We start from the raw sequence: 144,179 nt of genomic DNA on the forward strand, positions 1-144,179 counted from the left end.
ATCAGCAACCATCACTCCTGTGTTCCAATGGCACGTTGTGTTAGCTAATCAAAATTTTACAATTTTAAAAGGCTAATTGATCATTAGGAAACACTTTTGCAATTACGTTAGCACAGCTGAAATCTGTTGTGCTGTTTTAAAGAAGCAATAAAACTGGTCTTTAGACTAGTTGAGTATCTGGAGCATTAGTGGGTTCGATTACAGGCTCAAAATGGCCAGAAACAAAGAACTTTCTTCTGAAACTTGTCAGTCTATTCTGATAAATGAAGGCTATTCCATGTAAGAAACTGAAGATCTGGTACAACGCTGTGTACTACTCCCTTCACAGAACAGCACAAACTGGCTCTAACAAGAATAGAAAGAGGAGTGGGAAGCCCCGGTGCACAACTGAGCAAGAGTACAAGTACATTAGTGTCTAGTTTAAGATACAGACACCTCACAAGTCCTCAACTGGCAGCGTCATTAAATAGTACCCGTAAAACACCAGTCTCAACGTCAACAGTGAAGAGGAGACTCCGGGAGCACATCCAATGCTAGCATCAGTAATTCTACATTTTGTTGTTAGCCCAGCTAGCATGGACACTGCCAGTTGTGAATCTGATGCAACCAAAGCGCTTCTGCCCCCTTACCCGGGAAAGCACCAAACCTGTTGAGACGGACCATTGCAGAGGCGCAAATATGATGAGAACTTAATTGATTTGGGGTTCACTTATATTGGGAGTAGTGCCTTTCCTCAGCCACAGTGTGTTAGTACTTTTGCTCATATCTCACAACTCGATGAAACCTTCACTCTTGCGCAGACATTTAGAAACAGAACATGCCAATTTTAAAAATAGGCCACGAGTTTGAGCTAGAATTAAGACTACTTTTGAGTAGGGAGATGTGTAGAAAAGCAACAGATACCATTAATAAGAAGGGGCTAGAAGCATCCTATATGGTGAACTACCAAGTGGCTTGGACAGGCAAGCCCCATACTATTGCGGAGGACTTAATTCTTCCTGCTGCCGTGGATATGGCTGGGGGAAAAAGCCAACAAAAACTATACAGACAATGCCTTCATCTAACAATGCTGTTTCATGACGCATCAGTGACCTGGCAAGAGATGTTTTGAAACAATTACTGCTTCGCATACAACCAGTGAATTCTATGCGTTACAGCTGGATGAGTCAACAGACGTGGCAAGCCTGGCACAGCTCCTGCTATATGTCTTTTATGTTTATGGGGGGTCAATTAAGGAAGACATCCTCCTCTGGATAACAGGAGAGGATATTTTGGAAGTACTGTACAGCTTTGTGACATCAAATGGACGCGTTGGTATCTGTACTGATGGCGCAAAAGCCATGACCGGGAGACATAGTGGAGTGGTAAAGTGCGTGCAAGCAGCTGCTCCCGACGCTACTTGAGTACACTGCAGCATCCACCTAGAGGCTCTTGCTGCCAAGGGAATGCCTGACAGCTTGAAATATGTTTTGGACACTACAGTGAAAATGGTTAACTTTGTTACTTTGTTAAAGCAAGGCCCCTGAACTCTCGTGTAATTTCTGCACTATGCAATGATATGGGCAGCGGCCATGTAACGCTTTTACAACATACAGAAGGGCGCTGGTTATCAAGGGGCAAAGTATTGACACGTTTTTTGTGTGACAAACTCACACTCATTCTCACACTCATTCTTATGTTTAATAAATGTATTGTGTGTGTGTGTTTGTGTGTGGCAGGCTAACAATGATGGCAAAACAACATTTGAGAGTGTGCTGACCCTGGTGCTAGAGGGGGTACGCAGCTGGAGGTTGAATGTTTGAAGGGGTATGGGACTAGAGACCGTTTGGGAACCACTGTGCTAGAGTAAACATACTATGTACTTTAATCTAATTTAATGTGAACAGTGTTGTTGTGGGGGAGGGCTGCAGCTATATCATGCCTCAATTAAGGGAATCCTTTCAAAGGGTTATGTTGCGCTTAGTCATTAATGATCCCTATGTGTGTGTGTGGTAGTTCTGTTTGTTCAGATCTCCTCTGTCGTCTGGTTACAGCACAAACACACATCCATAGAGGTCTTATGAGGAATCATAGTAGGCCCTCCATGGTGACTGGTGCTCACGTCAGACCTTGCCTAATCCTCCTGATAATGACGTTGGCAGCCACCATGTTTACCGTCACCAAAGGGCTAGTTCATGTGGGCCTTGCCAAGCACTTGCTACTCAGGCCTGGGCAACTCCAGTCCTCGGGGCTTGATTTGGTGTCACACTTTTGACCCAGCTCCAGGTAACACCTGACTCTAATAATCAACTAGTCATGATTTTTAGTTAAAAATGCAATTAGTTTAAATCAGTTGTGTTTGCTAGTAGGGCTGGGCGATATGGCCAAAATCTCATATCCCGATTTATAGGTAATTTCATATCCCGATAACGATACATATCACGATATAGCACATTTTCTGTAAATTCAATGAATAAATAGTTTATATAAAATGACCACATGTAAAGGCCTATTTATTATTACATTTTGAATTATACTCAACAAATAAAAATGTACTTACTCATATTTGATTATTTGATTTAGAACCTGTGCAAATGTTCAATTAAGCATGTAACAAAATATAAAATATGAATGTATCAAATCTAAAAAGGTAAATAGGAAACACTTCAACTATAGTTGCAAACAAAATAAATATAGGCCTAAAATAATATATATAATATACAGTTGAAGTCGGAAGTTTACATACACTTAGGTTGGAGTTATTAAAGCTCGTTTTTCAACCACTCAAAAATGTATTGTTAACAAACTATAGTTTTGGTAAGTCGGTTAGGACATCTACTTTGTGCATGACACAAGTAATTTTTCCAACAATTGTTTACAGACAGATTATTTCACTTATAGTTCAATGTATCACTATTCCAGTGGGTCAGAAGTTTACATACACTAAGTTGACTGTGCCTTTAAACAGCTTGGAAAGTTCCAGAAAATTATGTCATGGCTTTAGAAGCTTCTGATAGGCTAATTGACGTCATAGAACATTTGTGGGCAGAACTGAAAAAGCGTGTGCGTGTGTAACGGATGTGAAATGGCTAGCTAGTTAGCGGGTACGCGCTAGTAGCATTTCAATCAGTTACGTCACTTGCTCTGAGACTTAAGTAGTGTTGCCCCTTGCTTTGCAAGGGCCGTGGCTTTTGTGGAGCGATGGGTAACGCTGCTTCGTGGGTGACTGTTGTCGATGTGTGCAGAGGGTCCCTGGTTCGCGCCCGTGTCGGGGCGAGGGGACGGTTTAAAGTTATACTGTTACACGTGCAAGGAGGCCTACAAACCTGACTCAGTTACACCAGCTCTGTGAGGAGGAATGGGCCAAAATTCACCCAAATTATTGTAAGAAGCTTGCGGAAGGCTACCCGAAACATTTGAACCAAGTTAAACAATTTTAAGGCTATGCTACCAAATACTAAACTGAGTTTAAATGTATTTGGCTAAGGTGTATGTAAACTACTGACTTCAACTGTATATAATACACACACACACACAAACACACACACACACACACACTAACGATCAAACGTTTTAGAACACCTACTCATTCAAGGGTTTTTCTTTATTTTTACTATTTTCTACATTGTAGAATAATTGTGAAGACATCAACTATGAAATAACACATATGGAATCATGTAGTAACCAAGTGTTAAATGTAGTAACCAAGTGTTAAGTGTTAAACAAATAAAAATATATTTGAGATTCTTCAAAGTAGCCACCCTTTTCCTTGATGACAGCTTTGCACACGCTTGGCATTCTATCAACCAGCTTCATAATGTAGTCACCTGGAATGCAGGTGTGCCGTCTTAAAAGTTAATTTGTGGAATTTCTTTCCTTCTTAATGCGTTTGAGCCAATCAGTTGTGTTGTGACAAGGAAGGGGGGTATACAGAAGATAGCCCTATTTGGTAAAAGACCAAGTCGATATTATGGCAAGAACAGCTCAAATATGCAAAGAGAAATGACAGTCCAGCATTACATTAAGACATGAAGGTCAGTTAATCTGGAGAATTTCAAGAACTTTGAACGTTTCTGCAAGTGCAGCCGCAAAAACCATCAAGCGCTATGATGAAACTGGCTCTCATGAGGACCGTCATAGGAATGGAAGGCCCAGAGTTAACTCTGCTGCAGAGGATAAGTTCAGTTGAGTAACCAGACTCAGAAATTGCAGCCCAGATAAATGCTTCACAGAGTTCAAGTAACAGACACATCTCGACATCAACTGTTCAGAGGAGACTGTGTGAATGAGGTCTTCGTGGTCGAATTACTGCAAAGAAACCACTACTAAAGGACAGCAATAAGAAGAAGAGACTTGCTTGGGCCAAGAAACACGAGCAATGGGCATTAGACCGGTGGAAAATTGTCCTTTGATCTGTCCACCGTCTTTGTGAGACGCGGTGTGGGTGAACAGATGGTCTCGGTATGTGTATTTACCACATAAAGCTTGGAGGAGGAGTTGTTATAGTGTGGGGGTGCTTTGCTGGTGACACTGTCTGTGATTAATTTAAAATTCAAGGCACACTTAACCAGCCTTCTGCAGCAATACACCATCCCATCTGGTTTGTGCTTAGTTCCACTGTCATTTGTTTTTCAGCAGGACAATGACCCAACACCTCCAGGCTGTGTAAGGGTTATTTTATCAAGAAAGAGAGTGATGGAGTGCTGCATCCGATGACCTGACCTTCACAATCCCCCGACCTCAACCAAATTGAGATGGTTTGGGATGAGTCGGACCGCAGAGTGAAGGAAAAGCAGCCAAGAAGTGCTCTGCATATGTGGGATCTCCTTCAAGACTGTTGGAAAAGCATTCCAGGTGAAGCTGGTTGAGATAATGCCAAGCGTGTGCAAAGCTGTAATCAAGGCAAAGGGTGGCTACTTTGAAGATGCTCAAATATATATATATATATATATATATATATATATATATATATATATATATATATATATATATATACACTGCTCAAAAAAATAAAGGGAACACTTAAACAACACAATGTAACTCCAAGTCAATCACACTTCTGTGAAATCAAACTGTCCACTTAGGAAGCAACACTGATTGACAATAAATTTCACATGCTGTTGTGCAAATGGAATAGACAAAAGGTGGAAATTATAGGCAATTAGCAAGACACCCCCAAAAAAGGAGTGATTCTGCAGGTGGTGACCACACACCACTTCTCAGTTCCTATGCTTCCTGGCTGATGTTTTGGTCACTTTTGAATGCTGGCGGTGCTCTCACTCTAGTGGTAGCATGAGACGGAGTCTACAACCCACACAAGTGGCTCAGGTAGTGCAGTTCATCCAGGATGGCACATCAATGCGAGCTGTGGCACTATTGTAAAGTGGCTGTTCCACTGGATGTCATAAGGTGAATGCACCAATTTGTAAGTCGCTCTGGATAAGAGCGTCTGCTAAATGACTTAAATGTAAATGTAAAAAGGTTGTGTCTGTCAACGTAGTGTCCAGAGCATGGAGGCGCTACCAGGAGACAGGCCAGTACATCAGGAGACGTGGAGGAGGCCGTAGGAGGGCAACAATCCAGCAGCAGGACCGCTACCTCCGCCTTTGTGCAAGGAGGTGCACTGCCAGCGCTCTGCAAAATGACCTCCAGCAGGCCACAAGAGAAGAGAGAGAAGCATTCTATAAATGTGCCTTTTGAGGGCATGTTTACCTACAGTATGCTAAAGCAGACTTTATGCCGGAGGAAAGAAAAATAGGTAGTGCACTAGATAAGGTGTCCCAGATTTTACCTTTGTTCTCTATCGCCATTTCCTGCCTGTGCATAAAGTCAACACTGCACAGCAGAGGTTTGTCACCTGTAAAGTTGTACAGGTTTAGAGCATGTTGTAAACAGGTTTATTTCTATGCCATCAACTACTTTGTATTTGTACATGTTTTAAAAAGTTTGTAGTCTTCTCTTTCTGGAATGTGGAAGTTTTACCCTCCCCATTCAGGCCTAGCTTCAACATCAAGGAATGTCTCAGACTATAACCACAACAGGCTTCTTTTTTTTCAAATCTTTAATTCACTAAAGCTTCTCTCACAAAAAAAGTTTTTTTTTTCTCAACAACAAGATTGGGATTTAGGCTATTTGCAAGTTTATGTAACTTCTACAAGTGGGCTGGCTTTAACTGCAGTTTTCAATAAAGCAAAGTTGGGGATTGGCTGAAAGTTTCTCCACTTCCCCTTAGCAACAGCCAACTGAGTCCTGCCCCTGAAACTTAAAAAGCAACAGTTTCCCAGAAGTCAGCTGACACAGAAGTTTATCTGTGAGAGCAGAGAGAATGGAGTCTAATCTTCTACGCAGTCCATTTTACTTCTGAATCAAATGGTTCACTGGTACTTTGGATTAATATGACATGAGATGTAGTGCAGGGCCAAAGTATAGCCTTGGGAATTCTAGAGTTTGCCCAGTTCCCGTAGTGCTGTAATACATGCCACCTCAGTGTGAACTCTGAACCCAATCCCACACACTCAGAGTTGCATGGCCATGGGGCTGAGCTCACATCTCATCCACTTGGTACACTGTGTCATGTCCTCAAATGTAAAGCACATTCATTGTCTGTGTCAGTTGAACTGTTAATCTTGCATTGGACTGTCTTGCCTTTGTAGGAATAATTTGCTGTTCCACTTTTGGACTACCTTGCCTTCAACTGAATAACTTGTTCCACATTTACCAACATTAAGGCCAAATTAATTTTATACTGAACAAAAATATAAATGCAACATGCAACAATTTCAAAGATTTTGCTGAGTTACAGTTCGTATAAGGAAATCAGGAAATTGAAATAAATGCATTAAGCACTAATCTTTGGATTTCACATGACTGAGAATACAGACATGTATCTGTTGGTCACAGATACCTTAAAAGAAAGGTAGGGGCGTGGATCAGAAAACCAGTCAGTATCTGGTGTGACCACCATTTTCCTCATGCAGCATGACACATCTCCTTCGCATAGAATTGATCAGGCTGTTGATTGTGGCCTGTGGAATGTTTATCCACTCCTCTTCAATGGCTGTGCGAAGTTTCTGGATATTGGTGGGAACTGGAACGCGCTATCGTACACGTCGATCCAGAGCATCATAAACATGCTCAATGGCTGACATGTCTGGTGAGTATGCAGGCCATGGGACATTTTCAGCTTCCAGGAATTGTGTACAGATCCTTGTGACATGGGGCCATGCATTATAATGCTGAAACATAAGGTGATGGCGGTGGATGAATGGCACGACAATGGGCCTCGGGATCTCGTCAAGTATCTCTGTGCATAAATTGCCATCGATAAATGCAACTGTGTTCGCTGTACGTAGCTTATGCCTGCCCAAACCATAACCCCACCACCACCATGGGGAACTCTGTTCACAACGTTGACATCAGCAAACCGCTTGCCCACACAATGACATACATGCTGTCTACAATCCGCTATTTAATGCTATTTAATCATCTTATATGCCACCCCTGTCAGGTGAATGTATTATCTTGGCAAAGGAGAAATGCTCACTAACAGGGATATAAACAAATTGTGCACAAAATTTGAGAGAAATAAGATTTTTGTGCGTATGGAACATTTCTGGGATCTTGTATTTCAGCTCATGAAACATGGGACCAACACTTTACATGTTGCGTTTATATTTTTGTTCAGTATAAGTTTACTTGTTAAAACTTATTGACACAAGAGATACATTTTAACTGTCCCTTTTCTCAGTACATTGTAGTCTCAGGGAGGGCAGTAACCTCAGATATGAGGGCATAGTGGGCCATTCCAGATAGGGCCTGTTTTCCCACCCTCTGTGAGAGGACAACAGTGCAGTCCAGAGACAAATATTCCCTACAGTAGGGGTGTAACATGTTCCCAAGAATTCCAACTCATAACATACCGGAAGGAAGCAGTGGGTGGTGCATGTTATGTTACTAAGAATACCAATCCAGCCAGAACACAGCGTTCTTTGTGGATTCTAACTTGGAGACCAGGCAACACCCATCTTTGAGGACAATTCCACCCCTTGCAGTGGTTATAGGCTACTCTAGTGTTTTGACACCCCCCATTGTGTTTAATGTCAATGGTTTACTTTTACCTTTAATAAATAGTTTCACGTTGCATGCATGCACAGGTGGTCATTCCATTTACTGTGTAACTATTTTGAGAGTCACAAATGCATTATTTCAACTGCCACAGTGTAATGTGTGTCTATACACAGTCAAATCAAACTTTATTTGCCACATGCACCAAATACAAGAAGTGTGGACTTTACCGTGAAATGTTACTAACAAGCCCTTAACCAACAGTGCAGTTCAAGAAGCAAATATTTACCAAGAATGCTAAAATAAAAAGTAATAATAAAAAGTAACACAATAAGAATAAGAATAATGAGGCTACATACAGGGGCACCGGTACCGAGTCCGTGTGCAGGGGTACAGGCTAGTTGAGGTAATTTGTACATGTAGGTGGGGGCGAAGTGACTGTACATAGGTAACAAACAAACGGCGAGTAGCAGCAGTGTACAAGGGAGGGTCAATGTAAATTGTCCGGTGGTGATTTTTATGTATTGTTCAGCAGTCTAATGGCTTGGGGCTAGAAGCTGTTGAGGAGCCTTTTGGTCCTAGACTTGGCGCTCCGGTACCGCTTGCTGTGCAGTAGCAGAGAAAACAGTCTAAAACTTGAGTGACTGGAGTCTCTGACAATTTCCCGGGCTTTCCTTTGACACCGCCTATTATATACGTCCTGGATGGCAGGAAGCTTGGCCCCAGTGATGTACCGGGCCGTTCACACTACCCTCTGTAGTGCCTTACGGTCAGATGCTGAGCAGTTGCCATACCAGACGGTGATGCAACCGGTCAAGATGCTCTCGATGGTGCAGCTGTAGAACCTTTTGAGGATCTGGGGACCCATCCCAAGTCTTTTCAGTCTCCTGAGGAGGAAAAGGTTTTGTCGCGCCCTCTTCACGACTGTCTTGGTATGTTTGGACCATGATAGTTCGTTGGTGATGTGGACACCAAGGAACTTGAAACTCTCAACCCGCTCCACTACAGCCCCGTTGATGTTAATGGGGGCCTGTTCGGCCCACCTTTTCCTGTAGTTCACGATCAGCTCTTTTGTCTTGCTCACATAGAGGGAGAGGTTGTTGTCCTGGCACCACACTACCGTCTCATCGTTGTCGGTGATCAAGCCTACCACTGTTGTATCGTCAGCAAACTTAATGAACCACGCAGTCGTGTGTGAACAGGGAATACAGGAGGGGACTAAGTACACACCCCTGAGGGGCCCCAGTGTTAAGGATCAGCGTGGCAGATGTGTTGTTGCCTACTCTTACCACCTGGGGGCGGCCCGTCAGGAAGTCCAGGATCCACTTGCAGAGGGAGGTGTTTAGTCCCAGAGTCCTTTGCTTAGTAATGAGCTTTGTGGGCATTATGGTGTTGAACGCTGAGCTGTAGTCAATGAACAGCATTCTCACATAGGTGTTCCTTTTGTCCAGGTGAGAAAGGGCAGTGTGGAGTGCAATTGAGATTGCGTCATCTGTGGATCTGTTGAGGCGGAATGCGAATTGGAGTGGGTCTAGGGTGTCCGGGAGGATGCTGTTGATGCTGTTGACCTGCCTTTCAAAGCACTTCATGGCTACCGACGTGAGTGCCATGGGGCGGTAATCATTTAGGCAGGTTACCTTTGCTTCCTTGGGCACAGGGACTATGGTGTTCTGCTTGAAACATGTAGGTATTACAGACTTTTCAACCTCAGGGAAGACATTAGACAGTTGGTCCGCGAATGCTTTGAGTACACGTCCTGGTAATCCGTCTGGCCCCGCGGGGTGAATGTTGACCTGTTTAAAGGTTTTGTTCACAACGGATACCGAGAGCGGTATCACACAGTCATCCAGAACAGCTGGTGCTCTCATGCATGCTTCACTGTTGCTTGCCTCGAAGCGTTCATAAAAGGCCTTTCGCTCGTCTGGTAGGCTCGCGGCACTGGGCAGCTCGCCTCTGTTTTTCCCTTTGTAGTCCGTAATAGTTTTCAAGCCCTGCCACGTCCGACGAGCATCAGAGCCAGTGTAGTAGGATTCAATCTTTATCCTGTAATGACGCTTTGCTATGTGTACTTGTTAAAGACCAGAGAATTACCATGAAACTAGGTGAAAATGCAGTTTTTAAACTAGACACCGTTTGACTTCACAGAAACTCATATGAACCCATTGCACTGTAACAGTTTGTGCCTTTGTAATGGTGTCTAGGTGTCATGTTTGCATAGAGTTTATATGGCAAACATTTAAATAGACTTGTAGACCCCTTCCATGGTTTTTAGCTTCTTGAGGTCAAGCTGCAACAGGCCAAGAGCTGTTTGCCCTTGACGCTCTCAGGTGTGATGTTGTTTATATGGTGAGTCCATTAAGTGGGTGGGGGTCAAAGGGTTTTGACCACCCTCCTCACCTGTGTTTCAAAACAGTGATAAAAACCACCCAAAGCATCACCAGGGATTGATTGGGATCAAATGGTCAGGTTTGATATTATTAGCCCCTAACTAACATTCCTAGCTTCATTCTATCTATGGAGCATGTATGACACCAACTCATCCAATTGAATAGGGCACATTGTGATAAATAATACAGACGGAATTGCCCACATGGTCAAGGGAAAAAAGTTGTGTGATGGTATAGAGTGGTGTAAAGTACTTAAGTAAAAAATACTTTAAATTACTACTTAATTAATTTTTTGGGGGTGTTATCTGTACTTTATTACTTGTATTTTGAACAAATTTTACTTTTACTTCACTACATTCCAAAAACAAATTCTGTACTTTTTACTCCATACATTTTCCCTGACACCCAAAAGTACTCGTTACATTTTGAATGCTTATCAGGAAAGAAAAATGGTCCAGTTCACACACTTATAGTTGAAGTCGGAAGTTTACATACACCTAGTTTGGAGTCATTAAAACTTGTTTTTCAACCACTCCACAAATTTCTTGTTAACAAACTATAGTTGTAGCAAGTCGGTTAGAACATCTACTTTGTGCATGACACAAAGCATTTCGCCAACAATTGTTTACAGACAGATTATATCACTAATAATTCACTGTATCACAATTCCAGTGGGTCAGAAGTTTACATACACTAAGTTGACTGTGCCTTTAAACAGCTTGGAAAATTTCAGAAAATGATGTCATGGCTTTAGAAGCTTCTGATAGGCTAATTGACATCATTTGAGTCAATTGGAGGTGTACCTGTGGATGTATTTCAGGGCCTACCTTCAAACTCAGTGCCTCTTTGCTTGACATCATGAGAAAATCAAGAGAAATCAGCCTAGACCTCAGAAAAAACTATTGTAGACCTCAAAAAGTTCTGGTTCAACCAGAATTCATCCAATTCTGGTTCATCCTTGGGAGCAATTTCCAAATGCCTGAAGGTACCACGTTCATCTGTACAAACAACAGTACGCAAGTATAAACACCATGGGACCACGCAGCAGTCATAATGCTCCGGAAGGAGACGCATTCTGTCTCCTAGAGACTAATGTACTTTGGTGCGAAAAGTGCAAATCAATCCCAGAATAACAGCAAAGGACCTTGTGAAGATGCTGGAGGAAACAGGTACAAAAGTATCTATATCCACAGTAAAACGAGTCCTATATTGACATAACCTGAAAGGCCACTCAGCAAGGAAGAAGCCACTGCTCTAAAACCGCCATAAAAAAGCCAGACTACAGCTTGCAACTGCACATGGGGACAAAGTTTGTACTTTTGGGAAAAATTTCCTCTGGTCTGATGAAACAAAAATATAACTGTTTGGCCATAATGACCATCGTTATGTCTGGAGGGAAATGGGGGAGGCTTGCAAGACGGAGAACACCATCCCAACTGTGAAGCACGGGGGTGGCAGCATCATGTTGTGGGGGTGCTTTGCTGCAGGAGGGAATGGTGCACTTCACAAAATAGATGGCATCATGAGAAGAAAAATTATGTGGATATATAGAAGCAACATCTCAAGACATCAGTCAGGAAGTTAAAGCTTGGTCGCAAATGGGTCTTCCAAATGGACAATGACCCCAAGCATACGTCCAAGTTGTGGCAAAATGGCTTAGGGACAACAAAGTTAAGGTATTGGAGTGGCCATCACAAAGCCCTGACCTCAATCCTATAGAACATTTGTGATCCGAACTGAAAAAGCGTGTGCGAGCAAGGAGGCCTACAAACCTGACTCAGTTACACCAGCTCTGTCAGGAGCAATGGGCCAATATTCACCCAACTTATTGTGGGAAGCTTGTGGAAGGCTATCCGAAACATTTGACCCGTTTAACAATTTAAAGGCAACGCTACCAAATACTAATTGAGTGTATGTAAACTTCTGACCCACTGGGAATGTGATGAAAGAAATGAAAGCTGAAATACATAATTCTTTCTACTATTATTCTGATATTTCACATTTAAAAAAAAAAAAGTGGTGATCGTAACTGACCTAAGACAGGGATTTTTTACAAGGATTAAATGTCAGGAATTGTGAAAAACTGAGTTTAAATGTATTTGGCTAAGGTTTATGTAAACTTGAACTGTATCAAGAGAACATCCCTGTTCAACTTACTGCCTCTGATCTGGCGGACTCACTAAACACAAATGCTTTGTTTGTAAATTATGGCTGAGTGTTGGAGTGTGCCCCTAGCTATCTGTAAATGTAAAAAAAAATACATAAGGAATTTATTTTTATTTGTAATACTTAAGTATTTTAGCAATTACATGTACTTTTGATACTTAAGTATATTTAAAACCAAATACTTTTAGGCTTTTACTCAAGTAATATTTTACTGGGTGACTTTTACTTTTACTTGATTCCTTTTATATTAAGGTATATTTTGCTTTTACTCAAATATGACAGTTTGGTACTTTTTCCACCATTACTCAAATATGACAATTTGGTAGTTTTTACACCATTAACGGTACATACCGCATGTTCCATTCAGCAGGAACAAGGTCATATGTCTTTATGTGTCACAGGATGTGACTCAGTCTGAATGACCAAGTGTTGGGACATATCTTCTTTAGCATAGGGATCAAGGATTATGATGAGCTATGGGCATGTCCCCCAAAAGTAGAAGTGGTTTCACAAGAACCAGTATAATTATTACTCTTTATTTGGAATCATTAGAGCTGCTGAGCATACACTATTATAGCGTGTTTTCAATGTGTAATATCGTGAGGTATTTATACAAGTGAAGACAGAAATGGCAATGGCCTTAATTGTGACTACAAATCAAACATCAATGGTCTTGGTTTAATCTCAAAACATCAAAACATGACTAACACATCTCTCAACATCTATGATCTATTGGGAATCCAAATGTCAGCCTTATTCGTGATATATTTCAGCACTGTAGTCTATATTCAGCAAGTTTAACATGCATTCAAATGTTATGGGGTTTATCAGTGTGTCCTCATAGGCCTTACCCTTATAAAGACAGTAATTAGAGGGTCCCTTTCTTATTGTTAGCTTGTGTTTTGCCTCTATAGGCCTACATATGAATTTGGGTCAACACTTAAGCCTTTTATCCTCCCCCTGTAAATGACTGGGGGATTACAACACAGTCAAAATAAGTGCTTTGCTGATAAGTGACAGAAAAAGCCAGACCAGCTCAAGCCTGTTTCCTTGACCGAGACAGTGATGTTGTCAACAGCTATTTCCAAGAGTGCTGTTTAACAAATGATCCCTATACTTTGGCCTGCTGCTTTTTATGTTGTTGTTCATCTTACATCAGCTACAGGTTTAAAACAGGACAGTTTTTTTTCACATGATGAAAAACATGAAAAATCATAATCTTCTAAAAGGCTAATACTGATGTTTGTTGGCTGAACAGTTTAACCATGAAACACTTCATAGTTTTGACATCATCATGTCACCATTAGGGCTGTGGTGATCAATACATTTTTGTCAGCTGGGGATTGTCAAGCAAATAACTGCCGGGCTCACGGTAATTAACCCTTAATTAACCTAAACACATTTAGCATCTCTTGGCTTCATCGCATAGCCTACAAGCCACCGATGCAGACCTTTTGGAACATCTGCATTTAAAAATTCTAATAAATACATGTAATATAGCCTACACGTCACAATAAGTCCATTATTTATTTTAGACGTGTCTAAAGAAACATGTTATGAAGAAAAATGTAGTCTATTTCAGAAGAACAGAATAGCGTACTCTGAGTTGTCCTTATGTTAGGCCCTGATATGGCTGTGGGCTATACTAGTTCATTTAGCAGGCAAGATTTGCTTAGAATTACATGGCATTCTTTTTTATTATTTTCTAGTATGAAGAATACAATTGAAGAGAGCTGAATAAAATTGAAAGCATTTTTCCCCCAAACGATTTCTAAGGAAGTGCACAGATGCGGCTATTCTGGGTTGAGCGGTTAACAAAGAAACAGGTCCTCCTATATGCTTTATTTCAAGTTATTTATACAACTTTAGTTGTGAAACAAACGTTGGGCTATATGTTTAGATTTGAATACAGTATAATAACGATGATATAATACATTCACCAATGCATTGGTTATTGTTCAAAGTCGAACCTCCACCGTGTATCTGTGTGCCATAGTACTAGTTGGTTATATATCGTGACAATGAGGTATGAATATTGATGAAAGGTTTTTCAGTTTGGCGCATAGGGCTACATGTTTTATGACCATGTTAACCTTTGATAGATCTTGTGTTTTTTTCAGCCAATGAGAATGTTGATTGTCGACTATAAACTACAGTCAAGGTTATACTCAAGGTTACTGGAGGACATTTTGATTAACTGAATGCTGGTGATTCACCACCACCAGTTATTTCTTTACCCTATAGCCTTATATTAACCATCTGTTGGTAGTTTTGGTCAATGGAAAGCAGTAGGCCTGTACTTGTCTCATGTGCTTTTTTTTAAATGTATTGCTTCCTCATTTAGTTTTTATCATAAGCTATGTTATAAACATCATAAATACGTGGTTGGAAGAATGTCATATAGACATCCAACCTCAACAGCACATTGTTGGTAACACTTTATTTGATCATAGTTTACGCTGGTATTTACCTGGTATTTACTAGGAAATGTGTCGCATCAACTGGTACTTGTAACAAAAGATTGAAACACTATTGGTTTTTAACTGCTACTAAATGGTGCCTATGATGTTTGTTTTAATGAATATCATATGAGGGGTTAATGGGTTATTATTGTTTACTTGCCATGTAATTCCTATACTGTAAATAGCTGTTCATTTTCATACCATTAAATAAAGTGGTAACCTTTCTTTTCTTACTAGATAGTGTAGGTGTTAGTGTAAATCTAAATGAATGCTCAAAAGTTAAATATTTGTCTGCAAGGATGTATATACATTACAGTCTTAAGAGGGATACTATCCCAGAAATAAATAACTGTAAATAAAATATATTGTTATGACATCATAAACCAAAAGTATTTGCATTGCATTCAACTTAAGAAATTAAATTGATTGGGAAATGACCATATGGGAACGCTGCCTGAACTATTTTATTTCACCTTTATTTAACCAGGTAGGCCAGTTGAGAACAAGTTCTCGTTTACAACTGCGACCTGGCCAAGATAAAGCAAAGCCGTTTGACACATACAACAACACATAGTTACACATAGAATAAACAAACATACAGTCAATAACACAAGAGAAAAAATAACAAAAAAAGTATATATACAGTGTGTGCAAATGAGGTAAGATAAGGGAGGTATGGCAATCAAATAGGCCATAGTGGCGAGGTAGTTACAATATAGCAATTAAACACTGGAGTGATAGATGTGCAGAAGATGAATGTGCAAGTAGAGATACTGGGGTGCAAAGGAACAAAATAAATAAATGCAGTATGGGGATGAGGTAGTTGGATGGGCTATTTACAGATGGGCTATGTACAGGTGCAATGATCTGTGAGCTGCTCTGACAGCTGGTGCTTGAAGTTAGTTAGGGAGATAAGAGATGAGAGGAATACTGCTGTTATCAGGATCATATTCCGTGGGAAATTACTGTGTAGGCAGGATTTGATCTATGTTAATTATGGTAACTGACTTTGTTGCTTTGGTGTTTGCTTGCTCACCTGAATTAACCTCTTACTTTTCACAGCTAAGTGTACTACTAAACATAAGATAACCTACATTGGTCGCCCTTTCTGTGGATTAAGGTAAATCCAATAGCAGCACAGAAACTTTGTGTTGAATACGTTTGACAAAAGCATGATAGCTTCACTTCTTCACTGATTTCAATATTGATTATAATGGATTCAGTTTGCAATGCAGATTGGTTTGTTTTGACCATCTAGAAGCTGAGGTGGTATCAGGTGAAGGTGACTGCAAAATAGGTAAATGTTGAGTACTGTCCCACCCTAATCCCAAAGGTGTGTGTGTTTAGTAGTTTGTTTATTTGTGGCTCTCCTAGTTTACATGGAGGTAGTTTTCCCATCAGTAACACTGAAAGCTTTGCTTCCTGGAGGGCTCCCTCCCATGGGAGTGGACATAGATTGGGGGAAAACAACAACGCCAAAGACCACACATGAAAGACAGTCAATAAAGAAACAGCAGTTTCATTGACCCCCACTTACCTCAGAACAGAGGAACTGAACACCACTGTCTACTGTTGTCATCCTGCTGCTCAACCCATCTATTTTAAAGATGTATTATTCATGTAAATAAGGTATCAAAACCCGGAAGTATTTCACAATTTAATGCCCATATACAGTACCCGTTTGATAGTTAAAGCTCTATTTATGACATGAGTGTGTGCCCATTCAAGCCAATACCACACCCGCTCACCTTTTCTGTGGGTAACTAATCCTATATGATTCCTGAATTGAGTTGAGTGTATCAAACAAACATCCTTGAGCAGAATCTGCATATTTTCTACCTTTGACTCATTGTTTTGAAGCAAATTTGTTTTGGTCTGAGCCATGCAAATGCATGCACACGTGCACATGTTATCAGCACACATTAATGGCATCAGTGTTTAAAGTTTAGCCTTCAGCACAATGGCTAATAGCTCACTCTTTTAACCAGGCACTACTAATAACAGCTAGGGGCTGCATCTGCAAAGGTGAGGTACGGATAAAGACAAACCATTACTCTTTGGCTTGCTTGGTACTGTGCTTGTTGTTGGTGCCATAGTGTGGAAAGCTACAAGCTACTCTTAAATATCAAATGTTGACAGCTTGGCTTGTCTTGGTCTTCTCTATCTCGAATGGATCCAAATCATATTGTTTAGTTGATGTTTACACTTTGGTGAAATTACATCATGTCAAAATACTCTACATGACCAAAAGTATGTGGACACCTGCTCATCGAACATCTCTTTCCAAAATCATGGGATTTAATATGGAGTTGGTCCCCCTTTGCTGCTATAAGAGCCTCCACTCTTCTGGGAAGGCTTTCCACTAGATTTTGGAACATTGCTGCAGGGACTTGCTTCCATTCAGCCAAAAGAGCACTAGTAAGGTCGTGCACTGAAGTTGGCCAATTAGGCCTGGCTCACAGTCAGCGTTTCAATGCATCCCAAAGGTGTTCGATGGGATTGAGGTCAGGGCTCTGCACAGACCAGTCAAGTTCTTCCACGCCGATCTCAACAAACCATTTCTGTATGGATCTGGATTTGTGCACAAGGGCATTTTCATACTGGAACAGGAAAGGGCTTTTCCTAAACTGTTTCCACAAAGTTGGAAGGCCAGAATCGTCTAGAATGTAATTACACGATGTAGCGTTAAGATTTCCCTTCACTGGAACTAAGGGGCCTAGCCAAACCATGAAAAACAGCCCCAGACCATTATTCCTCATCCACCAAACTTTACAGTTGGCACTATGAATTGTGTGGCCTACCACTTCGCAGCTGAGCCATTGCTGCTCCTATACGTTTCCTCTTCACAATAACAGCACTTACAGTTGACCAGGGCAGCTCTAGCAAGGGATAAATTTGACAAACTGACTGAATGGAAAGGTGGCATCCTATGATGGTGCCACGTTGAAAGTCACTGAGCTTTTCAGTAAGGCCTTCTACTGCAAATGTTTGTCTATGGAGATTGCATGGCTGCGTTCTTGGCTGAAATAGCCAAATCCACTAATTTGAAGAGGTGTCCACATACTTTTGTATATATAATGTATGATGAGAACGTGTCATCACTTGCTTGTAGATTTTTCAGAATGAAAATAATATGTTTTCCGCATGTTAACCTTAGGTTGTTTGACAGGGACGCTGTTTCACTCTGTTTCTCTCTCTCTTTTTTCAACACACGAATTCAGCAGATTAGCAGGTCCTTGAAAACGAAACCAAACAACCCAGGACAAGCAATTTACAACAATGTGGGAACAAAGTAAATACTTGAGGGGAAGAGAAACACATTACATTGCAGAGAGGATAGGCTGACAGATACAAGAAATACTCAATGCAAAACCACAATATAACAGTTCTAACATATAAAAGTCAACTAGGATGAAAGTTGTAGATAAGGGAACTGTTTTCTAGCCAATGATCGTTCAGCAACATACTATCCCTATATCCAATTTCCTTGACCTTGCCTCTAGATTTCAAGGAGTGGGAGGGGGTGTAGATAGCCCTTCTTGAATGAGCTGCCAGGAGAAAATGTCAAAGAATCCCATGAATGAGAACAGAACGGAGTGTTTTTTGCAGAATCCCAAAAGTACATAGTGAAATGGAGCAATTTCTTTTGGTATGTTTACAATTTGTTCAAGAAGGGGGATCTTTCCTCTGTTAATTGATTGAAGTTGTACTTTGCACCAGTATTTTCCCACTTTCATTTGATAGAGGAAAAACACCCTCCTTATGATCTGGACTGGTCTGGTATTTACCTCTGAACTGAAACCCGCCTTCAGGTGTTAACACACCTCCAGGGTTTTTGATCAACTTGTGGCTCTCCCACTCAGTGCTATCTTTATTAAAGGCCATTGTGTTGGAGTCTGTCGACTGAGAATTTACGTCTACGTTCACAGAAAATGACAGGTTGGCTCGGCTCACCGCATTCTTTCGCCTCCCACGCACATTCTCTTAAGGAAGCGGCTCTCAAGTTTCAAACACACTCAGGCTTATAGACACACTACGCTACACACACACACACTATTCAGTGTTTTACCTTACTGAGTCTCCGTGGCACTAAAGGCCAGTCTCTATGATTTCCCCCTGAACATTCCAGTGGGGTTATTATGGTTTGGATGAGTAAGCATAGCTATCTATAAAAAGGAAATGACCACACAACAGCACACCATAAAAGTTATATTGAAGTCTCATGAGCATCAGACTGCCACAGTGGCACTTCACTGAAACTAACATTCCTGAATCATCTACTGTGTTCCTGCTAAGGCTGGCCAACTCTTTGGATCTCTTTTTCTGTCACAGTAGCTATATAAAAATATATAATTTTAATTTGGTTATTCTAGCTAACATGCCTGCCTGGTAGTACTTTTAAACCTATTTCAGCTCACACCAACAAACTTCAACAAATTAACTTCCCATTGTGTGTTCCTGGATTCATATTTACTTCCTGATTTTTTTCACCTTTCCCCTCCATTGTCACAGTCACCTGTCTTGTCCTTGCCGTGACAAGCCAGTGACATTTGATACTGACAGTAAATATAATATTCTTTACAGAAATTGAAGTGTCAGTCAACATTCTCTCCTCTCCACAGCCTCCACTATTCTTCCCATAGGCTTTCTGTCCTTCTCCCCACTCCTTGCACATGATGTTTGCTTCCTCCTAAAGCAAATTTACCCTGGTTAGTTTACCAGCAGGCAGGCATACAAGAGCAGGCTTGTCTGTGGTGAAGCCATATACCAGGAAATGAGTTTTAGCGCACACAGCTCCTCTCTCATCTGATGTGTTGTTGTTTTCTGGTTATGGCTCTTGATAAACCATGTTCGATCACATAGTCTTCCCACTGAATAAGATGGACAGTAAGTGTAAGCAATAAGGCCAGAGGAGGTGTGGTATATGGCCAATATACGATGGCTAAGGGCTGATGCTTACGCACAACGCAACACGGAGTGCCTGGATACAGCCTTTAGCCGTGGTATATTGGCCAAATATCACAAACCCAGAGGTGCCTTATTACTATTATAAACTAGTTACCAGCATAATTAAAACAGTACAAATAAATGTTCTGTCATACCAGTGGAATACGGTCTGATATACCACAGCTTTCAGCCAATCAGCATTCAGGACTCGAACCATCCGGAATATAATAAAAAATAGTTTATTCTCTCTGACACACATAGAGATAGACACTGTTTTTGTGACTGTTTGTTTAGTGAGTAATACTTGGAATGGGAAGTATTTACTGTAACTGTGTGGTAATGAAGTATCTGCCAGCAAAAGCCAATGGAACAGTGTACTGGAGGAAAACAAGCTCTTTCTTTGTGTATTTGTTACAAAGTTTGGATTAGGGATTAGATTTGCAGGACAAATTCAATTAAAGTGGATGTTTGGAGGCTAATTCAGTTATGAATCCGAGTTGAGGTTAATTTCAGTTCCTTGGAGTTGTACGATGATCTACACTTGGGCTATGCTTACTACTTTGAATGTCTATATGTCACAGCCTTACATTTAAACATTAGTAATCAAACGAACAGCTGGCAATGCCGTTGCAATTAGCATCCTCTTTCAAGATCCAACATGCTCAATTCGTTGTTGTAATCCCCCATTCTGTTTTTCCAGTTGGTTCTGTTTTGGGTATGGGTGGCAGGTGGAGGAGGGTTATTCCTATTCCTAACCAGCAAGGTAGGCGGAGCAGGATTAGTGCAATGTGAGGTATAGTCCTGCCTGAGCTCATAGTTAGCTAACTACAACTGGTCCTAAAATACAGTGTTCCCACGCCTTTCTCAGATAATGTGCTGTTTTTGCTTTGTTGGCACCTTAGGGAAAAACACTGTCAGCTGACACTGAGAGAGAGTAGTCCTGAATCCTGTGAAGACCAGATTTGACTGGATTATGCAGGTCCTGGTAGCAACACCACACCATACTTACAAGGGTTTGTTTCAGGAAGTCAGTGCCATATATGGCCAGGAGGAAGTGACTCCATCCTAATCACTTCAAATCAAATTTTATTGGTCATACACATATTTAGCAGATGTTATTGCGGGTGTAGTGGAATGCTTGTGTTCCTTGCTCCAACAGTGCAGTTATATCTAACAATACACAACAATACACACTAATCTAAAAAGTAAAAGAATGGAATTAAGAAATATAGAAATATTAGGACGAGCAATGTCAGAGTCCAGAGTATAAATACAGTATATACAGTACCAGTCAAAAGTTTGGACACACCTACTCATTCAAGGGTTTTTCCTTATTTTTACTATTTTATACATTGTAAAATAATAGTGAAGATATCAAAACTATGAAATAACACATATGGAATCATGTAGTAACCAAAAAAGTGTTAAACAAATCAAAATAGATTTTATATTTTAGACTCTTCAAAGCCACCCTTTGCAGCTTTGCACGCTCTTGGCATTCTCTCAACCAGCTTCACCATTCTCTCAACCAGCTTTTCCAACAGTCTTGAAGGAGTTCCCACATATGCTGAGCATTTGCTGGCTGCTTTTCCTTCACTCTGCAGTCCGACTCATCCCAAACCATCTCAATTGGGTTGAGTTTGGGTGATTGTGGAGGACAGGTCATCTGATGCAGCACTCCATCACTTTCCTCCTTGGTCAAATAGCCCTTACACAGCCTGGATGTGTGTTGGGTCATTGTCCTGTTGAAAACAAATGATAGTCCCACAAAACACAAACCAGATGGGATGGCGTATCGCTGCAGAATGCTGTGGTAGCCATGCTGGTTAAGTGTGCCTTGAATTCTAAATAAATCACAGACAGTGTCACCAGCAAAGCACCCCCACACCATCACACCTCCTCCATGCTTCACGGTGGGAACCACACATGCGGAGATCATCCGTTCACCTATTCTGCATCTCACAAAGACACGGCGGTTGGAACCAAAAATGTGGACTCATCAGACCAAAGGACAGATTTCCACCGGTCTAATGTCCATTGCTTGTGTTTCTTGACCCAAGCAGTCTGTTCTTCTTATTTGTGTCCTTAAGTAGTGGTTTCTTTGCAGTAATTCGACCATGAAGTCCTGATTCACGCAGTCTCCTCTGATCAGTTGATGTTGAGATGTGTCTGTTACTTGACCTCTGTGAAGCATTTATTTGGGCCACAATTTCTGAGCCTGGTAACTCTAATAAACGTATCCTCTGCAGCAGACGTAACTCTGGGACTTCCATTCCTGTGGCGGTCCTCATGAGAGCCAGTTTCATCATAGCGCTTGATGGTTTTCTTGAAATGTTCATTATTGACTGACCTTCATGTCTATTTGAGCTGTTCTTGCCATAATATGGACTTGTTTTTTTACCAAATAGGGCTATCTTCTGTCTACCAACCCTATCATGTCACAACACAACTGATTGGCTCAAAAATTCCACAAATTAACATTTAACATGGCACACCTGTTAATGGAAATGCATTCCAGGTGACTATCTCATGAGGCTGGTTGAGAGAATGCCAAGAGTGTGCAAAGCTGTCATCAAGACAAATGGTGGCTTCTTTGAATAATCTATTTTGATTTGTTTAACACCTTTTTGGTTACTACAAGATTCCATATGTGTTATTTCATCGTTTTGATGTCTTCACTATTATTCTGCAATGTAGAAAATAGTAACACTAAAGAAAATCCCTGGAATGAGTAGGTTTGTCCAAACTTTTGACTGGTACTGTATATATGTGATGGGATGCATAGACGAGATAGACAGCCTATGGATAGAATGTAGTATATCTAAGAATAGTATATGTACAGCAATAGTTAAATAGGATAGGCCATGACTAGAATACAGTATATACATATCAAGTGGGTAAAACAGTATGTAAAGATTATTTAAAGTGACCGGTGTTCCATGACTATGTACATAGGGCCAGCAGCCTCTGGTGCATGGTAGAGTAGCCAGGTGGTAGCTGTCTAGTGACAGTGACTAAAGTTCAGGGCAGGGTCCTGGACGGGGGCCAGCTTGTTCTACCAGTTAAGACAGCTGGAAATCTGAAAAAAGTCCCTCAACGGAATTGAAAGAGACATTTCCGAAAGGGGTAGAATGCGGTAACGCAAACCGCTATTAGTGTATGAGAGTGTACAGTTAGTTAGCGAGAGGTTTCAGATCAACCATCATGTCACAGAAAGCTATGAGGTGGAGCAGGAAAAGTTAGTGACCCATATACCTATTTGGTAGTTGTGCTTTTACAAGAGGAAAGTACCCATGCGTGCCCAGAAAGTACCCATTTTGCCCAGTACCCAGAATATTTAAGAAATAAGGCCCGGGGGGGTGTGGAATATGGCCAATATACCACGGCTAAGGGCTGTTCATAGGCACAACGCAAAACGGAGTGCTAGGACACAGTATTACACGGCTACGGGCTGTGTCCTAGCACTCCGTATTGCGTTGTGCCTATGAACAGGCCTTAGCCATGGTATATTGGCCATATACCACACCCCATCTGGCCTTATTTCTTAAATATTCTCACAAATGTAGGTACATTTGCTTTCTTTTTTAAAGAAATTATAAAATAAATCCAATCATGGCATGGGGTTGTTCAATGACAAAAATCTATCACTTGAGCTGGACGGTGTTTCCTCTGACACATTGGTGCGGTTGGCTTCCTGGTTAAGCGAGCAGTGTGTCAAGAAGCAGTGTGGCTTGGCAGGGTCTTGTTTCGGAGGACGCATGGCTCTCAACTTTCGCCTCTCCTGAGTCTGTAGGGGAGTTGCAGCGATGGGACAAGACTGTAACTACCAAATGGATATCACGAGATTGGGGAGAAAAAGGGGTGAAAGTACAAAATATAAAAAATCACATGATAGTTTCATGTCAGAGAGACATGAACTGTTTTGCTAAATGCTATATATCCGCCTCACTATCAGAGAAATAAGTAGTACTGCTAGGTTTTACACGGTCAAATGTAACAAATAACTATGTTTTTAATAAAGACATTTACAAATGATACATTTGTGACAGCAACATCTATTTTTATACTTCAATACAGTAATATGATATCTGTATGTAAAACATTTACATTTGACATGTTAGTCATTTAGCAGATGCTCTTATCTTACAGTAGTTACAATAAGTGTGCATTCATCTTAAGATAGCTAGGTGAGACAACCACATATCACTCAAATATTGTCAAATATTGTCACGCCCTGACCTTAGAGATCCTTTTTATGTCTCCATTTTGGTTTGGTCAGGGCGTGAGTTGGGGTGGGCATTCTATGTCTGGTGTTCTATGTTTTCTTTTCTGTGTGTTTGGCAGGGTGTGGTTCTCAATCAGAGGCAGCTGTCTATCGTTGTCTCTGATTGAGAACTATACTTAGGTAGCCTTTTTCCACCTGTGTGTTGTGGGTAGTTGTTTTCTGTTTTGTGTCTGCACCAGACAGGACTGTTTCGTTTCGTTCACTCTCTTTGTTGTTTTTTGTTGTTTCAGTGTTCAGTTTATTTATTAAATTAAAATGAACACTTACCACGCTGCATTTTGGTCTTCTCCCTTAGACGATCGTGACAAATATACAGGATAAGAACATTCCATTTAAGCTAAACAATGGATATACATGTACAATGTATATATAAGGAAAAAAAGCATACACCTCTAAAATCTATGATTAAAAAATCTGAGAACAGCAATATTTTACAGACACATGAAGGTACCCAGAAGGAATCATTTCTGATGAAAAAACACAAATGTGAAAAATTTGTGGATTAAGTGTTTTGTAAATAAACTCTTCAAGTGCTTAAGTACATAAAATGGTATGAAAACAATTAAAATATTTAGAATAGAATATTAATACTTCACCACTACTGGAAATTGTGACCATATCATAAATACCAATTTGATCAGATAATAAACATTAGCATTTATTATTTTTTTTTTACCAGTAAGGAAGAAATATTTTATGGATTGTGAGGAGTTAGAGTGCGACTATATGAATATGCACCACCATTTTTTATACCACACTGCCGAATCCTCCATTTTCATTAACAAAACAAAAACAATAACAGCGGCGCTGGGGCGAGCAGTGGCACTGTTTCCCCTAATGCAAATTCAATCTTTAAATGACATGAAACTGTAGAAAAAATATTTCAAACATTAATACTTCACTACAGAAAATGATCACCATATTGTAGAGACCAATTTCATCAAATTATAAAACACATTACAAAACATAAACCAGTTAAGGGATATTCAAAGGTTTGTGAAGAGCTCTAAAGGACCATAATTGTGTATCTGTCTCCGGGTACAGCACTGCACCTTTAGCCCAGTGGTGCTGTCTGTTGTGTGAGTTACTCTGACACTCTGCCAGATCCCATGTTTACAACAGCTGGGAGAAGGATTAGAGCTGAAAAAAAGAAGAAGTTAAACCTGCGTGAGCCCCACAGTGACCAAATGTAAATGGACAGATGCACAGAAAGAGCGGATGAAGGCTCTGAAAAGTGGTTTGTAGAGTGCATCTATGTTCATATGGTCTCCAAGCCAAGGTGATGCGTGTAGACATTCAAACCCAAGATTTTGATATGGCCTCAATAATGTTAATGTGTGTTGTGTTCGGGTCGTCAATAAAGATATATGGGTTTATGTCTTATATGAAGGTATGGGTTTGTGTCTAAGGGTTACCCTCTTATCTCAAAGTTTTTAGTATCCAAGACCATACAGCACATGAACACACTTTATGGGCTATATATGTTATTCAGTAAATATAGCCAGACCTACAATGAGTGTACAAAACATTAAGGACACCTTCCTAATATTGAGTTTAAGGTTAGAATCTTACATAGCAACCGAGCTATTATGCCACACCGCACCCATTAAAACAAACTAAGGATTGGCTGTCCAGGAATGGTTGAAATGTTCTTAAGTGAAAGATTGAACAATGAATGGAGCACACACCTTCTTAGTCATGTGGCAGTCATGCAGCTCACAGTTCCTTCAAATCACCTGCAGAGGCATGATTTTTTGTTTTTAGATTGATGGACCAGGATGTTTTCCTGGTTTCTTAATTGCAATGAAATTGTTCATTTTAGTGCAGTGTTGAATATACTCATAATTTTTTTATGGCAATTTTTTTTGGACTAACGAGCTCTGCCTGAAATCCATCCAGCACTTCACTTGATTCATTGGTTTTATTAGTGATGCTTTTTCAATTGTGCCCAAGGCTGCAGCTGGGAGTTACATGGGATTTATCTGGTGCATCTGGTGGATTATGGGTAGATTTCTGTGGTATTTTGGCAAGGTTCCACAGATTGTGTTGCTTTGGAAGATCTACCTCCCTACATTCACAAGTCACACAGCCCTCAAACCAGACAAAAACCCATGGAATTATGTTTACCCAATTCTCCAGTATTAACCCTCTAAAAAGGAACACGACATGAGCCGAAAATGTCATTTCAGTGGTCAGGTCAGGGTCTAATATCTATGACCTACATAGACTATCAGATGTAGCTACAGTAAACATACAATGTTATTACACAACCCATCTTTCCTCCTAGTCTATGCCTGCACTGTCACTGTACCATATGTGCCCTTGAGCAAGGCTCTTAAACCCCCAACAACAACAGCTCCCTGGGCGCCCAGTGTGGCAGCCCTCCACACCTCTCCAAAACCTGTAATAATGGCTCCCTGGGCGCCCAGTGTGGCAGCCCTCAACACCTGTCCAAAACCTGTAATTTTGGCTCCCTGGGTGCCCAGTGTGGCAGCCCTCCACACCTCTCCAAAACCTGTAATTTCGGCTCCCTGGGCGCCCAGTGTGGCAGCCCTCCACACCTCTCCAAAACCTGTAATTTTGGCTCCCTGGGTGCCCAGTGTGGCAGCCCTCCACACCTCTCCAAAACCTGTAATTTTGGCTCCCTGGGTGCCCAGTGTGGCAGCCCTCCACACCTCTCCAAAACCTGTAATTTTGGCTCCCTGGGTGCCCAGTGTGGCAGCCCTCCACACCTCTCCAAAACCTGTAATTTTGGCTCCCTGGGTGCCCAGTGTGGCAGCCCTCCACACCTCTCCAAAACCTGTAATTTTGGCTCCCTGGGTGCCCACACCTCTGCAACCTCTGCAAAACAACCAAATTTTGGTTGGACCTTGTGTGCAATTGACAAATAAAGTAAATCTTAATATGACAGCACTGTTACTGTGCATTGTCCTGCACCAAGGAGTGACCACAAAACCAGCTGTGTGAGTGTGACAAAGACAAATATTATAGAAAAGGAACTGGTTTCAGCTTGTCTTAAGACTAATGGATGCCTAATGGAACGTTTGCATCACTGGCCAAGGGAGGAACACCATGTCGCAAACAGCAGTTAGGAATCCAACTTTAGGCTGTGCCTGCATGGGGAGCATGCCCCGGCTTGCAGGAGAAATCTTACATAACAGAGAGGCGTCGTCCCCTTTAACAGACATTACGCAATGCTGAAATGACATGGTCAGTTTATCCTCAGAACAACACAGAGAAGGGGTCAAACGTTGGCGTGACTCCAACGTTAGGCAGTGGTATGTCACCTATGATGGCATACCACTGAAGCAAAACAAACACGGCTATTATTAGAGCAAATCATTCTTTTGTAACCCATCAACTTGTTTAATGTACTTATTCAGACACTGTAATCCTACTTCATTCCATTTCAGGGGTCATATTTCATGCTGTTACAGAATGAGGACAGTATTATGGAACTAAATGTAAAGTGGTAAAGCGGACAGTTTGTTCCAGACAGAAGATGATGTGCGTTAGTTTCGCCGTAACAGCTCACCATGATGAGATAATTAGGTGACGGAATTTGAGGAGGATTGCACTCCATACCTTCATTAGCCAACTTTTGCATTTTCTGTTTTGTTTCGTTGTTGTTTTCTCAATCACGATGTCACCCTTTCACTTTCACTTTCTGTGTTTCATTCTTTAATCATATTCTGTATAGACTTGTCTCTTGTCTGTTTTGTTGCTTTTGTTGATTTATTTTTCATTTTATGATATCATCTGTTTTTGTGCATATAACCTACTGGTGCTTTGCGTCACCGTCCTTGATAACGCATCTGGTCTCCAACTGTATGACATCATGACTTCCATCTTCATATTTTCTTTGTCCTTTTTGCCTTTTATCTTTCTGCATGTCTATCGCGCTCCCTCTCACCTGTTGACTATTGTCCAAATACTATTGTCTTTTAATTAAAGTGCTTGAGAATGTGAGATTATTGATTTCAAAGTAAAGTGAACAAAATTGATGCCCATCCAACACATTTTTGATATTTTGCTTTCAGCTACTTTAGGCTCGTCTAGACTTTTAGGTTGTCACGACTTCTACCGAAGGTGGCTCCTCTTCCTGTTCGGGTGGCGCTCGGCGATCGTCGTCACCGGCCTACTAGCTGCCATCGATCCCTTTTCCCTTTTCTGTTGGTTTTGTCTGATTTGTTTCACCTGTTTCTTCTTTAGATTTTGAGTTGGGCTATTTAAGCCGGTAGGCCCGCCTGCTCTTGTGTGGGCTTGATTATTTTTCCCACTGTGTTGACGTGTGGTAGTGCGTGTTGTTTAGTTACCTGTTTTGGGCATTTGTTTGATTACGCCCAGTTTTGTGAAGAGTACTACTTTTCCCTGTGCGTAATAAAGCGTTATTCTGAACTTTCTGCCTCCTGCACCTGACTCCACAACCACTACGCCTAGTGTGTTACAGAAGCCTGCACCGTCTAATGGAGTCAGCAGGAGCAGCGGCCACCCCTCTTCCATCGATGGAGGAATGCGTTCTCCATCATACCACCATCCTCCATCGGATAGGGTCTGCGATGGACCAGATGATGGAGAGAATGGACCGATGGGAGAGGAGTGGTCTCCCCACTTCACCTCCGGCGCCTCCGACCAGTCCACCTACTCCACCTCCGGCGTCCGGCTCCAGCGCACTGCGTATTGCGCCTCCGAGGGAGTACGATGGAACGGCGGCTGGGTGCCAGGGGTTTCTCCTCCAGCTTGAGTTATACCTGGCTACAGTGAGGCCGACTCCCTTGGGGGAGGAGAGTGTGAGCGTCCTAGTCTCCTGCCTGACGGGCCGAGCTCTGGAGTGGGCCAACGCGGTCTGGAATGGCCCAGACTCGGCGAGGGATCACTATCAGGAGTTCACCCGCCGTTTCCGGGCTGTATTCGAACACCCTCCGGAGGGCCGAGAGGCGGGTGAGCGACTATTTCACCTTAGGCAGGAGACGAGGAGTGCGCAGGACTTCGCGTTGGAGTTCCGGACCTTGGCCGCTGGAGCCGGGTGGAACGACAGGGCCCTGATGGACCACTACCGGTGCAGCCTCCGGGAGGACGTCCGCAGGGAGCTAGCGTGTCGGAACACCACTCTCTCCCTAGACAAACTTATAGACATGTCTATCCGGCTGGACAATCTGCTAGCTGCCCGCAGGCGTTCAGAAAGGGTCCTGTCAGTTCCACCTCCTAGCCCTCCCGCTCCCATTCCTATAGAGTTAGGGGGGGGCTGCTTCAAGGGGTACCGGAGGAGGAGGTTCCTCCTGCACCAGCTGTGGTTGGAGAGGACACACGGCCGACCAGTGCTGGAGGAGTCCCTCTGGGAGTCGAGAGGGCAGGCAGAACACTTCTCGGTCACCCCAGGTGAGTCAGCATCAAACTCACCCAGAGCCCCCTGTTGGTCACATGTTTGTATTAATTTTTTTCCTTGATTTTTCACCCTCTTCCCAGCATAAGGCACTAGTCGATTCAGGTGCAGCTGGGAACTTTATGGATCGCGAACTCGCGCCAAAAGGTGGGAATTCCGCTGGTGCCGATAGATCCCCCCTTCCCCGTGCACTCCTTAGATAGTCGGCCATTAGGGTCAGGGCTGGTCAGGGAGGTCACGGTTCCACTGGACATGGTGACGCATGGGGATCATAGGGAGCGGATTCCTTATCGATTCACCTGCATTTCCAGTGGTGCTGGGGGTTCCCTGGCTAGCCAGTCACAATCCCAGGATTTCATGGAGACAGGGGGTTCTCCAGGGGTGGTCAGAGGAGTGTTCAGATAGGTGTTTGGGAGTTTCCATTGGTGCCACGTCGGTGGAGAGTCCAGACCAGGTTTCCACTGTGCGCATTCCCCCTGAGTATGCCGATTTGGCTATCGTCTTCTGTAAGAAGAAGGCGACTAAATTACCACCTCATCGACAGGGTGATTGTGCGATAAACCTCCAGGTTAACGCTGCGCTTACCAGGAGTCACGTGTACCCATTGTCACAGGAGGAGACGTTGGCTCTGGAGACATATGTCACGGAATCTCTGGGACAGGGGTACATTCGGGCCTCCATTTCACCCGTCTCCTCGAGTTTCTTTTTTGTGAAAAAAAAAGGATTGAGGTCTGAGTCCGTGCATTGATTATAGAGGTCTAAATTCCATCACGGTGGGGTTTAGTTACCCGCTACCTCTCATCGCTACGGCGGTGGAATCATTTCACGGAGCACGGTTTTTCACAAAACTGGACCTCAGGAGCGCGTATAATCTGGTGCGTATTCGGGAGGGAGACGAGTGGAAAACCGTGTTTAGTACCACATCGGGTCATTATGAGTACCTCGTCATGCCGTATGGGTTAAAGAATGCTCCAGCCGTCTTTCAATCCTTTGTAGGCGAGATTCTCAGGGACCTGCACGGGCAGGGCGTGGTTGTATATATCGATGATATCCTGATCTATTCCGCCACACGCGCCGCGCATGTGTCTCTGGTGCGCAAGGTGCTTGGGAGACTGCTGGAGCATGACCTATACGTCAAGGCTGAGAAGTGTGTGTTCTCCAAACGAGCCGTCTCCTTCCTGGGTTATCGCATTTCCACCTCTGGGGTGGTGATGGAGTGTGACCGCGTAAAGGCCGTGCGTAATTGGCCGACTCCAACCACGGTGAAGGAAGTGCAGCGGTTTTTAGGGTTTGCCAATTACTACCAGAGGTTTATCAGGGGTTTTGGTAAGGTAGCGGCCCCCATTATCTCACTGCTGAAGGGGGGGGCGGTGCGTTTGCGGTGGTTGGCAGAGGCTGACAGAGCCTTCAATCGTTTGAAGGCACTGTTCACAGATGCGCCCGTGTTGGCGCACCCGGACCCCTCTTTAGCGTTCATAGTGGAGGTGGACGCGTCCGAGGCTGGGGTGGGTGCCGTGCTATCACAGCGTTCGGGTACGCCACCGAAACTCCGCCCCTGCGCTTTCTTTTCGAAGAAGCTCGGTCCGGCGGAGCGTAACTATGATGTGGGGGACCGGGAGGTGTTGGCTGTGGTAAAGGCCCTGAAGGTGTGGAGACACTGGCTTGAGGGGGCTAAGCACCCTTTTCTCATCTGGACTGACAACCGGAATCTGGAGTATTAGGAGACTGAATCTGGAGTATTAAGCTAGGAGACGGAATCCGCGTCAGGCAAGGTGGGCCATGTTCTTCACCCGATTTAGGTTCACCATCTCGTGTAGACCAGGCTCCCTGAACTCTAAGGCTGACGCGCTGTCCCGTCTCTATGACACGGAGGATTGGCCTGTCGATCCTACTCCCATCCTCTAGGCTGGTGGCACCGGTGGTATGGGAGGTGGACATGGACATTGAGCGGGCGTTATGGGTGGAACCTGCACCTCCACAATGTCCTACTGGTTGTACATACGTGCCGCTTGGTGTTCGTGATCAATTGATTCAGTGTGCGCACACACTACCCTCTTCGGGTCATCCTGGTGTGGCGAGGACAGTGTGGGGTCTTAGGGGGAAGTACGGTTGGCCCACCTTGGCTAGGGACGTGAGGTTCTATGTCTCTTCCTGTTTGGTGTGCGCCCAGAGTAAGGCTCCTAGGCACCTTCCTAGAGGGAAGTTACAGCCCCTCACCGTTCCACAACGGCCGTGGTCTCACCTATCGGTGGACTTCCTTACCGATCTTCCTCCGTCTCAGGGGAACATCACGGTTCTGGTTGTTGTGGATCGGTTTTCTAAGTCCTGCCGTCTCCTCCCATTGCCCGGTCTTCCTACGGCCCTACAGACTGCGGAGGCTCTATTTACCCACGTCTTCCGGCACTACGGGGTGCCGGAGGACATCGTCTCTGATCGGGGTCCCCAATTCACATCCCGAGTGTGGAGGGCGTTTATGGAGCATCTGGGGGTCTCGGTCAGCTTGACCTCTGGTTATCACCCCGAGAGTAATGGGCAGGTGGAGAGAGTGAACCAGGCGGTGGGTAGGTTTCTGCGGTCGTATTGCCAGGACCGGCCAGGGGAGTGGTCAAGGTACATACCATGGGCGGAGTTGGCCCAGAACTCACTCCGCCACTCCTCCACAAACATGTCTCCATTTCAATGCGTGTTGGGCTACCAGCCGGTCCTGGCACCGTGGCATCAGAGTCAGCTCCTGCGGTGCTCCTGCGGTGAAGGAGTGGGTTACAGCGCTCCAAGGAGACCTGGAGGGCCGTCCAGGAATCCCTCAAGCAAGCAGGTGGACGGCAGAAGAGGAGCGCTGACAGCCACCGCAGTGCTCCAAGGAGGGCCGTCCAGGAATCCCTCAAGCAAGCAAGTGGACGACAGAAGAGGAGCCCACTACGCCTAGTGTGTTACATAGGTGTTTTTACTTTGCTCAACGTTTTCTTCTGTTATGTCTCTAGCTCTATTTCATTTTGGGTTTTTGGATTTCCCCTCTCCATTTTGATTGATATAGTGGTTCTTTTTTTCTCCCTCCACTCCTCATCCACATCCTTTCTACTGACAAACTACTTATTTCACTTTGTCCTCGCTCCTTCTATCTTTCTCTTTCTTTTAGTATACCAATTTATTCTCTCTTTCTCCCTTGATCACAATTTAGCTTTCTCTCGGACTACTTTCACACTGTGAGTTTCCAGTAAAGTGCTTTTTTCTCTGCCTTCTTGGCCTCTTTCCTATCCCCCTCCCCTTCTGTGTGGCATGTGGTCTGGATTCCTGCCCAAGGACTATTCAGTAGGGAAAACAAGGCCCCCGTACGATCTGTTTTCCACATTCCACAGCCCTGACATCAGTCTGGCTGGAGGAAGGACGCTGAGGGGGTTCTTGTTATGCCGCTCAATGACGCCTGTGTTACGGGAAGAGGCCCCTGACCCAGGCAAACCCTGTTAGTCTGCAGGAGCCTCTCAGGCAGCCCACCAGCCTGAAATAAGAGCCCACTCACAATACATTCAAAGGGATGCTTTACATACCACATGTTGTTTTCCAGTATAAATTGGGTGAGATCGTCTCGATCGTTAAGATGGATAATCCTATAGTCTGGGGTGGGTATAGAAATTCAGGTCATGTCTTTTTTTTATATAAACATGATACATACCAAACCCTGCTAGAAAAACTCTAGAAATAGCACGAATACTCAATAGCACAAATACTTGTGCCTAGACATTTTGTCCTAAAGAGGTTCTCTCTCTGTGTTTTGTGGTAAATTCAAACATACTGCTAATTCAGTAGCATTTAGAGCCATGGCAGATGCTGTTTTATATCAAGTTTCTCTGTATTTGTTGAACAGAGGGTGGAAGGAGGGGGGTAAGGGAAATAGGGGGAGCAGTGTGGGAGGAAGAGACATCAAACAAGAGGGGAAATCGGATCCCCTCTCACAGACAAAGCACCCTGTGAGGTTCAGGGACAAAGGATATACGATCAGCCATGTGACCATGAACGCTAACACTATGGCCTTACTCATAGATCACATACCCGTCTCCATTCAGCTTTTCCCCATTCACTTTTATTTATTTATACATGCATTTATTTATTTATGAACAAATTACATTTTATGAGCATTTCAGGATCCAATTTCCAAATGTCTTAATTCATGGAATGTACATTAATTTAGGAGGTCAATATTTGTATTCTATGCATAAATTAAACCCCATCTTGATGTTTAAGTCCCTCAGGTGCTCAGAAGAAGAGAAAGGTAGGTGACAGGGAGAGGTTTAAAATGAATTGGTTAATCTCAGTTCTAAAAGCTGACTCTTTACATGTTTCAAACATGCAACTCAAGGTGGGACCTTACTTCGTACTCATAACCATAACATGCAGTCTTTATCAATCCCAGATTACTTACCTCGCTATATGGCAGACACAAATGCAATAACCCCGCCCTATGGACAGGTGATATCTTATCATAATCATGCAGACAAGGACAGAAATTAAATCTTTCACTGAACTTAACTATTTCTTGAGCTATCAATAACCTTGTGAAGGTCATTTACACACGATCGTAGTCTCGGCTGGTATGCTGACTACTCAGACAACACAAATGCATTCCAGTAATGTAATGTGGCGCTGTGGTCTAAGGCACTGCATCTCAGTGCTAGAGGTGTCACTGCAAACACCCTGGTTCGATTCCAGGCTGTATCACAACCGGCCGTGACTGGGAGTCCCATAGTGCGGCGCACAATTCGTCCGGGTTTGACCGGTGTAGGCCATCATTGTAAATAACAATTAGTTCTTAACTGACTTGCCTAGTTAAATAAAGGTTCAATAAAAATATTTATGTATAATAATTCCACATTGAACACCACCCAGATCTACAATGTGATACTGTAGTTACAATGTACCTGATAGTCACTGGACTTTGTATAGGCATTTAGGTGAGTCAAAGGGAGCGGCCATTCAGAATCTACCTGTGATCCCTAGTCAATGATCTGGTACTTTAACTGAGTTACCACCATGAACTGACCTATCAAAAACGCTGCCTGCTCTATCACCAAGGATACAGCTTATACAGTACACACACATTGAATGTTGTGGTCACAATTCATTAGACAAACCACAGCCAACATTACATGAGACACACATTTTCCAATACCACAGAGCACATACTTTCAGGAGTCACACAGGCAGGTTTGAATTGACTTAGTAGGTCTAGCAGATGATCCATATTAAGGTGGTGTTGGAATGGTACAGTATGTGCTTGTGGTTTTATATCCCATGTAGCCTATGGGTGAAGGTGTTCTTCAACCATAACAAAGGCGGAGGAACATACAGTCAAATCCAAGAAGGACAGAGCTTGTTTACTGTAAACACAGCACCAACTACTCTGATCCTTCTATGTAGGCTGCTACACCAGCTCTGTGGGAACATCCCTTGGGACAAAGGTCTATTGTCAGTTATGGGCTCATCATGTTCCATCCTCATTCTGCAAGGCAGAGGCCGCTGTTGGCCACAAAGTGAATTACAGTTTGCTTTCAGCTCAGTCCTATTTCTGTGACATCGAAAAAGGTTTCTGCATTCAATTCACAGGCTTGAACGGGGAAGTGTGTACGTTCCTGTGTATGTGAGTTCTCTTTTCTAGTTAGCAGCCATTGGTTACTATAAAACAGGAGGGGTTTCTTCTGTAATATATATATATATATATATATATATATATATATATATATATATATATATAATAAAACAGATTTTCAGAAGCCACTTAATTTGCTTGTCCCTGGGGATCGGGTGCGGTGTGAGTGCTTGAACGTCAGGGGAGAGCCCCATTCTACCTACTCTAGTGTACTTTCCTGTTGACTGATAATACCCCAGGGGGTTGGGTGGGTGTCTCTCTCTGGTTGGGGTGGTTACACATATAGGAGACAAAAACAAAACACATCATGAGGTTTAGTTGAGTTTTACTTTGAATTATCAAAACAGTATGTGATAAAAAAAAAAGTCGAAATGAAACCAAAGAGGGACGAAAAACACAACCTTCAAGTCAAACAACATCAGACCAATACTGTGATGAGACACATATCTTGGTAGCAGGTTTCTTGATTAAACTGCTGTAAGTCAACAAAGAAAATGCTTGGGAAAACAACCTTGAAGACATGGCACCTCACCTTGGAGCAGGCTGTTTCCCTACATTTATGATCAATTTAATTCAACAGTAAACCAACCTTTTTCATACTGTATCTATTGTTCACTCAAAAAGGCAGAGAACTATGAGAACTAATCATAAGGAACAGAAGAATGCAGTCTGGTAACATTTTCCCTTTCATATGTGCGCTGTAGGATACACACGTACAATACAAATATGTCAAGCATGCCGTATATGTTGTTGTTTTCTTAACTGGGTTGGGATCCTAGCAACCCACTTCAACCCAAAAAAAACATCATACTGTCAGAAACAACCCGCAAATACCAGAAACTACCGGAAGCATCATATTAACTCTTATAACTCATGAATAATTAGGACACACTCAACTTTGAGTATGTGCTGCCACCATGTGGGCATTTGTTAGACTGCCCTTGCACCTGATATTAAACCTGCTGCAAAGGAGCGCCATGAATCTGGCAAGCAAGACTACAAAACCAACTGAATATAGCTTATAGAGGCGCAATTACATCTTACAGATAGGCCCAGTACAGTTCTTGGTGCTTAGCCCACAGTTCTTCACAGTGAAGAAAACATGCATCGACAAAGAGAAGGAATCAAAGAACTTGAAAGGATAGCAAGGAATATATCTGCATAAGGGAAGAGATAAAGACTGACAGTTATTAGAACCCAGGTCTAAAATCCTTATCCTGTCCCTTAATCTCTTCCTAAAAATATCAACTGACCATAACACTGACCCCTAGAGCTACTTTGTAAAGCTTGCATTAACCCAAACATGTAACCTGTTCACTAACGCTTAGGTAGCCAACCCCTTGGAACTCTCCTCCATGTCATGTTCTGTTTGTTTCAGGTCACTGGAAGTTCACAGTTTAGGCCACCCCAGTGTTGGTCAGTAACATGGATTAATCTGATGACCCTATTGGACAAGGATGCCCCTCTCATACTCAAATCACATGTTGTCTCTAAATGCGGTAGCCTAGCCTAGCCTAGCGGTATTATTAAAGTGGAGTCTGGGATGGAGATGTTGAGTAAACGTACGATAGGAATTATGAATACCACAGAGTACCACTGTATACTGTCTTAACTTGATAAGCTGTAGTTACAACTTTTGTCGGAGATTCAGAAAGCACCAGTAGATGTCCCTGTTACCTACTACACTACACACGCTCTCTATTAATTGAGGCACTGATTAGCACATTGGCATCGCTCAACTCCCTCCCTCCCTCTTCCTCTCCCTCTCCCTCTGCTCAGTGATTCACAGTCGCTCTTGCAAAGCCAGAATAATAAAATGCTGACCTCTCAAAGTGCTGCCAGTATCCCTGTCTCAGCATAGAAGGCTGTACAGCGAGAGAGGAGAGGGGAGGGGGAGATAGGAGAAGGGAGTGGAGGGGAGAGGAGGGGAGGGGGGTATAGAAAAAAGAAAACCGGTGGGAGGGGATAGAAAAAAGAGAAACGCCATTCTCGGGTTCCAACAGCAGGCTTTGCCTTGTAGAGGGCTCCAGCACTGCAACTCTGTGAAGGTAGGTGGGAGGCTGCTTCTCTCTCAACTGTGGGGATACCGTTGGCATGAGGGTGGCCCTTTCTTTAATCTCTCTCTCCCTCTCTTTCTCTCTCTCTGTGTCTGCTTGGGGCTAAGCTTAACCCAATGTGCATGTGTCTGTGTGTGAGAGACTGTGTCAGGGACAGAAAAGTTAGGGAGACGAGTATGTGAATATAGTTTGACAGAATTAGAATTGAACAACTTTATAGCAGGTTCGTTTCATCCAACATTGGGTTTATGTTGGTATTGCTTGAATACTTAACTTTGACTGTAGAAGTTGGTGTGTTGGTCTTCTAATTGCCTTGGATTATTTTGGCCACGACTTTGACAGTTGACAGTTGGGTATTTCCTATGGGAGTCCAGTGCCCTGATGAAGGTCGACTGACCGAAAGCTCAGCCACAATTAAATACATTTTCATCTGACTGGAAGTATGCAGAAACTATGGGAGTCCAGTGAAACCCTAAGCTAAAGCATTGTCACTCAATTGAAGATCTTTTGCTGTATGCTGTGGTTGTCATCTCATAGCTGTCTATCACTATACAGTTTTTTGGTGTTGTCTCAGGGTATGGTAGATTTAAAGGGGTGTCCCCCCCCCCCCCCCACTCCCAGCTAACTTCACTGCAACACATGGCGTTTGAATAGCTGTGTTGGCTGGATCAAGTCGTCTCTGGGGCCAGTTGTGGCTGATTTGTGCTAAAGTCTTTAAAACAGGCACAAAATGTGTGTCTTCACCGTGGCTAACGATGTGGAGTTACGGCAGCTTAGAGACGCATTGGAACTGAATTACAATGTCCTTGTATTGCTGTAAAGATAAATTCCCACCTATTCAATGGTTCTTACTCTTTTCTGAACAGTTGTTTGTACTTGAAAAACAATGTCATTGCTTTCAGGCTATGAAAACCTCCATATTGATGTGTTGTCATCAAAACGTGTATTTATGGTAAATGGCAAATACCAGTTTCTTCAGCAAAATAAAAATATGAGCATTAACATTTTTCAGGTAACTTTGCCTCTTTTTCCCCCCACAATTCATTTGAACAACAACCCTTCCATGTTGGACAGTAGAAGATATTCTCAGACATGTTGCTTTTAGTCCTCCAAGTGGAGCTTCAATGTGGGGTGAAGGCCGCAACACAAGCCAGGGAAGATTTACACCGTTGGAAGTAGCTGACCTGTGAAGCTAAAATTAAGTTGCGGTTGATTTGGAATTTTACACTTGTGCAGTAAGACCTGGAGGAGTCAACCAGCAAATAGTGTGAAATCTTCTGATGTGTCAACCGGAGGAGTGACTCACTGCTTTGACACTTCGGGCCCTCTCTCTAATGATCTTTCCAGCTTCACCCAAGTCATGTGGCTTGTCTGTACGTAGTCACTTTGGACTGTACAACAAGACAGTTGTTTTGTATGAGTTGTTGTAACTTTGTACCTCTCAGAGACTTGGACTTTGTGGGATCATGAACTTGGAATGGACATAACCATACAGCTTGTGGACCCTTAATTTGGTCCCAAGGCTCCACAAGCTTTTAGTGAACCTGCACAGAGTAGCCGAGATTACAAAGTGAGAGTGAGCGTTGTCAGAACCAGTTGCCACCAGTGGAAAAAGCAGAGCCTCTCCAACACAACAGCATGTGACATCATGGCCACCATGCCATGCAGTTGATGGGAAATTAACGTAAAGCCACGATGAATATAGGGGGATGCATCAGTTTGGTGGTCCCCACTCCTCTCAACAGGTGTGCTCTGTGTGGCTATCTGTGCAGCCAGGTGTCAATTTCCTGAAGTTTTGATTGGCTAAACCAGAGGTCCACGGAGCGGCACAGGTCGCTGGGATTTTGCTAACCAACTCCTCAGATGGTTAGCGGCCACAACGAAGATAAAGCTGCTTGAAGTGGTATGTTGTTTAGTAGTGGGTAGTGATGAAATAACTATCTTTCCCAAGAGAATCTCTTAGCCAGACATAACCCAGGTGCAGGGAATGGTTGGGGTTCCGGATGGAAAGAAATGTCCTGAGCCAGCTGGCTTTGACAGGTGACACTGTTCCGCTCAGATACTAGGTTGGTTCCCATAGAAACCCAATGGGAATACTAGGGACAGGTGTGCGCGCACTACTTTCCAGTCTGACGTCTCCCAGAATATTAAATATGCTCATTAAATCCTGAATTCTGATTGGTAAAAAGAGCATTAAAATGACACAATGAATCAAAACATGGCATTCTGCCTCTTGAACACTTATCAAGCACATTTGTCAGAAGGCTTTTTAATGTTTCTGATAGAACACTTGTTGTGCTGAAACGGTATAGTCTCATTCATACACAGTAAAACCTCTGCCCTTGGTAGTGTTGTATTCTGAGGCCAGGATGTTGTAAAACTCAGAGCGACAGTTTATGCGGGCCTATTATTCAAACAAACCTCATGGGCTCAAGGGCTTTGGTGCAGTTGAATCAGGAGATTCATGTTTGGATGTTGCCCCATTGTGTTACTACTTCATTGAGCTACATTCAGGAGTAAGTTTGTCCTCATCTGTCCATACAAATGAGAAAAGGAGAAAGCCGTGCTGCTTTTGCATCCAGTCAAGGCCAAGTTGTTCCTGCAATGTACAAGAGAACAAACAAAATGCCGATGCTTCTCGGCACTACGCCCTCATCAGGGAAACACGTGAACTAAAAGGTTCATACAGTTGTTTTCTCCATAATTACCTCCATCTTTTTCCACACTCAGCTGTTTGATCCAGTGTTCGTGTCATTGGCTTAAAACATTAGAGCTGCGCTGTGCTGACGAGGTGTCCCCTCCACTGAACACAAACATACATGGACACATGCCACACTTGAAGTTATTATACACACACTTTACAGTATTTCTGTGGTAAGAGTATGTTTTACTGTAATTCTATGATAGCTCACTAATTACGTCATGGCAACACGCACACACAGGCACACGCACGCACGCACGCACGCACGCACGCACACACACACACACACACACACACACAATCACAGTGTGTCTCAGAAGACTTACCAATTTTAGATGTTCTGTCAAAGTGTATTGTCATCACCAGAGCCTTATTTACAAGTAGACTAAGCATTCTGTGAAAGCAGTCTATTCGTTAGTCACAAGGTGTGTAGGTGTTTGTTTGCAATAAGTCACAAGATGTGAGTGGCCACTCTAATAACATTTGACATTGTAACTTGATCAAGGGCTACAAAGCACACCACTGTTACCTTTGCAGAAAGGAACAAGGTTAGACACCACAACAATAAGCTGCTAATGGACTTGTTCAACACTCAGGACATTGATTTCCTATTGATGGATGCATTTGGTTTTCTGTTATTGACTTGGGGTGTTAAATTGCCAATCACTGACTTGGGAGCTCAGTAACCCTTGAATAGCTCTCATAGAACTGTTTCGGTTGCAATGGTAGACGTACTTTTTCAACTTTTGTTATTTGATTTACCATATAAGTGGTCAGGGTCTATAATTAGGGTCAATTCTGAAAGCATTTCCTAAAAAGACCAATATGAAATGGAATGCAGATTTAAAATTTAAAATGTAGATGGATTTGACCCTACACTTGATAGGTGCATTACTCATACCTATGAGTCACCTGTTTTGCCAGAGTTATATACAGTATGATATTGTTGTGGTATTTCCTCCACTGAGTGCCAAGCTTTGTGTTTGTTTCATGGTTGAGCTCATCTTTTGCTTGAAACTGACCTCAGATCTGTGTTGTGTCTCTATCTGGGCTTGTCCACCGGTGGGTGTAGAGGGAATACGGGTGGGGCCGCTAGCGGGTGTCAGCCAGTGATAAATAAGGGAACGCATCCCTCTGCTCCGCTATCCTCGCCTGTGTAACTCTAAACCCCTAGCTCACCACATTGGAACTAAGAATAGCAAAGAACCTGCACTCTCTCTCCCTCGCTTTCACGTTTTCTTTCCTTCTCCCTCGCTCTCTCCCTCTCCCTTTTGAATCCATAGCTTCAGTTCTATAGGAGTGTGTTCATTTCAGTTCAGTTTCCGGAGAAAAAAGTGTGCTCAGTTAAAATGTTGCAGTGTTTGTGTGTTATGGCAGTGCTTATTTGTGCATTAATGTGGACAGCAGGGTTCTCCAGGGAAATGTGTGTTTATCACTGGAAATACAGTTATTATTACCATCATACCGTCAGAGGCAACACTGCGGACTGGCAACAATAATACTCAATAGAGATCATAATGAAAAGGGTGCGTACTGGTGGCAGAGAAGTCAGGCGCAGGAGAGCAAAAACTGTGTTCCAACGGAACAGTTTAATAATAAAAACCACCGTAAAATAGAACAAACAAACAATGGGTAACAAAACCCGTCACACACCAGCATACGTGCACAAGCACTTACAATAAACAATTCCGGACAAGGACATGGGGGGAACAGAGGGTTAAATACACAAGATGTAATGATGGAATTGAAACCAGGTGTGTGGGAAGACAAGACAAAACAAATGGAAAATGAAAAGTAGATCGATGATGGCTAGAAGACCGGCGACGCCGACCACCGAACGTCGCCCAAACAAGGAGAGGCATCGACATCGGCGGAAAGTCGTGACAGTACCCCCCCCCCCCCCCCCCTTGACGCGTGGCTCCAGCAGCGCGCCGACACCGGCCTCGAGGACGACCCGGAGGGCGAGGTGCAGGGCGATCCGGATGGAGACGGTGGAACTCCCGCAGCAGTGAAGGGTCCAACATGTCCTCCACCGGAACCCAGCATCTCTCCTCCAGACCATACCCCTCCCAGTCCACGAGGTACTGAAGGCCCCTCGCTCGACGCCTCGAATCCAGTATGGAACGAACGGAGTACGCGGGGGCCCCCTCGATGTCCAGAGGGGGTGGAGGAACCTCCAGTACCTCAAACTCGTGCCATGGGCCATCTCTGCTCAGAGGTTAGTGGAGGAGTGGCGGAGCGAGTTCTGGGCTATCTCTGCCCAGGGCACGAACGCTGCCCACTCCCCCAGCCGGTCCTGGCAATAGGACCTCAGAAACCTACCCATATCCTGGTTAACTCTCTCCACCTGCCCGTTACTCTCGGGGTGAAAACCCAAGGTAAGGCTGATCGAGACCCCCAGACGTTCCATGAACACCCTCCAGATCCTCGAAGTGAACTGGGTACCCCGATCAGACACTATATCCTCAGGCACCCCATAGTGCCGGAAGACGTGCGTAAACAAGGCTTCCGCAGTCTGTAGGGCCGTAGAGAGACCGGGCAGAGGAAGGAGACGGCAGGACTTAGAGAAACGATCCACAACAACCAGGATCGTAGTGTTTCCCTGTGATGGGGGAAGATCGGTCAGGAAATTGATCGACAGGTGTGACCATGGCCGTTGTGGAATGGGTAAGGGGTGTAGCTTACCTCTGGGCAGGTGCCTAGGAGCCTTACACTGGGCGCACACCAAGCAGGAGGAAACATAAACCCTCACGTCCTTAGCCAAGGTAGGCCACCAGTACCTCCTGCTCAAACAGCGCACTGTCCGACCGATCCCAGGATGACCAGAAGAGGGTCACGTGTGGGCCCAATAGATCAACCAGGTACGAACAGCAGACGGGATGTCTGCCTTCACGTTCTGGGAGCCTGGTCTGTAGGAAAAGGTGAACACAAAAGGGTGAAAAACATTGACCACCTTGCCTGGCGAGGGTTCAGTCTCCTCCCCGCCCAGATGTACTCCAGATTGCGGTGGTCAGTCCAGATGATCAAGCCAATGTCTTCACGCCTTTAAGGCCTTGACGACAGCCAGCAGCTCCCGGTCCCCCACATCATAGTTTCGCTCCGCCGGGCTGAGCTTCTAGAGAGCACAGCTCCTATCCCAGCCTCGGACGTCTCCACCTCCACTATGAACGCCAAAGAGGGATCCGGATGGGCCAGCATGGGAGCCGAGGTAAAAAGATCCCTCAGGTGACCAAAAGCCCTGTCCGCCTCAGCCGACCACTGCAAACGTACCAGGTCCCCCTTCAGCAGTGAGGTAATAGGAGCCGCTACCTGACCATAACCCCGGATAAACCTCCGGTAGTAGTTGGCAAACCCTAAGAACCGCTGCGTCTCCTGTACCGTGGTGGGAGTCGGCCAATTATGCACGGCTGAAATGCGGTCACTCTCCATCTCCACCCCTGAGGTGGAAATGCGGTACCCTAGGAAGGAGACGGACTGCTGGAAGAACAGGCATTTCTCAGCCTTGACGTACAGGTCATGCTCCAACAGGCGACCAAGCACCCTGCGCACCAGGGACACATGCTTGGCGCGTGTAGCTGAATATATCAGAATTACATCAATATACACCACCCGTGCAGGTCCCTGAAGATCTCATCTACAAAGGCTTGGAAGACTGATGGCGCATTCATCAACCCGTACGGCATGATGAGGTACTCATAGTGTCCTGAGGTGGTACTGAAAGCCGCCTTCCACTCTCTCCCACACGGATACGCACCAGGTTGTAAGCGCTTCTGAGATCTAGTTTAGCGAAGAAGCGCGCCCCGTGCATTGACTCGATCTCTGTGGCTATGAGCGGTAGCGGGTAACTATACCTCACAGTGATCTGGTTCAGACCTCGATAGTCAATACACGGGCGCAGACCTCCCTCCTTCTTCTTCACAAAAAGAAAACTTGAGGAGGCGAGTGAAGTGGAGGACCGAATGTACCCCTGACGCAGGAATTCGGAGACATATGTTTCCATAGCCTCCATCTCCGCCTGTGAGAGGGGATACACGTGACTCCTGGGAAGTGCAGCGTCTACCAGGAGATTTACGCACAATCGCCCTGTCGATGGGGTGGTAATTGAGTCGCTTTCTTTATGGAGAAGGTGAGAGCCAAATCGGCATATTCAGGGGGAATGCGCACAGTGGAGACCTGGTCTGGACTTTCCACCGTAGTAGCACCAACGGAAACCCCTAAGCACCTCCCCGAGCACTCTCGCGACCACCCCGTGAGAGCCCTCTGTTGCCAAGAAACAGTGGGGTCATGACAAGCTAACCAGGGTAGGCTTAGCACCACGGGAAACACAGGAGAGTCAATAAGGAAGAGACTAATTCTCTCCTTGTGACCCCCCTGCGTCACCATGCCCAGAGGAGCGGTGGCCTCCCTAATCAACCCTGACCCTAATGGTCAACTATCGTGAACGGGGAAGGGCACAGCCACGGGAACAATGGGGATCCCTAAACTATGAGCAAACGATCTATCTATAAAATTCCCAGCCGCGCCTGAATCGACGAGCGCCTTATGCTGGGAATGTGGGGAAAACTCTGGAAAAGTGACATACAAAAACATATGTGCAACAGAGGGCTCTGGGTGAGAATGGTGCCGGCTCACCTGGGGTGATGCCAGAGTGCCCTGCCTGCTGCCTCGATACCCAGAGGAACCAACCCGGCACTGACCGGCAGTGTGACCTCTGCGGCCACAGATGGTGCACGAGCTGGCACCCCCTCCGGTCTCCCTGCGCACCGCCCCTCCCAGCTCCATGGGTGTTGGAGAGGGGGTGCGGGGGGATGGAACCAACAGACCCCGATCTGAACGTCCGCGGGTAGCCAGCAGGTTATCCAGCAGGTTATCCAGCTGGATGGACAGGTCCACCAGTTGGTCGAATGTGAGGGTGGTGTCTCTGCAGGCCAACTCCCGACGGACGTCCTCGTGCAGACTGCAGCGATAATGGTCGATCAGGGCCCTGTCGTTCCATCCCGCGCTGGCAGCCAGGGTCCGAAACTCCAGGGCGAACTCCTGGGAGCTCCTCGTCCCCTGCCTCAGACGGAAGAGGCGCTCACCCACCGCTCTACCCTCGGGCTGGTGGTCAAAGACTGCGGGTGAACTCCTCAAACTGGTCCAACGCCGCATCTCCCTCTCTCCACACGGCGTTGGCCCACTCCAGGGCTTTCCCGGTGAGGCACGAGACAAGGGCGGACACCCTCTCACGGCCCGAAGGAGCCGGTTGGACGGTTACCAGGTATAGATCTAGCTGCAACAGGAACCCTTGGCAGTTCGCAGCCGTCCCATCGTATTCCTGGGGAAGGGAGAGACGAATCTCACTGGGAATAGGAGAAGGAGTGGCGAGTAATGGAGACCCCGGTTGTGCTGGTGGAGGCGCTGGTAGAACTCCCTGTCTCTCCCAGCGGTACATTGTCTGGACAACGTGGTCCATGGTGGTGCCAAGATGGTGGAGCATTGCTGCGTGCTCCTGGACGCGCTCCTCCGCCCCTATACCCGGCGGACCTGCTCCTGCTGACTCCATATAGTTGGTCCGGAATTCTGTAAAGGGTGCGTACTGGCGGCAGAGAAGTCAGGCGCAGGAGAGCAAAAACTGTGTTCCAACGGAGCAGTTTAATAATAAAAACCACCGTAAAATAGAACAAACAAACAATGGGTAACAAACCCCGTCACACACCAGCATACGTGCACAAGCACTTACAATAAACAATTACGGACAAGAACATGGGGGGAACAGAGGGTTAAATACACAAGATGTAATGATGGAATTGAAACCAGGTGTGTGGGAAGACAAGACAAAACAAATGGAAAATGAAAAGTAGATCGATGATGGCTAGAAGACCGGTGACGCCAACCGCCGAACGCAGCCCGAACAAGGAGAGGCATCGACATCGGCGGAAAGTCGTGACACATAAGTTGCTCACGAGACACAGTAAATTAAAATAGTTTGTGTGCTTAAGGCCTAGCTACCCAGGTTCTCTCACACTGGCTAGTTCTAATAGGACACCAACACATAGTATCCTTCACTATTATTATCTGCGAGGTCATATCTGTCAAGATCTGTCCAATCTGTATCCCTGTCTCACAAGTGCATCTTCTTCTTTCTCTTGCTTCTCCCCACAGAAAGTGCCCTGCTCTACCCCAGGGGTGTGTGGTGTGTTTGTGACTCTAGCTAGGAGCCCAGCCAGCCTGCAGATATGTCAAAAAGCGACCCACGGGACATCGACGAGGATGCCATCCTCAAAGGGATGAGCCCTGAGGAGATAGAGGCGCTGGAGTGTGAGCTGCTGGAGATGGACCCCGAGGTATTGAGGGCCCCAGAGGGCCCCTTGTGGCAAATAAGGGAGTTAATTGTAGAAAGGATAACTCCAGGGACTCAAAGACTGAGGTATCCACAAGGCTCATAGTATAATAATAATAATAATGTGCCATTTAGCAGACGCTTTTTATCCAAGCGCGACTTACATTCATATATGCATACATTTTACGTGTGGGTGGCCCTGCGAACCGAACCCACAATCCTGGCGTACCTTACACAACAGATTCACTAATACACACAGAACACTAACATAACTGAGGCACTGCCAATAACATAATCCCCATGTTATCTTGTTCTCTGACATTGTAAGACTTACTTAGGAATTTCCTGGGGATTACGCAGCTTTATACTGTAGTTACAAATCGTATAAATCCATTTTCCAACATCTCAAAAACCACAGTCTCACACAACCAGCTACTAGAACCCCAGAGGATTCAGAACTCTTTGTACAATGTCCACATGCCCTCTGACCCCTACTGTTTCTGTCTCAGAATGCCATCCTGCCAGCCGGGTACCGCCAGCGTGACCAGACCAAGAAGAGCTCAACGGGGGCGTTTGACCGTGACGCCCTGCTGGATCACTTAGAGAAAACAGCTCTGGAGCACGAGGACAGAGACGACCTGGTGCCCTTTACTGGCGAGAAGAAAGGTACGGTACACTACACTACTGAACAGCTCTATTGACTCCACTACTCCACACTACACCGGGGGGGGGGGGGGGGGGGGGGGGTGGGGCTCTTACATGAGTGGCTTTTTGGTCCCGACCCACAGTTTCAGAACCACTGCTTTAAACTGAAAAACAATCCAAAGTTTTTAACTTTATAAATAAGTAATGATAAGTGATGACTTAAAAGTGTAATTTTAGCGGTTTGTGTAACATTGAAATGGAAATGAGATGCATACAATTATACAATAGAAAATGGAGTTTATTGGAGTTTATTCACAAAGCCCATATAAACCAGGGCTTTCTTAGTGTTTTCAGAAACAATCCAAATCATTGTTTTACTAAAACAAAAACATATCCACTGTAAGGGGAATATTACAATCATGTCATTTAGAATCTCAATAGAAAGTTATATGATACAAGATACATACTGAGAGAACAAAGGTTTTCTTTCCCCTGGTGCTATAGGTACTGTGTGTTTACAGTCTGCTCATGACCCCTTGGATACTAGTTGCCCTGACAGTCCCTCTGTATGTGTGTCTTTCTCTCTACTTCTCTCCTTCTTCTCTCTCTCTCGCTCTCTCCCTCTCTCTCTCTGTCCCTCTCCAGGGAGAGCGTTTGTTCCTAAGGAGGGCCATGGAAAGATCCCCGACCATGAGCAGATCACCCTGGAGCCTGAGCTGGAGGAGGCTCTGAAGAATGCCACAGACGCTGAGATGTGTGACATCGCAGGTGAGAACCTATCCATTTTTTACATTTTTGTCATTTAGCAGACGCTCTTATCCAGAGCGACTTACAGGAGCAATTAAGGTTAAGTTCCTTGCTCAAGGGTACATCAAAAGATTTTTCACCGAGTTGGTTCGGGGACTCAAACCAGCGACCTTTCGGTTACCTGGCCCAACCGCTAGGCTACCTGCCGCCCTATCCCTCTCTGTCCTTACATTGTTTCAATGTGATGTTGCCCAATACTCCCAGCTGGTATTAAATAGAACATTGTGGCCCCGCCCGCTTTGGGAGAAAACAGCCCATGGTTATCCTTGGTTACCCCATTGGCTCACAGCAAAAACTTGACCTTTTTCAAAATCTTATGCCTGGGGCCGGTCCTGTGTATTGTGACCCAATTGTTTACAGTGACCCTGGCCTATTTTATTATTTTGTCATAAGCCCATATTATTCCATTGCTCATTGGTCCATAATATTATTGTTCCAGTGCTTCACAGACCCAATCCCACACATACAGACATGCAGAGACATGGGATGTGGGACATGACATGGGGGGGGGCTCCAATTCCCTGCGCTCAGCAGCAACACGAAAATAAGCTGGCCAAGAGCCACCAAAAGAAGGGAGGAATGGAAAGAGGGATGGGGAGGGAGTCAAAGACTTGTCTGTTGGTTAAAGGTAGTATATCAATTTACACCAAACAAGAGGCAACCTTGTTTTAAACGTAATTAATTGAATCAACATGTTTTCATTTTTTTCATGTTTACCCCAATGGAGATGTCAAATGCTTGAACAGATATGTTGGTCTCATAATGCGGTCATCACTTACAGTGCCCACCCGATTTGTTGGTTGTTTTTACACTCACACTGTGCTTACTTCATAACAAGGACTTCATAATTTACTGCATCTGCAAAATTTTATTTCTGACTGTTTCAAAACAACTAAATTATTTATGGTTCAATTTCATATAGGTGATTTTCACCCAAAAAACACACAGTACATTTTCTGTTTCCAAATGATATCTAATTCGATGAGAATTAACGCCTCGGCCTCTTTTGAGCTACACAACCATATGAGACCATAACACCCTTATTCACATATCATTCAGAGTATGGCCCAGAACAAACACTGTTTATCACAATAGTTAAATCCCACTCCGTATCCAGCCACGGTGCAGGGGAGGCAGGCCTCCTGACTGCTTTTCCTTTAGCGGCAGAGCCACATCCACAGAGCAAAGGCGTCTGGAAAGTGACAGTGGGGGAGTTTGGGGAGTGGAACTGTGTGTCCACATAGATTAGCCTGTCATTAACCCCCTCATTGAGAACACAGTTTTGACCTTGGAGGGAGTCCAGATGAGGATTAAACTTTCGTTAGCCTCTGTCACTCTTTTGTTTGGGGCTGGATCTGAGTCCACAATAGCATAGCTGCCTGGCCGGTTCCACCAGCAGCAAGGGAGGGAGAGGGACCTCAATCAGTTGAGATTTAATTAATGCTTTTTATTCACTCTTAACAATACTGATGGTATTTGGGGAATTGTTGTTATTATTGAGAGGCAGGGATGTACTGTAAAGCTACTGTAGAGTCAAGCCGGGTGACATTGGCACATTTTGCACCAGACCAGCTGTCTCTGGATCCCTGTCTCCTCACAAGGCCTTCCCTCCCATAATTCCCAGCCTGCCCCAGGTCGGAGCCTGTGGGCGGGGGGGCGGTGGGGGATTGCTGTCACAGCAGTTGGTGTGTGACACAGTTCGGTGGCGAGGGGCCTTCTGTAATGAGACTGTGAGAGATATTCAAAGTGCTGCCCTCTACTGGGGATTTGAGCAAAGCAACAGCAGCTCCAGTCCAATATTTTTAGAAGCCCATTGTTCTACGTCCCATCTTGTAAAATTAGCAGTGCTTAGCTGAACTAACTCACCCACATATTTGGAATTTAAAGTACTTGTCCCCAGGGCATGGTGTCAAACTGAACAATACAATGGCCTCTATGTCTATGTATGCATCTATATTAGGGGCCAAATAACCATTCATTATGTGTTGGCCCATTTTCAGTTAGAATAACATTGGGCTTGGTGTGTCTGCATGGCTCGCATTAATGTTTGGTTTCATAACGTCCTTAGGGCCTGGAGGCACTGAGATTAGAGACAGTGACTGCAGCTCTCTCTGTAAGAACTGAGGAAAGGCTACAATGTCCTTATCTGGTCAAGCAGACACACAGAGTAGGCACGTGCATAACATGGTAAATACTGTACCTCATGATACAATGTACTGCACAGTGTTGGGTGTATACTGTAAATGTACAATTCAGTTGTTGAAATAGATACACCTCTCTACATGAAGATATGTAGAGTATAATTGAGATTGGGAGACCTGCCTATCAAAACAATGCCCTCATAAATAATTGCAGTCACATACACTCTCAGTTTAGTTATAATGAAGTTCTTGTGATTACTTACTGGGACAATAACATGCTAAAGGTCTCAGCTGACAGCTACCATTAATTATGTTGAACTGAGGAAATATTACTGAATGATGAATGAGAGTTACAGATATATAAATCAGTCCCATTTCTTTGCAGCTATTCTGGGAATGTACACACTGATGAGCAACAAGCAGTACTACGACGCCTTGGGCACCACTGGTACCATCGCCAACACAGAGGGCATCAACAGTACGTATGAAGAGGTTGACCAACAGAGCAGAACACACCTACTACGGTATTCAGTATATTACATGTTTAGGAAAGTCTTACACTAACCTGTGATTCTCCTGTGCTTTTAGGTGTGGTAAAGCCAGATGCATTCAAGATCTTCCCAGACGAGCCCCCCAACCCCACAAACGTGGAGGAGACCCTTCAGCAGATCCAGAATAACGACAGCAGCCTGTTTGATGTCAACCTCAACAACATCAAGGTGAAGCCTAGTGGGCTTTAGATCCTGTGGTCTGAACGTACATAGTGACCAATTCTACAATGGAGGATGAGATCACTTGATGGTAGCGTGTAGCCTTGTGTGTTATGGTGTACTGAATCAGCATAAAGTGATTGACGTCTGTCTGTCCTATAGGACATTCCCATCCCAACGCTGAAAGAGATCTTTGAGGCGATGAAGGGCAACACTCACGTGGAGTATCTGAGCATTGCTGCTACCCGTAGCAACGACCCCGTGGCCTATGTGAGTACATCTTTCTCCCCCAGACTAGCAACAAAAAATCTTAATTTTCACATCCTTATTGCAATTTTCCCTGTGCTACTAATGAATGTGACTCTAGTAACATAAGTGTGTTTGTGTGTGAATCAGGCTGTTGCTGAGATGCTCCAGGAGAACACCACTCTGCAGAGTCTTAACATCGAGTCCAACTTCATCACGTGCGAGGGCATGAATGCCATCGTCAAGGCCATGGCCAACAACACCACACTGACCGAGATCAAGATTGACAACCAGGTCAGACACCCATACAGAAAGTATGCTGTAGTATGAATACATACATTTGAATAGTGCTACATACTCTGTATGCTGTATAAACAACTGAATATAAAACAAATTCCTGAGTTCCTCAAGAAACATTAAAAGACTTTGTAGAGAAAAAACAATGATAAACTTATAACAAGACAATGCTGTGATTTTGTGTGGTTATTGAAGTCCTTTTCATCCTTTAACCCACCCCACTCCTAGAGACAGAAACTGGGGGACTCCTGTGAGATGGAGATTGCCACCATGTTGGAGAACAACTCCAGCATCGTAAAGATCGGCTACCACTTCACCCAGCAGGGGCCTCGGGCTAGAGCAGCCATCGCCATCACCAAGAACAATGACATGAGTGAGTGTCTTGAGAATGCATGCGTACTGTCAATTATTGTATTTCAGTTGTGCTTCGTTAACATGGTCAATTTTTAAGTGCTTGACATTCTTCCTGTCAGGGTTTTTGTGACGAGGCTGTCATAATACCCTCAGAAAGTGGCTATAATTCTGACATGACAAATGAGCTATTTTCAGTTCATGTTTAGTTGTCCTAGGTGTTCTAACCTGTTATTGAGGTATTTCAGCTTTCGGATGACCATTGACAATGCACTCTGGCTGACTCATATGGTTCCTTTTCTTTCTCTATCCAGTTCGTCAACAGAGAGTAAGATGAGACGAGAGTGGAGCAACAAGATTGCGCTCACAAGACGCTAGCCTATCAATTCAGCCCCTTGGACCTAACAACTCAAACAACTGTCATTGACAGCTTTGCGCTAGCTTTGTCAATGGGGCGCAACAAACCCTTACAACCTCTCTGTGCTCCTCATAAGGCCGGGTGTTAATTGCTATGTCTGTGTCCAAGCTTTCCATTTCATTAACCACAAACAGCTTTTTGTAGACCATTGAATTCATCATAAAAGCATTGTAAAAAAGCGTTGTAAAGTGTCGTTTATGCTTCTAGATTATGCCATGAAAACACACTCAGAAAATAACTGAACACCCTACATGGTGGTGGCGCTATATCTAGGAAAAGAAAATCTGTAAATACTTGAAATAAAATGTTTAAATAATTGTTTTAAATGGGCTGAATGTGATATTTTTGCCATTTCATCACCTCATGTGAACATACATAATATTCAACATTCATCATTTCCATGGTTCAAACTTCAGAGCTGACACAAGGTACAAGCAGATACCGTGTGCTCCGAGATCTTGAGAATCGGAACAATTCAATACCTCATTGAGCCTGCCGGATCCCCAAACCTCCTGACCTATTTTTACTCCCCCCATTGGGAATGTAACCTAGTCCTCTGGGCTTGAGTTACCCTTCCCAGAATATAACAACTTTTAAAATGGTCTGAAGGGGAGGGGGCACCCATATGCACCCAAGGAGATCAGGAACCTTCACCAAACAGCTGCTAACCTCTGAGGATTTTCATAGCATTGGAGTGGCTCCATTCTCCATGTACACATTCATTTTATACCTGTATTAAAAGCAATGTTTTGATTATCATGCTCAATTTAAGCAACATTTATAATTTATTGTTAAGAAATGTCACCTAGCAGGTTTTGAATAAATGGGAGACGGGTTTAGAAACTTTGATTGCAGTGGTACGGCTACATCCATAAAGAGTGACATTTGGCACAGGGATCAGGCTTGTAATGATTTAAGGTCAGTATTGCATACCAGATGCTATTCCTGGGGTTATTTATTCCCCTTTGATCATTCAGCCACAGTAAAATAAATGTGTATTTATAGTTATGTAGGGTACCAAGCAAAGTATTTAGTGACTGACCTGGTATACAGTTCTAAGTTAAGTGGTGCTTTATTTTACTCCCTTGTATCTGGGTTATTCAAACAGACATTGAACATTGTGGCTAGTTAGCAGTGGAGGACAACTGTTTTGTTTAGTCATCTAAAAGTACAAGCAACATGATAGAATCAACATGACTTATTGCATTGACAATTTAACTCCATAACATCATCAGTCTTGAAGACACAAGACTGCGTTGACACAAGAGCTAAAAACTGTCAACAAACATTCCAAACATCTTGTGGAAGTCACGCACTGAGCTCAAAAATAATGATCAGGTACTCAGTTTTTGCCACACTTCAACGTCATCATTTAAAACTAACCCACGTTAAGTCCACACGCTCCCTTTCTCTAGGTTATCCACTATATAGAGTGGTCTAGGGGTGAGTCACAAATGAGAACCTTCGGAAGAATGTTAACCGGTGGCTCCACTACCAAGATTAGCAGTAATATTGTCCTATCTGCTGTTGATTTATGGTAAACTCACAGAAGCTTAGCCTTAACAGGGGAGGTGTTGGACCTAAATAAAATGGGCAAACGGAATAACACAAAGGGTGCTGAGAATCAGTCAGAGCATTGTCTCAAGCACCAATGCATCTTCCCTGAGATAGGGAGGCATGGAGGCAGTTCAAAGGAAGCATGGAGGCAGTTCAAGATGATCTAGTACTGCTCTTATAGTGTTGTCATTACCGCAACAGAGTGCACTTCATAACTGTTGAGTCAACAGATGTATGTCCAAACGGGACCTTTGTGTCAGCGGCAGGGTTTGAGGAAAGGGCTAAGGATTGTGGGAAGGTGGTGGTGTTGGTCTGGTCACTGCTGCTCATCTGGTCAGCCCTCTGTTGAGTCAGTGGGGGGAGAGGATGGGAGCAATGAGGGTTCCTCTTCATCTGAATCAAACTCCACATTCTCATCCTTTACCCACTGGCCACTCCTGTCCTGCAGCCATCCCGCACTGAGGCAGAAAGTGAAAGAGAGGTGGTAGAAAAGTTAAGATGGCATACTGACCTCTGGTGGTGAACTTACATAACTGCAGCCTTCACATTTGAAAAGCGACACTTAAAATATGCTTGAAGCCAGTGAGAAATTTGAATGAAATGACAAATGCAGATTAGTGGTGTCGCTGAATGAGTCAACACTTTCTAGGTACACAGTACCTTTTCAATTTAAGGTAATGCTCCATCTCTCTCCTTCTTTGAGCTGTCATAGGTTCCGACTCCTGGGTCGCTGTTGGCTGAGACTCCTTACACACGTCATTATTTCTCCCGATTGAACACGATCCCTGATTGACTAGTGAGGATGAACGCCATTGAACAAAAGGGTTAGAGGGGAGACCAATCATTATAGATTTGTAATATGATAACGTTATTAACAATACATCTAGACTTTACCTGCTGTATGACTGTTGGAACTGGGTAAGGACATTATGTCTGTATCTTTTATCGTCTCCACTGACGTTTGATGTGGTGATGATAGTCTTGTGCTGGAGGGACTGATGTCACAGTCTGGAATGGAACTAGTTGATCCTTTTTCAGACTTTGTACTGGAAATACATTTCAAAGGGGTCTATGAACATGTGATTGTAATAATGTGTAGGGTACTACTCACAATAACATATCACTTTCAGCATAGAGTACCTGGTCTTTTTGTGACAACTGTTGTATGGCACAGTCTTCAGTAAGGCGTGGTGGGTGAGTTTACGTGTCTGTGTCAACAGGGGGGCAGAACTAGAGGGTTCCTATGGGGAAAACAAAAAACAACATGATGCATAGTCAACACTCCAGTTTACACTAGTCTAAAGCCTCAGGTTTACAAAGACAAAATATTTCACTGAGTAACTGAGCTAGTTATATAGCTTTACCTGTTGGCTATCTTCAGCTTGAACATAGTTTTCATGTTTTCGTTTAGATATCTCATTTTTCAGTTGAGTTTTCTTTCCATAAAACCACTTCATCCCTGGCAAAGAAAGGATTAGTGTAGATACATTCAGCTTTCAAAGATGGTTTTGATATAGCTTCCTGCTTGGGAAAACAATTGATCATTCATATGTACCACCTTCGAGATGTCTTTTCCCCTTTCTGTGTACTGTCAGTATGTCAACTGTATCAAAAACAGGGCGGTATGAACACACAAGGCAGGTGTATCTGAAAGGGAAATAGGAAAAAATGCAGATGCTCATGATAAGTGCTTGCTCTGCCAAATTAAAACAACAGTAAGATCTGGGTAAGGATTCATTCCAGTTGATAGCAATGATGCCGGTGCTTCACCTTCCATTTTTCATCAAGGCTGCCTCATCCTCTGGAATGAAATTGGACAGGAGATCTGCAACACGCCGTTTCTGGGAAATAAATAATTAACGTTAGTTAGCTACGTTATCTAACTAGCTAAATACTTAGTTAGTTAATATGAAACAGTACAAATGACAAACTTTAGCATGTAGCTAGCTAAAGTAACGTTAGAATCAGTTATGTATGGTCACAAGCTGCTCCATGCGTCCAAACTGATTTATGTAAACAACAACTAGTAAGATGGCTTACCTTGAGGATATTCAATTGACTCTGATCATTGCCATCTCTTTTAAACGACATTTAGGTTTAGCTAAATATATTTGGTAGTTGAATGTCTTTATTTGCTAATAGCTAGCTACTCCAAACATCTTCAAAACCGTTTGTAATTTAGCTAACGTTACTTCCTGCTTTCAGTGAGGAATTATGGGAGTTGGTCATACCACGGCAGCCATGGAAACTGACAGCTGCCTGAATAAATCTTTATGGCAAGTTTTTGTTTAGAAGCTAACTAGTCGACGGGATAAGGTAAACTAGCTACATGCACTTTAACACTCATGTTATTAGCTAGCACCTCCCTACAATAACGATTATACGGGTTTCCTAGCTGTATACTCGCATGGTAGGCGATTTAGCTAACGTTAGCTGGCAAACTATTGCTAGTTAGCTTACCAGTTACAAGCTCCACCATGTTCCACGGGGAACGGGCTCCTCTTTCAACCAGCGGAGGCGGTCTACTCCGCGGTAACCGCACGAGGTCATATGGCAGTCTTGTACAATCCAACCTTTCTCCGGTACGACAAAGACGAATTGAACACCAGGTTCAACCAAGAGAGACGTTGCAAGGACTCGCGTTGAAATATGGAGTATCTGTGAGTGGCTAGACAATGGCATTGACATGTTTCCTAATTGTTTGACTATTTTAAATGTTTCCGCAGCAGACAGTTTGTCAATGAGGAGTTTTTATTGCATGACAACTCAAAATTGGCAATTTGTAGGCTTTTGCTATGGTCATATGGTGATCAGCTGATGTAAAAAGGGCTTTATAAATACATTTGATTGATTGATTGATAACTTTGTTTACCTTCATAAACCCACATCTTCTGCAATTTTCTCTTTTTAATAGATGGAACAAATCAAAAGAGCAAATAGACTGTACACGAATGACTCAATATTCATAAAGAAGTCTCTTTCCATACCTGTGCTGTCAGACTACAACAGTGATGCTTATAGTGGGGTAGATGTCACTGAGGAGGACTCAGGCCAGGTACAGGACAGTACAAGTGAAGAAGGCTCTACTCAAAATGGGAAGCCAGTGAACAACTCTGAAAAGACGCAAGAAGGCATATCAGAACTTTCTCCAATGAATTTCTTAAAAAGGATGGATCGTATGATCAGCCAGTCCAAGCAAGCTGTGAAAAGATGCCAAGAGGGAGAAAAACGGTAAATTCCCTCAGATAACTTCATATCGTACTATTTTGTCCTGTCATAAACTAGTGGTCAGTCTGAGAGTTTACGTTAAAGTTCTTAAAGATGCACTATGCAGAAATCGCTCCACTAAAATCCAATAGTTTGCCTAATTTCAGTTTGTGACAAAACAAGCAAATATAGTGTGGAGAATCATTGTACCATCTTAACTGCTGTGAAATGCCTTTTCCATAACCAAAAATATTGTATTTAGCTGTTTGAATATGGTGAACAAAACCGAAAGAGAAAATATGCAAAAACTAAATTTAAGAAAAGGAAGCATAGAAATACTTCACAAAGAACAGATTTACAGCTTCTTAGATTTGCTTTCAATGAGAATGACAGATCTATAACACATTTCTATTTGAATTTGGTCAGTCGCCCTAAAAGTTTACAGCTTTAACTTTGATGAAATGCTAATATCCATTTAAACATGTAGGGTGTCAATGTGATGATGTCATGACATCAATAGCATGTTATTATCAGGGGTTCCCAAACGTTTTTGGCCCGTGACCCCATTATGATATTTAAAAAAAAAGTGCCACCCCACCATGTAAAAAAGGTATGTAAAGAACGGCCAATGTTTCCATTTTTTAATTGGGGCTAAGACAGTCTATTGCAAATCAGTACTTTTGACAGTATTTCAATCTGAAGGAAGTATGGTTTGAAGTGACATTCAACAGAAAGGTATTGGGAAGTTCAGAAGATGATCAGGCAATTTTTTTTTTTTTTATATCTTCTGTGTTAAAAAAAAAAGAAGAGTGATTTAGTTCTTTGTCTTGTCCACTTTTAATGATTCATTGGTGGTCATTGTAGGACGAAACAGTCTTATATTTGAGTGATGGGGTCATAATATTTTGAAGCTTAAACGGTTCAAAAGACGGAGACATATTTGTAGGAAGAAAATAGAAATCGTTCTGTTTATTGGATCTAGCGGCAACAGCAAGTTAAAACAAATGCATTTATGTTTTTCTCGCAACCCCATGGTTTGGGAAACACTGTATGATGTGCCTAGCTCTCCATATAATGATTTTGTCAAGCTTCTGTTTATTTCCTGTTGGGGTTTTCCATCACAGATTGACGTCTTTGGAAGCAGCTTGTACCAGTAAGACAACAGACCGTCGATTTACAAGGTCAAACAGTGCCACGGTCGTCACCTCTCCCAGAATGCATCAGCAAGCCATACTTGGTGCAGTGCCCCTCACCATCACCAAATGCACCAAGAAACTGAGAGAAAGAGAGGATGAGATCTTTGAGTTGTGATTGCATTGCCTCTGTCAGGCAGATCATGGGACACATGTACTAATGCAAGAATCAAAGAGATTGGCCTCCAAGCTAATCTGCCAATACAGATTTAGGAGAGTTCTTATTTTCACTGACGAGTAACCTGCTGCTCTATGGACTTGGTATTTGAAAGTTTGTCGTTAGCACTGTTGATATAATTGTTTTGCTGGGAGGATGAGTTTCATTTTGACAATACACTACTGGTCAAAAGTTTTAGAACACCTACTCAATCAATTGTTTTCTTTATTTTTACTGTTTTCTCCATTTGTAGATTAATAGTGAAGACATCAAAACTATGAAATAAAACATGGAATCATGTAGTAACCAAAAACAAATCAAAATATATGATATATTTTAGATTCTTCAAAGAAGCCACCCTTTTCCTTGATAACAGCTTTGCACACTCTTGGCATTCTCTCAACCAGCTTCATGAGGAATGCTTTTCTAACAGTCTTGAAGGAGTTCCCACATACGCTGAGCACTTGTTTGCTGTTTTTCCTTCACTCTGCAGTCCGACTCATCCCAAACCATCTCAATTTGGTTGATGTCGGGGCATTGTGGAGGCCAGGTCATCTGCACTCCATCACTCCTTGGTAAAATAGCCCTTACTCAGCCTGGAGGTGTGTTGGGTCATTGTTCTTTTGAAAATCAAATGATAGTCCCACTTAGCCCAAACCAGATGGGTTGCCATATCGCTGCAGAATGCTGTGGTAGCCATGCTGGTTAAGGGTGCCTTGAAATCTAAATAAATCACAGTACCACCAGCAAAGCACCATAACACCTCCTCCATTCTTTACGGTGGAAATGCACATGCGGAGATCATCCGTTCACCCACTTTTGGTTGGAACCAAAAATGTCCAATTTGGACTCCAGACCAAAGGACAGATTTCCACCGGTCTAATGTCCATTGCTCGTGTTTCTTGGCCCCAGCAAATCTCTTCTTCTTATTGGTGTACTTTAGTCGTGGTTTCTATGTAGCAATTCAACCACGAAGGCCTGATTCATGCAGTCTCCTCTGAACAGTTGATGTTGAGATGTGTCTGTTACTTGAACTCTGTGAAGCATTTATTTGGGCTGCAATTTCTGAGGCTGGTTACAACTGAACTTATCCTCTGCAGCAGAGGTAACTCTGGGTCTTCCATTCCTGTGACGGTCCTCATGAGAGCCAGGTTCATCATAGCGCTTTATGGTTTTTGCGACTGCACTTGAAGAAACTTTTCTTGAAATGTTCCGTATTGACTGACCTTAATGTCTTACAGTAATGATGGACTGTCATTTCTCTTTGCTATTTGAATTGTTCTTGCCATAATATAGACTTGGTATTTTACCAAATAGGGCGATCTTCTGTATACCAGCCCTACCTTGTTACAACACAACTGATTGGCTCAAATGCATCAAGAAGGAAATAAATTCCACAAATTAACTTTTAAGAAGACACACCTGTTAATTGAAATGTATTCTAGGTGACTACCTCATGACGCTGGTTGAGAGAGTGCCAAGAGTGTGCAAAGCTGTCATCAAGGCAAAGGGTGGCTATTTGAAGAATCTCAAATATAAAATATATTTAGATTTCTTTCACAATTTGTTTGATTACTAAATGATATATGTTATTTCATAATTTTGATGTCTTCACTATTATTCTACAATGTAGAAAATAGTAAAAGTAAAGAAAAACCCTTGAATGAGTAGGTGTTCTTATACACTACCGGTCAAAAGTTTTAAAAGACTTCTTATTAAGCAATTAACTATTTCCAAGTTATTTCACGTTGTAATACATTGACTACATATTATATATTAGCCATATCCAGAACAGCACTGTCTGGTTGTCCGTTTACTACACAAAACGAGAGTCAGAATGTGGCACTTTGTGAGTTGTGTTTGTATGTTAGTGTGATCTTGTAACTCTCCAAGTTATGTTTGGCCACAGGCGCTAGCTAGATCATGTGAGTTATGCTACCTCGTAGTGTCTTATGCAATGTCAGAAATGTGAAAAATATGCAAGTCTTGGAGAACAATAGAAGTTGACTCTAAAACATGTATTTATAATTGAAACCAATGTGAGTTGGTATAGCCTAGTCTTCACTGGGTGTTTGTTACAATTATGCAATGATGTACATATTTATTTTTAGAAGAATACTGAGCATTGCACTTTCTTTTTCTAATCTTGGCACTAGGTTGTAGTCAGTGGTAAGGTTGCCTTGGTATTTAATTGAATTTTGGCAACCATGATTTAGGGATCTATTGTTAACACTGAATTGGCCATACTCAATAAAAGTGAGGAACTTGTTGGATCTCCTTGCTATTTGTTGCTTTTCTGCTGTTTAAGTAAATCTAGACATGTAGTTTAGAAGTACAAGATATATTTTATGTTGCCTTTAGTTATTTCAGAAGCATCTGACCTGGTTACTCTTTTTGATATGTGATGTTACCGTTGATTCACCAGTTTGTCCCTTTTTTACCCAGGTATTTCCATTTTGCTCACTACCTACTGTACCAGTCAAACGTTTAGACACACCTACTCATTCCATGTTTTTTTCTTTCTTTTTTACTATTTTCTACATTGTAGAATAATAGTGTTGACATAAAAACTATGAAATAACACATATGGAAACATGTAGTAACCAAAAAAGTGTTAAACAAATCAAAATATATTTGATATTCTTCAAAGTAGCCACCCTTACACTTGATGATAGCATTGCACACTTGGCATTCTCTCAACCAGCTTCATGAGGTAGTCACCTGGAATGCATTTCAATTAACAGGTGTGCCTCGTTAAAAGTTCATTTGTGGTTTCTATTTCCTTCTTAATGCGTTTGAGCCAATCAATGGACATAGACCGGTGGAAATCTGTCCTTTGGTCTGATGAGTCCAAATTTGAGATTTTTGCTTCCTACCCCCATTCTTTGAGACAGAGTATGTGAACGGATGATCTCTGCATATGTGGTTCCCGCCGTGAAGCATAGAGGAGGTGGTGTGACGGTGCTTTGCTGGTGACACTGTTGTGATAACAAATCAATACAAATCAAATGTTATTTGTCACATACACATGGTTGGCAGATGTTAATGCGAGTGTAGCGAAATGCTTGCGCTTCTAGTTCCGACCATGCAGTAATATCTAACAAGTAATCAGTTTCTCTTTGGGTCTTATAAAATGACTGCCTTGTATCTCCACAATAGATGTGCACTGTTTTGGTAAATAAGCTTATATTTTTTGATATAATACATACAGTACTGAGTCATTGCCAGCTGGACCACTAGATTGTAGTACTCTATTATTTAGAATTCAAGGCATACTTAACCAGCATGGCAAACACAGCATTCTGCAGCGATACGCCATCCCATTTGGTTTGTGCTTAGTGGGACTATAATTTGTTTTTCAACAGGACAATGAGCCAAAACATACCATCAAGGCAAAGGGTGGCTACTTTGAAGAATCTAAAATATATGATATATTTTGATTTGTTTAACACTTTTTTGGTTACTACATGATTCCATATGTTTTATTTCATAGTTTTGATCTCTTCAATATTATTTTGCCATGTAGAAAATAGTAAAAATAAAGAAAAACCCTTGAATGAGTAGATGTGTCCAGACTTTTGACTGATACTGTATGTATACACATTGTTGTCAATTTATTGATAAATTGTACATTTTAACTAAAGATGTGAAGTCAATAAATTCACAAATAGACAATAAGGCACCAATTTACAAGGCTTTTTTTTTTCCAATCCTATGATGTACAAGGCCCAAATAAAGCTGAATTATTTTATAGACAGTTCTTAAATATTCCAATCCAGTTTCTCTTTGGGTCTTATAAAATGACTGTCTTGTATCTCCACAATAGATGTGCACTGTTTTTGTAAATAAGCTTTTATATTTTCTTCGTTACATGCAGTACTGAGTCATTGCCAGCTGGACCACTAGATTGTAGTACTCTATTCTTATATTTCACCGCTTGCTTTTAACCCTTGTTTTCATTCTGTCAGTCAGTATTGTGCAATCCTTGAGGTTTCTCTTTCCCTATACAGTACATAATATGTCAAGAGAGAGAAAAAACACCAGAAAAAATAGAATAGTAGTAAATGAGAATGTGAAACCATGGACGGAAATTCCACTGTATAAAAATCAGGTGGTTGACACAATCTTAACCTAATCCTGACTTTCCAGGAACTCCATTCGTTGAGACACAATTCATCAGGAGACATTAACTTTACATCATCCTGCGTATTCTCATATTTTTTCCACTTTGGACAGTACCCTTTTTGGAAAATAACAGATCAGTGAGTGACAACATCAAGTAAAACTTGAGTCACAAATCTTGCCAGTTCTCATTTAGAGCATGGACACCTCCTGTCCTTACACACAGTCTTCTCTCGAGTTCTAAGCAGACCCCATCAAGCAGATCTTCCAGTGTCTCTCTCACAATCATAGACTTGCTCACACTCTCATAACGTTCCCTCCTCCAGCAGACGGTTGAGGCCGGTGCATATTTTGGTGAGGTTGGGTTTAAAGGGTCCATCGGGGTTGTACAGCTTGGTCAGAAGCTCTGGATCGGAGTAATGGTTGAATACGTGTTTGATGCGACCATGGGATTTGGATGTGAGGTGGGAGTCGACTAGCTTCAACAGCAGATCTCTGCATCCTGTCAGGATCTCCGACATTACTGTCTTGTCAAAGGTGAACTCCACCTGAACAAGAAGAAGTGGGAAATAGAGATAGGATAATAATGTTATTATGTTGTCATTTTCTTATCTGTTTTCATACAGAATGATTGGCCGTTAATGCATACAGGTCTATGATCGATTAACTCACTGTAACATAGTGTTATGCAAGGTGCCGGCATGTTTACCTCATAGAAGCTGATGGCTGTCATGGCTCCTTGATGCAGCTTCTTCTTGAAGTCCTGGGCCAGACTCAGCTCCTCTGGGCTGAAACGGTTGTGTCTGAACAGCACGCCAATCTTCACTGCTATCTTGATCAGGTCCTTCACCACCTTCTGGGCCTCTGAGCGGTTGCCTGAATACTCTTTGGAAACACGGTAGAGCTCGTCCAGGATCTCACTGCTGGTGTCGTCTATGAACATATGGACCACAGACTTGTTGGCCATGTGGCTGAGGATCTTCTTCTGGGCCTGCATGGCCATATCCTTGGAGCTGAACGACTCCATCCTTACCTGGGGGTTGGGTTGGGAGAGAAAAGTGAGCAAAGATGTCTTATTATGTTATTTCTAACTCCTAGCTCAGCTGTGCCACAGGATCTCCCTCAATTCAGTTTTCTGGGCTTTTTGTTTTCGCATCACAGAGAATCCAACTGAGACATCCAGGGGATGTTCCATGGGTAATACCAGTGGTGGAAAAAGTACCCAATTGTCATACTTGAGTAAAAGTAAAGACACCTTAATAGAACATTTTCAAGTAGAAGTGTAAGTCACCCAGTAAAATACCACTTGAGTAAAAGTCTAAAAGTATTTGGTTTTAAATGTACTTAAGTATCAAAAGTAAAAGTATAAATCATTTTAAATTCCTTATATAAAGCAAACCAGATGGCATCATTTTCTTGTTTTTTAAATTTACGGATAGCCAGGGGCATGGTCCAACACTCAGACATAATTTACCTACAAACCATGTGTTTAGCGAGTCCGCCAACTCGGAGGCGGTAGGGATTACCAGAGATGTTCGCTTGATAAGCGTGTGAATTAGACAATTTTCCTGCCCTGCTAAGCATTCAAAATGTAACGAGTACTTTTGGTTGTCAGGTAAATATATGGAGTAAAGCGTACATCTTTAGGAATATAGTAAAATAGAAGTTGCCAAATATTAATAGTCAAGTACAGATACCCCAAAAAACTACTTAAGTAAAATTACTTGAAGTACTACTTAAGTGCTTTACACCACTGGGTAATACCCACCGAGGCTACAGCCTCACCCCACACCGTGTCCCTGTCAGGGGAGTGAAGATACAGAGAGCTACCCCTCATGGGAGGACATGAGTGCACTTACATCACGTAAACACACAAAACTGTTGCACCACATACCGTTTAACAGGACTAGTGTCATTGCACCTTTGTCCTGCAGCTGTGTTGCAGGTTCATTTGATGTATTCAATATCAAATTAACACAGTAGGTTTCATGGTACACCTATGGAATTGGGCCTAACCTAAATGTAACACACAGTCTAATGCTCAGAAGGTACCACTTTCGAGTATAAGCCTTTATACATGGATGATATAGATAATTATTTGTGTATCTTTACATTGTGGCCACATCATTTCGACATAATTTTCAACATTGTAAAAATGGGTATGAACTATGTATAAAAGGTTACACAATTCCTACCAATGGTTTCTGTTACATGTTGAGAGCATACACAATCATCCTGTGGTGATAATTTCAGGGCTGAATCTCCACTTAAGGCCTGTGCGGACAAGTATGTGAGAGAGGCAGGTAGGCTGAATAGCTCAGGCAGGTTTCTACAAGAGCTCCTAGATTGCATCAGAACAGGGGGAATGGAGCAAGTCATGGTCCTAGACCCAATGGCCATCCTTCACTCTTAGAAAAAATGGTTATTCAGCTATCCCCATAGGAAAAGTATTTTTTGGTTACTGGTAGAACCCTTTGGCATTCCATGTAGAACCCTCTGTGGAAATTATTCTACATGGAACCCAAAAGGGTTCTACCAGGAAACAAAAATGGTTCTCCTATAGGGACAGTCGAAGAGCCCTTTTAGGTTATAGAAAGCACTTTTTATCCCTAAGAGTGTATATTTACTGTCTTGGAATCCTCCCTTAGGCAAAAGGTCTTACATTGAGGCATCCTTTAAGTAGCAACAAGGCTTTCACACATATGGGTCTTTTTTTAAATCGCTTCAGGGCCCGGATTCACAAAGAGTCTCAGAGTCCTGATCTAGGATCTGTTTAAGCTTTTAGATAATAATGAAACAGATTATATTGACTGACAGGAAATGGTCCTACGTCAGCACTCCTATTCTGAAAGGCTTTATGAATACGGGTCCAGGTGTGTGTGTACTCTTACATGCGTGCGTGAGCCTAATGACAGTCGTCTATCTGACTCACAATTGATGCAGTAAGCAATAAATGCAAATTACTTTTCTGCCAATAAATCAAAAGATCCCGACATACTAATAGCCTATGTTCTATAATCAGCAAACACACATCTCCCATATGACATCCCACTGGGTTTTTATTACATGCATATCCAGTGTCACATTTCTAATGGTACGCTCCAGCACAAAGCCTCCGCTCTCTGTGGGAACATTCATTAGATTAATTTCCCTTAACGATGATAATGAAAGTGGAACAGCATGATAGCTATTTCAGATTCACTCTCAGTCTCATTCCAATGCAGAAAAGCCCAGTGGGGATTGAGAGACGTGCACACCCATCAGCCATGTATCCACCCTGCAGAAATATGGAGCCACAGCTGGAGACAGCTGGCTTTTTGGCTGGGCTTAAAGGAAAGTTCACTCTGTTTATTTGACTAGTCTGCTAAGGGTCAATTGTTTAATGTATAAATATCATTTTTGGGTTGTCGTCATGCGACAGCCAAGAGTACAATGAAAAACCACTCTCCTGTAAGGGACAGCACAAGGCGGGCTGATAATGCTTTTTATGTTTACACAGTTCATGTGGAGTACAGCAACAATGACCATGTACACATTTAGAGAGCACTCAAGAAGGTCAATTTGAGTTGCTGTCCATTAGGCTATGGATGGAAGAGCACTAACTTCTCCATTAACAATAGGAACCAATTTTATGAAACCAGACATTATTACACTTTCAGGAATGGGAAAAACCAAGCAATTTTTTTATTTATTTTTTATTTTTATTTCACCTTTATTTAACCAGGTAGGCTAGTTGAGAACAAGTTCTCATTTGCAACTGCGACCTGGCCAAGATAAAGCATAGCAGTGTGAACAGACAACAACACAGAGTTACACATGGAGTAAACAATAAACAAGTCAATAACATGGTAGAAAAAAAAGAGAATCTATATACAATGTGTGCAAAAGGCATGAGGTAGGCAATAAATCGAGTAATTACAATTTAGCAGATTAACACTGGAGTGATAAATCATCAGATGATCATGTGCAAGAAGAGATACTGGTGTGCAAAAGAGCAGAAAAGTAAATAAATAAAAGCAGTATGGGGGGGGGTAGGTAAATTGGGTGGGTAGTTTACAGATGGACTATGTACAGCTGCAGCAATCGGTTAGCTGCTTGGATAGCAGATTTTTAAAGTTGTTGAGGGAGATAAAAGTCTCCAACTTCAGAGATTTTTGCAATTCGTTCCCGTCGCAGGCAGCAGAGAACTGGAAGGAAAGGCGTCCAAATGAGGTTTTGGCTTTAGGGATGATCAGTGAGATACACCTGCTGGAGCGCGTGCTATGGGTGGGTGTAGCCATCGTGACCAGTGAACTGAGATAAGGCGGCACTTTACCTAGCATAGCCTTGTAGATGACCTGGAGCCAGTGGGTCTGACGACGAACATGTAGCGAGGGCCAGCCGACTAGGGCATACAGGTCGCAGTGGTGGGTCGTATAAGGTGCTTTAGTAACAAAACGGATGGCACTGTGATAAACTGCATCCAGTTTGCTGAGTAGAGTATTGGAAGCTATTTTGTAGATGACATCGCCGAAGTCGAGGATCGGTAGGATAGTCAGTTTTACTAGGGTAAGTTTGGCGGCGTGAGTGAAGGAGGCTTTGTTGCGGAATAGAAAGCCGACTCTAGATTTGATTTTGGATTGGAGATGTTTGATATGAGTCTGGAAGGAGAGTTTGCAGTCTAGCCAGACACCTAGGTACTTATAGATGTCCAGATATTCTAGGTCGGAACCGTCCAGGGTGGTGATGCTAGTCGGGCGTGCGGGTGCAGGCAGCGAACGGTTGAAAAGCATGCATTTGGTTTTACTAGCGTTTAAGAGCAGTTGGAGGCCACGGAAGGAGTGTTGTATGGCATTGAAGCTCGTTTGGAGGTTAGATAGCACAGTGTCCAAGGAAGGGCCGGAAGTATACAGAATGGTGTCGTCTGCATAGAGGTGGATCAGGGAATCGCCCGCAGCAAGAGCAACATCATTGATGTATACAGAGAAAAGAGTCGGCCCGAGAATTGAACCCTGTGGTACCCCCATAGAGACTGCCAGAGGACCGGACAACATGCCCTCCGATTTGACACACTGAACTCTGTCTGCAAAGTAGTTGTTGAACCAGGCAAGGCAGTCATTAGAAAAACCGAGGCTACTGAGTCTGCCGATAAGAATATGGTGATTGACAGAGTCGAAAGCCTTGGCCAGGTCGATGAAGACGGCTGCACAGTAATGTCTTTTATCGATGGCGGTTATGACATCGTTTAGTACCTTGAGCGTGGCTGAGGTGCACCCGTGACCGGCTCGGAAACCGGATTGCACAGCGGAGAAGGTACGGTGGGATTCGAGATGGTCAGTGATCTGTTTGTTGACTTGGCTTTCGAAGACCTTAGATAGGCAGGGCAGGATGGATATAGGTCTGTAACAGTTTGGGTCCAGGGTGTCTCCCCCTTTGAAGAGGGGGATGACCGCGGCAGCTTTCCAATCCTTGGGGATCTCAGATGATACGAAGGAGAGGTTGAACAGGCTGGTAATAGGGGGTGCGACAATGGCGGCGGACAGTTTCAGAAATAGGGGGTCCAGATTGTCAAGCCCAGCTGATTTGTATGGGTCCAGGTTTTCCAGCTCTTTCAGAACATCTGCTATCTGGATATGGGTAAAGGAGAAGCTGGGGAGGCTTGGGTGAGTAGCAGCGGGGGGGGGGGGGGGGGCGGGGCGGTTGGCCAAGGTTGGAGTCGCCAGGAGGAAGGCATGGCCAGCCATTGAGAAATGTTTGTTGAAGTTTTCGATTATCACGGACTTATCAGTGGTGACCGTGTTACCTAGCCTCAGTGAAGTGAGCAGCTGGGAGGAGGTGCTCTTGTTTTCCATGGACTTTACAGTATCCCAGAACTTTTTGGAGTTAGAGCTACAGGATGCAAATTTCTGCTTGAAAAAGCTGGCCTTTGCTTTCCTGACTGACTGCGTGTATTGGTTCCTGACTTCCCTGAACAGTTGCATATCGCGGGGGCTCTTCGATGCTATTGCAGTTCGCCACAGGATGTTTTTGTGCTGGTCGAGGGCAGTCAGGTCTGGAGTGAACCAAGGGCTATATCTGTTCTTGGTTCTGCATTTTTTGAACGGAGCATGCTTGTCTAATATGGTGAGGAAGTAACTTTTAAAGAATGACCAGGCATCCTCAACTGACGGGATGAGGTCAATATCCTTCCAGGGTACCCGGGCCAGGTCGATTAGAAAGGCCTGCTCGCAGAAGTGTTTTAGGGAGCGTTTGACAGTGATGAGGGGTGGTCGTTTGGCCGCGGACCCGTGGCGGATACAGGCAATGAGGCAGTGACCGCTGAGATCTTGATTGAAGACAGCAGAGGTGTATTTGGAGGGCAAGTTGGTCAGGATAATGTCTATTAGGGTGCCCATGTTTACGGATTTAGGGTTGTACCTGGTGGGTTCCTTGATGATTTGAGTGAGATTGAGGGCATCAAGCTTAGATTGTAGGACTGCCGGGGTGTTAAGCATATCCCAGTTTAGGTCACCTAACAGAACAAACTCTGAAGCTAGATGGGGAGCGATCAATTCACAGATGGTGTCCAGGGCACAGCTGGGAGCTGAGGGGGGTCGGTAGCAGGCGGCAACAGTGAGAGACTTATTTCTGGAGAGATTAATTTTTAAAATTAGAAGTTCGAACTGTTTGGGCATAGACCTGGAAAGTATGACAGAACTTTGCAGGCTATCTCTGCAGTAGATTGCAACTCCTCCCCCTTTGGCAGTTCTATCTTGACGGAAAGTGTTATAGTTGGGTATGGAAATCTCAGAATTTTTGGTGGCCTTCCTAAGCCAGGATTCGGAAACGGCAAGGACATCAGGGTTGGCAGAGTGTGCTAAAGCGGTGAGTAAGGCAAACTTAGGGAGGATGCTTCTGATGTTGACATGCATAAGGCCAAGGCTTTTTCGATCACAATGTGGGTCTTCCATGACTCCAGTGTTAGGAGGGCAGGTTGTGTGGATCAAGAAGAGCTGTGCTGACTGACTTGGAGAGATAGTGATCGCTGATTGGAAGATTATGCGCAGGAGGGCGGGGTGGGAGAGGTAAATATTTAGCATTCCGTAGATGACTGCTGTGTGTGTGTGTTTGTGTGTGTACGCCCAGGTAAATCCTCTGGACTCCCACAGGGCTTAGCAGGGCAATTGTGGAGTCCCTTCGACTTCCCTAGACAGAATGTGACTTCTACTGCTGCTATTACAAAGCACCAGGTCAAGCAGACATGTTCCACTAACACTAGCCCTACAGGCTTATGTCACCCGCTGCCTGTCACCAGACTTGAGTGGTATTATGGGGCAATGAGGCCTCCCAGTTCTTAAAGTGTCTATTCAGAAGGGAGAAATGTTCAGGCTATTTCAGATAGAAATATATCATATAGGATGGGCATGACTTTTAATCATACAAACAGAGAATATATGCAGTTCTACCACCTCATTGAACACACTCCTGGTGGCATTATCCTGAGCTCAGGTCCAGGCCTTTCTTTTCAGTAGAGGACCTCACAAAGTGCGGAACTTTCCAGTTTTTCTCTCAGCATTTAGTTGGTATGGGTTTCTAAATCAGGATATGTCCCGTGTGTGTGCAGGTTCAGCATGTGGCACAATAATGGCCCAAAAACTGGCATCACAACAGTATTGCTTCATTAACAATGGTGTTGGACTGAATGCTTGCTGTTTGATGCTGGCAGTTTTTCATTCAAAAGTGTTCATACAGTATGATTTTTGTACATTTTGTCAGTATTGTAACGTTTCTCAAAGTCTTTGAAGAGTTGTTGTTCAAGACTGACACACAACTCTGCTGGCTTATTAAGGAAGTGAAACAGCAGTTGGTTTGTGGTGACCAATTTTGTTTTTACCCCTTACTGTCTGTCCAACACATTGCTGTGTCATTTCCATGTCTTTGTCTTTCACTCTGACTGACTCTCTGGCACCCTCAATCCGTGTAGGCTAGTAGACTAAAAGAAAGTCCACAACTCGTTTGATTGTGCAAGCTCCACTAGGCACAGATGGTTTCTCTCCTCAGTTATACAGCTGTCTGTCAGGACTGGGTTCCGTTTGTACCTGTTCCAGCATGACTCTGAGTGTACATACAGTACACGTCTCCCAAGTCGAGTGTAAGTTAGAAAAGTATCGAAGAGGAATTCACACATGATCTTATTTGGTCCTTCAGTACCACCTTCCTTCTCACTTTATCCACATAGGCTTAAACTGTATTGAAAGATATAACAAAAAACGACAAGCTCGCTATAATATTAACACAAGTGTTATATTTGCAAGAGTGTACGTTATTTCTGTTAAAGGTAGAGCTATCTGTGCATAGAAAAGACATGGTTGAGTTATCAGATAGAGCAAGCCCTGAAAGTCTTCTTACCTGTGTGTGCCTGAGAGAGTCCCCCCCCCCCTTCGTGTCAAACGTCTCAGTCCCTACGGCACGTGGCTCAGGTTGTCAGCATTGAGCACTCGTTAATGGAATCCCTTCATCTTACCAGGTGAAAATAAAAGAAAATCCCTCTGTGTCTCATCTATCAGTGCTGCTCGCCACCGTCTCAAGATAAATGTCAGTTGTACTTCCTTGAGGAACTAAATTGCTATGACACACCCCTTAGTGTGTTTCTCTCTCTTTCCTTCTCTCTCTCTCTCTCTCTTGTATTTCCCTCTAAAATTCAAATTAAAACTTTTGTTCCTCTTTAAACTACAGTATCTCTCTCTTGCTTTTCTTCCTCTTCATACTTTATCAGTCTCCCTGTTTCTTTTTGTTTCTCTCTCTCATCCACTCTGTTCCTCTCTCGCTCTCTCTGTCTGTCTCTGTCTCTGTTTCTCTCTCGCTCTCTCTCTGTCTTTGTCTGTCTCTCTCTCTCTCTCTTTATCTCTCTCTCTCTCTCTCTCTCTCTCTCTCTCTCTCTCTCTCTCTCTCTCTCTCTCTCTCTCTATCTGCTGACAGTGGGCCTCTGCTTGTCCTGACAAGTGAAAACCCCAGAAAGAATTTAGCAATAATCCCGCGTTTGAAAGGGGAGCGGCTTAACCCTTTTTGTGTTCACCATTACAGGAATGCAGCTTCTGTCAGCAATGGACTCCATGTCACATCTGCTCTCCAGCAATGTATAAATTCATATAGTTCATCTGTTAATTCTAAACCTTTAACATTTTCACTGCTTTACTTTTGTCATTGTTATTTTGACCCTGGTGACATAGTAGAGTGTTAAGGGATTATACCGTATGGAGTGTATACTGTATTATAACTACATTGGCATGAATGAACAGTATTTGAAAATACTGAGCTCACATTGGTTTGAAATGGAGGGAAGTCAGTTAAAACTGATGACTATATAAGACCTGTTTACCAGTTTTGTTTGCATTGGTTGCCATAGATTTTATCTGTCCTCGTGTTGGCTTAGTTTCAAATGATGTTGAATTTGTGAAAAGCAAATACATAGACAGGTAGACTGGGGTAATAGTGCAGACAGGGCATGGTGAAAGTCTACACATCCCTTGCACATTCTTTACATGTTGCTGCCTTAAAATACAATCTAAAAAGGCATTAAATTAGATTTAAGTGAAATAAAATTATAAGATATTTCCAAATGAATTATTTCTTTAAAGACGAAAAAAATATGTCTTGATTGTGTGTCTTCACACCCCAGAGTTAACACTTGGTGGAAGCATCTTTGGCAGTCATTACAGCTGTGAATCATAGCAGTCTACCAACCTTGCACAACTCTTAGGGCAAGGTATATCCATTGTTTTTGTCACAATTGCTCAAGCTCAGTAAATTTGTTTTGGAATCATTGATGGACAAGCATATTTAAGTCAGAACTGACATCGGACCACTCAGAAACACTCAACATTTTGTCATTAACATTTGTGTAATTGTTCCTCTGAAAAGTAAAACTCTATCCCAGGGTTAGGTTTCTATAGGAGTGAGGCAGGTTTTCCTCAAATATTGATCTTGTTTCATCACTGCAACTCCCCAACGGGCTCGGGAGGCGAAGGTCGAGTCATGCGTCCTCCGAAACATGACCCGCCAAACTGCACTTCTCAACACCCTCGTTTCAGAGGAAACACCATTCAGCTGATGACTGAAGTCAGCCTGCAGGCGCCCAGGCCCGCCACAAGGAGTCCCTAGAGCACAATGAGCCAAGTAAAGCCCCCCCCCGGACACTAGCAAATGTATATTACAGATATCCTAGTCTTGGATCTTTAGTTATAAAGGGGGTGAATTTTATCAATCTCAACAATTCCTACTCAGGGAAGTGTGTTTTGTGTTTACACTGACCACAATTCATGAATGCTCTGATTCATACAGGCCTGGCCATTCCCTGATTCAAAAGTACTCTGTTTATCTGTAGGTTTATGTGAACGACATCCAGCTGGACCAAACAGCCTGCTGAGGCTCAACCCATAAAAACATCTCCATCTAATGGGGCTAAGGCCTTTGAGCCAATGATTGTTTTCATGTGTCAGGGTGAGAGGTCACACCAAGGCCCAGTTGAACTGAAGGGAGAGTCTGAACGGATACAAGCCTACAGAGTGTGCAGTGGGGATTCAAAAACACCTGCACCTTTGTGTTTATTTTCTCTTTCCTCCGGCAAGAAATGAACTGACTAGAGATAGTGAACTGCAACTGCAAAAGTGGGCCCGTCACCATGGCAACAGACAGGAAATAGGGCTTAAGCGGTTTCCTGACGGCTTCCTCTTAATCATGTAATGACATCTCCCTCAGAAATGTCTACAAGGAGAGTTCAGATGTGTGTGTGGTAGGTAGGTATGTAGCACTCACTAACCCTTAAGTATTCATATTCCTTGACTTGTTCCACATTTTGTTGTTACAGCCTGAATTCAAAATGGATTACATATTTCTTTACCCTTCTACACACAATACCGCATAATGACAAAGTGAAAACATGTTTTTAGAAATTTGACAAAGCGAAAACATTTTAGAAATGTTTGCACATTTATTGAAAATGAAATACAGAAATATCTCATTTACATAGACTACCGATCAAAAGTTTGGGGTCACTTAGAAATGTCATTGTTTTTGAAAGAAAAGCAAAGAAATGTGTCTATTAAAATAACATCAAATTGATCAGAAATACAGTGTAGACATTGTTAATGTTGTAAATGACTATTGTAGCTGGAAACAGCAGATTATTTTATGGAATATCTACATAGGCGTACAGAGGCCCATTATCAGCAACCATCACTCCTGTGTTCCAATGTCACGTTGTGTTAGCTAATCCTAATTATCATTTTAAAAGGCTAATTGATCATTAAAAAAACATTTTGCAATTATGTTAGAAAACTGCTGTTCTGATTAAAGAAGCAATAAAACGTGCCTTCTTTAGACTAGTTGAGTATCTGGAGTATCAAATCAAATAAAACTTTATTTGTCACATGCACCGAATACAACAAGTTTAGACTTTACCGTGAAATGCTTACTTACAAGCCCTTAACCAACAGTGCAGTTCAAGAAGAAGAAAATATTTACCAAGTAGACTCAAATAAAAAGTAACACAATAAGAATAACGAGGCTATATACAGGGGGCACCGGTACTGAGTCAGTGTGCAGGGGTACAGGTTAGTTGAGGTAATCTGTACATGTAGGTGGGGGCGAAGTTACTATGCATAGGTAAAAAACAAACAGCGAGTAGCCGCAGTGTACAAAAGGGAGGGGGGGGGGCTGTCAATGTAAATTGTCCGGTGGTGATTTTATGAATTGTCCAGCAGTCTTATGGCTTGGGAGTAGAAGCTGTTGAGGAGCCTTTCGGTCCTAGACTTGGCGCTCTGGTACCTTGCCGTACGGTAGCAGAGAAACAGTCTATAACTTGGGTGACTGGAGTCCCTGACAATTTTATGGGCTTTCCTCTGACAGCGCCTTTTATATAGGTCCTGGATGGCAGGAAGCTTGGCCCCAGTGATGTACTGGGCCATTCCCACTACCCTCTGTAGCGCCTTACGGTCAGATGCCAAGCAGTTGCCATACCAGGCGATGATGCAACCGGTCAGGATGCTCTTGATGGTGCAGCTGTAGAACCTTTTGAGGATCTGGGGACCCATGCCAAGTCTTTTCAGTCTCCTGAGGGGGAAAAGGTTTTGTTGTGCCCTCTTCACGACTATCTTGGTATGTTTGGACCATGATAGTTTGTTGGTGAAGTGGAAACCAAGGAACTTGAAACTCTCGACCCACTCCAGTACAAGCACGTCAATGTTAATGGGGGCCTGTTCGGCCCGCCTTTTCCTGTAGTCCACGATCAGCTCCTTTGTCTTGCTCACAAAGAGGGATAGGTTGTTGTCTTGGCACCACATTGCCAGTTCTCTGACCTCCTCACAATAGGCCGTCGTTGTTGGTGATCAGGCCTACCACTGTTGTGTCGTCAGCAAACTTAATGATGGTGTTGGAGTCGTGTTTGGCCACGCAGTCGTGGATGAACAGGGAATACAGGAGGGCACTAAGTACACACCCCTGAGGGGCCCCAGTGTTAAGGATCAGCGTGGCAGACGTGTTGTTGCCTACTCCTACCACCTGGGGGCGACCCATCAGGAAGTCCAGGATCCAGTTGCAAAGGGAGGTGTTTATTCCCAGAGTCCTTAGCTTAGTGATGAGCTTCGTGGGCACTATGGTGTTGAACGCTGAGCTGTAGTCATTGAACATCATTCTCACATAGGTGTTCCTTTTGTCCGGGTGAGAAAGGGCAGTGTGGAGTGCGATTGAGATTGCGTCATCTGTGGATCTGTTGGGGCGGTATGCGAATTGGAGTGGGTCTAGGGTGTCCGGGAGGATGCTGTTGATGTGAGCCATGGCCAACCTTTCAAAGCACTTCATGGCTACCGACGTGAGTGCCACGGGGCGATAATCATTTAGGCAGGTTACCTTCGCTTCCTTGGGCTCAGGGACTATGGTGGTCTGGTTGAATGTGAATGTTGACCTGTTTTAAAGGTCTTGCTCACATCGGCTACCGAGATTGTTACCACACAGTCGTCCAGAACAGCTGGTGCTCTCGTGCATGCTTCAGTGTTCCTTGCCTTGAAGCGAGCATAAAAGGCTTTAGCTCGTCTGGTAGGCTTGCGTCACTGGGCAGCTCGCGTCTGGGTTTCCCTTTGTATTTCGTAATAGTTTTCAAGCCCTGCCACATCCGACGAGCGTCAGAGCCGGTGTAGTAGGATTCAATCTTAATCCTTTATTGACACTTTGCTTGTTTAATGGTTCGTCTGAGGGCATAGTGGGATTTCTTATAAGCGTCCAGATTAGTCTCCCTCTCCTTGAAAGCGGCAGCTCTAGCCTTTAGCTCAATGCGGATGTTGCCTGTAATCCATCACTTCTGGTTGGGATATGTACGTACGGTCACTGTTGAGATGACGTCATCGATGCGCTTATTGATGAAGCCGATGACTGAGGTGGTGTATTCCTCAATGCCATTGGATGAATCCCAGAACTTATTCCAGTCTGTGCTAGCAAAACAGTCCTGTAGTGTGGCATCCGTGTCATCTGACCACTTCCATATTGAGCGAGTCACTGGTACTTCCTGCTTTAGTTTTTGCTTGTAAGCAGGAATCAGGAGGATATAATTATGGTCAGCATTTGTGGGTTCGATTACAGGCTCAAAATGGCCAGAAATAAAGAACTTTCTTCAGAAACTCATCAGTCTATTCTTGTTCTGAGAAATGAAGGCTATTCCATGCGAGAAGTTGCCAAGAAACTGAAGATCTCATTCAACGCTGTATACTAATCCCGTCACAGAACAGCTCAAACTGGTTCTAACTAGAATAGAAAGAGGAGTGGGAGGCCCCGGTGCACAACTGAACAAGAGGACAAGTACATTAGAGTGTATAGTTTGAGAAACGGACGCCTCACAAGTCCTCAACTGGCAGCTTCATTAAATAGAACCTGCAGAACACCAGTCTCAACGTCAACATTGAAGAGGCGACTCCAGGATATGCTGGCCTTCTTTTTCACGACCCTGTCTTTCGAAGATAATTCGTAAAAATTCAAATAACTTCACAGATCTTCATTGTAAAGGGTTTAAACACTGTTTCCCATGCTTGTTCAATGAAACATAAACAATTAATGAACATGCACCTTTGGAACGGTCGTTAAGACACTAACAGTTTACAGATGGTCGGCAATTAACGTCACAGTTATGAAAACTTAGGACACTAAAGAGGCCTTTCTACTGACTGAAAAACACCAAAAGAAAGATGCCCAGGGTGCCTGCTCATCTGCGTGAATGTGCCTTAGGCATGCTGCAAGGAGGCATGAGGACTGCAGATGTGGCCAGGCAATAAATTGCAATGTCCGTACTGTGATACACCTAAGACAGCGCTACAGGGAGGCAGGACGGACAGCTGATCGTCCTCGCAGTGGCAGACCACGTGTAGCAACACCTGCACAGGATCGGTACATCCGAACATCACACCTACGGAACAGTACGGGATGGCAACAACAACTGCCCGAGTTACACCAGGAACGCACAATCCCTCCATCAGTGCTCAGACGGTCCGCAATAGGCTGAGAGAGGCTGGACTGAGGGCTTGTAGGCCTGTTGTAAAGGCAGGTCCTCACCAGACATCACCGTCGCCTATGGGCACAAACCAACTGTCGCTGGACCAGACATTGTTGGCAAAAAGTGCTCTTCACTGACGAGTCACGGTTTTGTCTCACCAGGGGTGATGGTCGGATTTGCGTTTATCGTCGAAGGAATTAGCGTTACACCGAGGCCTGTACTCTGGAGCGGGATCGATTTGGAGGTGGAGGGTCCGTCATGGTCTGGGGCGGTGTGTCACAGCATCATCGGACTGAGCATTTTGTCATTACAGGCAATCTCAACGCTGTGCGTTACAGGGAAGACATCCTCCTCCCTGATGTGGTACCCTTCCTGCAGGCTCATCCTGACATGACCCTCCAGCATAACAATGCCACCAGCCATACTGCCTGTTCTGTGCGTGACTTCCTGCAAGACAGGAATGTCAGTGTTCTGCCATGGCCAGCGAAGAGCCCGGATCTCAATCCCGTTGAGCATGTCTGGGACCTATTGGAGCGTGAGGGTGAGGGCCATTCCCCCCAGAAATGTCCGGGAACTTGCAGGTGCCTTAGTGGAAGACTGGGGTAACATCTCACAGCAACAACTGGCAAATCTGGTGCAGTCCATGTGGAGGAGATGCACTGCAGTACTTAGTATCTGGTGTGGCCACCAGCTGCATTGACTGTTACTTATGATTTTTACCCCCCCCCCCCTTTGTTCAGGGACACATTATTCCATTTCTGTTAGTCACATGTCTGTGGAACTTGTTCAATTTATGTCTCAGTTGTTGAATCTTGTTATGTTCATACAAATATTTACACATGTTAAGTTTGCTGGAAAAAAACGCAGTTGACAGTGAGAGGACCTCTCTTTTTTTTTGCTGAGTTTATATATTTTTGAATCCGTTTCGAATTCAGGCTACCACTACAAAATGTGGAATAAGTCAAGGGGTATGAATACTTTCTGAAGGCACTGCACCTTTTCTTTGAGCACAGCTTATGTTTAATGTGTTACCTCCTTAGTTAAAAGATCAAGGACATTGGGCCTCCCACTTTAGTGAAGAAATTCTTAATCTAGAATAAGTATATTAAATAATTGTCATGCTGGGATTTCTATTTGGACATTAATTGAGCTCAGTGTAGGCCTAAAGTCTTTGTCCGCTTTACTGTCTTTTCATTCCACCTTTAGGACATTTAGTATTTTCTGACTGGTGCTTAGCTGTTCTCTGAGCACACACAATCTCCTCTAGCTGTGTAATCTGATACGGTGCCAGGTAACATCTAGATACGAGTGTGTCAGTTCAGAGAAAGTCATTGATTTAATCTTAATTCTGCAGCTGACTGCGACTAGCCTTTTCCCCATCACGTGCACTGATGACTGATGAGCATGTTATAGAAAAAAATGTACAATCCCCAGTTTTATAGAGCTATAGCTTCCCCTTTTTCTTTGCCTTCATCTGTCCCTCTGACATTGTGAGCGAATCACAATTTTTTTGTGTGTTTATTGTCAAGCAAAACATTTAAAGATATCAACAAGGAAATGAACACGTGACGTGTTTGTCTGTACAGTTCTTATGGACAAAGAAGTGCTAACATACAGTAAACGTGCAACAAATTACAAATACAAAACAAAAAGTAAAGCACTTACAGCATTAGGAAAAGCGCTATTATATAAATGATTATTGAAGTCAATATTATTCCATCATTAAATACAGTATCAGTACTCTAACTTGTCAGACTTCTCAGAACTAGTTTTTTGCAAATAAAATACAACCATCTCTTGACATCTCATCTTACTCTGTATATCAATCCATTGTGATCCTGTAATTAGAAAAGGTGTTTTCACCGACGGTAATAACTTAATAAATAGTACATGAACTGTACATGTATTGACCTGTTTCCTTTCAACAACATGCAGAAATCCATGACATTAGCCAGGTGCTTGTATTACCAAAAAAGGCCCACTGTTTAACACGTTATCAAGACATGAGTATCGGTATATATTTGTTGGAAGAGAAACATTTTTCCCTTTTCAGCAATGTCACATTTGTTTAATTTTAGGAGCATCAATGTTTCCACTATTATTACTTAGGTGAGGTGGTCCGCCCTGTCTACGTCTGTTACTCTACCTTGAATAAATGGATTAATACATTACATTAGGTTTGGGCTGCCCTGAATATTGTTGTGGGGACCCTCAGGTCCTGCCTAAGGAAAAACATAGGATAGACACCAGGGCATCATACAATATATCGAACATGAATGCTGGCCCATGATCTGAGAGGTCTTGAACTCTGGCCTGGTCCATCTCACAGTAGGGAAAAACTAAAAGGGACGTGACTGACCAGCGAAACCAAGTTGAATTTTCTAATTGGTTGAGGTTCAAGGTTAGATACAGTTTCAGGGTTGCCTTCACAGGACTGTCAATAAGATGCAGGCCAGTCACATTATTTTAGCCTCTCCTCTCACAGTAGGCAGCAGGAAGTGCTGCGCATGGGAAGGTGGGCGGGCAGCTTGGTGTGGTGCCTGAAGCTGTTTTTCTTGTTGTTGTGCACTGGGGCGGCGGTGGCCGGGGGGGCCGTGGGGGTCTCCTGGGCAGCAGCAGGAAGCACTGCACTCTCCTGCACTACATTGACCTGCTGGGGAGGAGCTTCGGGCTTGGCCACGCCCCCTTTGTTGTTGTTCTTAGTGTTCTTTTTTACTTTCTTCTCCTGGGGCTCGGTGGGGTCTGTGGGGTCCTCGGGGGCGCCCTCTAGTGAAGGTAAGGGCTCTGCAGGCAGCTCTGTGGGGGTGGGCTTGCCCTCTGCCTGCTCCTCGTTGGGAATGTTCAGGTTGGAGGTGGAGCGCTTGGTGTTGGTGCAGGTGGACCTGTGTGTTGGAACGTATAAAAAAATGACCTCATAAAGTATGTACAAAAGCAAAGCAAATTAGTAGCAGGTGTGTTTTTCTTATGCAAGCCCTTAGCTCCACAAACAGGCTGGTGTTGGAACCTTACTAACTATACAGTAGTGACATTCAATGAACAGTTCACAGTCATATGATATAGGGCATCTTGCAGTATATCCCTACAGAAGAGATTGGTGTTGCCTCCTCCCCTGCTCCACTTACCCATTGGAGCTCCTGTCCTCTGAGTCCTTCTGTTCACTGCTGTAGCGGAGCTCTGCTGGAGTCTTAAACGACAGGTCCTTCTTCCCCTTCAGCCAATATGTCTTCATGTAGCCTTTACCCTGTGAATGGACAGAATTTAGGCAGCAATAGTACCGTGTTCATGATCTTTATGTTCAATACCTGTCATAACTCAGCCAATGGATGGGCCGCAAATGACCATTTCAGGACTTTTGAACTTTGATAAAACTCCTGAAGAGATCAAAATATATTTTAATAGAAAAATATTTAAAAAATGGATTTAGTGTGGTACATTTTTGTCTGTTTGGCAGGTGGAGCATCACAGTGTCATGATGGAACATCGTACACATACCTTCACAAAAATCTTTCCTCTCTCCTCAATTATGTAGGGCTCATGTTCCAAGTGGTCTTTGGTGGTCTGGCTTATGTGGATCTGCATGCCCTGTACAGACAGACACACAGAGGTTGATGGCTGACATAGTGCTAACTATTCAGCTCACTTAATGTCGCATTAAACTACTTGCGGCCTACTTACGAAATAAATGATTTGCTATACAGTGCTAATTGATTGCGTCTATTGGGTAAATCCATTTAAATTCAATCACTTTTTGACAGCACCCCTTTTCATTTGAACAAATCCTTTCATAAAAAATGTGTCTATTGTAGAAGTGCTCAGAACGTGACTTTTGGACCTGAATGCCAAAACTTTCAAGAGATAAAGTTGCTCAAAGTTGACCTTTTTTGCATACCCCACCATACCATGAGACATCCATGTCTTCATCACTGGAAAATATAAACGGTTGATAATTAGTATAATTTAAAAGCTTACAAACAGGGTTGTCAAACTATTTGATCATTTCTTTTTTTAAGTATGTATTGTTTTAACCTTAAATGTCAATTATCAAAAAATGCGTAAACTCAGATTTAAAAAAAAAAATTCACATACACTGTAGCTTAGACCCTATTTGACATCATCAGAAAGTTTTGTGTTGTGACCAATGTTCCCTCTAAGCTGTGCGTGGGCAAGCAGCTCCCCGGGACTGCCACTCAGAACAAATACCAGCCTGCGCAGAGAAGCAAGAGATTGACCTTCACTCAACTTTCCACAGTTTTCCCCGTTAGTTAGCCCTTACTCTACACAGACCAGTGTGCCATAACCAATCAGAGCTGCAGCAGGCCTATATGCAAATAGACCATTGCCATATATGGATCTGTGCCATTCACTTTGAACTGGACTGTTTTTACAGCATGAGCAGTCATGAGTAGATGTGCTTGTTTTGAGATCAAAGCAAGAGCTACATGTAGCAATGTGTGCACATTTGTACATTTGTTCATATCCTTTGCTAGTTAGTAAGTTATTAGCCCAATTATAGATCATTTTGTATTCAGCAATGGGGGAGTGATTGCTTCCTACAAGAGCACAAAACGTGTGCATTTCAAGACATCTTTGAAAAACGAGTCAGGTAAAGAGATTTTTTTGTCTTAAAGGTGCAGTTTTGTATTTTGAGATTAGGCATGAATAAGCTAAGTAGTCAATAGGCAGAGGGTAGCATAATTTGTCTGACTCTCTGTAATAATGGCATGGGAATAATTATGGGTTTTATTTTGTAAAGTGGTTTCTTGCATCAAACAACACATCATTTTCAGTCACCTCCTTGTCTGAAGGACAAGTGGATGAACAGGTTAATGTCAAGCCCTGCATGTTTTTTTCAAAAGTCTCATGGAATGTAGGCCTACTTTGAACACCACACATTGGTTCCTACTGTAGGCTCAATGATAGAACAGCTATTTTCATGTAAACATTTTATGGGATGCATTTTCTCTGTTTTTGATGGTAGGCCACTCTGGTAGGCTTACGTTATGATCAAATAGCCACAGTAGCCTACTTGACCACTGTTAAAACTAACTTAAACCGGGTACAGCATCAGTGTTCACAGTAAATGTGCGCTGGAAGTTGCACAGAATCTTCACAGCGTTCAGGTTTGCGCTCAGCAGACCTGAAATTTGCTCAGTGCCTACATTTTTTGAGGGAACATTGGTTGTGACTGCCATTGGTTGAAACACAACATGCTCTTGAATACAGAGTGGGTGTCAATCAAAGAAATAGAACATGTATGGAACCTTTTGTTTAAATCAAAAGGAATGCTGTCAAAAAGTGATTGAATTCACATGGATTTACCCTATAGTGAGGTTATGTTGTAATGTCAGCACTCACCACCCCATTGCTCTCCATGCGGGAGGCAGTGTTGACGGTGTCTCCAAACAGACAGTAGCGAGGCATCTTCAGCCCCACCACCCCAGCCACCACCATCCCTGAGTGGATCCCTGAAGGGAAAAAACACACAATGACGTTAAACTGCTTTACTGAACCTGGATCAGTGGCTCTAGATTCAGGGTGCCTTAAGGAGTATAAATCTGGCAGCATTAACTGAGGAGCACAGTCAGGGCATGGCTAGACAATATCAAGCCTTTGACTTCCTTTTGACCGGATTATAAAGACGCACCGTACAGTACAGTATGTGTATGCTTTATGTCTGTCATATGCAGGATTGGGTAGGTTACTATATAAATGTAATCCATTACAGTTACATGACCAAAATTGTAATTAGTAATGTAACTTTTGGATTACCCAAACTCAGTAACGTAATCTGGTTACTTTTGAATTACTTTCCCCCTAAAAGACATTAAAGGAAGACAAAAAGGATCCATCAAACATAGTGGTCTCTGAATTGTGGTCAGACTCACTCAGGTGGAACAAACTTAAACTTGCACCTTTTTTTCAATGCTGAATTGAATGTCATTGAGAAAACAGAAAGGTGTCATAATGTATTTTGTTCCGCAATCGTCCTTTATGAATTTAAAAGTAATCCAAGAAGTAATCATCTAGTTTTTCCAAAGTATCTGTAATCGGATTACAATATTTTTGCTAGTAACGTATTACAGGTACAGTTTTTTGTAATCAGATAACATGTAGTAATTATACTTCTATGGTAAGGTCCACTCCTGTCTACACTTTCTGTGCCATAGAAATAGAATGACTAGATTGTATTTCAATGGTCTCTGCTCACCGACTCTGATCTGGATGTTGTCTCCAGTGGAGGGGTCTTTGAGGTGGTCGATGGAGCTCAGCATGTCCAGGGCCATGTCACATATGTGGTGGGCATGGAAGGTTGTCTTATTGGGCACGCCTGCCACCACCATGTAGGCATCTCGGATGGTCTCCACCTGAATCCATGGGAATAAGAGTCAAGTAGTATGTTTAGAAGCATTACTGTATAAATGATATCATACCAATGAAACAGACTAAATATTCCACTCTGTAAAACATTGCTACAGCCACTCAATGCATGATAAGTCTGTGTTCTCCTTTTTGGTTGAGCCAACCTTGGTTGAGTATTCAGGCATATTGTTCCCACAGAGGACCTTGTTTTGTATTGTCCCAGTCATTCACCTTGTAGACATTGTGCTTCTCGCTGAGCGTGTCGAAGACGATGTAGATCTCGTTGAGCATGTCCACCACCTGCATGGGCGTGATGTGGATGCAGATCTCGTTGAACTTCACCACGTCGCTGAATAGGATGGTCACGTCCGGGAACACCTGGGGAAACGGAAAGGAAATACCAGCACACTTAAATGCTTGACATTGTGGCTAGTTGGAATACAATTGAGCCTTATTGTCATTGAATGTTTTGAGCCAATATTTAGGATAGTTTCCTCTACAAATTCTATGGCTGTGTCTGAAATGGCACCCTATTGCCTATATAGTGCATTACTTTTGGCCAGAGCCTGGGCCCTATATAGTGCCATATATAGGGAATGGGGTGCCATTTTGGATGCACCCTGTATATCTGTATATGTATCTGTAAATTTATGGCTGTGGTTTAGTACCTGGCATGTCTCCAGGGCCGTGATACCCTTCCTGAGCCGGTCAGCCACAGCTTTGGGGATCATGGCGTAGAGGAGGGAGTCTCCTCTCTTCTTCTCCTCGTCCAGCTTCTTGATGATCTCCTGGAGCTGGGCATACTTCTGCTGCTCCTGGAGTGGGAGGAGCCACCAGAGAGAGAGAGCTGTCAGTCAACTAACTCCTCATCCTTCTTCAAATCCATCCCGGCCCTTGAGATGGTCTTTGCCTCTCCCTTTCAGTGTGACCTATACACTGCATAGGTCTTTATTTGTAACTTTGAAAATGAAGCTGCCTATGAGCAGGACTGTGTGTGGGTATAGTAGTATGTCTTGCATTCTTAGATGAGGAAAACTTGGCCCAGTTAGTAGAGGAGTTATCTGATGATGTTAACAATGTACCAAAGTACGGTTGTGTGCTATTCCTATTCTAAAGGGTGGTATGTGGTATATATGAAATGTGTATGACTTACCTGGTCAAGAGCCAGCTGAAGTTCAGCCGACTGCTGTGTTCCGGCTAAGATGAGCTCTCGGCTGGAGTCGTGTAGGTTCAGATCATTCACATAGACGCCCATTTTAATCATGTCCTCCACTGTCTCTATACTGGAAGAGGAAGAAAAAAGTGGAAAAGGAATGAGAGAGACAGCAAGGATGGGGTGATTGGCAGAAAGGGAGATAAGAAGGGATTGGAAAGGTAGAGGGAAGAGGATAAATGCAGCATGCAACAATTTCAACGATTTCAGCGATCTTACTGAGTTACAGTTCATAGGCCCACCCAATTGGAAGCCAGGCCCAGCCAATCAGAATTCGTTTTTTTCCCACAAAAAAGGCTTTATTACAGACAGAAATACTCCTCAGCTTTATCAACTGTCTGGGTGGCTGGTCTCAGATGATCCTGCAGGTGAAGAAGCCGGATGTGGAGCTCCTGGGCTGGCGTGGTTACACGTGGTTTGTGGTTGTGAGGCCGATTGGATGTACTGACAAATTCTCTAAAATTACGTTGGAGGTGGCTTATGGTAGAGAAATGAACATTAAATTCTCTGGCAACAGCTCTGGTGGATATTTCTGCAGTCATCATGCCAATTGCAAGCTCGCTTAAAACTTAAGACATCTGTGCCATTGTGTTGTGTGACAAAACTGCACATTTTAGAGTGGCCTTTTATTGTTCCCAGCACAAGGTGCACCTGTGTAATGATCATGCTGTTTAATCAACTTCTTGATATACCAGACCTGTCAGGTGGATGGATTACCTTGGAAAAGGAAAAATACTCACTAACAGCGATGTAAACAAATTTCTGCACAAAATTGGAGAGAAATGTTTTTTGTGCGTACAGAACATTTATGGGATCTTTTATTTCAGCTCATGAAACATGGGACCAAATATATATTATGCATACTGAACATATTTATAGGCATATAGTAATATTATAAATATAGCTTATCATTGTTTTTATTATTTTCATATGCTAATAAACACAGACACACCATAAGGTAAGGACTATCTAAGGTAAGTGTTGGAGCCAAATTCCCTTACGTTCAGTCTCATTATGAACATTTATGGTTTGTCTTATTAGAATCGTAAAACATTGATTTATTGAAATCTTTCAAGTCTGCTCCCGCTCCCCCTCTCTGGTGCTCGAGGTCGCCAAGCTGCTTATCATTACGCACACCTGTCACCATCGTTACTTGTATCAGCGCTTCATTGGACTCACCTGGATTCATCACATTATTAATTACCTCCCCTATATCTGTCACTTCCTCAGTTTCTTTTCCGAGTCAGCATTAATGTCGTTATGTTTCCCTTGTCCGGACGTTAGCTGTGGTTTGTTTCATGTCGGTTATTTATTTAATATTTAGTCCCTGTACTTGCTTCTCATTTCCCAGCGTCTGTCCTTACAGAATGCTGACAACACAATTTGAAGCATCATGGAGTTTTTTTTGTTTTTGTTGGTGACGTCCGGGTCCAGCGTCTGTCCTTACAGAAATCCTGTTTTGGGTTTTCTATTATGGTAATTATGGGTATTTGAAAGCAATCAAATCAAACTTTATTTGTCACGTGCGCTGAATATAACAGTGAAATGCTTACTTACAAGCCCTTAACCAACAATGCAGTTCAAGAAAGAGTTAAGAAAATATTTACCAAATAAACTAAAGTATAAAAAAAAGTAACACAATAACGGGGTTCCGGGTTAGTTGAGGTCATTTGTACATGTAGGTAGGGGTAAAGTAAATATGCGTAGATAATAGACAGCGAGTAGCAGCAGTGTGAAAACAAATGGGGTGGGGGAGGTCAATGTAAATATTCCGGGTGGCCATTTGATTAATTGTTCAGCAGTCGTATGGCTTGGGGGTAGAAGATGTAAAGGAGCCTTTTGGTCCTAGACTTGGCGCTCCGGCACCGCTTGCCGTGCGGTAGCGAACTACTTGGCGCTCCGGCACCGCTTGCCGTGCGGTAGCAGAGAGAACAGTCTATGACTTGGGTGACTGGAGTCTTATACAATTTTCTGGGCTTTCCTCTGACACCGCCTAGTATATAGGTCCTGGATGGCAGGAAGCTTTGTCCCAGTGATACACTGGGCCGTACGCAAAACCCTCTGTTGCTCGGTCAGATGCCGAGCAGTTGCCACACCAGGCGGTGAAGCAACCGGTCAGGATGCTCTCGATGGTGCAGCTATAGAACTTTTTGAGGATCTGGGGACCCATGCCAAATCTTCTGAGGGGGAAAAGGTTTTGTTGTGCCCTCTTCACTACTGTCTTCGTGTGTTTGGACCATGATAGTTCGTTGGTGATGTGGACACCAAGGAACTTGAAACTCTCGTCCCACTCCACTACAGCCACATCGATGTTAATGGGGGCCTGTTCGGCCCGCCTTTTCCTGTAGTTCACAATCAGCTCCTTTGTCTTGCTCACATTGATGGTCTAGGGTATCCGGAATGATGCTGTTGATGTGAGCCATGACGAGCTTTTCAAAGCACTTCATGGCTACCGACGTGAGTGCTACGGGGCGGTAATCATTTAGGCAGGTTTAGGCAGGTTACCTTCGCTTCCTTGGGCACAATTGTGGTCTGCTTGAAACATGTAATTATTACAGACTCTGTCAGGGAGAGGTTGAAAATGTCAGTGAAGACACTTGACAGTTGGTCCCCGCTTGCTTTGAGAGTACACACCCTGGCAATCCATCTGGCCCTGCGGCTTTGTGAATGTTGACCTGTTTAAAGGGTCTTGCTCACATCGGCTATGGAGAGTGTTATCACACAGTCGTCCGGTACAGCTGGTGCTCTATGCATGCTTCAGTGTTGATTTGCCTCAAAGCGAGCATAAAAGGCATTTAGTTTGTCTGGTAGGCTCGTGTCACTGGGCAGCTCGCGGCTGGGGTTCCCTTTGTAGTCCGTAATAGTTTTCAAGCCCTGCCACATCCAACGAGCGTCAGAGCCGGTGTAGTAGGATTCAATCTTAATCCTGTATTGACACTTTGCCTGTTTGATGGTTCATCTGAGGGCGTAGCGGGATTTCATATAAGCGTCCGGATTTGTGTCCCACTCCTTGAAAGCGGTAACTCTAGTCATTAGCTTGATGTGGATGTTGCCTGTAATCCATGGCTTCTGCTTGGGATATGTATGTACGGTCACTGTGGGGACGACGTCGTCAATGCACTTATCTTATTGATGAAGCCGATGACTGAGGTGGTAAACTCCTCAATGCCATTGGATGAATCCCGGAACATATTCCAGTCTGTGCTAGCAAAACAGTCCTGTAGCGTAGCATCTGTGTCATCTGACCACTTCCGTATTAAGCGAGTCACTGGTACTTCCTGCTTTAGTTTTTGGTTGTAAGCATGAACCAGGAGTATAGAATTATGGTCAGATTTGACAAATGGAGCCTTACCTGGGCAAACCCCCTTCTTCCCATATTCCCTTTCCCTATACCTAATTTGTGGTTTGGTATTATGGCTTAGGTAGGCCTGGATGGACTATAGTCCATGAAATTATCTTTGTTTGTAAAATACCTTTTTGTTTGTTTTTATACTATCGAAGCTTATGATTCTCCTTTTTTGGTTGCTTTGTAAGCGCGTCTGACCGTGGCATCACATAGCTGTAGCCTCAAGGCAAGTTTTGAATTGGACTACGTATTGCCTTTATAGTCAGATAATGACTAGGTACTGTAAGGATGTTGTAGGTGGTCTTACATGGGAGTACTGAGGAAGATGAGCGAGTCCCACTGGGGGACGTACTTCATTTGACCCTTCAGGTGGAGGGGCTTCTTGGGAGGTTCCCTCATATCCTCGAAGATGGTTTCACTGCACTTCCCTGGGGATGACGAAGAGCAGGGTGGGGTCATCCACAGACATAGAACTTGGAAACATTGGTTTGAAATGTAGAATTGTCACCAACAATTCCAAGACCATTTACACTCTAGTTATTCAAAATGGTATAGTTAATACTTAATTCAAAATAGACAGGGCAAACACTGACTGTTTTGATTCTGGCCGTGTGTTGGATTTCTGTACCCCTTTCAAATTTAGGAGAACAAAGCTATGTACGCTTATTTCGGTGAGCTGAACAGGTGGGAAGATAGACAAAAAGAAGTGTGGAGGGCGAGGAAGAAGGGGTTCTCACCGGTGACAGTCTGGAAGGCGAGCAGCTCGATGTCCTCTCCCCCTGAGTTGGCTGAGCTGTTGTACTGAGTCAGAGCACTGCTGAACTCCTGGTCTCCCTTCATCTCCTCCACAGACTTCACATCTAATGGGCCAGAGGAAAGGAGGGAATGAATGACAGAGGAAGGGAATGACTGAGATAGGGAGGGAGAATGGGTGAGTGAGTGACATTTATTTAATGCATTTCACTCATGCTTATAACAGCACTGACAGTGAGATTTTTTATTGTTACACATATTGGAAGACTTTCAAAGCCCAGTGCAGTCAAAAATTTGATTTTCCTGTGTTTTATATGTATTTTACACACTGAGGTTGGAATAATACTGTGAAATTATGAAAATGATTATAATACCCTTTTAGTGTAAGAGCTGTTTGAAAGGACTGCTTGAAATGTCAGCCTTTTTGGTGGGATGGAGATTTAGCCTGCCTGTTGACATCACCAGGCAGTAAGTTAAGTGAATAGACCAATTCGAAAGAGAGTTCCAAACCTCTCTGCAAATAACAGCTAGTTTTCCCCTCCCCACTCCCAGACAGTCCTAGCAAAATTCTTGTGTAAGAAATTGCTCTTTACCAAGAAGCAATTTTTTCTTTCTTTTTGATAATTTTAGTTGAAACAATCACAGTAATCACAACAATCACACTTACTTAATTGTTACCCAGAAATGATTTGATATTGAGATAAAAACAGCTGCATTGGACCTTAATTAATCAAAATCACTTAAACATTAGACGTGCTAGAGATTGTTAGGGACAAAGTACTCCCCTCTCCTGTCGGTTGACTGTGGCGACGGGCGGACCCTTGACTTCTCTGTACCTCTCTCTTCCTCTCTCTTGGGTTTCTCGCTCTCCTCTTTTCCCTCATCTTCCTTTTCCTTGCTCAGTTTAGGGACATTCACCTTCTGCTTGCTCTCCACCACAGCTTTGGACAGTAGCTCAAACACATTGTTAAGGTGGGTGTAGATCTGAGGGGAAGCATGGAAACAGATGACTTCAGTCAAATCCAGGGCCCGTATTCACAAAGCGTCTCAGAGTAGGAGTGCTGATCTAGGATCAGGTCCACACTGTCCAAGTAACCTTATTTATTGTGATTATGAAGGCAATGTTGATCCTATATCAGCACTCTTACTCTGAGATTCTTTATTCTGAGACTGGCCCTGATACATGCAGACATAGTTATGCTTAAAGGTCCCGCACAGGTATCCTATTTCCCAAGTAAAAATAGCCTTTGAATGACAAAAACATCACCCATAATATTTGTACACTATTAAAATGCTCAGAATTGAAGAAATGTTACATTCTCATTTCTAACTATCAGGAAGCCTGAAAGAGCAGGCTGTGGGCAGGGAGCTTATATTCATGAGCTCGCCTTGACTGACAGCTCTTTGAAACGCCCTTGTGGTCGTTGTAACAAGGTAAACAATGGGCCACATGTCATTGATGAACAGGTAAACAATGGGCCACATGTCATTCCTAGCCTAAATTTTTGTCTCAACCCATTTTCTCTGCAAAATGCTCTCATAGTCAACAGAACTGTTGGATATCAGACAAACAGCAGCAATACGCAATTGTAAAGCCTGAGTGATCTTAGAAGCTTACACATAAGAGAATATACAAACAGCATACAATAAGTGTACTGGACAATTTATTGGTGCCTCTGCATTAAATCAAATAACATTTTATTGGTCACATACACATATTTAGCAGATGTTATTGTGGGTGTAGTGAAATGCTTGCATTATAAATAACAATATGTTCAGAATTGTATGTATTGATCAGACATTTATTTGATAATTTACAATAGGACAGCACAGCCCAAAATATTGATCAACATGAACACTCATGAGAAATAATGGTGAGAAATAATGGTGAGACATCATTTGACATAAAAAAAAATATTAGAGCCATAAGCCTAATATAGGCACCCAGCCACCCTAGTGTCTAGGACCCCATTGAGTCGTACAATTTGTAACACTAATCTCCCATCCAAATGCTAGAAAAAAACATAGAAATGAACAAAATGTGATATCATATCATGTAAAAGTTAATTACTTAGGCTTTAGGTAATGCAACCAACCACAGAGATTGATGGGGAGGGGAGGGGGACCCATGTACCCCGCTTCAATCAAGCAGACTTCAGTCACCCACTTGGCTTCAGTCACCCCCAAGATTGAAGCGGGACACTATGGCCTCCTTGTCAGAACTCTCACACTGGGCAAACAGGGGTGCTGGGATGGACAGCTCACACAGCTTCCCCAGCTTCCCCACATACTGTAACATGCTGGATCAAGCGTGGCCTTGTTGAAGAGGAGATCCAGGAAGCTGTCTACATAGCCTGTAATGTTTATGAAAAGGGAAATGTTTGTTAAATGGGTAGTGAATTTATTTTCCTTTATTTACTGTTCCGAGTCATGATGCTATTGATTCGTTGATGTAGTGATCTATTCATTTTACAATGTGTTTTTGAAGTACTCAATTTGAAATATGCAATATTTGGTTGTGCACTTTTTTTGTGAAACGTTTCAATGTTTGTATTTTGAATTTTTGTGTGCCTGAAATGCTTAATTGATGCAGATTTGAAATGAAGAGTAGTACTTAATTCGTTTTTTGGTGTATCTGTAGTTACTTTGTATATTTGTGAACATTTTTATTTCACTACATTCCTAAAGAAAATAATGTACTTTTTACTCCATACATTTTCCCTGACACCCAAAGTTGTCTTTACATTTTGAATGGTTAGAAGGACAGGAAAATGGTAATTTTCACAAACTTATCACGAGAACATGCCTGGTCATCTCTACTGCCTCTGATCTGGCGGACTCACTAAACACAAATGCTTTGTTTGAAAATGATGTCTGAAGTGTTGGAGTGTGTCCCTAGCTATCAGTAAATAAAATCTAAAGAAAACTGTGCCATCTGGTTTGCTTAATAAGTCATTTGAAATGATTTATACTTTTACTTTTGATACTTAAATGTTTTAGCAATTATATTTACTTTTGATACTTAAAACTTCTTGTGGATAGGGGGCAGCATTTTCACGTTTGGATGAAAAGCGTGCCCAGTGTAAACTGCCTCCTACTTAGTCCCAGATGCTAATATATGCATATTATTATTAGTATTGGATAGAAAACACTCTGCAGTTTCTAAAACTGTTTGAATCATGTCTGTGACTATAACAACTTTTTTGGCAGGCAAAACCCAGAGGACAAACCATTCAGACTTTTATTTTTGAGGTCACTTTCTTTTCAATGTGTTTTCATTGGGAATCCAGATTTCTAAGGGACCTTCCTGCAATTCCTATCGCTTCCACTGGATGTCAACATTCTTTAGAAATTGGTTGAGGTTTTGCCTTTGATAAATTAAGAAGTAGCCATGTTCAGAATGAGGCTCCAGTGAAGTGTACTGTTTGTTAGAGGCGCGTGACCAGAAAGTATGCTACACATTGTTTTCCTCCGGTATTAAACACAGATCATCCCATCTTCAATTTTATCGATTATTTACGTAAAAAAATACCTAAAGTTGTGTTACAAAAGTAGTTTGAAATATTTGGACAAAGCTTACAGGTAACTTTTGAGATATTTTGTAGTCATGTTGTGCAAGTTGGAACCAGTGTTTTTCTGGATCAAACGCGCCAAATAAATTGACATTTTGGATATATATCGACGGAATTAATCGAACAAAAGGACAATTTTTGTGATGTTTATGGGACATATTGGAGTGCCAACAGAAGAAGCTCATCAAAGGTAAGGCATGAATTATATCTTTATTTCTGCGTTTTGTGTCGCGCCGGGAGGGTTGAAATATGATGGTCTGTGTTTGTTTGCTATCCTCAGATAATAGCATTGTTTGCTTTCGCCGTAAAGCATGTTTGAAATCTGACACGTTGGCTGGATTCACAACAAGTGTAGGTTTAATTTGGTATATTGAATGTGTGATTTCATGAAAGTTTAATTTTTATAGTAATTTATTTGAATTTGGCGCTCTGCATTTTCACTGGATTTGGCCAGGTGACGTCCCACATATCCCAGAGGTTTTAAGTATATTTATAACGAAATACTTTTAGACGTTTAGTCAAGTAGTATTTTACTGGGTGACTTTCACTTTTACTTGAGTAATTTTCTATTAACATATCTTTACTTTTACTCAAGTATGACAATTGGGTACTTTTTCCACCACTGGAAATGAATAAATGGCTTACAGTATGTTGGGTCTGTCTTCACATGTTTCACATCATATCCCCCCCTTTGCCTTTGGAAAGCAGATTTTGTATCACAGCATTCCTGCTGTGGTGGTTGCCTGGGAATCTGTGCAGACAAAATAGATGTTGAATTTTCTAAAATGTCTATCATTACAGCTTGATGATAGTGAAAATACCAAAAGTAGATAAAGTGAAAATCATAATGATACTTACATTATGGTCAGCGCTTGCAAGACCCACTGTTCCAATGTCAATGATGGTATTGCATCCGTCTTTAGGATTAGCTTCCTGGCAAGACCAATTGATAAAGCAACTTCGCTCAAAATGTGCACTGCACACCCGTGACATAATTGTAATTTTCGGTGCAGCCTGTCCACCCAAAATAAAAATGAGACACTGCTGTCGGATGTCTTCTTTCTTCAGAAAATAGTGTAACGTTAAACTTACACTTTGGCATCCAGTCACAATGTGCTTTTTTCCGGCATGCTGGTAAGTAGCTTGCTAGCTAACAGTCACACCACAGATGAAAGGCTACCAGTATATTTAAATATATATATATTATTTGGTTGTACGTTCTGCTTGAGCTAGCTACTAGTAGCTTGCCTACGGTTTGTAAACAAAGCCAAAGCAAGGCATAGGAACACATGCAATTATGGTTTTAAGGCAGTACATATTTAAATTATTTAAGATAAGACGCTACTGGTGTATTACATTTCCGGCTTTATGTGACATTGGATAAAGCCTGACTGAATCCAAGTGTTTGACAAGGGGAGGGGACCAGTAACTTTATGATCAAACATTATCAATGTGCCAGCTACAGCCATTCTTCATACTTGGGTTACCCTACTTTGAACTGATTTCATCCAAATATCATCCAATGTGATGAAAAACATGATTTTCAATGTTTGGGACCATTAAAGGGGGTTGTTGAATGTTACTAAATAACCCAAATATCTACTAAAAAACTCTGGATTGGCAACAATAGCCTAGGTAAGTGGAAAAAACCATACCAAATGTAACAGAACCCTCATCCCCCTCTCTCTCCCCTCCTGTACTCACGTTGTCCCAGCTGAACTCCAGCATGGGCCGCACCAGGGTGAACTCTTCGTTGACCTTCTTGCCCTGCAGGTCGGAGAAGACCTCCTTTAGGCCGTCCCCAATGCGGTACATGGTCATGTCCCGGCGGAAGATCACACTAAAGGGGAACATGTCGAAAAAGATGCCCCTCTTCATGGGTAGCTTCTCATACCCCGGGGCCGTCTTCTGCTGTGGCATGCGGTGCTTGAAGGCAGCGTTGTCAAAGTTCATCTTGTAGATCTGCGGCAAAGATACATCACGGCACCGCAACTGTGAGGATCTTAAGGTTGTGAGAATCATGACAATCGGGCCTGAAACTAAAGTTGTTTGACAATGGGGCAAACAGTAGCACTTGGAAAGTGATGCACTCCTAGGTCGGAAGAGTTACTTGCGCGTGCGCTGGGGTGTACATAAGATTGTTGAAAAGAAGTAGCTTCAGATAGGTAGATGCCCACAGTACAGTACATACCACATATGTCATCTTCTCAGTCTCCTCTTTGGACAGGATCTCAACTTCAATGTCTGTGTTGTAGAACTGCCTTCCCACTTGAGACAGCTGGCCTACAGTATGGGAAGAGAGAACAAGTCTTTTTACCGTTTGGAGATGTGTGACATGCATCCTATGTATAGTATTACCAAATATAATATAGTGCTTTCAGAAAAAGAGTGTTTGCTATGTTTGTCCTCTGTGGTGCTCCCTACCTACCTTTGACAAACTGGGTGAAGCCCTTGCGGGTGCTGCGGTAGTGCAGGGTGAGGCTGGTCTCACACTCCTCCTCCACACAGAAGCTGGGAGGCTGCACCTTGGGGAAAGAGAAGCGGAAGTACTCGTGCAGGTTGTCCAGCTCATTGATGAAGTCACGCACATTACGCCCCAACACCTGGATGAATGGACAAGGGATAAATAATGACATTACACACACACACCAGTGTATTGATCATTGACTAGGGCCAATTATGCCAAGTGTTAACTAAGACACTTGAGGGCCACTAGGCACCAGGTCACCTTGAGAATCCTCTCGTAGCCGTAGTTCCCGATCCTCTTCACCATGTAAACCCCGAAGGCATACATGAGCTCATCATGGGTCTTCCCCAGGACCTCACCAGCTGCCTTGGCTAGCCGCAGGATCAGGTTGTCACTGCAGGGGAGAAGGAAGATACCTAGATATGACATTTACATTGACATTTTTGTCATTTAGCAGATGCTCTTATCCAAAGCGACTTACAGTTAGTGCATTCATTGACCTGTTGGCTGTGTGTTATGTATTGATGGTCTATGTTAACTTGTTGTGCTTTTGCCAAGTCTATCAGGAAAGAGATTCAAGTGAAACCTCGGGTGACTTCCTTTCCTGGTAAAGTTAGAATATAAAGTAAATATGACGCACAGAGATGTAGTTTGCCCCGACAGTTAGATGGGATATGGCCGTACTTGTACATCTGATGGCGGACAAACTTGAGATGCGGTATCTCTGCCCGGGCCTCTATCAGCCTCCATACATCCTCTCCGTACGACTCGTTGATATAATCATTCACTGCTTCCAAGTACAGGCCGTACATCTTAAGGGGGTTGGGAACCTCCAGATTTCTGCCAAGTTTAACTGCTTTACTGAGGAATGGTAAGGAAAGAAGAAGTGTAAAACACCTGCAGTCTGAGTCATTTTGCATATAGGATGAACTAGATGTTAAAAACTATGAAGTCCCTCATTATTCATTGCCACAAATATTTTCCAAAATCAATAAATCATCCCTTTTGGGTATCCTGAGCAAGATTAACATCTTGCTCTACACAGAGCTCTACTCTAGTACTAGCACATGTGCAGTACTTGCACTTCACATGTAGTATTTAACTGATGAGTAAAAAGGAGAAAATCAATCTCACACATGTATCACAAATACATTTTCACATGGACACAAATCATGTGTACATATACAGGCACAATGAGTTACTTTACACTCTTACCCTGAGGTTTGAATGTCAGGTAACCTCCTCAAACACCTCCCTACCTCTGCACACTGTTACACAATACTCTTTTGTCAGTGTTGATCAGAAGACTTTTACAATAGCACAAGATTATCCTTTAAAGACTCATCTTTAAATAAGACACTACACTGCACAGTACTGCCTTTAGTCTATGGCACCTCGGACCTAAAATTGTCCGGAATCTATGTTCCACACCATTTACCCAGCTAACACAAATGTTTCCCCATAGTATATCAAAAGTTTTCCAAAAGAAAAAGCAGAAGAAGAGGGGGAAAATATGGGTCCCTTACCTGCAGTCCCTCAGTGGTATGTAATTTGCTGGTCCAACTGCGGGAGCGAATGCCAAAATGCTGCTCCCTGATCTGACTGGCCAAACACCTGCTCGTGACACTGGCCCTCTTCAGACACTTCTCTATCAAGTCAATGGGTGGCAGGGCCTAAAATAAGAGTGCCAAGGCATGTTTCTGGCAGGTACCAAAGAAAAGGTAATAGTGGTGACTTTCTAGCTCGCTGAAGACATAACAGGCCAATGTGTGTGTGTACTGTGCTGTAAGTCTGTGTTTGGATCTTGGTTATGAATGCCAAAAGGAAAGGTGTGTGGGCTTATTGTGGGGAATCTCTCAAGAGGGGCATGCCCCCCCTGTGATATAAGTAAATGTTTTAAATAAATCAATATACTGTATAATTGTACATATAGGGCTGTGGACTATGAAGTACATTGTGACAAATATATATATTTTAAAAATAAGTAGGCTCTCTAAGCCTAGGTTATGGGATGGGCAACGTCTGGAGCAACCCTTCAATGGATTTTCGGGTTTGATTTGTTCATTCAAATAAAATAAAATTAATTGCAGTCCGGATAAAGGGAAGATATTTAAAGATATAAATATATATCTATCAGGTTTTAGAAGTCAAAGTGTAACCTGTAGTCGTTTTTTAATCCCCCCCCCCCCCCCAAAAAAGTGAAGTGCTCTATTGTAATGCTATGCTAAACGCACCCGTTATCAGCACCCGCGGGAAAATTGTGTCTCATGTTGCAAGTACGGTTGGATTGAGAAAGCCCTGGGAGTGTGAACATTGTCTTGATGGTGCTTATTGAGGCAATGGTTTTGCCCGTTCTATAAACTCTGAAGGGGAGGGAGAGTATATATCAGCTATGTTGTTAGCCTGTAGGGCAGGTTATAGACCTATTGTCCAAGTAGGCCAAATCTACCCGTAGCCTGTTTCCAAAAACCAAATCCTTTGGGATTGATAACAGGTTGGTTTGAATAACTACTACAAATATTCACAAATATGGTGCACCAGCCATACCACTTTTGGCCAAGACCGACTGATCTCCCCACCAGCCTTCTTGCATCCCGCGCGCAGAATCAAGCTAATTATAAAAATGTAAACACTTAATTTTCGAAGCTTTAGTTCTGTTGTAAAGCAGTGTGACGGTGCCCCTTTGCGAATATTTAGAGAAAAGTAGATGAGCGCACTAACTCACTCACTTGTCGGTCGAGCCTATTCTGTCTGTGTGAATAGGCTCGACCGACAACTGATTAGGTTTTCATGGGCTCATCTACTTTTCTCTAAATATTCGCTAGGGGGCACCGTTACAACGCTCTCCATTCAAATGAAAACATCAATGGACGTCAACAGAGAGAGAAACTACACTACCACTAGTGATGGGCATTCCGAGTATTTTCGGTGAGCCGGCTCATTGGCTCCGTTCACGTAAAAGAGCCGGCTCATTTGGTTCCCAAACGCCTCTTCGTTTAAAATGCTTAACATCTACGTAGAACCATGAAACAAATAGCAAATATCCAATACAAAAGCACAAAAGGTAGGCTACCATTATGTCAGATCGTGAAATGCGCGTTCAAATTCATTTTTACTTGGCCAAATTATTATGTAGCCTGCAAAAAAATGAAGCGTGGACCAGATTGACGCACTCTCCCCAATATGTGTTTCTGCCGTCTGGAGTCACCCTCTTTGGAGAATCAAAAAGTAGTGTAGTATGCAAATCAGGGAGCCAAACGAAAGGCTCTTTCTCCGAAGCGATTCGAGTCGGCTCCCGATGTTCACCAAAAAGATCTGTTCAAAAAGAGCCGTTCGTTCGCGAAAGACCCATCACTAACTACCACCGCTGTAAGTGAAGCTCCAGTCGGCATTGCTTGCACACTTTTTCGTAGTAGCTGCACCTAATTACTTCAACCCCTCAATGCTCCTGTGACTGTCTATGATAATCTTAGAACAACTTGTTTGACCACAGAAGTTCTGTCTGCTCTGCCAACCATTCTCATCATAAGCTACAGCTCTTCAAGGCTTACCTGTTGTTACAAAGAGGAAACACAAAGACAAACGCGTTTTAATTAGGGATCTTATGTATTATTCATGCACTGTAACCAAATGTAGGATAACATTGTTTACTGAATCAATGACTGAAATTAGCCGTTAGCCAGCCAGGTCCTCCTGTACATGGTGAAACTTCTTCAACAAGATTACTTCACCTATTCCAACCACAAATGGCCCCTCCTCCCCCACTCTCTACAACAATATGACAGGTGTGTGGTGAACCAGAGGTAGTTATTTTATTTTGTGTGATATTAAGCATCCTCTACCACATTTCCTGCCAGAGCTGGATTTCCTCCCTTTCTCTCTCTCTCCCCGCCTCTCCCTTTATTCCAGGTGTTACTGTCTTATTTAATGGCCTCTCTACAACTGTGCAGGAGCGACCCAGGATGTCTGTTGTTTCTTCTAAGCTGGGAAATGGAGGAAGATAACAATGTGCTGTTGGTGCCAAGAAGTATCTCTCCACACAGATGTCTAAGGCAATTATTTTAAAGGGGAAATGACTCATGTGATTTTGCTTTGATTTCAGCTATATTACATCATGTAGTACCTGTGTAAAGGGACTGTAGTTTCTGAAAGCAGCCCAGTCCATTCAAATGATATCTGAAATGGTAGTGTGCAACACCACACGCTGATCCTGTCATCTGCACTCAGTGCTACTTTCCACAGCCCTCCCACCCCATTCCTTGCTTGTTATCTTAGGAGTTATCAGCCTCAACCAGCTTAACTGGTGGATGATTTGATCACAAGGGTGTCAGGTGGAAGAGACCATGCATAGTGCATACCTGATTCAGCACACCTGAGTTGGCTGCATAAATGGTCTGCTCCATTGAAATAGTGACCATATATCAACATTCGATGCCATTATTGTAATTTCATGCAGATGGAAACACAAATGCTATAGGTGGGGGTCTTATTGAAACATTTCCACTGTGTTAAACCTGAACTTATCAGATGCCACATCATGACAGTAACAGTATAGCCTAACATTCTGTTCCATACTGCCACTGCCTCTGGCCCCTGATAAAATTGCAAATCCTGTAGTATAACTGGGCCGTGACTGCGCAAAAGCTTTATGGATGATTCACAGGATCGGGCAAATGGAAATCTCAGCTACGGTGCTGTATGTGCTGTAACTTTTGTGCCCTGTAGTTGAATACTTAATAGGAGTCTATCTGGCTCCCATCTCTCAATCTCCCTCATCGCTTTCCCAGCACAACAATATGCCATATTTCTCTCCCTCAATCCCATGATACCAGCCTCTTATTGGTTTTACTGTATACACAGCGGCAGAGGTAGCAGCTACTCTAACTGAATGTTAACAACAATGTCGATGGGGCGACTTGTGTGGCTTTATCCTCCTAGGGCCTCCCATTCTCCCTTCCTCTCACTCTATCACTCTCTCCCCTTCTCTCCACCCTCCTTTAAGTTCTGAGTTTTCGCTCTCTTCTTTCTTACATCTGTCTGTCTTTCCCTCTTTTGCTCTTCTCTCTCATTGTCCCCACTTTCTACACTCTTTTTTTCACTCACTCATCTGTCATACATTCACCTCTCTCTCTCTCCTCCCCCATCCCTGCAGAGATGCTGTACTGTAGCTAGCTATATTGTTATGGGTCGCACTAATACCTAATACTCTTATCTTCCCTCCCTCTCTGCATTAGTTTATTGAATCTTCCAGGGCAGTTTAGAAAGCATGGTGTGGGGCGGTTCGTTATTCCTTTGCATTGATTTCTATGTGAGTCGGTGTGGTGAGAAGCTAATAGTCCCTGACAAATCACAGCTCCCATTCCCTTGCCCTCTACAAGGCCTGTTCAACAGCCGCCAATGGAACCACAGTCCTCTTGGAGGTGCAGAATTGGTGTCAAAGCCTAACAAAGGCAGTTGTAAAACGAAGGAAAAAACTGACTGCTGAGAAAAAGAAAGAAATATTCTGGAGTCTGCATATAAATATTCCATTAACTTTCCCCGGCTCTATAACAGTGTGTTTATGCGTTCAGTGCCCTGAATTTGAAATTAAATTATTGCAAGGGGGAGAAAAAAAGTAGCCGTTTCCTTCTTCCAATTTTTCCCTCTTCCTTTTTTTGCCCTTCTCCTTATCAAGGGTGACACTAATCCAATTTTGGCTTGGCTTGTGACAGCTCTACCATGGTTTTGTATACTGATTCCTCCTCCCTGTTCATTCTGTTCACTCTCACTCTCTCTCTCACACACACACACACACACACACACACAGCATTGTTAGGGCGATGGGGAAATCGTAATGCTATCTGAACGACTGAATTAATAAATTACATTTTATTTTCATTTATATATAGTATACAGTACCAGTCAAAAGTTTTGACATACCTACTCATTCCATTTTCTTAATTTCTTCTATTTTCTACATTGTAGAATAATAGTGAAGACATCAAAACTATGAAATAACACATATGGAATCATATAGTAACCATGAAAAGTGTTTGAGATTTGAGATTCGATGAAATAAAACAATGAAATAACACATGGAGTCATGTAGTAAGCAAAAAAGTGTTGAACAAATGAAAATATATTTTATATTTTAGTTTCTTCAAAGTAGCCACCCTTTGCCTTGATGATAGCTTTGCACACTCTTGGCATTCTCTCAACCAGCTTCATGAGGTAGTCACCTGGAATGTATTTCAATTAACAGGTATGCCTTGTTAAAAGTTAATTTGTAGAATATATTTCCTTCTTAATGCATTTGAGCCAATCAGTTGTGTTGTGTTATGGTATACAGAAGATAGCCCTATTTGGTAAAAGACCAAGTCCATATTATGGCAAGAACAGCTCAAATAAGCAAAGAGGAATGACAGTTCATCATTACTTTAAGACATGAAGGTCAACCAATTTAGAAAATGTCAAGAACTTTGAAAGTTACTTCAAGTGCAGTCGCAAAAACCATCAAGTACTGTGATGAAGCTGGCTCTCATGAGTACCGCCACAGAAAAGGAAGACCCAGAGTTACCTCTGCTGCAGAGGATAAGTTCAGTTGAGTAACCAGCCTCAGAAATTGAAGCCCAAATAAATGCTTCACAGAGTTCAAGTAACAGACACATCTCAACATCAACTTTTCAGAGGAGACTGCGTGAATCAGGCCTTCATGGTTGAATTGCTGCATTGAAACCACTACTAAAGTACACCAATAAGAGGAAGAGATTTGCTGGGGCCAAGAAACACGAGCAATGGACATTAGACCGGTGGAAATCTATCCTTTGGTCTGATGAGTCCAAATTTGAGATTTTTGGTTCTAACTGTTGTCTTTGTGAAACACGGAGTAGGTGAATGGATGATCTCTGCATGTGTGGTTCCCACCGTGAAGCATGGCGGAGGAAGTGTGATGGTGTGGGAGTGCTTTACTGGTGACACTGTCAGTGATTTATTTAAAATTCAAGGCACACTTAACCAGCTTGGCTACCACAGCATTCTGCAGCGATACGCCATCCCATCTGGTTTGCGCTTAGTGGGACTATCATTTGCTTTTCAACAGGACAATGACCCAACACACCTCCATGCTGTGTAAGGGCTATTTGACCAAGAAGGAGATATGGAGTGCTGCATCAGATGACCTGGCCTTCACAATCACCCGACCTCAACCAAATTGAGATGTTTTGGGATGAGTTGTGGACTGCAGAGTGAAGGAAACGCAGCCAACGAGTGCTCAGCATTCCAGGTGAAGCTGATTGAGAGAATGCCAAGAGTGCGCAAAGCTGTCATCAAGGCAATGGGTGGCTACTTTGAAGAAACTAAAATATAAAATATATTTTGATTTGTTTAACACTTTTTTGGTTACTACATGATTCCATATGTGTTATTTCATAGTGTTGATGTCGTCACTATTACTGTTCAATGTAGAAAAAAGTACAAAAACAGAAAAACCCTGGAATGAGTAGCTGTGTCCAAACTTTGGACTGGTACTGTATATACATTTACAAAAAGATAGAAAAATGTAATGGAAGGCATTTGAACCCAGTCTGGCACAAATAAAATATTCTATCAATATTATTTTAGAAAAAGACTTGAAGATAGGTGACTTTCAAAGTGTTGTGGAATTATTTTCAAAAGACAATAACATTTCTTGTACAAGTAGTAATCTTTTTGCCAGTCTTACTTCAGCAAATGCTGAACTGGGCAGTTATTGTGCTATTACATCTAGAACATTTAATGATTTATCCATAATACAAAGACTGAAAAAACAGTCCACACTGTGCAAAGCTAATAATGCCCCTTCCTCACTCACACCACTTTCCACAGCAGTGAACCATAATCTCCAATTTGTATTCCTTTACATCCGATGGGAATAATTTCCCCATGTTCCAATCCATTCCCTGTCGGGGAACGCTTGTGGGTTAGTGTCAGAGAGTGGAAGCAGCTAAATAGAGACAAGGTCAGCTAGTCTTTGTTAGGATTCTCCTGAGAATAGGGTGCACAGAGAGGACACATTAGAATGATGGCAGACACAGATCACTGGGAAACAAAAGTGAACACATAATCCCCTCTGTATGGGAGATAATTGCATCAGAAAGCAGTAATCTGAGAGGAGGTCTGGGCGAAGCGACAGGCAGGGTGTGTGTGTGTGTTTTGAGAGTTTGTGAGGTGTTTGATCAGCTCAGTCTTTCTCACTTGAGAGGCTTATCTCTGTGTGAAGGCATGCAAAGGAATGGTGTCGTGTGTGTGTGTGTGTGTGTGTGTGTGTGTTTGATTGAGTATGTGAGGTAAAAGCCCACTACTGCTGAATCCGCTTTATCAGCATTGAGTGTGTGTAAAAGAGAATGTGTCTGCTGCATGCCTGTCGCTTTGCTTGCAGCATGTGTGTTGTGTGTGTGTGTCTGTCATAAATCATTCACACAACAACACCATTACCATGTCTTTAAGATAAAGTGTGACATGTGATTTCTGCACTGTGTGTGGTTGTTTTCAGTTTATAGTGACTCAATCGTATGACACCACCTTTTTGCTCCTACTCATGTTCAACACTCCGCCCCTTGTAAAACAAAATCCCAGAATTCATTGTTCACCATGTTTCATTGAATCCAAAGAAACCAAAGGAAGCTATTATGTCATTACCTTTTCCACATTTGATCTAATATAGATAGTATAGATTTCTTATGGATGTAGAATTTTTTTTCTTTCTCAATGATCGACAGTAGTATTGAACTTTGGCCCCAGTTAATCCACTGCAACTCTTCTGCTCCCTCTCAGCTGTCAGCCTCAGCCCAGCAGCACTTCTGTCTGTGTGAGTTAATGATGCCCCTCTGCTGGAGACTACTGCACCATTCTGTCCTTCTGATGGTTCTGGAACAGCCCAATGTCCCTCTAATCCCACTCAAAGTCCTTCCTCTCACTTGGAGCCTCAGCCTTGCACTTGACAGTGCTTCAAAATCCTTATACTGTCTTGGCTCTGGCAGCCATTTTGAATACAATTAATTAATCAGCTTAGAAGTATTTATCACATGTTCTGTTCTGTTTTCTATGAGCATGCAGGAGACTCATAGAGGGTTTATTTCATGGCTGTACATATCTATTGTTCCTGCGTACACTAGCCTTTATGTCTGTGTCGCAATATAAGTAATAGTTTGAATCAGAGGAACAAAAATGTATTCTGTATCACCTCTTTTTAGATGACTTTGTCTGGCTGTGTGTGTGCCACTGCTTGCATGTGTGTATGTTTTAATTGTGGATCCCTAGACATGTCTCAGTTTTGGCTGCTTTTTTGGAAAATCTGTGCCAAATTTTGTGACTTTGCAGGATCTTCACACAATATGGGGAAATGGAAACCAGACTGTTGGCCCCTTATGTAGAACCGACCAATGAGGGGTCTGCCAAAATGGCCGCCTATATGATTGATTGGTCCAGCACTAATCCTCTCCCTTCTGTTTGGCCTGCTGGAATCTTTATGGGCTCAATACTAAATAACTATTGTAATGAAGCCACCAAATCCTCTTTTCATTCAATTGTTTACAGTTAAAAAAAAAAAAAAAAAAGAATAACTTCAGGGTAGTTATCGTATACACGAAAATGTCACGACAAAAGTAGACATTAATATTGCAGATTAGTTTAATACACACACTATTTGGTAATTGTAGGTAGGTGGGATACATTGTGAGTAGTACACAGTGGTGTGCAGACAGTGAGCCCCAGTAATGAGCTGTGTTGCGGTAGGAACAACACAGACCCAGGGGAGGATGAGGGGGCTCTGTGTGTGGAACAGGAACACACACTGGCTTCAGGACATTTACAGGAGAATCTAGAGCTGTGACTCACACTGATACCATCCTATTCTCTGTTGCTTTTCTATTCTGGTAGATATGTTGTGCTGTAAAATCTGTGGTTGTTAAAAAGATTTAGCATGGCCCAGTTAAGGATAGCTGTCAATTGTCTGGGAACAGTGGTTATCTCTTCATTCTGGATTGGATTTCTATTTCTAAATTCAGCCTTTTTGCTTAAAAGAAAATAAACAGTCATTAACTTTATGGTTTATAAACATCTTGCCGATACAGACAACTACTCAAAAGGAAAGAGAGCGATAGAAAAGCTCAGTAAGTTGAATATCACTTAACATTGTTTATTTTCCGTCATTTCCATCATGTAATCTAAAACCTATTCTTGAGTTTGCTATTATCCTTGGTTCTGGGCTTCAGGCTGCATCCAGGCTTCTCTCCTTCATCATCCTCTAGGCAGCCATGTTATTTGTCTGTTACATAATCACCATTATTATTCCTGAGACGAACACTAAGCTTAAGACCAATTACATAATCACACGGAGATTGCAGTCTGCCAACTATATTTGGGAAGGGATTGTTAGCCAGAGAAGGTGGGAACTCAATCGATTCATTCAAGTGTGCTTTAGTTTAGTGAGAGCTGTGCTGCCACAGGAAACGGCCTCTCATTTAGTCAGTAAAACCTCTCATTTGTTTAGTGAAAGGCGCTCTCTTCTCTTCCCAGCGACCACCCAGCCCAGAGTAATTCTGTCACCCACAGAATGAGATTACCATAAAACCCTGACCCTCCCTCCCAGTGCACGGCCCAAACCAACACCCCAGCAGGGGAGGGCGGGGAGGCGGAAACTGCATTTCCACAGCTATTGTCTTTCTGAATGCTGGGTGGTGAGATAAACCAACTCTGGCGGGGTGTGCTTTCCTCCATGCCACCCGTGCCAGATGCTGCGGCGTGCCAAGGCAGCCACGTGCCACCCTGCCAGTGCCAGCTTGACACAACCATCTGTGTGTGGACTCAGCAGTCTCTTTTTCCAGTCCATTTACATTCATATCTACCCCTATTCCACCCTCAGGGAGAGAGTCAATGTGTTTAAGGTCCAAGAGCCTGCCTAAGGAATGCTGTGAAGGAGATTGCTGCTCAGCATTTTGTAATTCCCACTCTTCTCCACCCATCGCTCTGTATTCTGTTAACATTGCTTAAGCATCTCATCAGCCTGGGAGGAAATTGCCAGAAAGGAGGTGGGCAAATCTCCCTGGCTGCATTGTCATCGCCACACACAGACAGCAGAAAGGACAGCGTTGGGAGGGAACACTGTTCAGGATGCTCAGCAGAACGTCTAGGGCTTTACCTGTTATCAGTCTGCTATCAGAATCATCTGAAGCCAAGGCAGGCTACATTTATCCACCGCCAAGCTAGATTACATTTTTTAAAAACACTATAAATGAACCTATTGCATTCTGACCATAGAGACATTTTATCCGTATAACAGCAGGCTTTTCTTATTTTCCCTCTCTTTCTGTCTCATTCTCTAGAGAGTGAGGTACATTTGAACAAGCCTGATGACAATAGACGATAAAAAATAGAATGAGTTTGGGTCAGAAGACTGTCTCTGAGATTGATGGCTGCAGCGGTAAAGGATAGTCTAGACTAGGGATTCTTCAGAACCTGGACAGCCTGGAAGTAAACCCCAATACTCATAAATGGTAGGCCTACATGACAGAATGTTCATTCTCTTTCATTTCAAAGGAGGGTCAAATTAAGAATTGAATAAGGGTTTATGAATGGTTTATGTAGCCTTTATAAAATATACTATGCTTAAAGTGTGACAGAAATAGGCAGTCCACTCTGTTTTAAAGGTCGTAGGTGTCTATATTAGCCATTGTCTTTTGAGTGTATCTATGTTTAGGCCCATTCATAATAACTAATGCAACCCTTGGTTTAAATTCCAATGCATCAGGAATACAGTCCAATACACACAATGCAAACCTATGCACCATATTGCAATCCAATTAGTTCCCCCTCTCCCGCTTTCTTAAAGCAATTAACTTCACTTAAAATGTTTTTTTATTTATTATTGAGAATCACATAGCTAGTGTGCCCCAGAGGCCTCTGTTTAATATTTCATCCACAGCTGGGAAAGTCATTAGATGAGATTTCTCTCATATTATTTCAAGCTTTTATCTGACCCTGAATGGAATAACTTATCGAAAATGAATCTTTATGGTGACATTTCTATAACATATTGATATTTTAGATACATTTAATGTTATTTCCCCTCGACTCTCACACAAAAACTGACAAGGGAAATTATGAACTAAGATGGCTTGATATATCAACGGTGCAGATATTTGAATAACCCAGGAGTAATACACTGTGATTGATATATAATGCAATAGCACTAGGGTATTGTGATTAAATCCTTTATTTCAATCTCCTTCTTTTTCCTTTGTCTTGTTTTCCACCTGTCGTATGTTAAAAGTAATCCTAAATCAAATCACAGAGAGTTTAGACGGTAACCTTGTGAAATGTTCCAACATCTCTCTCCCCCCTTCTCGCTCTCTCTCTTTCCCCCTCTCTCTCACGTTTCTCACCATTCAGAGTTGTAGTATCGATTCCCATATAAACAGAACGAGGCCCTTTTTCCCATGGTGCAGTTTCAACTTAACTCATAAATCAATAAATCAATACACTCCGATGAGGCTGTTCGCAGAAACACTCCCCAAATTGATATCCAATGTAGGCTAAATGAACAGGCATTAACCCTACATTTCTCTCTCTCTCACTCTCCTGAGATGAATCTCATACTAAGAACCAGACTTCAGTGAATGCATGGGTATCCTCCTTTTTCTTTAAATTCTTGTTTTTTAAGTCTTCAAGCTTTCAGTATATTGTCACTATTTGTCCTGAAGATTTTCTCAGCCCCGATATACCACAGAAGTCATCTGGTGCATATTTGACGCAAGTTAATCGCTTTATATAACCAGTGAGCTTCGGGGTATTGCTCTGCAATTCTGATGCTTATCTAGATTAGGTTTTAGGCCCAGTCTCATTCTGCATTAAATAGATGGATTGTATGCATTATTCAAAGTCTGATATCTATTGTCTCCTTACTTATGGAGTTCTCTTCCCTGAAAATATGTGCACACTGTATTGTTTTGAACAATGGCAATACAGGCTTTATACAGACACGCTAAGAAGAAAGTGTACAATACATCCTCACTGACCTTTGTCAGTTTTGGAAAAATATTATTTCATTTACTTAGGGCTCCCGAGTGGCGCAGCGGTCTAAGGCACTGGATCTCAGTGCTTGAGGCGTCACTACAGACACCCTGGTTTGAATCCAGGCTGTATCACAATCAGCCGTGATTGGGAGGCCCATTATGCGGCGCACAATTGCACAAAAAATCCCAGCATCGTCCGGGTTTGACCAGTGTAGGCTTTTATTGTAAATAATAATTTGTTCTTAACTGATGCCTAGTTAAAGGTTAAATAAATAAATACTTTTAAAGGATATCAAGTGCAGAAAGTTACCATCAAAGCTCTGTTTTACCACCATGGAGCACAGGGCCGCAGTATAGAAAAGGGAAGTTGCTGCTGACGACAGCAAAGACAGATTCCCTCTTTGAGGTATCCAGTGGCCTTGTAGCCTGGCCTAGGAGGCTCCGTAAAGGGAGAGGAAACAGTATCTAGCCGGCCTGACCACCATCTATTGTTAACCACAAGATTAAGGCTGAGGAGGGTAGGGGTCTGAGGAGGGTAGCGGTCTGAGGGGCTTTGCAGAGCCTTAGTGGGATGCACAGTTCACTGAACTGTGTTGGAGGTATACCATATAGCGGGAAGGAAGGAATAATTGTACATTCGTATCCTACAAGGTTTTGTGACTCACATGATCTTTGGAATGTGTGGAAGTTTGTGGCAGCGAGACTACTTTCTACTTTGTGACCTCTTAGCTAGGTCAAAAGAGCAGCAGACTGAGGCAGTTTTTTAAGCCATGGAGGTGTATTGGCAGCAACAATATACCTTTATTCTCCGTGCCTTAAGCTAAGAGGAAGATAACATTCTCTTATTTTGTGCATTGATTTGTTTGCTCCGTAAAAGAGGACCTGAACATTTTAAGCAGGAGATTTGTGCTTCACAATATTTGGTATTCATATTTAAGGAAAGTCCTTACGCCCACCTTAAGAAGCCAGGGCCATGTGCTATATAGAAGGCCGGGGTCTTGAACTGTATAGTATTAAGTTGTTGCATAAATGCAACAACAAAGAAAGACAACCACTCTGTTCTTGAGGGTAAAGCATTGGCTGAGAGAGCACTGCAAACTACCCTATTTAAAAAGCCACAGGCAACAGCTTGAGGTTTGGCTGATTTGCATTCCATTTTGAATACCAGATTTGTGGTCTAATCCACACTTGTAGCACGGAAACAGCAGGTCATTGTATGGAAATGATTCCTGGGATGAGGCTTAACAGTAAGAGGATAGAGCAGTAGCAACCAAAAAGTTTAGGTTGAAAATGAATAATTATCACTTTCTCTAACAGTTCATTATGTAAACGTTTGGCAATACGTAATGTGGCAGCGTTTTACATGCAAATGAACATCTGGCCGACATCTGTCATTGCCTTTGTCTTAAACAATTGCCTGTTGTCTGTGATTCGCCAGCAAAAAGATGAATTCACATTTTGATATTTTATTCACAATTGTTTATACCACCCTTTTAACAGGCAACTATTTCCATTTTATGAGGAGTTTGAGCAATGCACCTTTTAAAAATATTACCCTGAGGAAGACTGCCAAATCCTGATATAGGACACGGCCTTGTGTTAATAAGCATTTTTAACAGCAACATATTTGTTTTGGCTGCTAAGAAAGCCAATAATTATATTATCCTGGACCTAAACATACAGCTATTAAGGTAACCAAAAGATGGCCTGCTTGATTATAACCTTTAAGCTCTCCTTGATGTCGTCACTGGATCGATAAAGTAATGGCAACCACTAGAAACACAAGGGCAGAGAGTCATCGAATACCTGACTGTGTGACCTTTCGAAGAAATCCTGAAGAGTGTCTGGTTTTGAAAATACGACATATTCACGTATGTACAATGGTATACTTTAGCTTTCACGTTTTCTTACACTAGACAGAGGTAACACTAGAAGAAGTTTGGATTGAAGTACATTGACACAAACTACTCTATAATAGTCTTCCTTTTCTAAATGGTCTTGTTTATCTGCAGGGGGTCTTGCTAGGTAGTCTGGTGTTATTAATATTGGATGGAGCATGATGGAGGTAACCTTTAAGACATCCCACAGCTATAATACTCCTTGGTGACCTTTCTACAGACACCTGGACACACTCACCGCTTCACTGGCTTAACTGTCATCCTGCTCAACAAAGTAGTAGCCTATAGAAACAAATTCGTAAGAAGGAAAGACATGCAGTCATTCCCTCCATCGATCAAACTTTCTTCAAAAAGCATGATATTTCTCATTTCTCAGTACATTTACGAACGAAAAACATGATTTGTAATTGGGATCGTCCTCTGCCAAACCCTTGCATTTCCTCCATTTATGCAGTATTGGGAGGAAAACAAGAATACAGGCCCCGGACAGCCATGGAGGAGGGTGGTTAATGAATTTATATCACTGTTCACCCCTGCTGCCGATATACTGGGGATTGGCGGGATTGTTCATTGGGAGGTTAGAAAACGGATGTGTTTGTGGTCACTGGCTACTCTGCCATCGATCTTGGGCATCAGATAAGGAAGCCCAATGACAAGCTGTTAACCTCAAACTATTCGAGAATGAATCCCTTTCATCTCATCCCATTCCCTCCGTTTCTCTGCACCCTCCCAGGCAGCCTAACCAACCCCTACAAGGACGAGAGGGTTTGATATAGCTAGATGCACATTCATCCTTCCTACCCTGTGCCCCATCTCATGATTTGTAACAGCGAGAGGTGTGTGGTAGCTTAAGTTGATGCCGATACACATCATGCTGTTTCAAATTTTCCCTGTTGTGATGATAAACTTTATCTCTATAGTCGGATAATGCATTCGAGGTTGGGAGAGTTCACCCAAGGTGTCAAACGATAATGGAGAGTATGCTTCCGGATACTGATGTATTTTTGTTGTTGGGCTGAAATGTTATGGAAATACTTTAAATAAAGATTTCTTTGGAACTTTTTAATGAAAATGTAATTATTTTAAATGATAAATCCTCCAATGAGACTAACAACTGTATTGCAGCTTGATTGGCTACATCATGGGATCTCAATGTCTATTCTGACAGCGCCACTGCCGCTGTCTATTCTGCGCTCAGATTGCTGTTGGGTCACAACAGCTATAATGGCTTTGCAAGACTTCCAAGACCGGTAACTAACCACCGCAGTAAACAATGCCTGCTCGAATTGAAGTCGCCCAAGAATATGGATTTTGATTTACATTCAACTTTTAAACATTGTTGAATGTGAAAGGAAATGCTTCCAAAACTGCATAACTTATAGATTCAGTAATTGTACCATTATCTCTGCAAGGTTTAATGGGTAGGATTGGAAAATGGTTTCCCACCCTTGAAGAAATGATTGAATTATGAGTAAAAACTGTGCATCAATAAAGTCTGTGAAATTAAATTTTCTGTTGTGCATGCACACTGTGACAAATAATGCATTGTATTTATCATATTTTCCTGCACTGCATGGAATTATGTTGTCCTTTCTATTTTTCAGTAAGACGTATGAAAGCACGAGGAACCAATCAGAACATTCAAGGTTTACTGTTCATGGTTAATGGCTTAAGACAGCTTACAAAAAGGCTGTTTTTAACTTGGTATTCTATGCTCTTAGTCAGAAGTGAAGTCTTGACAGACACACTGCAATTATCTACACTAAAGCATAAATGTAGCTACATTCTCTATAATCATCTTGGATCAAAGGATACTTTTGACCTGAATAAACCAGCCTTTGCTAAACATACACAGTATATACAGTATTGTGTAAACAGTTGGAAACTCCCCATAGTTGGGCTATAGCTGCAACAGTCTTTTCATCTGATGGAGGCTGGGCAGGCGGCCAAACATGATCTTTAATTCAACCAAGCATCATGTTTTCATTTTCATTACGAGCTCGTATTGCTCTTCCTCGCCTTCAAACCTGATTCAAGGAAGAAAGTCTACAGCATTACTTATTATTTTCTGGGCAGAAAGGCTAGGATAGCAAGGCTGGGATAGCATGGCTAGGATAGCAAGGCTGGGATAGCATGGCTGTTTGAGTTGTATCCATTTTGACCTGCTCTGACATCTAGCTGCACCTGTGTGCTCACCAACACAGAAAAATGACCAGTGTTGATTTTTCAGTGTAACATTTCTCATCTTGATTCAGGAGTTAAATTCGCACTGTAAGAGTGAAATTAACAGTCAGTGATATAAAAGAACTGCCAGTGTTGGTGTTAATAACCAGAGTTATTGTTTTATGCCGTGGAGAGTGAAACAGTCCCATTTAAAACCACTCCTACTCATATTTCCCAGCATGCTCTAATGCAGGTAAAAAAAAATAGGATTGTTCTTAATATCTGTGTATTTGCATTTACATTGATTCGTTGATTAATGTTATGCTACATAAAGATAAAGTACATGAATACAAAAAATAAAATTGGTTAGTTGGATTTTTTGCATCTTTATTGAGATGGTTTTTCCAGTTGAAATATTTGAGGTAGTCTTTGTTATACCTTTATACCTTTAACCCTGGATATAATTTTGAATGCGGGTGTCTACACATTTCAACTGTTGGATGGTCCAACTCTGGCTATATTCCAATATGAGTTACATATCACTTTGCAAGCCATCATAATGTGACTTGCGGGCCTGATGTGGCCTGTAAATCAGGAGTTTCCTAACACCACTGTGGGTAAAACTAAGCCATCAAAGTAAGGCCTCATGATATACACTGAGTATACAAAACATTAGGAACACTTTCTCTTTCCATGACATAGACTGACCAGGTGAATCCAGGTGAAAGCTATGATCCCTTATTGATGTCACTTGTTAAATCCACTTCAATCAGTGTAGATGAAGGGGAGGAGACAGGTTAAAGAAGAATTGTTATGCCTTGAGACAATTGAGACATGGATTGTATATGTGTGCCATTCTGAGGGTGAGTGGGCAAAACAAAATATTTAAGTGCCTTTGAACGGGCTATGGTGGTAGGTGCCAGGCATGCTCACCGGTTTGATTGTGTCAAGAATTGTAACGCTGCAGGGTTTTTCACGCTCAACAGTTTCCCGTGTGGGAAGCATTGGAGTCAACAAGGCCAGCATCCTTGTGGAACGTTTTTGAGACCTTGTAGAATCCATGCCCCGACGATTTGAGACTGTTCTGTGGACAAAGGGGGGTGCAACTCAATATTTTTGTTCTTAATGTTTTGTACACTCAGTGTATGTAATGTATTGTCATTAGTGATGGGTCGTTCTCAAACAAACAGCTCTTTTTGAACAGATCTTTTTGGTGAACTCCGGGAACCGAATCACAAGATCGGTACATTAGGCTCCCTGATTTGCATACTGCTACTACTGCTTTTTGAGCAGATAAGATACAAAATAATTCTGTAACGAGGGTGAATCTTCACTGCAGAAACAATAAATAGTGGGGAGATTGCATCAGTCTGGTCCACACAGATATTTTCAGGCCATCTAATAATTGGCCAAGTAAAAATGTATTTGAACGTGCATTTCACGATCTGACATAATGCTATCATTTCTTTTGGGCTTTACATTGGAGATGAACACTTTTGTCATGGTTCTAGGTTGGAGGAGCCGTTTGGGAGCTTGCTCTTTTACGTTAACGGAGCCAAATGAGCTGACTCACTGAAAAGACTCGAACTGCCCATCACTAATTGTCATAAAGTTACATTTTAATGATAACACACACCGAGCTACTCATTTGGTGAAAGCCACAGTTCTTTAAAAGGAAATAATTCAACAACCATGTCACTGTTACTAAAAAATACAATCATAGGTGGTAACTCTACAATTCACTCAAAGAAATGGCACCAAGGGAAATATGCAAATTAGGCTTTACACCATACAGTCTTAAAGGTAGACTCAGCATAGATGCCATATTGCACAGCACACTAGGTCAATTTCAGTTTCTGCAACTAAGTTCGTTGAAGCATGAGGCTCAACTTCTCTGCTGTTTTGGTGCCCTGGTGAAGTCTTGTATCTCGTTCATCTCAATATCTGCGGTGCTGCTCGTGGTAACGTCATTTTGTTGAGTCTACCTTTTAAAACAACACCCAAAACACCCTTATTGTAACAGTGTTTTTGTTTAACACTAATATAAGTTAACTCTATCAACACTAGTGTTGAATAAAAATAACACTGAGTGTTAATTACCCCAAGTGTAATTCAGTGGTCATTTTTTACACTATGGAGTGTTACCATTAACACTCAAAATGTAACACTATAATCAGAGTATTTTTTGCACTCTGTAGAGTGGGACCATATGTACTCTGATATAGTGTTAAAATGTACTCTTTATGTATTGATTAACACTGCAAAATGTACTGTGGACCTAGCCATGACGGTATGGTGTTGGAGCCTAATGCAGTTTGACCCATGGCTAATGATGCCCTGACTCTTGTTGTGTGTAGTTCGGTCTGGTAGCTCCATGGCTGGATGGCTGGGCGTTTAATTGAGAGTGACAGGACAACACCTGTAGATGGCTAGGGTTGTTATGGGCCCAGGGTTTAATAGGGGATGAAATGAAATGAAACCTCCATCCCACTGTCATTAACCTGGCTGCTACAGGTCATATTGGGAGGTTGCAGAGTGTGAATGTCTGATTTAAATAATGCTATTCTTGCCACACCATCTGGAAATATGATTTGGTTTGTTTAATTTTGTGTTTTTGTTTTCCCTGTGACAAGTGGTCAGGTAGTCATGTCTGCAGCTGGTCTGTCTAACCCCAGGGAGCAGAGAATCTGGAACAAAATGTTCCCTTCCTCACCCTGTCAGCTAGCTGACAAAATAAACCGTGTTATCTTCAAACATCATATCTCTTCATAATAAAAACATATTGATGCTCTGTTTGCAGCTTAATTGCAGGATAGCATCCAAAGCACAAGCTCTAAAAATATAATATTATGCTGAAGAAATGTATCAAGATTTCAGAATTAGATTTTGAGGCAAATCATTTTTATTTTTAAACATGTAAACATTTTATGATAGGGGATGCCCCCTGTCCAATGTCAGGTTAAATTTGCATGGGAAGTGTGGTGATTTAGCACAGGGGAGTTGGGGAAAGGGGGCCATAGAGTTGAGAACAAAAGCAGATGAAGACAGAGTGGACAGAGAGAGGAGAGGTTGATGAAAGACCAAATCTGTATGAAATTAAGTAGCTAGCTAGACACGTAAAATTGGAAATGGGCGAGAAAGAAAGTTTCCTCAGTCAGATAAGAGGAATGAAACGACAGAGGGCTGAAACACATTTGTCGTTAGAGGATGATGTTAGCACATCTAACCCTCTCTATTTCTGGAGTCTTCCCTCATCTCTCCAGAGCTCGAGCTAGTGCCACTTCCATAAAGAATTCAATTTCTTTCCCTTTATCGTTCCTGGCCAGGCTTCTCAGGAGCTGAAGGAGGGGGGAAAAGGAGAGGCAAAAGGCCCATCTTTTTTCTTAGCCTCATTAAGAGTGAGCAAAGATCCTCTTTCTTGGCCCTCCTGCCTCCCTTTGTCTATGAAATATGTCTCCTTACCGAGTAGCGAGCACACATGGCCGTGATGGAGCTCCTGCCATGTGCTATGTGATCTTCACCAGAGATATTGATGCTCTGCAAAAGGTGCTATAGCAGGAGCAGTGAGGTGGGAAAATGACATATTTTCTTGCTCGCGGGTATATTGTATGACTTCTTGATATTTATAGTGGAAGCCATCTTGGTTGGGTCTGAACTGCCATTGTGCATCTAAAGCGTACAGTAGGAAGTATCTTAAGGACATGATGCTTACCGCTTTGAATTCATCCCAACATTTGTCTTTTTTTTGTGGTATACGAAGTGTGGATGATTATGAAATTAATCTCATGAGACATTTCATTGAATAGTTGCTATTCAGCTTGTGGACATGTGATTGGCTCGATGCACCACAACTGATATGCCCCAAGGCAGAGCGTTAGTTCTAATTTGCCTGCAAGGACAGAAGCGTAACATGAACTGTCGAAGTCAATGTTGTAGATTAGTCTATGGAGATAATTGTATTTAACAATGCAGACAGGGTGTGTGTGTGTGTCTGTGTGTATGCTTGTGCGTGTGTGGTGTGTGTGTTTTTTACGTGCATGCAAGTGTATCATTCTTCATTGCAGACCATGGTGTGTATATGGTGCCCATCCATCCTTTCAAGAAAGCAGAATAACTAAGAGTGACATTCAATTACTGTATGCAAATTTTTGTGTTTTTTTTAGTTGGGTTTCACCATTCATTTAGTTAATTAACTGTTTGGACGCACGCTATCATAAGCAGATTGCAATTCTATTTAATAATGGGCATAATGAAATATATTATTAGTAATAAAGTTAATGGAATAAGTGATGCGAGACTACTCATCAAAATGTGATGGACGGTAGATTAAGGAGAAAATACAACAATAAGGGAAATGAGCTCAACAAAATGGCGGCTGTAAATGATTGTTTAGAGGTTTCTTTATGATGGATCTTTTCATTGTTGATCTTAATTCATTATCGACCTTATGTCATCCGCCTGTCATTGGCCGAGCCTCTTGCCCTTGCTGTTATTGCAAATGGCACCTTGTTCCCAATTAAAATGCAATTAAGGGTTTAATTAACGCTGGCTAGATGTTAGCGAGAACAAAAGAACACACCACCAATAAAGGTAATTGAAAGTACCATGTCATTGGCAATCGTTGTGGTAGGACTTCCAGACCCCTTAAGTTCAGGTCTGTGATTGTACTCTCGTACAGCAACAACACAAGCTCCAGTATCTCTCTGATTAGAGTGTGCTGTTCTGGAGTGTTTCACAAGTTGCAATGCCATCGTGATCAGTAGAATGCTGAGTAGCCTACCGGCAGTACACTCTGTCCTCCGCTGGCTTCACAAGGTTGTAAAACTCCTTTCCTGTTCTACCAATTGGATTGAAAAATACCGTACAGCAGGGATGACAGGGCTTGTGACCTCTGTTGCTAAATTGATCAGAAAGAGAAACGTTCCATGATGCCAAGTTCCTGCATAGCCGTGTATACCACACAGCCATGTCAACCTGGTAGCATTGTTACAAAAACGGAGCGAGTTAGAAGTAACACCTGGGTCCAGTTTTTTTAATCTATCTGGATTTCATTTAACGGATAGGATTAAATGCATAGAAATAGAATGAATAGAACAAGAGTCCCCATTCAAGTCAATGATTTGCCTGTTCTATAATTCTATTTCTGTGCATTTAATCCTATCCAGATAGATAACTTTTGAAAAAGTGACCCTGAGCTCCAAGCCTAAGGTCACAGCCCGTTATTGAATTGGTGTGTTATTAAGACCAAGATGGAGTAACAATATGCTCTTCTGCAAGGTGGACATTTTAATTTATTCATGTTGCTAGATTGTAAATGACTGTTTTATATGTTTACTGTTTTATATCATTATATCCTCTAAATATGAATATATTGTTTTTATATCCTTAAAGATTGAAAGTAGTGTTAGGTCCAAGCTTTTTGTGTATGAGAAGAGTGTAATTATATAGTGGACTGTAGGAATGTGCACTTCCAAGAACTCAAGGCCTTCTGACTAGGGCTGTGCCCGTTATTGTCATGCAAAAGTTGGTCTCACGGTAATTTACCATTAATAAACACATTTAGCATCTCCAGGCACACATCTACAGTCCAATAAATAAATTAAATATACACCATCACAATAAATCCATTATTTATTTTTGGCAGATCTAAAGAAATATTATGATATGAAGAACAGAATATGAGTTGGCCTACTGTTTGTTATCTGGCAACGCACCATGCCATAGGCTGTAGGCTTGCTCATTTAGCAGACAATATATGATTATAAGTCCTGTGTCCTTATTTGATATTATACTGTATGATTTTATATTGATAAGAATATAATTTAACTTAAAATAGAAAGGATATTTTTAGCTTCCTGGAGCGAAATGGATATGTTGAGTATAATAGTGATCATTTGAAACAGGTCTTATATGCTAGATTTTGAGTTATTTGGCAAATTTAGTTGTGAATGATACAAACCTTAGAATGTCTTTGAAATCAAAACATATACAGGCTGCATGATGTGACTATAGGCTGTATGATGTGACTATAGGCTGCATGATGTGACTATAGGTTGTATGATGTGACTATAGGCTGCATGATGTGACTATAGTCTGCATGATGTGACTATAGGCTGCATGATGTGACTATAGGCTGCATGATGTGACTATTGGTTGTATGATGTGACTATAGGCTGCATGATGTGACTATAGTCTGCATGATGTGACTATAGGCTGCATGATGTGACTATAGGCTGTATGATGTGACCATAGGCGGCATGATGTGACTATAGGTTGTGTGATGTGACTATAGGCTATATGATGTGACTATAGGCTGTATGATGTGACTATAGGCTGTATGATGTGACTATAGGCTGTATGATGTGACTATAGGCTGTATGATGTGACTATAGGTTGCATGATGTGACCATAGGCGGCATGATGTGACTATAGGCTGTATGATGTGACTATAGGCTGTATGATGTGACTATAGGCTGTATGATGTGACTATAGGTTGTATGATGTGACCATAGGCGGCATGATGTGACTATAGGCTGTATGATGTGACTATAGGCTGTATGATGTGACTATAGGCTGCATGATGTGACTATAGGCTGTATGATGTGACTATAGGCTGTATGATGTGACTATAGGCTGTATGATGTGACTATAGGTTGTATGATGTGACCATAGGCGGCATGATGTGACTATAGGCTGTATGATGTGACTATAGGCTGTATGATGTGACTATAGGCTGTATGATGTGACTATAGGTTGCATGATGTGACCATAGGCGGCATGATGTGACTATAGGCTGTATGATGTGACTATAGGCTGTATGATGTGACTATAGGCTGTATGATGTGACTATAGGTTGTATGATGTGACCATAGGCGGCATGATGTGACTATAGGCTGTATGATGTGACTATAGGCTGTATGATGTGACTATAGGCTGCATGATGTGACTATAGGCTGTATGATGTGACTATAGGCTGTATGATGTGACTATAGGCTGTATGATGTGACTATAGGTTGTATGATGTGACCATAGGCGGCATGATGTGACTATAGGCTGTATGATGTGACTATAGGCTGTATGATGTGACTATAGGCTGTATGATGTGACTATAGGTTGTATGATGTGACTATAGGTTGTATGATGTGACTATAGGCTGTATGATGTGACTATAGGCTGTATGATGTGACTATAGGCTGCATGATGTGACTATTGGTTGTATGATGTGACTATAGGCTGCATGATGTGACTATAGGCTGCATGATGTGACTATAGGCTGCATGATGTGACTATAGGCTGCATGATGTGACTATAGGCTGCATGATGTGACTATTGGTTGTATGATGTGACTATAGGCTGTATGGTTGTATGATGTGACTATAGGCTGTATGATGTGACTATAGGCTGCATGATGTGACTATAGGCTGCATGATGTGACCATAGGCTGCATGATGTGACTATAGGCTGTATGATGTGACTATAGGCTGCATGATGTGACTATAGGCTGCATGATGTGACTATTGGTTGTATGATGTGACTATAGGCTGTATGATGTGACTATAGGCTGCATGATGTGACTATAGGTTGTATGATGTGACTATAGGCTGTATGATGTGACTATAGGTTGTATGATGTGACTATAGGTTGTATGATGTGACTATAGGTTGTATGATGTGACTATAGGCTGTATGATGTGACTATAGGCTGTATGATGTGACTATAGGCTGTATGATGTGACTATAGGCTGTATGGTTGTATGATGTGACTATAGGTTGTATGATGTGACTATAGGCTGTATGATGTGACTATAGGCTGTATGATGTGACTATAGGCTGCATGATGTGACTATTGGTTGTATGATGTGACTATAGGCTGCATGATGTGACTATAGGCTGCATGATGTGACTATAGGCTGCATGATGTGACTATAGGCTGCATGATGTGACTATAGGTTGTATGATGTGACTATAGGTTGTATGATGTGACTATAGGCTGTATGATGTGACTATAGGCTGTATGATGTGACTATAGGCTGCATGATGTGACTTGGTTGTATGATGTGACTATAGGCTGTATGGTTGTATGATGTGACTATAGGCTGTATGATGTGACTATAGGCTGCATGATGTGACTATAGGCTGCATGATGTGACTATAGGCTGCATGATGTGACCATAGGCTGCATGATGTGACTATAGGCTGTATGATGTGACTATAGGCTGCATGATGTGACTATAGGCTGCATGATGTGACTATTGGTTGTATGATGTGACTATAGGCTGCATGATGTGACTATAGGCTGCATGATGTGACTATTGGTTGTATGATGTGACTATAGGCTGTATGATGTGACTATAGGTTGTATGATGTGACTATAGGTTGTATGATGTGACTATAGGTTGTATGATGTGACTATAGGCTGTATGATGTGACTATAGGCTGTATGATGTGACTATAGGCTGTATGATGTGACTATAGGCTGTATGGTTGTATGATGTGACTATAGGTTGTATGATGTGACTATAGGCTGCATGATGTGACTATAGGTTGTATGATGTGACTATAGGTTGTATGATGTGACTATAGGCTATTGGATATTTGAGAAAGTCACAATAAAAGCTTGCGCTCTGTTCCTTGCCTCAGGCTGCACACGCTGTTATCTCATCAAGTGATCATATTTTCACTATTCAGACTATTCTCAATTTAATCTGGTCTTTACTAATACGTCAAATTAGTTTCGATTTAGAATGGTCCATTATCAAATGGGTAGGAACAGGGACAGGGGAAAAAAAACAGCACCAGTCAAAAGTTTGGACACATAATTAAGGATTTTTTTTTTTACTATTTTCTACACTGTAGAACAATAGTGAAGACATCAAAACTATGAATTAACACATATGGAATCATGTAGTAACCGAAAAAGTGTTAAACAAATCAAAGTAGCCACCATTTGCGTTGATGACAGCATTGCACACTCTTGGCATGCTCTCAACCAGCTTCATGTGGTAGTCACCTGAAATGCATTTCAATTAACAGGTGTGCCTTGTTGAAAGTCGATCACTTGTGTTGTGACAAGGTAGGGGTGGTATACAGAAGATAGCCCTATTTGGTAAAAGACCAAGTCCATATTATGGCAAGAACAGCTCAAATAAGCAAAGAGAAACGACAGTCCATCATTACTGTAAGACATGAAGGTCAGTCAATCCGGAAGATTTCAAGAACTTCGAAAGTGGAGTCGCAAAAACCATCAAAAGCAATGATGAAACTGACTCTCATGAGGACCGCCACAGGAAAGGAAGACCCAAAGTTACTTCTGCTGCAGAGTTCATTAGAGTTAAGTTCATTAGAATTAACTGCACCTCAGAAATTGAAGCCCAAATAAATGCTTCACAGAGTTCAAGTGACAGACACATCTCAACATCAACGGTTCAGAGGAGACTGCGTGAATCAGGCCTTCATGGTCGAATTTCTGCAAAGAAATCCCTGTCACGTTCGTCGTAGTAATGAGACCAAGGCGCAGCGTGATATGCATACATTCTTCCTTTAATGAAGAAATAACACTTAACAAACTAACAAAGTAACAAAACGAACGTGAAGCTATATAAACCGAGTGGTGACAGGCAACTACACATAGACAAGAACCCACAAATACCCAAGGGAAAATGGCAATCTAAATATGATCCCCAATCAGAGACAACGATAAACAGCTGCCTCTGATTGGGAACCAATTCAGGCCACCATAGACCTACATATGCCTAGACTTACAAACACATCTAGACATACAAAACCCTAGACAATAAAAAAACACGCATACCCACCCTCGTCACACCCTGACCAAAATAATACAAAAAACATAGAATACTAAGGTCAGGGCGTGACAGTACCCCCCCCCCCCCAAAGGTGCGGACTCCCGACCGAAAACCTGAACTTATAGGGGAGTGTTCGGGTGGGCATCTACCCTCGGTGGCGGCTCTGGTTCTGGACGCCGCCCCCCATCTTTACACTGGTCCCTCCACCTTTGTAGAGCTGAACCGTGGCTCATCGCCGGAGGCTCTGGACTGTGGATCATCGCCAGAGGCTCTGGACTGTGGATCATCGCCAGAGGCTCTGGACTGTGGATCATCGCCAGAGGCTCCGGACTGTGGATCATCGCCAGAGGCTCCGGACTGTGGATCGTCGCCAGAGGCTCCGGACTGTGGATCGTCGCCAGAGGCTCCGGACTGTGGATCGTCGCCAGAGGCTCCGGACTGTGGATCGTCGCCGGAGGCTCCGGACTGTGGATCGTCGCCGGAGGCTCCGGACTGTGGATCGTCGCCGGAGGCTCCGGACTGTGGATCGTCGCCGGAGGCTCCGGACTGTGGATCGTCGCCGGAGGCTCCGGACTGTGGATCGTCGCCGGAGGCTCCGGACTGTGGATCGTCGCCGGAGGCTCCGGACTGTGGATCGTCTCTGGAGGCTCCGGACTGTGGATCGTCTCTGGAGGCTCCGGACTGTGGATCGTCTCTGGAGGCTCCGGACTGGGGATCGTCTCTGGAGGCTCCGGACTGGGGATCGTCTCTGGAGGCTCCGGACTGGGGATCGTCTCTGGAGGCTCCGGACTGGGGATCGTCTCTGGAGGCTCCGGACTGGGGATCGTCTCTGGAGGCTCCGGACTGGGGATCGTCTCTGGAGGCTCCGGACTGGGGATCGTCTCTGGAGGTTCTGGACTGTGGCCCGTCGTTGGAGGTTCCGCACTGTGAAACATTGCCGGAAGCTCTGGACTGGGTACTGTTGCCAGAAGCTCTGGACTATGGAAGCGCACTGGAGACTTGATGCGTGGTGCCGGAACTGGTGGTACCGGGCTGAGGACACGCACCTCAGGGTGAGTGCGAGGAAGAGGCACAGGCCATACTGGACTGTGGAAGCGCACTGGAGGCCTGATGTGTGGTGCCGGAACTGGTGGTACCAGGCTGAGGGCACGCACCTCAAGGCGAGTGCGAGGAGCAGGAACAGGACGTACTGGACTCTGGAGGTGAACTGGAGTCGTGGTGCCGGGACTGGTGGTACCGGGCTGAGGACACACACCTCAGGGCGAGTGCGGGGAAGAGGAACAGGACGTACTGGACTCTGGAGGTGCACTGGAGGCCTGGTGCATGGCGCCGGTATTGGTGGTTCCCGGGCTGAGAACACGCACCTCAGGGCGAGTGCGGGGAGCAGGAACAGGACACACGGCCGTGGAGACGCATTTGATATCTGGAACGTAGAGCTGGCTCAATGCGTCCTGGCTGTATGCCCATTCTAGCCCGGCAAATGCGAGGAGCTGGAATAGAGCGCACCGGTCTAAGAATGCAAACTGGAGACACCGTGCGCATCTCTGCATAACACGGTGCCTGATCAGTTACACGCTCCTCACGGTAAGCACGAGGAGTTGGCTCAGGTCTCCAACCTGACTCAGCCGATCTCCTCGTGTGCCCCTCCCAAAAAAGATGATTGGGGCTGCCTCTCGGGCTTCCGTGCTAGCTGTGTCCCCTCATATCATCACCGTTCCTCCTGCGCTGTTTCTAGCTGCCTCCATGGCAGAGTCCTGTCCCCTCGGTACTTCTCTTCGTAGTATCGCCGTTCCGCATTCGCTGCTTCTATCTCCTCCTTAGAAAGGCGATACTCCCCCGGCTGCGTCCAGGGTCCTGCTCCATTAAAGTATTTCTTCCCAGGTCCAATTCTCCACAAAGCGCTGTTCCTCCTTTTCACACTGCTTGGTCCTTTTATGGTGGGTTCTTCTGTCACGTTTGTCGTAGTGATGAGACCAAGGCGCAGCGTGATATGCATACATTCTTCATTTAATGAAGAAATAACACTAAACAAACTAACAAAGTAACAAAACGAACGTGAAGCTATATAAACCGAGTGGTGACAGGCAACTACACATAGACAAGAACCCACAAATACCCAAGGGAAAATGGCAATCTAAATATGATCCCCAATCAGAGACAACGATAAACAGCTGCCTCTGATTGGGAACCAATTCAGGCCACCATAGACCTACATATGCCTAGACTTACAAACACACCTAGACATACAAAACCCTAGACAATACAAAAACACGCATACCCACCCTCGTCACGCCCTGACCTGACCAAAATAATACAAAAAACATAGAATACTAAGGTCAGGGCGTGACAAACCCCTACTAAAGGACATCAATAATAAGAAGAGACTTGCTTGGGCCAAGAAACACAAGCAATAGACAGGAGGAAATCAGTCCTTTTGTAACATTTGTCATCGGAATGTGACCAAGGTGCAGCGTGGTAAGTGTACATTCTTCTTTAATTTAAATGTACACCAAAAAACAATAAACAATACAACGACCGAACAGCTTCGTCGTGCAAACTACATGCACTCAAAACAAAGACAAGATCCAACCGCCCGCCCGACTGACTAGCATCACCACCCTGGACGATTCCGACCTAGAATATGTGGACAATTATAAATACCTAGGTGTCTGGCTAGACTGTAAACTCTCCTTCCAGACTCATATTAAACATCTCCAATCCAAAATCAAATCTAGAATCGGCTTTCTATTTCGCAACAAACCCTCCTTCACTCACGCTGCCAAACGTACCCTAGTAAAACTGACTATCTTACCGATCCTCGACTTTCGCGATGTCATCTACAAAATAGCCCCCAACACTCTACCCAGCAAACTGGATGCAGTCTATCCCAGTGCCATCCGTTTTGTTACCAAATCACCTTATACCACCCACCACTGCGACCTGTATGCGCTAGTCGGCTGGCCCTCGCTACATATTCGTCGCCAGACCCACTGGCTCCAGGCCATCTATAAGTCTATGCTAAGTAAAGCTCTGCCTTATCTCAGTTCACTGGTCACGATAACAACACCCACCCGTAGCACACGTTCCAGCAGGTATATCTCACTGATCATCCCCAAAGCCAATACCTAATTTGGCCGCCTTTCCTTCCAGTTCTCTGCTGCCAGTGACTGGAACGAATTGCAAAAATCGCTGAAGTTGGAGACTTTTATTTCCCTCACCAACTTTTAACATCAACTATCTGAGCAGCTAACCGATCGCTGCAGCTGTACATAGTCCATCTGTAAATAGCCCACCCAATCTACCTACCTCATCCCCATACTGTTTTTATTTTATTTACTTTTCTGCTCTTTTGCACACCAGTATTTCTACTTGCACATCATCATCTGCTCATTTATCACTCCAGTGTTAATCTGCTAAATTGTAATTATTCTCTCCTAAGGCCTATTTATTGCCTACCTCCTCATGCCTTTTGCACACACTGTATATAGATTTTCTTTTTCTACTGTGTCATTGACTTGTTTATTGTGTTATTGGCTTGTTTATTGTTTACTCCATGTGTAACTCTGTGTTGTTGTCTGTGTCACACTGCTTTGCTTTATCTTGGCCAGGTCGCAGTTGCAACTAGCCTACCTGGTTAAATAAAGGTGAAATAAAAAAGAAAATAAAAAATAGAGGGACAACAGAGCCCTGAGTACCAGACCATTAGAACCTGATGATCGTTAGCAAGTCGGGTACTACCAAAGCATGTCCAGAGTCCAGAGTGCATAACAGGAGATTACCTTAACTCAACGTCACATGGAAATTTACAGTGGTCATGACTCAAGACTGCCGGTGTGGCGGTAATACTGCAACAGCCCTCACTGCAACAGCCCTACTCCTGACAATAAGAAGTCCTGTGATATGTACGGAGGAGCACGGAGATATCCTGGGTGATGGAAAAGTCCTGAAGTACGTCTTTGTGGACGGGAGGGGGCGAGAGCTAAGGGTATGAGTGGACACGGCACTGGATATGGATGGATATATTCAGCTGGACATCTTCGCTGAGGAAACATTTGAAACTTCACTCGGAGTTTGGGCTCTTTTGTATAATAAACATGTTTTTTGTAAATTGAGATATTGGTCTTCTTATCAATGTAATACAAGGGCTTATTAAATGCAGATACTGTTTTACTGAGTGCTGCTTGGTTTGACGTGATGAGCACACTAGCCACTTTGCAGTTGTCTGTGGGCTGTGCCTCTACATTTGAGAGATGATCTAAAAAGAAAAGTCCTCCCTGACTTTGGACCACCTGGCTCCCAGCACATGGAGAACTGCATTAGAGCCCGAGAGGGAGGCTTCTTCTGTTAAAGAATCCCATTAAACGACAGGAGAAGGTGACTTTCCCTTTCAGCCTGGTGACACATGCAGACACACGAAGAGCCTCCCCTGTCAGGTCAGGAGAGACAGGGGGGGGGGGGGGGGGGGGGGGGGGTTAGTTGGAGAGAAAAGAAGCTATTGATTGACTGATCCAGCACCGCACCGCCATCTCTCCTCCCTCCCTCGGTCAATCACCTCGATTCCTTCTCCTCCACATTCCTTTCTTCTGCCCAGCGGTGATCACCCCCCTCCACTTCTCTCTACGGAGCTGCTGCCCTCATTTAACTTCATTACCGCCGGCTGACAGCCAGCAAGGGAACAAACAACGCCCTGACCTCGGACCATCTCCTGCATATACCTCCTCCCCTCCATCCATCCTTACCTTCAGCCCTCCCTCCCTTTCCCTGCTCACCCTCCTACCGCCAGAGCTCAATCGTATTGATAACAGTCTGACAGACCACAGCGGGCCAAGGCCTGGCATCAATTCCCTCCACGCACCCCCAAACGCCCAGTTCCCTTCTCATCAAGGTCACCTCTTCACCACTGACAGACAGCTTTTCCCTCCCACTGGCACAGGAGAGACACAAAACGTTGGGATGCGACAGGGTTTCTTCAAACTGTTGCTTGTCCATTTCTTTTCAGACGTTTGTTCGTCTGACCAAGAGGGTGGTTCTGGATGTACGGGTCAAAGGATAGGGAGCAGGCATGTATGCTTCCCAGCCCCTAAACACCCAACATAGAACATCAGATGTCACAACCAAAATGTCACAATCCATTCTAGCATAATAATGGCTTGATTACAATTGCTGTCCTCCACAGGGATATCCAATCATCATGACCAAAATTGACGTAGTCTTTAGAATGTTGTGATTTGATTTGGAGTTTGATTGATTTGGGAACCTTCAGTTAGGTTTTGTTGTGCATACACAGAGATCATGTGTAAAGTGAGGGTTTGATATTACCCCTGCCCCCTAGAACTTTGACGTGTCCGTAGTTGTTAATGTTGTTTTCTTATTTTCGTCTCGCAGCTCTCTTGTAGAGTATCAGCACTATCGACATAGTTAGCAGCAAACCACACCGTCTGGTGCCTTAGCTGTAAATGGAATGCCAACGCAGCACTTTGCAAATGTGCAAATGTCATCTACACCACATCTGTGCACAGCACTGAGCAATGAGCAACTCCACACAACGGCCTCTCTGAAGTAACTCTGGCTGCCAGGAGAATACAGTCAATTAGTGACAAATCAGCACACATACTGTAACAGTAGCACAAACACTTGTATTAGAAAACTGAAATTGAGCTAAATCACAAATACAAGGTAATGATTATAATTGGCATTGCTAAAATGTATATGCTTTCTACTAATAGCGGTTGATTGACTGTATATGACCAGTGCTAATGGGCTGAAATTAGACTGGAATGGGTGACAGTGACTGAGGTGAAAATTAAATATCTTTTGGGATGACCTCAATATCTTGTTGAGGGATTCTCCCCTCACCCTCATTGTTTGATCTCCCAGTTGTCATTACTCTTTTTTCTTTCTCTCATAACCCCCCCTCCCCCCGTCTCCCTCTGTCTCCCTCCCTCTGACTCGTCAGCATGTGATAGTTACAGTTTTCATAACAGCACCTTTGTTGAGACATGGTGTAGAGTAGGGATGTCAAACATACGCAAAGGGGTCCAATCACTCCCAGGGGTGATTTGAGTAAAATAAATTATAAAAATCGTTTTTTGGGGGGAGGAAACAAACTCAGTATAGTTTAAAAATGACTAAAACCAAATTGAAACTGTTTAAAAATTATAATGGACCTACATTCATACTGTTTCTTGATTGTCTCAAACTCGTTAATAATCACTGAAATGAAAGCTATAAATTCCAAAAACAACGTATAGAGGACTATTTTTTGCTAATTTTAACTGCAAGGAAATATAACACATTTTCAGTGCGGCGCTCCGGATCTCGTTGAGGCCAGAATGCAGCCCCCGGAACAAAATGAGTTTGACACCTCTGGTGTAGAGTCATTGGTCCATAATATACATTACCATATTGATGTAAATACTTGTACCTAAGGCAAACTCACCTTTGTAAAGATACCACTTACCAACCAAATTCACCCCAAACTCTCTTCGAAGCTTCATCAGTCACTTGATTATGATGTCCTATCTTGTTTTCTCTGAGGTGGATAAAGCATTTTAGGATAAACAAACCAAATCGTAGAATTGCCAGAGGACTATGTGGACTCCCTTCGAACTATGCTCATGCCAGAGCGTATGATGTGCTGGCTTTAGGCCTAAGCAGCATTTCATATTACATTATACAGATGTAAGATATTAATTTGATCACCCTGTTGCTGGAGAACCTTCCTGCAATGCAGGACATTTTTAAGTTGTAGTGTATTTGATGTTTCAAAAGGCTTTTGAAGTTTGTAATTTACACTTAAAAATTTCAGACTTGATTTTCCCTACAAAAATTTCCTTTAATTTTAACCCACATAATAATGCACATTTCCTGTTGTTGCAGGATTGTTTTCCTGCTGTAGCGAACTGGCTCAAATTAAGATCCTACATCAACAGTATCACACAAGTTCCTGCGTTCCTAAATGACACCCTCAAAGGTGGGCTCCCAAGCATGTAATATTTATATTATCTTTATACACACAGCCTGGTTCAAAGTAGAGTAACAGAAAACCTGAAAATACCTAGTGCACACGACATGGGATGTCAATGACGTCATTTCATATTTTTGTTCATATATTTGCTCATGTGATTTTAAATATATGAGACACAGGCCTATGGCGTAGACTAGGTTATTGTTTGCCCCTGTGACTAAGTAGGCCTCATATGATACTGTAGCTCAACTTTGGTGTTTGCACACAGTATGAGCCCATGCTGACAAAGAGAAGACCCTGGACCAGCCTGTACTACACTTTTCAGATAGTGTAGTACAATGCCTTGCAAAAGTATTCATTCCACTTGGCGTTTTTCCTATTTTGTTGCATTACAATCTATAATGTAAATGTTTTTTTATTTGGATGTCATGTAATGGACGTACACAAAATAGTCCAAATTGGTGAAATGAAAAAAATTACTTGTTTCAAAAGATTACATTTGTTTTTTGGAAAAGTGGTGCGTGCATATGTATTCACCCCCTTTGCTATGAAGCCCCTAAATAACATCTGGTGCAACCAATTACCATCAGACGTCACATAATTAGTTAAATAAAGTCCACCTGTGTGCAATCTAAGTGACACATGATCTGTCACATGATCTTAGTACGTACACTGCTCAAAAAAATAAAGGGAACACTTAAACAACACAATGGAACTCCAAGTCAATCACACTTCTGTGAAATCAAACTGTCCACTTAGGAAGCAACACTGATTGACAATACATTTCACATGCTGTTGTGCAAATGGAATAGACAACAGGTGAAAATTATAGGCAATTAGCAAGACACCCCCAATAAAGGAGTGGTTCTGCAGGAGGTGACCACAGACCACTTCTCAGTTCCTATGCTTCCTGGCTGATGTTTTGGTCACTTTCGAATGCTGGCGGTGCCTTCACTCTAGTGGTAGCATGAGACGGAGTCTACAACCCACACAAGTGGCTCAGGTAGCGCAGCTCATCCAGGATGGCACATCAATGCGAGCTGTGGCAAGAAGGTTTGCTGTGTCTGTCAGCGTAGTGTCCAGAGCATGGAGGCGCTACCAGGAGACAGGCCAGTACATCAGGAGACGTGGAGGAGGCCGTAGGAGGGCAACAACCCAGCAGCAGGGCCGCTACCTCTGCCTTTGAGCAGGAGGAGCACTGCCAGAGCCCTGCAAAATGACCTCCAGCAGGCCACAATCATCATGCTGTGGGGATTTTTTTCATCAGCAGGGACTGGGAAACTGGTCAGAATTGAAGGAATGATGGATGGTGTTAAATACAGGGAAATTCTTGAGGGAAACCTGTTTTAGTCTTCCAGAGATTTGACACGGGGACGGAGGTTCACGTTCCAGCAGGACAATGACCTTGAGCATACTTCTAAAGCAAAACACAAGTGGTTTAAGGGGAAATATTTAAATGTCTTGGAATGGCCTAGTCAAAGCCCAGACCTCAATCCAATTGAGAATCTGTGGTATGACTTAAAGATTGCTGTACACCAGTGGAACGCATCCAACTTGAAGGAGCTGGAGCAGTTTTGCCTTGAAAAATGGGCAAAACTCCCAGTGGCTAGATGTGCCAAGCTTATAGAGACATACCCCAAGAGACTTGCAGCTGTAATTGCTGCAAAAGGTGGCTCTACAAAGTATTGACTTTGGGGGGGGTGAATAGTTATGCACGCTCAAGTTTTCCGTTTTTTTGTCTTATTTCTTGTTTGTTTCACAATAATATTATTTTGCATCTTCAAAGTAGTAAGCTTGTTGTGTAAATCAAATGTTACCCCAAAAATACATTTTAATTCCAGGTTGTAAGGCAACAAAATAGGAATAATTTCGCATGCCACTGTATGATATATTTCCTATGCCAATGTGATGGATAATCTAAGCACTGTTGCTAATCAATTGATGCTTGCTTATTGCCCTGCTTGCCATATATTTTGACTGTGTGGTCCAGAAAAATAAAAGGAAATATTATTTTTTGCTATCACTTTTTCACTCTTTTTCATCCTTTTTAATCCTTTAAGTGTGTGAGGGTGTGAGAGGGGGGAGGGGGGGGGGGGGCTGGCTAAGTAGAACACAATTATTGTAGAGGGTTTTGAGTTGATATTTAAATAGGACATTTCACTTGTCTGAGCATTATGGAAATTAAATCAAATGAAATTAAATGGTTGACAGATTTTCAAATGCCAATTGCCTAAGCATATAACCTTAGCAAAGTCCCCGGTTTACCCCTGTCAGAATATACAGAGCCTAGATCTTACCCAGATCTGCTTTCTGTCATTTAAGAGAGATTGTTATCAGCATTGTCTATCTCTGTGCTTGTATAAGCATACACATTTTAATTGGAATGACTTGCCTGAAAATACTAAGCCTAGTCATTATTTACAAACATTTACAATTGCCATGAAGAGAGTTGTCATATCCCTGCATCGGTCTATCCAAGCACACAAATTAAACTAAATCTAAATTACTGTACCGAACAGATGTTGATTTGAATTCTAAATGAAGATGCATGCATGGCCGGTAAAACTGAATGCTGTTTAGACTAAATAATCATTTCATTTGAAATATGCAACTGTTTTACTTTTGCTGTCTATTTCTTCTAAACAGCAGTGAACTTCTGAATTAGCACCAGAGTGTTTATAGGACTATATATTGCTGCACTTGATGCGGGTCCATTTCCCGCTACCATCTAAAGTAAGACACAGCTAAGGTTTGAACTGGACTGCAGGTCAAACGGACTCCATCCCAGAGAGGCTCAGTCGGGCCGAGCAAAGAGCTGCCCTGTGGTTTTCATTAGAGACGGCTCTACCTACTCAACCCATCCTATGAGGGGTATAACTCGACCGGTGGTGTGGAGAGAAAAAACACGGCTCCCTGAAAAACCACCATCATCCAGCAGCAACAATGAATATCATCAGAGAGAAGAGAAGGAGAAAAACAGAGAGAGGAAAAAAAAGAGAGAGAGACTGAATACACTTCCCATGTGAGGGACCTGAAGCTAGAGCCTCAATTGAACTGGAAATGGGCAAAAAAAACATACAAATATTTGTGGGTTTTAAGCTACAGGAAGATTACTCAGTGCTTTATCATGCCGGGCTCTTTCACAGTGGTAGTAAAAGACGCCAGGCTATCATCACAATACCCAGTGCTTAGTCAATACTTAAGTTTATGGGGTTGACATGCTGGTTTTGGAACACCAAGGGCATACTGTACATTGCTAAAACTAAAAATGTTTGTTTTGTTATAACATGATGTCAGAGCCCAAATAGATATCAAGGTTTTCTCCACAACAGTTTGGTGACCCCGATGTGATAGCAAAATCATCATTAGCCCTATAAGGGTCGTCATTATAAATGAGATAAGTGGGACCTCTAGTCCTTATCAGGACAATCAAAGCTAATATGAATCCACAATCTAGAGCTGGACCAATATGTTGATAGCATATGGAGTCTTGTTGTTTGTCTTCTACATTAGTTAATTCATAGAAAAATAGCTTTGAGTGAGGGTACAAAATTGTGTGAAGTGGCTTCTGAAACAGCGCCGGGGTCCATATTGAAATCACCTACCTCTCAATCTGTTTTTATCGGTCAGAGTTTGCACTGCGGGGGGGATCGATGTCAGACGGGGGCTGCAGGTAGATAGATTAAACCATAGACTGACTTGCATCTAATTGAAGGCTATGTGATGGCAAATGCACTGCAAATAAATGTTTCCTCATATCTAGGGAAATCATGTCCTTCCATATCGCTCTACTATACCTGAGGTTTATTACACAGAACCATACTCCCCCAGAAGCCTCCAGTCCTCACCACCCCCTGATTCTCCTCTCTACATATTCATAAGATTTACACTGTGTTGTCAGGGTCCCTAGGGGTTCTGCTTGTGTGCTCATGTTGGGGCTGCAGTGACTTTCATATTATAGCACAGGAGCTTCAGTCTTTAAGGCCTGCAGTGTCTGCTGGTTTTCAGTTTATATTTTGAACTGATTTTAAGGATTTTATGGATTTTGGATAGTCTCTGGCGTTGGCTAGACTATTGATTGCATCAATTTATGAATAAGTACTCTTGGAAATACTGTTCTCCATATGACCATCTGTTACAATTTTTTTTGTTTTTTTGTTACAAGTACCACTACTATCAGTAAGCTATAGTTTCCAAAGCGAATCCATGATGTATGGTTTTTGTTTACTTGTGTGACAAATAACCTATATAGATAGTCCTCTTACAAAGCTACCCCACTTGGTTGTGTTCTATGATAAAGTATTCCATTCTTGAACGCTACCCAGCTTCTAAATGGCCAGCCTGGTCGAGTGCATCATGGCCGCGTCAGGGAACAAACAAATAAGATGAAGTGCTCTCTCAAAGTCAGGGGAAAGGACACCACACTGGCTCCCAACAAACAATGATAGATGAGCAATACATGATGGTGTGGAGGGAGCGGGGGGAGTATTCAATTAGTACAAGGAGAAATGGCACTTTACCGCAGGGAGAGAGAACCTGGCAGCCACTAAGAGATGCCAAATTGAAAAGGCATTCATCTCAGGTCCCTGACATGCTCATACCCTTGTCCAAATTGGGCAAACATTTATAGTTTTCCATAATTGTTCACATTCTGACATCCCATATTTCACCCCTTGTAAATGAATGAGAAAAAATTCATTGGGTTGTTTGTGGAATGCTAAAGAAGTGGGTCAGGTGCATAACATGTTTTTTTTGCATTATTTCTCACGTCAAAAACGTTCATGCAATTATTTCTTCACCACCTAACAACTTGCTGACTTCTGGCCAGGATTTGTGGCAGGTCTGAGGTCTGTTCCATTGTGAAGAGTTATACCTCCAGAAGCACTTGGAGCACGACTCATGCATATTTATACACTGATTACGAGCTCTGATTTATCAGCGACAAAAGAGAATGATGGGCCTTTAGGAGCTGAGTCACACTACAAGTATGGCTCCCTTGAAATGTGGTGCAGACCTGAAATATACTGTATAATAGGCCATCCATTTGGATATGTAGGGACTATATTATGCATTACATACTGTGCCTGATCATTTGAATGCACTTGTGTATTTTTAATGTACAACGTCTGTAGTTCCTACTTATCCATACCTATCCATGTTTGCACTGTAGTGTTGTTGTTGTTGTTGATAAGACATACATTTTATCAGACCAATCAAGAGTATAGTAGCTTAGACCACCACTGAAGTAGTAAAAATATGTTGGTCCTGCAAGACTGCAGTGAATCCACAAACTGTCTGCTAAGATGTTTCATTAAAAAGCACTCTTGCTAGTTCAGCAGACAGTGTCCACACCCGGCCACCATTTTGCGCTCCATTCTTGTCAGTCTTCCTGCCAAGTCTCTTGAGTGGCAGGTGAGATTAAGCACCTTTTGAACTCCATCTCGTTATTGGATGAGCGGTCTAAATTGAAACAGTGTTATTTCATACGGCCTTGCCGAGTCAGGGGAAAGTCAGAGCATGGGGCTGGCTCTGGACTGAATGAATAAAGAGCTTTTCAGAGGCAGGAAGCGTTGAGACTGATGTCTTAAAGTTCTCAAATGTGTTCTACAACAATAATGAGAACTGTAAAGGAAGAGAGAGAAAAAAGTGATTTAAATGTGCTTTGACCAGAGCTGTGATTTTCATATAATCTCTGAAAAAAAAAGTATGACCCAGAGATGTATTTTGCTTTGGAATTGGACAGAATAAGCAGGATCAACATATAGCTTTTTCTTCCCATTTTGAATGGAAATGTGCAGACTCTAATTTTAAAACACGTTTTAGTTCATTCATAGATCCTGTTAAAGGAGAAAGTCCCAGTATGGTCACTAACTGGTTTAATCCCATGTGTCTACCTGTCAGTAGTGGTGCGTGGGTAAAATCACTGGGGAAGCCATTTTACAACCTATGTGTCGTGATAATTGTGTTGTTTGCTCTATAATTTGTTAGTTCATATGCCTTGACACCTTGATATACACTACCGTTCAAAAGTTTGGGTTCACTTAGAAAGGTCCTTGTTTTTTAAAGAAAAGCTCATTTTTTTGTCCATTAAAAGAACATCAAATTGATCAGAAATACAGTGTAGACATTGTTAATGTTGTACGTGACTATTGTAGCTGGAACCGCTGCCCAGAAGGCCAGCATCCCGTAGTCTCCTCTTCACTGTTGACATTGAGACTGGTGTTTTGCGGGTACTATTTAATGAAGTTGCCAGTTGAGGACTTGTGAGGTGTCTGTTTCTCAAACTAGACCCTCTAATGCACTTGTCCTCTTGCTCAATTGTGCACTGGGGCCTCACACTCCTCTTTCTATTCTGGTTGGAGCCAGTCTGCGCTGTTCTGTGAAGGGAGTAGTACACAGCGTTGTACGAGATCTTCAGTTTCTTGGCAAATTCTGACATGGAATAGCCTTCATTTCTCAGAAAAAGAATAGGCTGACAAGTTTCAGAAGAAAGTTCTTTGTTTCTGGACATTTTGAGCCTGTAATCGAACCCACCAATGCTGATGCTCCAGATACTCAACTAGTCTAAGAAGGCCAGTTTTATTGCTTCTTTAATCAGAACAACAGTTTTCAGCTGTGCTAACATAATTGCAAAAGGGTTTTCTAATGATCAATTAGACTTTTAAAATTATAAACTTGGATTAGCTAACACAACGTGCCATTGGACCACAGGAGTGATGGTTGCTGATAATGGGCCTCTGTACGCCTACTTATTCTATTCTATTATATTTGGGACCAAACAGCTGCCTCTATTCTATTATAAATATTCCATTTAAAAAATCTGCCGTTTCCAGCTACAATAGTCATTTACAACATTAACAATGTCTACACTGTATTTCTGATCAATTTGATGTTATTTCAATGGACAAAAAAATTGCGTTTCTTTCAAAAACAAGGACATTTCTAAGTGACCCCAAACCTTTGAACTGTAGTGTATAGGCCTAAGGCCGAGACAATAAGAAGATACAGTGGCTGAATAAATGCAACCGCACCTTTGTTTCATTACAAAACCGTAGATAAACATCTGTCCGGTGAAGTCCACAAAACATATTGCATGTAACAAACAGTTACATGACCTACAAACATGGTCAAGCGAGGTAATGTTTCTGCCATTTTTCGCACTACTAAACAACTATTGATTTAGAACCACTGAGAGTTACCTCAAGTTGCAAAGAAAACAGGAGCTGCCTCCATTATTCCAGCCCCATTTCAACTTCAACATTTCAACATCATCTAATCAACTATGCTTAGTCTAATACAGTGACAACTAAAAGATACCAAAAATTATCTAATCAACGTAAGTCCAATCAACGTAAGCTAAATATGATGGGGCTGTCCATGGTTCTGATTTCTGTGTGTGTGTGCGTGCATCTGTGCAAGTAGAAAAAAACATGTTGACTCACTGTACTTGCAGAGAAACGCCAATGCCATCGTCCTCATTCATGTTGTCGAAACGGTCTATGACTCTGCCATACAGTACACACTTTGGGTTTTTGTTGTCCTAGTCTAAAATATTTGCTCGCTAGCCTAAGTTTCTTTCATGGGCAACGATGCGCAAGGCCAGCTAGTTAACATTAGCATACTACATCTAGCTACATGTTGAACTTCTGTCCTCTCAGGCCAGGGGCAAAATGTCTGTATTTGTAGTTGGATCAGAAACGCCGTTATAATCATTGGCCAGTACAGAGAATTTAGTAAAACCGTAAGTCCAAATCCCTATCTCCATCCATTGCTAATTTAGGAAAGGGACGATTTTAGATAGCTGGCTAGCCACTTAAGGGCAACAACACAACGAAATGCACCAATTCAAGTTTTTATTGACGTTTGGGATGTGATTGGTCTGAAGCCAAATCCAAATTGGCGTCCCCTGACAATTTTTTTTCGTGTGCCGTAACTACTCACAGCTCAGCTCATTCAGTTTAGCTCAACGCTGATTGGCTATTTTTATTTAATTATCAAGGGAGGCCAAATGCTCGCTGCCTTCTCTTGCATTCAATGCTACAGGTGGCAACAATGTCATACTCTTTCTGACCAGACAGCATCAGGTAGATACGCTACACATACTGAGACAGAGAGGTGCTGTTTCGTTCACTTGGAAACTTTCCCCGGTGAGATACATTCAGCCTCTTGCGAATTGAAGGAAATTTATAAAACACAGAGAGACGAAAGATAAATTATTTTGTGTTTTTTTTGTGTGTTTTTTTTCTCCATTTTGTGGCACGGCATCCATGAATACACACCACTGCTACCGGGTCACTTGATATCAAAACGTTTATGACATTTTGATTAGTCTGCTCCTTTTATTGAGCTACAAGGCCACATTTCTACCCAGTTTGATGAAATAATGTTCTTTAATCATCACAATAACTAATTACAACTGTACTGTCCATACTGTGGAATTAATGTATCTGTTGTTCAAATGTCCATTTACCTCATTTACAATATCATTGAGCAACTTTTTTTTCTCATTCTTTAATTTACAGTTGAGCTTAGGAGAGTAGAAATCGCACAAGCACGGTATTGACACATGTGTCTGTCAGAGTGTGTTAGGCTGATTCTCAGGGAACGCAGATGTTATTAGAAATAGATGTCACGGCATTCCTGGATAAATTGGTTAAGGCTGCAACAATCTGCTGACTTCCATCCATCACTGGCCTATGGAGATGGGCTACGGATGGCTGGGCTGTATGTGGCAGTGTGCTTGGGCTCATTCCTCCATACGTATGGATAGATAGATAGATGCACAGAGGGATGTAAGCCTGGTGTGAGGTGACGGGGGCTGATAGTGAGGGAGCCTTGGTGAGAAATTATACTAATACTTATGAATTCAAACTAGCTGCTCTCAGTAGGTTTCAAAGCATTTCATATTGTATGTCTGTCACTAAGTAAGAGTTATAATGATTACCTTCCTTATTTCTGCTCCCTCTAAGTCAAACCTCATTTGATGATGTGGTAAAAGGCTCAGAAAAGCGTTAAATTACTATATACTGTTGAGTAAGTACAGTTGAAGTCGGAAGTTTACATACACCTTAGCCAAATACATTTAAACTCAGTTTTTCACAATTCCTGACATTTAATCCCCCCCAAAAATCCCTGTCTTAGGTCAGTTAGGATCACCACTTTATTTTAAGAATGTGAAATGTCAGAATAATAGCAGAGAGAATTATTTATTTCAGCTTTTATTTCTTTCATCACATTCCCAGTGGGTCAGAAGTTTACATACACTCAATTAGTATTTGGTAGCAAACGTTTCGGGTAGCCTTCCACAAGCTTCCCCCAATAAGTTCGGTGAATTTTGGCCCATTCCTCCTGACAGAACTGGTGTAACTGAGTCAGGTTTGTAGGCCTCCTTGCTTGCACACGCTTTTTTAGTTCTGCCCACAAATTGTCTATGGGATTGAAGTATGCTTGGGGTCATTGTCCATTTGGAAGACCCATTTGCGACCAAGCTTTAACTTCCTGACCGATGTCTTGAGATGTTGCTTCAATATATACACATAATTTTCCTCCCTCATGAAGCCATCTATTTTGTGAAGTGCACCAGTCCCTCCTTCAGAAAAGCACTCCCACAACATGATGCTGCCACCCGCATGCTTCACGGTTTGGATGTTGTTCTCCGGCTTGCAAGCCTCCCCGCTTTTCCTCTAAACATAACGATGGTCATTATGGCCAAATAGTTCTATTTTTGTTTCATCAGACCAGAGAACATTTCTCCAAAAAAGTACGATCTTTGTTCCTATGTGCAGTTGCAAACCGTAGTCTTTTTTTAAAATTGCGGTTTTGGAGCAGTGGCTTTTTCCTTGCTGAGCGGCCTTTCAGGTTATGTCGATATAGGACTCGTTTTACTGTGGATATAGATAATCTTGTACCTGTTCCCTCCAGCATCTTCACAATGTCCTTTGCTGTTGTTCTGGGATTGATTTACACTTTTCGCACCAGAGTCCGTTCATCTCTAGGAGTCAGAATGCATCTCCTTCCTGAGCGGTAAGGCAGCTGTTTGGTCCCATGGTGTTTATACTTGCGTACTATTGTTTGTACAGATGAACGTGGTACCTTCAGGCATTTGGAAATTGCTCCCAACGATGAACCAGACTTGTGGAGGTCTACAATTTTTTTTCCTGAGGTCTTGGCTGATTTCTTTTGATTTTCCTATGATGTCAAGCAAAGAGGCACTGAGTTTGAAGGTAGGCCTTGAAACACATCCACAGGTACACCTCCAATTGACTCAAATGATGTCAATTAGCCTATCAGAAGCTTCTAAAGCCATTATATAATTTTCTGGAATTTTCCAAGCTGTTTAAAGGAACAGTCAACTTAGCATATGTAAACTTCTGTCCCACTGCAATTGTGATACAGTGAATTTTAAGTGAAATAATCTGTCTGTGAACAATTGTTGGAAAAATGACTTGTGTCATGCACAAAGTAGATGTCCTAACCGACTTGCCAAAACTATAGTTTGTTAACAAGAAATTTGTGGAGTGATTGAAAAACTAGTTTTAATGACTCCAATCTAAGTGTATGTAAACTTCCAACTTTAACTGTACATAGACACCTTTTTCATCGCAATAGAGCAGTAACAGGAATGTTGTTTCCTCAATTCCCAGCCTCCTCTCTGAGTCCATAAAGATCTGTTGCTCCCCGAAGTCCAATTGACCCTAGTGACAGAAGACAAATAACACGGTGGACTTCGCTTGTTTGGAACAAACTGCAGAGCAGCACAGCATACACTGAAAGGGATGATTGGTTCATCGATGGATGGTAAAGACAGCCTCATTCTAACCTAGCATTATTCTCCTGAGTCCTCCTCTGAAACATAAACACCATCTGATGAATCAGTGAACTTCCCACCCAGGAACGTCCTTGAAAAGGTATGTTTTTTTCTACTTCAAAGAACATGCACTACTTAAATACCAATTTCCAGGTATAGTCTTTGAACTGACCTGTGTGTCCAAAAAGCCACAACACATGTTCTTTAGTTATGAAAACATGGGCAAGGGATAACATTATTCCACTGTTAGCCAGAATGATGCCTATCTTAGCAGGGTGACCAGAGTGAATGAGTGCAGCAGCATTTGGCCTGAGGGTGTTGCTGTCCAGGGATCATTAAAAAGCAAATGAGAGCAGTGGGTGTGATTCCAAAGCTATCTGGATGCTGAAGGTATTTTGACATTTTGACAACGCAGCCCTGTTATCAAAATATGCCGCATCTCTTCAAATAGTCGGACCAGCATTTATTCTCGGTTTTGTGGTTGTATTTTGTGCATTCATTTTCGCCGGCCAATTAAGGGATTTAGGAGTATTATGGTATCTTGGACATAGTGACACATTTTTTGTGTTGTCAAATTGGGGCACTTAGACCATAGCCTTAGACTATTTTAGAAAAAGTCACTGTGTCCTGGCAGTAATTGAGCAATTGAAAATAAATATATTTCTCAGATTGTTGTGAGAACCATTAGGTCTATGTGTCATATATGCTACCCAGAAATAACTGACTGGACAGCAACGCCAAAAGCTTCATAGGACACCATCTTTGGGGCGGCAGGGTAGCCTGGTGGTTAGAGCGTTGGACTAGTAACCGAAAGGTTGCAAGATTGAATCCCTGAGCTGACAAGGTACAAATCTGTCGTTCTGCCCCTGAACAAGGCTGTTAACCCACTGTTCCTAGGCCGTCATTGAAAATAAGAATTTGTTCTTGACAGACTTGCCTTGTTAAATATAATTAACATTTTTTTTTTTAATCTTACAACATCAGAATGGAAAAGTTTTTTGGGCAAAGAAGCCTCGCACGGTTGGCTCAGACCAGTGACCTTTGTATTTATTTCATTCAGAAAATACCAGCTGCGACCATCTTATTAGCTTGTTCCTTAGTAGAGAGCTTGGTGACGCCCCTTTCCATTTCCCTGTTCTGTCTTGTGCAATAACAGTAACCTTTTCCTCAAATATCATCATGGCAAGATAGCATTTCTTTCTCTGCACTTCTCTCCTGAGAGCCCTGGTGGAAATGGCAGCATCTAATCATTATTAATGTGCTAGTGTTAGTGAATGGAGCAGATCTAGGTGAAAGGGGTTCATCTGGCCCAAACTGGGGAATTAATAGTGTAAAATGTGCAGTGAAATGAAATGACTGGGTTTGCTAATTGTCTGATTGAGGCGTTTTCCTGTTTTGTCATTTGTATTCTTGGTAAGCCTGTGGGTTTTATGGCCAAACCAATACAGTATCTTAGCAGAGGACCAAAGAATCAACGTCCTTTAACAGTGTTAATACTAATGCCCACCTATCAGAAACTGGAGAATATTCCCTGGAACTGGAATGCAACCATTACTGCTATTACTGCTAACGAGAGAAAAAAAGATAAGAAGAACCATGTCATGAACATGAGTCTACTCAAATCAATTAACTGAAGAACATAAAAAGCTCTAAAAACAGAGAAGTAAACAAGCTTTTTGTAAAGACAAAAAAAGATGTATATTGATGTTTGTGTTGTTCGACCAAGGTTGGGCCTGGATGCAAATAAGTTTCTATGTGTTTGGCTCAGGAGAAGATCTAGACTTATTTTCATCATAACACTGTTACTGTTGTTTCCTCATGAGGAGATGCCGACCTTGAGAAAGATACCAGATCAAAAAACAGAGGAAACAGCTTTTATGTTGCAAACAATGAGCACACTGACAGTCAGCATTGTAAGTATTCTCATCCTTTTGGAATTTGTGGAGGCATAGCTAGTGCCTCAGGTATTTTGTCCTTTTATGGATTATAGAGTGTAGTATACATAATCCCTTCTAGTTGATATCAGACTCTGAGCATGTGCTTTACCTTCGACCGGGGGCGAATTCAAACAATAAACTCAAAATTCACAACTGTGCCTGCATTCACCACCATCTTGCTCTGACCACTGCTACAGCACAAATCCCAACATATCCCTGGACATCACCACTGAACTGCCGATCACTCCCTTTTCCCAGTGTGTCTTATTTCTATTCTGCTGTGTCTAGAGATCTTTGTGCAATATATGGGCTGGCTTGTACTGTGTGTATGCCCTTGACACATGACCCCTGAGAAAGAGAGGGAGAGAGAGAAGGTACCCTGGAAAAGGTTGGTTATTTATCTCCTCTGGAGCAGGGTGATGCAGTGTTGGCTTGGGCGGTATCCAGATTGTCATACCTTCATATGGACCTTGTGCCATACCGGGATATTTGGTAATACCGACACTGAACTGCTGAACTTAGCCCTTCTATGTTGAACATAATAAATTGTTCCCTATCCACAGGATGTGTACCAAACTCACTAAAAGTGGCAGTAATAAAGCCTCTTGATAAAGCCAAACCTTGACCACGAAAATTAAGAAACTATTGGCCTGTATTGAATCTCCCATTCCTCTCAAAGAAATTCTAGAAAGCTGTTGCTCAGCAACTCACTGCCTTCCTGAAGACAAATAATGTTATCCAAATGCTTCAGTCTGGTTTTAGACCCCGTCATAGCACTGAGACTGCCCTCGTGAAGGTGGTAAACTTCCTTTTAATGGCGTCAGATCAAGGCTCTGCATCTGTCCTCGTGCTCCTAGACATTAGTGCTGCTTTTGACACCATCGATCACCACATTCTTTTGGACATATCAGAAACCCTAATTGGTCTACACGGACAAGTTCTTGCCTGGTTTAGATCTTATCTGTCGGAAATATATCAGTTTGTCTCTGTGGATGGTATGTCCTCTGACAAATCAATTGTACATTTCGGCGTTCCTCAAGTTTCCGTTTAAGGACCACTATTGTTTTCACTATATATTCTAACTCTTGGTGATGTCATTCGGAAACACAATGTCAACTTTTACTAATATGCGGACAATACACAGCTATATATTTCGACGAAACATGGTGAAGGCCTAAAATTGCCCTCCCTGGAAGCCTGTATTTCAGACATAAGGAAGTGGATGGAGGCAAACGTTTTACTTTTAAACTCGAAAAAACAGAAATGCTAGTTCTAGGTTTCAAGAAACAAAAAGATCTGCTGTTGGATCTGACAATTAATCTTGATGGTTGTACAGTCTCAAATAAAACTGTGAAGGACCTCTGGACACTGATCTGTCTTTTGACGAACATATCAATAATTTTTCTACTCGCCGGCTACCCGGATAAAGAACTAAATAAACTTCAGTTAGTGCTTAACACAGCTGCTATTGTATCATATTACTCCAGTGCTAGCCTCTCTACACTGGTTTCCTGTTAAGGCTAGGGCTGATCTCAAGGTTTTACTACTAACCTACAAAGCTTTACATGGGCTTGCTCCTACCTATCTTTCCGATTTGGTCCTGTCGTACATACCTACAGGTACGCCACGGTCACAAGACACAGGCCTCCTTATTGTCCCTAGAATTTATAAGCAAACAGCTGGAGGCAGGGTTTTCTCCTATAGCACTCAATTTTTATAGAATGGTCTGCCTATCCATGTGAGAGATGCAGACTTGGTCTCAACCTTTAAGTCTTTACTGAAAACGAATCTCTTCAGTAGGTCCTATGATTGAGTGTAGTCTGGCCCAGGGGTGCGAAAGTGAACGGCAAGGAACTGGAGCGATGAACCGCCCTTGCTGTCTCTGCCTGGCTGGCTCCCCTCTCTCCACTGGTATTTTATGCCTCTGACCCTATTACGGGGGCTGAGTAACTGGCTTACTAGTGCTCTTCCATGCCGTCCCTAGGAAGGGTGCGTCACTTGAGTGGGTTGAGTCAGACGTGATCTTCCTGTCTGATTTTGCACCCGGAGCCTCTAGTTGCCCTCTAGTCCGGAGCCTCCAGCGACGGCCTCTAGTCCGGAGCCTCCAGCGACGCCCTCTAATCCGGAGTCTCCAGCGACGCCCTCTAGTCCGGAGTCTCCAGCGACGCCCTCTAGTCCGGAGTCTCCAGCGACGCCCTCTAGTCCGGAGCCTCCAGCGTTGCCCTCTAGTCCGGAGCCTCCAGCGACGGCCTCTAGTCCGGAGCCTCCAGCGACGGCCTCTAGTCCGGAGCCTCCAGCGACGCCCTCTAGTCCGGAGTCTCCAGCGACGCCCTCTAGTCCGGAGTCTCCAGCGACGCCCTCTAGTCCGGAGTCTCCAGCGACGCCCTCTAGTCCGGAGCCTCCAGCGATGCCCTCTAGTCCGGAGCCTCCAGCGACGGGCTTCAGTCACTGTCCAGAGTCTCCCTCCTGTCCGGAGCAGCCAGAGTCTCCCTCCTGTCCGGAGCAGCCAGAGTCTCCCTCCTGTCCGGAGCAGCCAGAGTCTCCCTCCTGTCCGGAGCAGCCAGAGTCTCCCTCCTGTCCGGAGCAGCCAGAGTCTCCCTCCTGTCCGGAGCAGCCAGAGTCTCCCTCCTGTCCGGGGCCCGCTGCGAGGGTCCCCGGTCCGGGGTCGGCGCACCAGAGCACGTCCCGCACCAGAGCCGCCACCGCGGTGAAATGCCCACCCAGACCCTCCCCTATAGGTTTTGCAGCCGGAGTCCGCACCTTTGGGGGGGAGGGGGGTACTGTCACACCCTGACCGTAGAGATCCTTTTTATGTCTCTATTTTGGTTGGTCAGGGCGTGAGTTTGGGTGGGCATTCTAAGTCTGGTGTTCTATGTTGTCCTTGTTTTGTATTTCTGTGTGTTTGGCCTGGTATGGTTGTCAATCAGAGGCAGCTGTCTATCGTTGTCTCTAATTGAGAATCATACTTAGGTAGCCTGTTCCCACCTGTGTTTGTGGCTGGTTGTTTTCTGTTTAGTGTATGTCACCTTGCAGAACTGTTCGTTTATCGTTTTTGTTGTTTTGTTCTAGTATTCGTATTCATTAAAAGGAATTATGAATACCTACCACGCTGCACCTTGGTCTT

At 42.9% G+C, this 144,179-nt stretch overlaps 5 protein-coding genes across 7 annotated transcripts; 2 read left to right on the forward strand and 3 right to left on the reverse strand.

Annotated features, from left to right (window-relative positions):
- Nucleotides 1–37,253: 37,253 nt before the first annotated feature.
- On the forward strand, nucleotides 37,254–52,335 carry LOC129857541 (tropomodulin-4-like). Its single transcript, XM_055925877.1, has 10 exons — nucleotides 37,254–37,362; nucleotides 46,217–46,398; nucleotides 46,904–47,060; nucleotides 47,685–47,807; nucleotides 50,373–50,465; nucleotides 50,576–50,706; nucleotides 50,860–50,967; nucleotides 51,094–51,237; nucleotides 51,469–51,613; nucleotides 51,906–52,335. The coding sequence occupies exons 2-10, from the start codon at nucleotides 46,291–46,293 to the stop codon at nucleotides 51,926–51,928; spliced, it is 1,032 nt and encodes a 343-aa protein (XP_055781852.1). The 5' UTR covers nucleotides 37,254–37,362; nucleotides 46,217–46,290; the 3' UTR covers nucleotides 51,929–52,335.
- A 727-nt stretch (nucleotides 52,336–53,062) lies between these two features.
- Nucleotides 53,063–56,123, reverse strand: scnm1 (sodium channel modifier 1). 2 transcript variants are annotated; one of them, XM_055925879.1, is made up of 8 exons: nucleotides 56,027–56,123; nucleotides 55,337–55,407; nucleotides 55,125–55,213; nucleotides 54,931–55,025; nucleotides 54,707–54,807; nucleotides 54,461–54,612; nucleotides 54,227–54,359; nucleotides 53,063–54,024 (listed from the first exon to the last, which is right to left on the reverse strand). In XM_055925879.1, the coding sequence occupies exons 2-8, from the start codon at nucleotides 55,348–55,350 to the stop codon at nucleotides 53,901–53,903; spliced, it is 708 nt and encodes a 235-aa protein (XP_055781854.1). In that variant the 5' UTR covers nucleotides 55,351–55,407; nucleotides 56,027–56,123; the 3' UTR covers nucleotides 53,063–53,900. The 2 variants fall into 2 exon arrangements, with proteins under 2 accessions (XP_055781854.1, XP_055781853.1); XM_055925878.1 differs by lacking the exon at nucleotides 56,027–56,123 and adding an exon at nucleotides 55,607–55,754.
- On the forward strand, nucleotides 56,044–60,396 carry lysmd1 (LysM, putative peptidoglycan-binding, domain containing 1). The gene is made up of 3 exons (XM_055925880.1): nucleotides 56,044–56,226; nucleotides 56,481–56,797; nucleotides 57,898–60,396. The coding sequence occupies exons 1-3, from the start codon at nucleotides 56,044–56,046 to the stop codon at nucleotides 58,082–58,084; spliced, it is 687 nt and encodes a 228-aa protein (XP_055781855.1). The 3' UTR covers nucleotides 58,085–60,396.
- On the reverse strand, nucleotides 57,587–71,055 carry tnfaip8l2b (tumor necrosis factor, alpha-induced protein 8-like 2b). Its single transcript, XM_055925881.1, has 3 exons — nucleotides 70,613–71,055; nucleotides 62,955–63,278; nucleotides 57,587–62,793 (listed from the first exon to the last, which is right to left on the reverse strand). Exons 2-3 carry the CDS (start codon nucleotides 63,270–63,272, stop codon nucleotides 62,551–62,553), a joined length of 561 nt encoding a protein of 186 aa, XP_055781856.1. The 5' UTR covers nucleotides 63,273–63,278; nucleotides 70,613–71,055; the 3' UTR covers nucleotides 57,587–62,550.
- A 7,183-nt stretch (nucleotides 71,056–78,238) lies between these two features.
- LOC129857545 (soluble guanylate cyclase 88E-like) lies at nucleotides 78,239–96,196 on the reverse strand. Of its 2 annotated transcripts, none has more exons than XM_055925884.1 (17): nucleotides 95,977–96,196; nucleotides 95,135–95,311; nucleotides 94,712–94,844; nucleotides 94,412–94,586; nucleotides 94,175–94,266; nucleotides 93,688–93,945; nucleotides 89,248–89,395; nucleotides 88,396–88,518; nucleotides 87,966–88,086; nucleotides 84,253–84,382; nucleotides 83,768–83,914; nucleotides 83,331–83,477; nucleotides 82,948–83,104; nucleotides 82,095–82,204; nucleotides 80,232–80,321; nucleotides 79,862–79,980; nucleotides 78,239–79,621 (listed from the first exon to the last, which is right to left on the reverse strand). In XM_055925884.1, the coding sequence occupies exons 2-17, from the start codon at nucleotides 95,260–95,262 to the stop codon at nucleotides 79,219–79,221; spliced, it is 2,481 nt and encodes an 826-aa protein (XP_055781859.1). In that variant the 5' UTR covers nucleotides 95,263–95,311; nucleotides 95,977–96,196; the 3' UTR covers nucleotides 78,239–79,218. The 2 variants fall into 2 exon arrangements, with proteins under 2 accessions (XP_055781859.1, XP_055781858.1); XM_055925883.1 differs by having other exon boundaries at nucleotides 89,197–89,395; nucleotides 95,977–96,195.
- Between the last annotated feature and the right edge of the window lie 47,983 nt (nucleotides 96,197–144,179).

Source organism: Salvelinus fontinalis, chromosome 6, assembly GCF_029448725.1.
Source record: "Salvelinus fontinalis isolate EN_2023a chromosome 6, ASM2944872v1, whole genome shotgun sequence".
In the NCBI taxonomy this organism is placed as follows: domain Eukaryota; kingdom Metazoa; phylum Chordata; class Actinopteri; order Salmoniformes; family Salmonidae; genus Salvelinus; species Salvelinus fontinalis.

Excerpts from the sequence above, each read along its gene's own strand:
- LOC129857545 (XM_055925883.1), bottom strand. The coding sequence starts at position 95,262 with ATGTACGGCCTGTACTTGGAAGCAGTGAATGATTATATCAACGAGTCG. Across the intron at positions 84,383-87,965 it reads ATCTTCCTCAGTACTCCCAT|TATAGAGACAGTGGAGGACA; the intron begins GTAAGACCACCT and ends TTCCTCTTCCAG. Across the intron at positions 83,105-83,330 it reads AGAAGCACAATGTCTACAAG|GTGGAGACCATCCGAGATGC; the intron begins GTGAATGACTGG and ends CCATGGATTCAG.
- lysmd1 (XM_055925880.1), top strand. The coding sequence starts at position 56,044 with ATGTTCCACGGGGAACGGGCTCCTCTTTCAACCAGCGGAGGCGGTCTA. Across the intron at positions 56,227-56,480 it reads CGTTGAAATATGGAGTATCT|ATGGAACAAATCAAAAGAGC; the intron begins GTGAGTGGCTAG and ends TCTTTTTAATAG. Across the intron at positions 56,798-57,897 it reads TGCCAAGAGGGAGAAAAACG|ATTGACGTCTTTGGAAGCAG; the intron begins GTAAATTCCCTC and ends TTTCCATCACAG.
- scnm1 (XM_055925878.1), bottom strand. The coding sequence starts at position 55,657 with ATGTCGTTTAAAAGAGATGGCAATGATCAGAGTCAATTGAATATCCTC. Across the intron at positions 55,408-55,606 it reads GTCAATTGAATATCCTCAAG|AAACGGCGTGTTGCAGATCT; the intron begins GTAAGCCATCTT and ends TTTATTTCCCAG. Across the intron at positions 54,613-54,706 it reads AGTTGTCACAAAAAGACCAG|TACAAAGTCTGAAAAAGGAT; the intron begins GTACTCTATGCT and ends ATGTATTTCCAG.
- tnfaip8l2b (XM_055925881.1), bottom strand. The coding sequence starts at position 63,272 with ATGGAGTCGTTCAGCTCCAAGGATATGGCCATGCAGGCCCAGAAGAAG. Across the intron at positions 62,794-62,954 it reads CAGCCATCAGCTTCTATGAG|GTGGAGTTCACCTTTGACAA; the intron begins GTAAACATGCCG and ends CTTCTTGTTCAG.
- LOC129857541 (XM_055925877.1), top strand. The coding sequence starts at position 46,291 with ATGTCAAAAAGCGACCCACGGGACATCGACGAGGATGCCATCCTCAAA. Across the intron at positions 50,466-50,575 it reads CAACACAGAGGGCATCAACA|GTGTGGTAAAGCCAGATGCA; the intron begins GTACGTATGAAG and ends CTGTGCTTTTAG. Across the intron at positions 50,968-51,093 it reads GCAACGACCCCGTGGCCTAT|GCTGTTGCTGAGATGCTCCA; the intron begins GTGAGTACATCT and ends TGTGTGAATCAG.